This window comes from Punica granatum, chromosome 2 (assembly GCF_007655135.1).
Source record: "Punica granatum isolate Tunisia-2019 chromosome 2, ASM765513v2, whole genome shotgun sequence".
Lineage (NCBI taxonomy): Eukaryota > Viridiplantae > Streptophyta > Magnoliopsida > Myrtales > Lythraceae > Punica > Punica granatum.
In genome coordinates this window covers 4910967-5054373 of record NC_045128.1, presented here as the reverse complement: position 1 = coordinate 5054373, position 143407 = coordinate 4910967, and the positions used below count along the sequence as shown (strand labels likewise).

Below are 143407 nucleotides of genomic sequence, written 5' to 3'. Positions count from 1 at the left end.
GGAAAAGTCTATGTCTGTTACACACGAGATAACATCAAAATCATATTTTTAAGGACATTGACTTGAGAGTCAAAATCGGCCGTCTCTCAATCCAAGCACGGCAGGACCCCACGTTTGATGCAAGGCAGACAGCGATGCGGGACGTGCTTGATGGTCTAACTTGGCCGAAGCTAAAGATGCCTAAAAATGGTCACCAAAAGAACAAGTTCCACCTGAACGTTCTGCTGTGACTCGGTATTAAGATAGGAACCTATACGGGCAATTCAACAATGAGATAATGTCATACATGAAGTTTCTCTGTTCTCGATTGTTTTTCCTCCATTTAAATCATTTGAATATCTACTGGCATCGTAACCCAATTCCTCCCATGTTGTTAGAAAGCCCTTGTTCGATTTACGAGAGTTCAATCACCGGATTTGTAACCAGTCATCCCTTTTCCCTTTGGTCCTTTTATCAATTATGATACTTTATTTAGGTTTGTACAGAACGAAAAAACTCGTTAATAATAATAATAATAATAATAATAATAACTTCTATCTAATAAATTCAAGCCTACAATACAAAGAACAATTCTTCAGTGACCTCTATGGGCTTGGCTAACAACCGAATTTGATCATAACCATCAGAAGCTGGGTAATGTAATAATAAGCTGCATTAGTCAAGGTCTTTGTAATCACCTGGAAGAAAGACCAGGAGTAGCAGTACTTGGAGCATTGTTTCAAGCACTGCTTCAGCAGACCCTATCCCCCTGACACTGGGGCGCCACAGGCTGAGAAGCTGTAACATCCCAAATTTGTAATGTTCATTCACGTGCAATTTCAAATTTTTGCAATTTCACACTAAATTTATTAATTGATTTATGGTACAATTCTTAAGATAAGCTTTAATTAGCTTTCCATGTGTTGGGTTCTCCTTCATCCTTGCCTTTCCACATGTCCAACTCAATTCCATCTTGATCCATTTACTTTTTCCCACCGCATCCTTCCACCGCCATTCTTCTTCAATATAAATTGGTGCTCGTTCAATTCATGGTCACTTCATTCAAATTTCAAGTTGTAGTTGTTTGAGAGAAAATCCGAGAGAAACATGAGAGAAATTTTTAGAAAAATAGTGAACAATCGGTTTCCATAGTTTGATGTTCGGGGGACTTGTCAAGGTGAGTAATCTATTCTTAAATTAGTACTTTTATTATCATTATGTCGATATTTTTAGAACTGTATTGTCATGTCTATGTCAATGTCACAGATCGTGCATGCATTTTTATATAATCGATTATGATATTTGGAAATGAGAAGTAATGTATTGAGTTGGGTAAATGAGATTGATGGGAATTAGTGAGTCATGTGGCGTCCTGAGTCAGTCATAAGTCGAGCAGTAGGAAAGGGCTACCTGGAGCAGAGAGGCTACTAGTGTGGAGCCGTCACTGTGGTCGGAAGTTGGAAAGGGGCACAGGGACGATCTGAGTTCTAAAAGTCTCAACGATATTTTTATGATATTATCGAATCCGTGTTATGATCCGGCTAGTTTAGGTTGTGGTTACTCATTGGGCGTCAAGCTCACCTCCCAAATATATTTTCAATGTTTTTCAGGTTAAAGTGGTGGTGGATCGTAACATTTTATCGGGATTTTACTTGTCCGATCGAATTTGTAATTTTTTTTCCTTTATATGTAAGGAAAGTCACGTGTAATTATCGAATTTTATTTTAATAAAATTTTCAGATTTTACAGAAGCACTTGTAAGAATATGAAACATCAGGGTACCCAAAAAAATGAAGAGAGGGACGGCTTTAGGGTATATAAATTTGTATCTATGTCCTTTCTTGGCGTCGAAATATAATCGTAGAGAAGTGGTTTTAGAGATTATTTTTGAGCACATGTCGAAGTCTTGACTCTGGGACTAGCACTCCTTTCTTGATTACTATATTGTGATGCATTCAAGTACATGTAGAAATCTTACGGAAAAGCTTCGCATTGGAGGGAAGTAATTAAACTGTGGAAGTCGAGAACGATTTGTCTCTATTAATCAAAAGAAACTACAGAAGTCGTGTTTGAATGTATGACTAGGCTCATGAATCAACTCTATGGCTGATTCAAGGCAGATTATTTGATGCCTGACCACCTATTGCTTGACTACCTGAATGTGGCCTTTTGATAAAGCTGATGCCAAAAAGTATATCCTTAATTGGAAAATACCTTTGTCGTGATGCGATGTGCTCCCAATGGGTTCTAAACGCCTATCTCTGCGGAGGCTATATGCGCATATATCACGATATGCCAACTACTTTTCACACAATGATTTCAACGTAATATATGAAACTGTATTTACTGACGGAGCCACAAATCTTTTTTTTTTTCAGGGGGGTTATTAGGGAAGCAACCGATATTTTTTTATGCTAATTATGGAAATAACAGAGTTTCGCTGGTTTTTCCGGTGAACCTTCTGTAAGTGGCTGACAATTCCATTGAAAGGTTCCAGGCGCTTGCATGATAATATACTATAATACAACAGGGAGGGGAAAACATGCGAAGGAGCAGAATAGAACAGACAGATGTGAAGTTCCTCTCCAGCTACAACATTAATCTCATAAGAATCCTCGAAATCGAGCTTCAAAATATAGCAGTAGAGCAATACCAGCTCCGTAGGTCCTGCCGAGAATCATGATTCTCCTCTACACTCATCCTGTCAAGGAAAGCAACACAATAGAGAAGGTCACCTACGATGCAATATCTATTACCTAACGGAAAACTAAGATCTTTAAACAAAAAAAAAATTACAAAAAGAAAGACAATATCGCTGAAATCATAGGCTTACTTTTCTCAATGAAAAAGAACAGTGAGAAAGCTGTAAAAACTCATATACTCAAAATCAAACTTCACCAAGTAGAATGTAATCGCCAACCTTTTATGATCTATGCACGTCTTCTTCGATATCTCCGGCCAAACTTTCTCACAAACAAGTTGTCTCCTCCAATGTTAATGCCTTGTCCTAGAACCACACCAATGACTAGTCCACTTGCAAACCCCATCAGAATGATCTTCCAGTCAAAATTATCAAGTAAAGTATTCGAGCCTTCATGATCATCTCCAGCTGCAGGTGCTGGTGGGGCCACATTATCAGGGCCTGCGCATTTCTTTGACAAAGGCTCTCCACATAGTCCAGCATTCCCTTTGTAAGAGCTGTTGTCAAATGTATTGAATTGCTTCACACGAGGAATGGACCCTGAAAGTCGGTTGTAAGATACATCGAAGACTGTGAGGGAAGTCAGCTCCGTTAGTTGCTGGGGGATCTCTCCGCTGAAGTTGTTATGAGAAAGGTCGAGAGCTTCCAAATTGGTCAGACCATTCAGGGCAGGAGGGATGTGGCCTATGAGTAGATTGTGAGATAGATTGAGCAGATGGAGTCCCTCTAAGCTTCCGATAGATTTCGGAATCTCTCCAGTAAAGTTGTTGCTTGAAAGATCAATCACCATAAGGTACTCCAAGATCTTATCATAATTCAGCACCATGCCTTTGTTTATTATTGTCATTGAGTAGTCATAATCTTCTATAATTAAACCTTGCAACCAAGTGAGAGGAATTGTCATAGATTCCCCAAGATAGCTTAGTCCGCTAATGTTCAAAGCTCTCATTGCTTTCCAGCACTGGAAGTACTTTGAAGGCAAAAAACCTTCAAATGCGTTATGGGAAAGGTCAATAATCTGCAACATGGGGAACACAGAGTCACTCTGAGGCTCCATTATCGGCCCGTACAATCTGTTAGACCTCAAAATCAATATCCTCAGATTTGCAAGCGAGCCCATCCAAGAAGGAAAAGTATCCTCAATCATATTATTCCCGATATTGAGAAGCGCTAGCTCTCTGCAGTTTGCTAGTGACCTCGGCAGCGGACCTTCCAATTGGTTGCTACTTAAATCTATCATCCTCAAGCTACAAGTGCTACTCTGAAACTCAGGGATGCCTCCTTTGAAGTTGTTGTCGTGTAGACTTAACATGGTCAAAGTGCTGCTCAAATTGCTCAAGCATTGCGGGATCACACCACTCAAGTTGTTCTTTGCCAGATCCAGAACCCGCAGATTGCTCGTGTTGCATATCATTGACGATATTGTTCCAGAGAGTCTATTCTCGGAGAAGAAGTAGAACTGCGTGGTTGCCAGAGGAACTACTGGAAAAGGTCCCTGCAACTGGTTGGACCTGAGGTCAAGACCTAAGAGCTGCTTCCAATCCGGAAACACCGACTGTTGTGGGAACCCGGTCAGAGAGTTACCAGAAAGGTTCAAGAACATCATATATACAAAGATCGAGAACCACTTGGGTATCTGCCCAGATATGTTATTGTAGGAAAGGTCCAGGAATGTTAGATTATTTTGTCGCCGTAGAAAGTCAGGGAACTCGCTTAAGTTGCACGATGCCAAACCTAAAGACATCAACATTGGAAGACTTTCATTTGTATTGGGCTCAGGGAGCAAGGAGAACTCATTGAGTGATAGGATTAGAGATTGGAGCCTTTTAAGCCTGTAAAACATGCCAAATTGCAGGTTCCCATTCAGGTTGTTCGAGTAAAGGTCAAGGTTTGTGAGATTACTGAGATGAGAAATTGAGCTTGGGATTGGGCCATGGAATCTGTTCGAAGACAGGTCAAGATACTCAAGGTGGATGAGGCTTCCAAGTTGAGATGGAAGAAGACCTGTTAAATTGTTGGAGCTCAAATACAGATACCTCAGCTTCTGGAGGTTCATGATAGAATCCGGGATTTGGCCTATCAATTGATTGTGTTTAAGATCTAAAGTAGAGATTCGAGTGAGGTTCCCAATGGAAGATGGGATCTGGTCAGTGAATTGATTGAAGCTGAGATCCAATGCAGAGAGTTGGCTGAGGTTCCCTAAGAATGATGGGATTTGGCCAGTCAATCGGTTGTCACCCAGATCTAAATCAGAGAGTCTGGTAAGAGTCCTGAAGAAAGATGGGATTTGGCCTGTCAATTGATTTTGGTTCAAGTTTAAACGAGATAATTGAGTCAAGTTCTGGAAAGAAGATGGGACTTGGCCTGTCAACTTGTTGTCAGCTAGATCTAACTCGGAGAGTTGATGGATGTTCCCCAGGAAAGATGGGATTTGGCCTGTCAACTGGTTGACACTTAGATCTAAAGATAAGAGTCGAGTAAGGTTACCAAAGGAAGATGGGATTTCACCGGTTAGCACATTTCCAGCCAATTTCAGTACGGTGAGCCTCGAGAGATGGCCGATTTCAGGCGGTATGGAAGAGAAACTGAAGTTATTGAATGTAAGTTTAAGATTCTCCAAGTGAACAAGACGGAAAAGGCTGCTACTGGAGTTGATGGAGCCATAAAGACAGGCGTTGCTGAGGTCGAGGCCGCTCACATGGCCAGTGCGCTCGTCACACTGGACCCCGCTCCAGGAACAGCAGTTACGGCCCTCTTGACCCTCCTCTAGCTTCCACGATTCGAGCTTCCTGTAATTGCCCCGCAAGAGGATTTGGAAGTAGCAATACTCGGGGCCTTCTTTCAAGCTTCGCTTGAGATCCAGCAAAGCAGACCTCTCATCCTCGTGGCATCGTGGCGTAGCCGGAGAAGCACCAGTAGGAAGGTGAAGCAGTAGGGAAATCATATACATGAACACGATAAAGCTTTTCGCCATGAAGACGAGCTGTTTAATTTGCTTCGAAGGGAAGCAAGAGAGGTTTAAGACGAGCTGGCTTGTTAGTTGGTATGGAAATTAAGAAAGATATTTTGCAGGCGTGGAAAAGTCTCTGTCCAATTTATTCATCGAGACAAATTAAACCAAGTTCATGTTTGTAAGGACGCGACATTGACTTAGGAATCAAATCAAGTCGACCGTCTCTTGTTGCAGGTCAAGCACGGCAGGAGCTCACTGCTGATGCAAGGCAGATAGTGATGCCGGACGTGCTTGGAGTCGTCTAAACTTGATCCAAGATAAAAGATAATGACGACTGCCTAAAGATTGACCACCTAAATATGAGAGAATGGGAAACCCGGTGTTTCCTCTGTTCTAGATCGTTTAGTTTTCCTCCATTTAAATCATGGGATCCACCGGAATCGGAACTCAATTCCTCCCATGCTGTTACAAGGCCCTTATTCAATTTGACGACGTTGGGAATCGACTGAAACAGACAATGAAAATAAATCCAATTTTGCTTTTAAGATTCTCTCGATCAATGTGAGCAAGAAGGAAATATTCATGGCGATAATTTATAGCGGAAATTCTATAAATTTGTCAAAATTGGAGGCAAGTGCTCTAAGTGTCAGTTTGGCTAATTTAGTCATAAGACATCTAATCCGTTATGAGCTTATACTCCAAATCGTGACTGGGTGTTCACCCAGTGATGACGTGGATATAATAGCGTGAAATATCTTCCACGTGTCATTAAAATGTCTACGTGAAATAGATTTAAAAAAGTGGAAATTATGCGAAATTCCAATTAATTATAGTTTGTCCGAATTGTCAATGAAGTCCTATTAATTTCAGTTCGGCGAAATTAGTCCTAAAATGACTATTTTTATATATACTTTTAGTCCAAAATGTGACTAGGTGCTGACACGGATATAAGACATGAAATAAACGGAATTAGATATTATAATAGTGTTTTAAAATGAAATATTTAAAAATAAATAAATAGCTCAGAACAACAACATCAATGGCATTAGGTACACCTTCGGTGATACCATGTTGGCCCCTGTCTGAGATTTCGATTGCACCACTTGAAACCGATGTTCTTATGCGGTATGACTGTATGGTACTCTCATCGACCGAGCTTGATGTTGTAGGTGAACAAGGCCGAAGAGGCTGCTATTGAAGTCGATGGACCCACGAAGACAGGCACTGCTCAGGGCGAGAACGATCCCATGACCGCTCTGCTCATCACACTTAACCCCATCCCACATGCAGCAATTGCCACCTTCCTTAGTCTCGCTCCACGACTTGAGCATCCGATAGTCATCGGAGGAAGGGAAGCAATAAGCAGAGTCCTCCTGGAAGCTCTGCTTGAGCTCCAGCAGGGCAGAACTCTCACTTTCATGGCACAAAGAGGCATGTGCTATAGATGGAACATCAAGGGGCACAAGTACAGAAACACCATGTTCATGCGTGAATGATCCTTTCGTTGTTTCCTTTTCTAAATGGATTTTGGGTGAGAATTAAATTGAATGGGCGAGGAGTTTCTAATACCGCCAACAACCTTTCTAAACACAATAGTATCGTAATCACGTGTTATGACTCAACTAACAGGAAATTGATGAACAGCCGCGTCAAAACGAAGCTGTCCAGAAATGAAGTATCTTATACCTTTGTTGCATCTTACAGGCATCATACTGTATTTTTCGCTAGGTTTAGTTACAGTTGAGTCGGGTTGGTAAGACGGAATTTCAAATTAGACTACATCATATGGGCCTTGCGACTATCTCATTACGAAATAAGCCGAGGGCCCATTGGAATAACTAAATAAATCGATAAAATTAAAATAGGCAGTGGATAAACCAATTACTAGGTCCTAATAACATAGGCAATCCCTTTTTTATCGTGCTTACCTCGTTATAGTATTTGTATCGCTATTAATTTATCTCAGTCTTTTAACTTAAAAGCTCGCACATAATAAGATGCTGGGTGGGTTCTATTTTGCTCTGATATCATTTTATATTCACACTAACTGTATTGTTCGGTTGCTGACTGATAAAAGAATATACACACACGCGATGAAAAAGGGGGAGCACAAAAATATTGTCCGAAATCCTGATTTTCTAATCACGAGGTTCTACTCCAAGTTCAAAAGTTTAAAAATCAAAATTAAGTACGCCGAAAAAGAAGGAAAAAAAGGTTAAAATTACATTACTTCTAAGTTCTAACTTGGCCCAAATAAATCTTCTTTTGGCTTCTCAGTTCTTGCTGTTCTCAGATATGCGACCCTCTTATATATGGCTGTATGTGTGTTTACATATGTGTATGTATGTAGAATTGCAATTTCATATATATATATATATATATATATATATATATATTCATTAGGTGAACCGGTTATGAAATCAGGTATTCACATATCTAACTTGTATATACGCCTAAATCTTCACATTCTAGGCTGCCTTGTCGGCATGTTTGTCAAGGAGATGAAATAGAAAGGAACATGCAGAAAAATTGATCTAACTTTTGTTGATCACATCTAGAGATTAATCAGTCCTTAATTTGCTCTGTTATTGAAAATTGTTAGTCCCGTAGATCGCCCTCTCTGCATAGTAGACTAGGGAAGCATGAAGGGCATGGACATAACAAAGAAGAACAAATATGATCTCTCTTTTTTTTAATGGATAATAAGAATTCATTTACGAGTGAAGAACAAAGTACTCGAGGGAATCATGATAGCTAATAAAGAGGTATGAATAGTCCCACACATATGTCATAATCATGATCCATGGAAAGACAAAACGATCTGGCAAGTCATAGAATTTGGAATCGGAAAGCTCAAATTGTTTTTGATCTGTGAGCAATATGTAGGCTACTCGGCTAAGAAAAGAAGGAAAATAATCCTATGCTGGGGAAAGAAATATACGGACTGCCTAATATAGCTAATGTACAATAACTATACAATAAAATTGATTCTCTATCCCATAATAGCAAGCAATGCCTGATTCATAAAAGACCAACTGTGAACTGCATGTTCCGAATTAATCCCTCATATATGTCAATAGTTTCACAAGAGAACAACCGAGTGTGGCTGACAGTTTCATTGAAAGCTACCAAGTGCTTAAAAGACAATATACTGTGCAACAACAGGGAGAGGAAAACATGCGAAAGAGCAGAACAGACAGACAAATACAGCGAATTCCCCTTCAGCTACAATATTAGTCTCATAAGAAACATCAAAATCGAGCAAAAGAATATAGCAGTAAAGCAATACAAGTTCCAAAAAAAGAAAAGGCCCTGCCAAGATTCGAGATTCTCCTCCATATCTCATCCTTTCAAGTAGAGCAACACAATCTGTTCAAAATCGAAACTTATGATTCAATATGACAATATCTATTACATAACGGAAAACATTATTAAAACAAAGTAATATTGCTGAAGTCGTACGCTTACTTCTCTACATGATGTAGAACACCAAAAAAGCTGTCAAAACTCATACATTCGAAATCGAAACTTCACCAAGTAGAATGTAATCACCAACCTATTCTGATCTATGCATGTCTTCTTCGATATCTCCGGCCGAACTTTCTCACAAACAAGTTGTCTGCTCTAATGCTAATGCCTTGTCGTAGAACCACACCAATGACTAGTCCACTTGCAAACCCCATCAGAATGATCTTCCAGTCAAAATCATCAAATAAAGTATTCGAGCCTTCATAATCATCTCCAGCTGCAGGTGCTGGTGGAGCCACATTATCCGGGCCTGCGCATTTCTTTGACAAAGGCTCTCCACATAGTCCAGCATTCCCTTTGTAAGAGCTGTTGTCAAATGTGTTGAATTGCTTCACTCGAGGTATGGACCCTGATAGTTGGTTGTAAGATACGTTGAAAACTGCTAGGTAAGTCAGCTCCGTTAGTTTCTCGGGGATCTCTCCGCTGAGGTGGTTGCGAGAAAGGTCGAGGGCTTCCAAATTGGTCAGACCATTCAGGGCAGGAGGAATACGGCCTGCGAGTAGATTGTGAGAGAGATTCAGCAGATGGAGTCCCTCTAAGCTTCCAATAGATTTCGGAATCTCTCCGGTGAAGTTATTGCTCGAAAGATCGATCACGGTTAGGTATTCCAAGATCTTCGCATACACCATTACCGTGCCTTTATTGACTATTGTCATTGAGTAATCATAGCCACCTTTAACCGACACAAAGGAAGACATAAAGGGAGACTGAGGCACATTCCAAGAATACCCAATATAGCTCGATCCACTGGTGTTTAAAAGTCTCATTGCTTTCCAATACTGGAAGTAGTTTGATGGCAATAAACCTACAAATTTGTTGCGAGAGAGGTTCAAAATCTGCAAGTTAGGGAACTCAAAGTTGCTCTTAGGCTCCATTATCGGCCCTCGCAATCTGTTAGACTGCAAAATCAATACCTTTAGGTTTGCAAGTGAGCCCAACCAAGAAGGAAAAATGCCCTGAATCATATTATTCCCCATATTGAGAAACTCCAGCTCGGTGCAGTTTGCTAGTGACCTCGGCAGCGGACCGTCCAGTAGATTGTTGCTAAAATCTATCATCCTCAAGCTACAAGTGCCTTTATGGAACTGCGGGATTCCTCCATAGAAGTTGTTGTCGTGTAGACTTAACACTGTCAAAGTGCTGCTCAAGTTGCTCAAACATCGTGGAATCACACTGTAATTTGCATTTAAGATCATGCTGATGACGTAAAAATTCAGGGAACTCATGTAATTTGCATGAAGCCAAACCTAAAGACCGGAGCAGTGGATAACTTTCACTTGCATTGGGCTCGGGGAGCAGGGTAAAGTCGTTGAATGATAGGACTAGTGCCATGAGCCCCTGAAGCCCTGAAAACATGCCCAAGTGCAAGTCCCCACTCAGGTTGTTTCCGTAGACGTTAAGGTACCTAAGATTACTGAGATGAGAGATTGAGCTAGGGACAGGGCCATGGAATCTGTTCAGAGAAAGGTCAAGATGCTCCAGGTAGATGAGGCTCCCAAGTTGAGATGGAATAGGACCTGTCAATTGATTTTGCCCAAGACGTAAATGCGAGATTTGCGTGAGGTTCCAAACGAAAGATGGGATCTGTCCTGTGAGTTGGTTGAGGCTGAGATCCAATATAGAGAGTTGGCTGAGGTTCCCCAAGAAGGATGGGATGTGGCCAGTCAATTGATTTTGGCTCAAGTCTAAAATAGAGAGTTGAGTCAAGTTCTGAAAGGAAGATGGAATTTGGGCTGTGAACTGGTTGCCGTGCAGATATAACTCAGAGAGTTTATAGATCTTCCCTAGGAAAGATGGGATTTGGCCCGTCAACTGATTGACACTCAGATCTAAGTACGAGAGTCGAGTGAGGTTACTAAAGGAAGATGGGATCTCACCAGTGAGCACATTAGCACTCAAATCCAGCATGGTGAGCCTCCAAAGGCTGCCGATTTCAGGTGGTATGGGAGAGAAATTGAAGTTATTAAATGAAAGATCGAGATTCTCCAAGTGGACGAGACGAAACAGGCTGCTGCTGGAGTTGATGGAGCCGTAAATGCAAGCTTGGCTGAGGTCGAGGCCGATGACATGGTTAGTGCGTCCGTCACATTGGACCCCGCTCCAGGTACAGCAATTGCTGCCTTCTTGGCCCCCCTCTAACTGCCACGATTCGAGCTTCTTGTCATCACCCCATGGTTCAATATCGAATCTGCTGCAATACTCGGGGCCTTCTTTCAAGCTTTGCTTGAGTTGCATCAGAGCAGATCTCTCATCCTCGCGGCACCGGGGCACGGAGTGAGAAGCACCAGTAAGAAGATGAAACAGCAGGGGAAACAAGTATACGAACATGATGAAGAGAGATGAGCTTTCCGCCATGAAGATATGTGTGTGTTTAGTAAAGCTCGAGGCGATTCCAAGAATATATGTCAAATTCTTGACTATCAATAACCTGTTTTCCCGATTACGACTGCAACACAGATGTACCGGGTATATGTCAAACCGAAGTTTAAGACCGGCTGCTTTATATTAGTTTATAAGGAAATCAAGAAAGATTTTTGAGTTCCTTAGCCAAAAAACTGAGTGGAAAATTCTGCGTCGGTACACACCGAAACAATATAAAATTCATATTTCTAAGGACGTTGACTTAAGAGTCAAAGTCGGTCTTCTCTTATTGCAAGTCAACTTAGTCAAGCGAGGCAGGACCCCACGGTTGATGCAAGGCATTGCCAGGTGCGACCATACATCGACCCGAAAAAGAACGAGTTCCGCCAGAATACTCCGTTGTGACCTGATATGTACATAGGTGAAGAAAATAAAATATAAAATAAGGAGGAAAGAGTAGAGATATTGATCATACGTGCAAACCATGGGTGATAATAGATATCGGGACTTTGTAATATTTGATTGACCACAATTTATATTCCATTTACGATAGACGTTCCTAGGACATTCATTAACACCCTGTTTGGAATCAATTCTTGTAAGAAATTATTTTAATTCAATTGAGTTCAGTTGGTTTCGATTCAATTCGATTCGATTATAAATGAATTACGTTGTTTGCAAAATTGAGGAATTGAGATGAAATGAATTGAATTATCTTATTTGGAATGCATTTAAAATAGAGGAATTCATAAGCAAAGGTTTTTAAAATTTAAAATTAAGGTTGCTAGTTCCCAAATGAATTGTGCTGTGTTTGGTTTTATAGTTGGATTTTAAAATTAGATTTTGATTTTGAAAAGAGTGGTATAAATGGGACCCACCATTTGACTTTGTATGAATTATTTTGTTTTGTTGTGAAAAAAAAAAGTGGTATAAATGAGGCCCACTCTTTGAATTTGTATGAGTTATTTTATTTTGTTGTGGGTAGAATTAAGTTGGAATTGTGATTCTAAAATTTCATTCACAAACCATATAAGCCCTTAAATATTGGCTAAATCTTGTTGATTTTGGCCCGATTTGAATTCCAATGTAAATCTTGCATTTTTTTAAAACAAATCTTTGTGTCATTTAAGATTCCAAAACTTCTTGTTGCATATCCTTACTTGTTTTCCAATTTAATCCCGATAAGTGGAGGCCATGGGCCAAAGTCTCGGGAGTGATTATTATTGATTAAATCAGGGAATCATGTAAAGTAATAGCCTTCTTATAGTCCAAATGACCAATCAAGAATCAGGAAAATAAATCTAATTTATGACTGATCGGACCTAAATTGGAAATATCTAGAAGGGTTATTAGGCCAAAAATTCACGTAGTTTCTAAAATGTATCAGATCTATCGATTTTTTTTATTTTTTGATACATAAATTCACATTGTTTCATTTTGTAGCCATATCTACCAAAACGTTAAGTGGCCGTTGAAATTTGCCGACGTGGACACTAACGAAATCTTACAAGGCCCCGCACAATTTAAGAGATTTGTATAATGATCCCTATTTCTGTTACAATTTTCCACATTTGTCCTCTAATAGTTTAAGAGATTTTATGTTACTTTTGGTTTCAAAGTACAATTTTAAAATCAAATTTTAATTTTGAAAAAAAGTGGTATAAATGGGGTCCACCCTTTAACTTTGTATGAGTTATTTTATTTTATTGTGAAAAAAGAGTGGTATAAATAGGACCCATTTTTGACTTTGTATACATTATTTTGTTTTGTTGTTGATAGAAAAATTTTACTTTGAAATCAAACAAGCCACGCTCTATCCCATTTCTTTTACTATTTCCCATTCATTTCTATCCTCTTCTTCCTCCACCCTTCTAATGAAATGGCGGTGGCAGTCAGCCAGTGCGCGCCAATCTCCGCCACCTCGGCCACCACCAACCCCACCGCTTGTTCGCGATCTGGCCAGCCACTATCCGTCAAGTAGTTTATGAGATTCGATGAAATTCCATTTTACGTGAATCTCTCTGCAACCTCAACGACTACAATGGAATTGAGAGCATTTAAGATAATCCCTGACCGGATCCCAATTGCAAACCATACCAGTTCCCTAACAAATTGCAGTAAATTTTTCACTATCTTGTTCAATTCATCAACGTTATATTTATCGTTCAATTACCGATTACAAAGCCAGAAAATCTCCAGCCACCACAGCTGGATCTGCGGACGGTTAGGCCCCTGCAGTCGACACCACCTTCCATGAAGTTGTCTAGACGCGAAGAGTGGGCTCCTTTGACATGGATATGACTCCTCCATTGATGTATATCAGTGGCAACAGCAGGGGTTCTACGGTTCGATGATGAGGGCAACTAGGGTTTCGGAATTTTTGGAGAAGAAGATAGTCAAAGTTTGGCCGGTTCGATCAAATTTTGACCAGTTTAGGCCCATTTAGTGCGCCACGTAGGATTCCGTTAGACATTTCAGCATCATTTGTGTCTAGCAAATTTGAACGGCTATTTAACGTTTTGGTAGATGTGATAACAAAATTAAACTATATGAATTTATAGGTCAAAAAAAAAATTAATAGATTTGGAATTTTTTAGAAACCATGTGAATTTTTGAGCTAATAACCCTTTCTAGAATATTACCAATATCCTGATAATGAGATATGACATAATTTAATTTCCCAAAACCTAATGTTCCTAGTAACGAAATGTTCATCTTGCACATACAATTTTCTTATAATCTCTTCATCCGGTCAATCGAACAATGATTATGGTCCACAACTGTGAAGACGTTTTCTCTCTCCAAGAAAAGCGATTTACGTGATCAATTTTATGAAACTAAGTCTAATTTTCTAACATAAACAATTTACGTGATCAATACACATACGTGAGAAATGCGGACTTCGAATGTGATTGTAGTGGACTTGTCCCAATTGATCTACTCTGATATCATGAAGAAATTCAAAATATATAATACAAGAAGGAGAAATAGAAATATTAATATGTGGTGATCGGGAGAGCCAAAACCACATTAATGATTTATTATTTTGACTGGCTCATCGAATACATAGAATAATTAGCCTATTTATTGGCTCAGAAAGCAACCCAACTATGAAACAAATAATCTCAAAATACCAAGATAAAATACAAATCAAATATTGGAAAACCATGAGATATCAAATAACCTAATTGATTGATCCTATTTTATTTCTGAAATATTCTATTTCCTAAATAGATAAATACATAAAAGAATATCGAACACCTCATCTAACTCCAATATTGGAGAAAATCCACATTATGAGAGTTTTACCCTTTTAGCGGACTAATTCAGCTCGACTGAATTAGTCGAAACCCATTGAGTTTCATGATACTAGGATACGCACTGAAAAAACTCCAATTCTAGAGCGTTGAACAAATGATTGAGGCTGACAATGGCATGGGCTTTTCTATGATAAGTTAAATGTATCCTAAAAAGACTTCGATCATATAAAGTTATCAAAATGATACGAAAGTAGAGAAATAAGCTAAATTATGATGTGAATGCACAATATTTTAAGATTGGGTGAGACCATTTAGGAAAGAAGAATTTATATAAATATAATGTTAATACAAATTAAATCAATTTTGATGATATAGCATGATTAATAATGAGATACAATCCACTTATCGAAAAACAAAAAAAAAATCAATTATATGCCATTCCGAATAAATAATATATTATACCTAACATATATTTATATTTAAGTAAATTCAGTTATTATCTTTATTGAATAATAAGTCACAACATATCCAACAAAATTAACCTTTTAGATTAAATGATTATATATTATATATGATATGACACTTCAAAATGCCACGATTTTTTCATCAACTATATATGTACATATCTAATTTATATATACTTACATCTTCTCAATTTTCACCGCCTTGTCAGGGATATCGATGAAACGGATTGGAAAGAAACCTGCAGAAAAATTGATCTAAAGATTTACCAGTCTTTAATTTGTTTTGTTAATGAAAAAACAGAAGATGTTAGTCCCATAGTCGAAGACTCGGGAAGCGTGTGGACTTTACTAAGCAGAACGTATACGATCTATATATATGGTAAGACAAATATGGATCTGGCAAGCAAAGTGTGATTCATAAATGACCAACTGCGAAGTGCGAACTGCATGCAGTGAAATAATCTATATATAATAAATAATTGCAAAAAGAAAAGAGAGGATTAACGAGGTCGCTCTCCATTGTGTGACTTTTCATTTACTTATGGAGAGAACTTGACCAACAAGAATATGAAAAAAAAAATTCAATAATAATTGTCCAAGCTCCCATATCCTATCTTTGACTGAAAAAAGAAAAGAAAAGAAAAGGAGTCGCTTCTAAATTTTCTTACAAATCAAAATATAATAATTGCCCAAACTCTCATTTCCATCTTTGATTGAGACAAAGAAAGACAATAATAATTGTCCAAACTCCCACTTTCATCTTAGATCTGAACAAAGAAATGATCGCCTCTTAAAAGAAACAAGACTTCTCTTGCAAATCGAAATTATAGAAGATATTTTAATTTTTACAGTTTTACATCTTTTAATTAAATAATAATTCATTTGAAAAACTTATATGTTTCACGGGTCATAAATTACAAAAAAAAACATATTTCAAAAATATATATAATAATAATAATTTTTAAATGATTAATATTCTATACATAATTCATAAGTTCTTTACTAAATAACTACCATTAATTTCATGAAAAATTAAAAATGTTGTGGAATGATTCATACTTAAAAATATAAATGCAGGTTTTAAAACAAAATGCAATAATAAAAATAATAAGTGAATTGAAAAATGCATGAGATAAATTTTAGAATTATAAACTAATTAATATTTTTTAATATACTATTTTTCCATGAGTAATAATCTCACGCAACACACGGATGGGATGACTAGTTACTCAAATATGTCAACTATTTCGTGAGAAAACAACGAGATGAGTGCCCCGAAAAGCTTATAGCTTATTCGCATTGGCTCTTCTCCCCCCAAGTCGATTGACAATCTTAAGAGAAATGAATGAGGAAGTCCACTAAGCATTCAAAAGTTTTAGCTCTTTAGCTAGCTGGTTTGCTTTGCTAAATTAGTACGGCATACATAGTTCCCCTACGTAGCTTACAAGTAATTGTATTTTATATATGGAATGGAAGTGAAGTAATTAATTTCAACTTGCACCCTCCCCTTCAGCTTAATTAATTTTTCCAATTTCAATTAATTAGAACCCCTCGAAGTCTGCATTTCTGACTTTTCATCCCCTACTTTTAATGCGATTAATTGTTTCAAAATGACGTTCACCTAGAAAGCTGCCTAATGGATTATTTATTCCTACATAGTAATTAGGATGTTCCAAATTCATAAGCATGGTAAGCACCGCGGTTTATAATATAGGTATAATATGTCTCGATCAAATGTTTCAAATTTACAGGAACTAACCATTCTACCCGTGCATTGCGTGTGGAATTATTACTAGTGACATAAAATAATAGAATCTATCGCTTAATTTCTTTTTCGATATTATTAATAAACAATCTTATTTAATTGCAGTTACTCTCCAAATTCATCGTCACGGCCTCTGTTTAAACTTCTAATAATATTCGTGTTTCTCCCTTTTCTTTTTTCTTCATTTTTGGAAATTTTAGTAAACAATTACCTTTTCGAAATAATCATTTGATATTGAGGAAATAATTTAAATTGAATTTTTTTTTCCTTATAGGCCAAGCTATTTTCTGTGGCGAATAAGAAGCCGCAGAACGATGAGTTGCAGGTTTCTCAATTTGACAGATTTCGAGCGACCACTTTCAACATTAAATACTGGTTATTATTGGCTATCGTGTCTAGATAAGAAAGAGAGTGGAGGTAAAAACTAACATTTTGATATGTATATACTAATATATCATGGACTCCATGAGGTCGGTTGGCCACTAACTGAGAGTTACTCGAAAAATGATTACGTGGAAGACCCTCGCCACAGTAAAGGAATATTCTCATGTTAGGAGTCAATTTATATATTAGATATATAGATTGTTTAAATTTCACAATTATTTAAATTCTATTTAATATCAATTAAAGACCCATTAAGAGCAAGATTCATATCGGATGAAACACCTCGACAGTTTCATTCAATTCATAAACTACATGGAGTTATCTATAATATCCAATAGTAGATTTGGACTCGTAAATTATTCTATTTCTGATACACAGATTTATATATATATATATATATATATATATATATATATTTAATGAGATTTCAAAATAATGCATGATCGTTCAAATAAATAATGTATGGTTGGTGAAATGGGCAAAACATTAAGTGGAGGATTATTTTTTCAGTATTCGAAATTTATTTATTTATTTTTAAAGTTTTTCGGTAATCAAGGATTATATTTGCTTTTAAGTGTCTGTTGAATTTTAGGGCATTCTTCTTGAAAGATTAAATGGAACTTCTTTAAAATGTAGAGACGAGAAATTTGCCGTTCCAAGAAAAATGTTGATGTGGGAGGGACTAATCATATTTTTGGATGATTTCATAATTAGTTTCTGTACTTATTTTTTTTAATTCCTTGTGGGTGAAGCTACCTTCATAGGGTAAATGTTATGCCACGCAATAGTGAGAATAGGGTTTAGAAATTCGAGCAACGACATTAATCGTCCCCTCATTTTACTTATGTAGATTTTTGGATTAAGGTAATTTTTTTAATTTTAAACAGCTTGAGAAACTAATGTCTTCATATTAGAATCTAATTTGTATAAATAACATGTATTTGTGCTCTAAAATTTATAGCTGGTAGATTTTCCTAGAGCCCTCCGCTTTTATAGAAAATCTGCTCCAGCCGTTAGGGTGCCTTGACTTAACCGGAATTGGCAGCTAAGTATAATGCATCTCTCAGCCTTTTGCTTTAAGCCTGCGCATTCTATCCCATGGAGAGTCTTCGGTTGTGGCACTGCTTGAAAAGCTCCTATACTTGTAAACAAGTAACAATAATTTTATTTGAAATTATGGAAATAACCTCTGTACGGTCATTCAAAATAGCTACTCAGTCCCTAGAAAAAGCACGATGACATGTCAATAGCCATTCAATTTGAACATAACACGATATGCTTTGATAAATGAAGAAATTCTAAACAGACAGACAGTGAACCCGATGATTATATATGACCAATTTCTTTTAAGTAATGAATTAATATACAAGGTATGGAGCTCTTCCTGGTGATACAATCAAGAAGATCCATATGAAAAATGGAAAAGAAGTAAGCCGTCTTATATACAGATAATAGAAGACATTACATATAGATATCCTATAACCTTATAAGTTGAGTATAACTGCATGAATATACGATCAGTTGAATTTCTTCCTCTAACAAATGGGTGGAAATCATTTCGTCCTCTATCATCTTTCCATATCATGCATATCTTTCCATATCACGATCACCTATGAGAAAAAACATATCCGTGAATATGAAGAAAAAGGGAGAAATTCAAGTTGGAGAGATCCATGTAGGTGATATCCAAATTAAGCAGAATAGAGAGAGAATCAAGGAGAGATAGAGAGAGGCGCACCTAATTGAAAGAGAATGAGATCGAATTCGAGAGAGAATTAGGGAGAGAGAGAGAGGGAGACGTACAGGATGAGTAAACGCAGAGAGGGAGAGACGATGCCGGGGAATAAGTGGAGATCAAATTGCCTCTTTGTTTTGAGATCCCAATTTCTATTAGCTTTTAGAAATATTACAAAAATAAAAAATTTTAAGTGTTTTGTGATTTCACAACATGGACTCCATTATATATAACCGTTGCATATAAGACTTTATGTTTTACACATCCTTTTAGATTTTCTATAAAAACTCTTCCTTATTTTCATAAAAATAATTAGGGTTAATTGCACCGGTGGTCCAAAAGGTTTCATGAATGTTTCAAGTTGGTCCAAAATCTTTTGATAATTAAAAAAATGGTATAGCACAGTGGCGCACGCTCTCACCTAATAATCAAAAAGTTCAATGTTCGATATTTGGTAAAACTATACGTACACGTGCCCCTTTATTATTTATTAGGATTTTTACTTCATTATAAGGTCTATGGGTTTCCCTCGTAATCCCAAAAAAAATATAAAAAAAATAAGCTTATGATAGTTGGAATGAATAATTGCATTGGGCTGCTGCATTGAAATGTAAAGCTCTCCATGTCATAAGAAGCTTGTGTATGGATTGCTTCAATCTATCACATTCGGAAGGTCAAGAACAAGATTATAAGAGGTTACACGCGATTTTATTGTTGCGTTTGGTTTCATAGTAGGATTTTAAAATCAGATTTTGATTTTGAAAAAGAGTGGTATAAATGGGGCCCACCATTTGACTTTGTATGAGTTATGTTGTTTTGTTGTGGAAAAAAGTGGTATAAATAGGGTCCACTCTTTGACTTTGTATGAGTTATTTTATTTTGTAGTGAATAGAATTAAGTTAGAATTGCGATTCTAAAATAAAATCCACAAACCAAAAAAGGCCATGTATCTTGGGCTTCTCAAGTTATATGACGAATTATTCAGGATTGTAACACGTTTCGGCGTTTGGACTTTGTACATTCCACATATTGAAAGATATATCATGACTCCTTTTCAGCGATAACTACTTTGGAAATTGCAGTATTTTGTGAATGTTTATGTTAGATTTTGTAGGGTGTTTGAGGTCGTCATCATTTATTGTTCGTTACCTCCTTTTTAAGAATTTGAGCGGCCTTGTAATTCGACCTGTATTTTATTTAATATAATAACAGCATTTTCAGATTTATCAAAAAAGAAAACAAAATAAAAAAGGGCTGTCATTTTGTTAATCATGCATATTATCCTGAACACCAATAGAAATTGGTAATATGCGGAAGTTCCACTTTATCAAAGTTTTCAAGCTACTCAACAAATCAAAACACCCTTCACAATTATCGGGTCCCACTCCGATTACAAAAAAGTAGCCATGAGTAAGGGTTATTAGGGATAAATTTAATCCCGTGATCAGATATTAAAAAAAAAAAAAGACTTCGAACTTTTTCCATTACAACAAATCGATATAAGCCGTTTTTTGGACAACATAAGATATGATCAGAGAGTAAAGTAATAAGATTATATGTGGCCAAAAAAAAAAAAGAAAGAAAGAAGAAAGTAACAAGATTATATTAAACCGGTTGATTAAACATCACAATGAGAAATAGTCGAGTCGAATAAATGCAGCACTATCAAAGCATGCATAGATAACGAAAATACTTGGAATCGGTGAGAACCTAATTCGTTCGATCAGTTCGAGGCATATGGCCTACTGATATTATAAGCAAGTGGGGGGAGGAGTACAGAAAGCCACTTATCATCTCAATATGGTCAAAACGCAGAAGAGGAATAGGCCATTCTAATCTGGAGGAGAAAGGAGTTGAAGTGACCTCTCACTACTTAGTGTTTCCTTATTTTTATAAAGAAATTCCAGTCAACTCCCTTTCGCTATTGTCCATTCCATTGCCAGAATTTGATTCGTGACGGCACTACCAATAATACGATGCTATGTGAATTTTAGATTGGCTTTTGGCCAGGCCACTAGGCTTTCTATAAAAGATTCTTCTTTCCGCGTTATTATAAGGATGACGTTCGATTGACAAAATTACTTCACCTATAAGAAAATAGAGATTGACGCTTGATTTATGCACGCACCCTTCTTCATGTTATGGTTTCTATCTTCTTTAGGAACGAGAATCGAAAGGCAGAACTGAAGGCGCCGTTTGTAGAAAACTGGAAACCGTTTTTCTTGTTTTCCTGTTCTTCTTCCATTCGAGAATTTTGCAGGTCAATATCACCGTTAAGGCTGAAGACTTGGCTCGTGTAGTCACCGTTGCACACTTCATGCGGTCCCACAAACCGATAGGAAAATGCTTCATACTCCACAATCGTCATTACCCACGTGATTACAAGCACGATCAGAAAGCACGTTATGAAGGGAGGCATGGGATATATACCTTCTCATATCGACATTCTAACATCTCATCCACACCGAAGATGCCTCTCCCATCACCATTAAAACAAGAAGTTAACATGACAGTCCAAATGAAGGAATCATGCCATCAGCAAGCTCTGATGTCTGATCCCATTCCCATTGCCTCTCTTTCACAATGTTCACTTCACCACAAATGCATACAAACCCCAATGCATCCAATACACCAAAGCACTCACATCCAAAAAGAAATTATTATTGAAAAATGAAAAATCCCCATTACTCCCAATATGATAACATACTTTTCATCTTTTATCATACCCTACAAAACGGCCAGGGGCCAGTCCTCCATTTCATCTCAGCAGCAAATATGTCACTAAGTTCGGTGTCTGCTCTGCAGTAGTAGAGCAGGTGAAAGGAGAGTGGGCCCCACGCGCTAACCCACAGTTCCACTCACCCTCATTGACCCTCACTATCTATATATGACAGCCCAAACCAAAAACCAAAACCAATGCTGATTTAAATTATTCAGTTAACATTCAGTCCTTTCTAAGCTCTGCTTTACTTCTTTCTTGCTTCCTCACATGGCTCCTCTCTGGGTGTTCTGCATTCTTGTTTGTTGCCTCTTCATTCGACCAAGCCGCTTCGTCCTTGGCCTTGCTTCGAGCAATGTGAGCCGTCTCGATTTTGCATTGCTCGAATGTTACTTTTCTGTTTTGTTTGTTCCAGTAATTAATGTTTGATGAAGGTAAGCTTTTCTCAGGTTTATATTGTGTACATGGGGGAGAGGCAACATAGTGAAGCAGAACAGGTCCAGGACTCCCACCATAAGATGCTTGCACATGTTCTTGGAAGGTTCTTGTCTTGTTGTTCAGAACTTAATTAGTTGTCTCTCCAATTCTCTTATGTTACGACGATGACAAAGTATGAGAAAATCGCGTTTTTCTATTCTCAATTGCTTCTCATTTGTTAAGGAGTCTTTCATTGTTTTTGGACAAGTGATAGATTTGCAAATGAATTTTGTTCGTCTTCCCAACGGTTCCGCAGTCTGCAGCTGTGTGGAAATTGCTCTGTGGAAAGAATTTCTGATACTATTTTGAGCATCTTCTGATATGCTTAGTAGTTTCGATTACACAGCAAAGAGGCTGCGGAGGAAGCTATGCTGTACAGCTACAAGCACGGTTTTTCGGGGTTTTCTGCAATCCTATCTCAGTCTCAGGCTAAGTTGATTGCCGGTATTACGGTGTCGGTGGACTCTAGAACAGTATTTGATTCCCAGTGAGTATTCTTGCATATAAAAGTTTCTGAACTATTGAATGCAGATCTTCCTGGAGTTGCCCGCGTAATGCCAAACAGAATTCTCAGTCTCCAGACGACTCGAAGTTGGGATTTTCTGCACATGTATCCTCAAATGGCAGATGGAATTCTTTCTAAGGGTCGGTCTGGTGCAGGGTCGATTATCGGTGTCTTGGACACAGGTCAATATTAAAAATAAATAAATAAATAAAAACCAGCGACCCAGATGTTTGTCAATTGAGCTTGAATTTGTGCTTGATTCGTTTTCCCTCCTGCAGGAATTTGGCCAGAATCCATGAGCTTCAGAGAGGAGGGTATGGCAACGGTTCCACTTCGATGGAACGGTATATGCCAGGAAGGAGAACAGTTCAACAAAACCAACTGCAACAGGTCGAATTCCATCTTGATCTTGTAAGCCTTATAAGTAGAATAGGAAATCTGAAATATAATGATCGGCAATTTGTCCATTTGTGACTGGACGAGTTGTCGATGTTCTGCAAAGAGCGCTTGTAAAGTTTGATTCATTTAAGTTTACTTCATTTATCTTCTTATTTTTGCTTTTGTCTGCAAACAGTTTCCAGTAACCTTCACTCCTACAGTTTACCATCTGTCAAATGTTATTGCTCAAGTCAAGGAAGGCTAAATTGTATGGGAAATTGATACCGCGAATGGTGTGAAAATCATTTTGAAATTTCAATTTTCATTGATAGGCAAAGGAATAACAAAAGAGACATGCGCAGGATACTGAATGCGTTCTTCGTATTGCGAAAATACAACTGGAATTTGGATATTTATTCGATATGACATTTATAGGCCTAAACATTGTTTCGCTCATTGGATGTAGGAAGATCATCGGTGCTCGATGGTATATCAAAGGATATGAAGCCGAGTTCGGGAAGCTCAACACAAGTGAGGGAGCCGAGTTCCTTTCCCCTCGGGATGCAGTAGGGCATGGGACCCACACAGCATCAACAGCCGCTGGTGCGTTAGTTGAGAATGTGAGCTTCATGGGCCTGGCAAGAGGGCTGGCTCGAGGAGGTGCGCCATCAGCCCACATAGCTACCTACAAGATATGCTGGGCCACGGGAGGGTGCAGCTCGGCTGATCTTTTAGCGGCATTCGATGATGCAATCCATGATGGCGTAGATGTCCTATCTGCTTCCCTTGGCTCCTCACCTCCTCTTCCAAGCTATGTCGATGACACTCTAGCGATCGGGTCATTTCATGCTGTGGCTAGGGGAATCTCCGTGGTGTGCTCAGGTGGGAACTCGGGGCCTTACCCGCAGACGGTCATAAACACAGCTCCATGGCTGATTACTGTTGGAGCTAGCACAATTGATCGGGCCTTTCCAACCACCATCACGCTTGGAAACAATCGAACTCTCATGGTATGGCCTCTCTGCCTTCCATCCGGTCATGATATGCTGGATAAATTAATTCTTCTGAACCTGGGGATTGCGACTTCCAAGTTTTACGTGTTACGGTCCTGAAGACATAATTCTGTACTACTTCCGATACAGGGTCAGGCTTTGTATACGGGGAAGAACGTGGACAAGTTCTATCCAATTGTCTATGGAGAAGACATTGTAGCCGCAAACTCCGATGAAAGCAGCGCAAGGTTAACTAGATCTGAACTTTCAGATCGTTTCATAACAACTCCCAAACCCATGAATGACAATCCAATTCGATCGGCAGGAGCTGTGATTTCGGGTCTCTGAATTCGACACTAGCAAAGGGAAAAGCGGTACTGTGCTTCCAGTCAAGGTCTCAGAGATCGGCCACCATCGCTGTACAGACCGTGGAGGATGCAGAGGGAGTCGGCATGATATTCGCTAAGTTCCCGACAAAAGATGTTGATCTGTCCACGAAGATCCCCTGTATCCTGGTCGATTTTACGATCGGGACTTCTATACTCAACTACATGGAAGCAACCAAGTAAAAGTCAACAAATTGTTCATATCTACTGGAATATTTTGAAGTACCTACAAGATTTGATCTTTTAGAATTTCTATTTCTTGTATACAGAGATCCAGTAGTAAAGTTTAGCGGCTCACGAACTGTTCTCGGGCAACAGATATCCCCCGAGGTTGCAGTCTTCTCTTCCCGGGGACCGAGCTCCCTATCTCCCTCCGTGCTGAAGGTAGTACAGTGAATCTCGTTCAATTTCTTTCCTTTTCTTTGCCTTGGTTTTATTACCGAAATGCGATCGACAATGGGTGCTATGCATGGAAACAGCCTGATATTGCAGCTCCTGGGGTAAACATACTAGCTGCCTGGTCTCCTGCATCGTCCCAGTCCCAGGTAGACCCAAACACGAACTTGCCGCTGAACTTCAAGATCGAGTCGGGAACGTCCATGTCATGTCCCCATGTGTCGGGCATTGTGGCTCTCCTCAGGACAGTCCATCCAGATTGGAGCCCAGCTATGATCAGATCTGCACTCATTACAAAAGGTTTACATCAACCGATCTCATGTCACATTTTGTTTGGTTGGGTACGCGCTTCCCAGAATCAATACCATATCCACCAAACGAGCGATTCCGTGGCTTTCTTTTTCCGAAGAACTGCAGGTAAGCAAGTTTTCCTACTAACTGATAGTCTCTCAAACTCAAATTTATTATGCAGCTTCTGTAAAAGACACATCCGGCCAAAGAACAGTGGCTGAAGGCGCTCCACACAAGCCAGCCGATGCATTCGACTACGGAGGTGGCCATGTTGATCCCAACAGATCCCTAGACCCCGGGCTCGTTTTTGACACCAAAACCTCAGACTATGTATGTTTCCTCTGTTCATTGGGCTACAACGACTCTGCCATCAGCTCGATGACGGGCACCCCCACCCAATGCCACAGCCACAGCCACAGCAACTGCCTCAAGAATCTGAACCAGCCATCGATCGTGGTTCCCGACCTGAAGCAGCACGTGACCATCTCGAGAGAGGTCACAAACGTGGGCCGGACAGACTCTATCTACATTGCCAGGGTTGAGGCACCCCCGGGGACTCACGTCAAGGTGAAGCCTCCCGTTTTGGTGTTCAACTCCAACGTGAAGACACAGAAGTTCAGGGTCTCGTTTCAGTCACTTCTAAGATTCCAAGGGAGATACTCGTTTGGGACATTGGTGTGGGAGGACGGGAAGCATCGAGTTAGGATGCCACTGGCTGTGAGGAGCGTCATCGATGACTTCTATGCTCAAACCTGATTTTGAATTGCCCACAAGCCCATTACTTCCACTACAAGGAATTACCATCTTACGGCATTTTCATTCGTTCGATCGGATCACAAATATTACAGAAGACAAACCGACACAGCTGGATCTTCGGTTGATTGGCCCGAGAATTTCTCCTGGAGATTGCGATGAGTATATTGTTCACCAATAAGGTCGCTGGTTCGATTAAATGTCAATAGTTCATGGCCTGCTGGCACCAACCCAATCCATGTTCTCGTTACCATATTATTTCCAGAACTTCACATTGTTAAACCAATTGCTTTGATTAATCGTTTTACTAATATCACATTTTCCCCACAAGAGCCCTCGAATACCACTAATGTTATTCCAGACCATACCAATTCGTAATCGAAGTGAAAAGGACCCAATATGCATCAGCCGATCATCGAAAATCCAAGATATGGGAAAGAATGAAAAGAAGACATCCACACTTCTGGAAAATGTTTTCCATTTTCTTTTTCCTCTTTTCTTTTTCTTTTTTTCTGTTTGATCAGTTTTTGTGAAACAAACAATGACAGCAACTACGAAATACTACAATTTGTCGATCCCTCTCTAAGCCAAATTGATCAATCTTACAGTGATGTTTCTGTACATACCAAAAGAATCTTACATCAATGCTTCAAACTCTCGGGGCACCCAATTGCCTCTAAAAAAATGACATTTCGGGTTTCTTGGGGGGATCAAATAGACCTTCATCCTACATCAAGATGCGAACAACAGCTAGTCCAACAGCAGATATGGACACCAGGGTACCTATGCAGTATTTGATCACGTCGTACTTTGCCGCTTCCAGTTGGGCTCTCAAGGCATGAATTTCCTGAAATATGATAAAGGGATCTCAATTGTGGATTCGTAGTATCTAAGGTTATGGAAAACTCGAAAATATATACCAATTTTGTGTTTTTCTTCTCATATAAGAAGATGAAGAAGAGAATGCACATTTCAAACATCGAGAAAATGGAAAACTACGAAATTTCCTAGGTTCTCCAAACTAAACAGAGCTGAGGCTCTGAACATGCAATGATTACGCTTACCCGGTCAAGCTTGTTAGTGAGATTGGTGGTTTCAGCATTCTGGTTGGACAGTTCATCACGAATACGCCTGCAAAACGGTGAAAGAGTACACCAGAAGCAAAATGTAAGTTTCACCAGACATACGGAACTAAACCAGTAATTACCAGAAAAGGAATATTCCAGAAGTTCGGTTCTCCTTACCCTCTTTCGAGATTTAAATCCAATCGCTGGCCAGCAGTCACTTTATCGATCTCGTATCTAACACAAAAATGAATTAATTCATTATTGCAATGATTATAAGGTGTTTGTATTTCAACTCCAAAGATAGCTGCCATCAAATTTCTATTGGACCAACCTCAATTCACTACGCATTTTCTCAATGTCACCTCGAAGTTTCTCAGTCTCACGTTGCAGCAGAGAGAAGTGATGCTCCTGCAATCAATAAGTCATGAAAAGTCCCACAAAAATCAAACAACATCAGAAAGTACAGGAAATTAAATCAACTTCCACGACAAGCACGTATTAACTTGTGCAGGAAACACGATGCCACATCGTACAGAGTCCCGGTGAAATGCTAGAGCATTATCGGATACTCAAAAACTGAGAAAGCCAATTGAGACATCAGCTTCAGCCTTCATGGACATCTAAAGTATTTAACTCTGATTAATAAACCGTCTTTTTCAAGTTCAAGGGATTTATAAGACAACAATTGTCCCTTCAACATGTAAGAAGCAATGATCCCTTGAACTCGAAGTCATTTTATGATTCCACATTGCTTTTCTCAATTTCATCCGTCCTTTTGAATCTATGAGCCACATCCCCATCAGTCACTTTAACCCTCATGCAAGAACAAAGATATCAAATCACCAGCTTTCAGGTCTCTCTTCCATCCCGGATTCTCACTACTACACGTACTCCACCCTCAACCAAATTATGAAAACCTATTGGTTCCAGTGGTCTTCCCCAAATCTAAAGCTTTGAGGAATCCTTCAGCAGTTTACCCTATTAACTATATATATTACCAGTGAAAAGCCCCACATATCATCTTGAATGTCTCAATTAGGCATATATACTTTTGGTTTAAAAAATACGAATTCAACAGCCGAACTCTTTCTCGAGCTTCAAATAATTCAGCCATCCCCAGTCAAATGCATGTGTCCTTACAGACGTCACAGTTACATTGCTGTCTCAGATAAGCATAGACCCCTTCCTTTTCCAAGACAAATATCTCCAGGATCATATCTTGAGCGTTCACAATAGCACAACAATTCCATGAGCAAGTCAAGTCTATGTTCACTAAGTTCACCTCGAACAGTAACCTCAATAAATAAATGGCTCCAAAAGGAGATCTTCGGTGCACTAAACCAGATGACTTATCTAATGCTAGTCTTTCACCTTTATTCTTGTCTGACCACACTATCCCATGAATTCTTTGAATGGTTCTTACATTTATAGGGCTATTGGAACTTAAACGAATATGGAGTTTTCTGCTCTTCCCCCGCCCCAACTGAGGTCTAGAGTACGCTGAGCTATTCTTACCTATCTAATCCCCTTCCATTTTCAATTTCACTGAATCACAAGCAACCTCTTCCTCATCAAAGAACATCCACCCTCCAGGACAAACATGCAGTTCATAAAGTTAGCCCACAAGAATCTCCAATATGTGCTACATCAATGGAGTAGCAAGAAAGTGATTTTACTCTAAGAAAGTAACATTGTTGTGATGGCATTTTTCTCACTATGACTCCCACCAGACACCACAAGAAGCACATTTTTGCTTTGGAATTTGTCAAGGTCACAAAATGCAAGAATTGCAAGCTCCTCGCATGAGATAACCCTGATATACTGTCATCTGCAACTATGCTCTATAATAGCTCATTTCCCGCCTTATGCATCAATGTTGAGAATGACTCCAAAAACAACGTTTACTTAGCAGAGCAGATGAATTTGAAGACATTAGAAAGAGTTAAGTCTCCACATATGTTCAAACTACGCAAGCCTTTCCAGTTAAACATATCAAAAGCTTCAGCTCCTGCAGTCTCTCATTGAATACCCCTCATCCAACAAAATTAAAAGTGTCTGGTGTACCACACCACTAACTACAACCAATTCTTGGATATCTTGATTCCTTGGGTTATTCATGTGAAAAATATCAAAGGCCTGTACATTCGCAAGTCACTAGCCACTTGGCATTGTTTATCTCCAAAGCAGCTATCCAATTGCAAAGTAAGCATATATATTTACGGTCTACCGCAGTACCATAACACTCGGTACACATCATGTAGCAAACCCATGGGCCAAATGTATATATTTGTCAGATATAGATGGAAGTAAATGATGGCAACTGAATATACCTGAGAACTTTGTACTTCAGACTTGAATTTTGAGAGATTTGATTCTTGAATCATTTCCGTCTACAAAAGCCAAGCAAGAAACTTTCACAACGATAATTCAAGAACATCGCTTGCTTTCGTCCTATTAACATTCAGATTCAGTCCATGCTACTTAGAAATTCCCCACCTTCTGCATTTCGGCTTTCGAAACAAAAGAATGAGCCACGTTTTCCAAGCTGTCGTTCAATACTTCTGTAATCGCAGAGGTAATCGCCTCTGCCTGCTTCGACGGCACACCTTGGGCTTCTAATCTTCTCACCTGCATTAGAAGACCAATCCAACAGTAAGAGGGACCCCATCTCTACATAAAGATTGGGCGGCTCGAGTAAATGAGGAAAGCTGGAGCAGGGTTTTCGACCCAAAAACGAACTGAAACTAATTCAGCCACAGACCGACAAGACAAAGGAAACTGCTTCACATGCAAGAACAATCGATTACCAGCGCCAAGGTATCGACGAGGAACGCGCGCTTCCCATTGGACTTAACGAGCTGAGAAATCTGCCTGTAATTGAACCTACCCATCTGCGGATTCGCACCGGAGCCGGAATGAACGTTAAATGCTCGATGCTTTGTCAAGCAGAACCCGGAATTACTGAACCCCGACCGGACCACGCGCCTCAAAGCCGCCATGGGAATTCTACCAGAGGGATCAGATTTCGGCAACAGGGCAAGTAAATCAATGGTTGGACGATGGTTGGAGGGCCGTTTAGCTACAAGAACAGGTGATGAAATGCGATTGCCCTGCTCATTCTTGGCAGGAGGAGAACTGTCAAGATGGGTACGGCGGGTTAGAGGCAGAGAAGGTGGGGGATAAGGGAAGAGGATTGACGGGTGCAAGCCTGCAAGGAAGGATCGGATGTTGGTCGGAGCAGGAGGACGAAATCAATCCCGTTGTGCTCTTTCGTTGACGATCTTGAAAATGGAAAATTGGATTTTCCCGGAAAACGTTTCTACGAGGGGACGGTTCCTCTCTGGCTTGACCCCAAAGCATCGGTCTTTGGCGTCTCCGGTAGTGCGCTGACCTGGAAAATTGAATTGCAGAATTTTGCAAAATGTTTTACAAAATTATGCAATGAAAATCCATGCAGAGTTATTAAAACCGGACCGGGCTGAACCGGTCAAGATATGGGTTCATGGATTTATAGATCCAACCGGTAGTTTAATGGGTCAGACTGCATTTCTAGTTAAATAACCAATAATGCATATAAAATTACGAAAGACTATGATATATTAAATATAAATACAATAATTCAAATAATTGAAATAATAAATGAAAGAAAGTTTTTTATTGAAATTGTTTCTTCCTTTGTTATGCTTAAAGAGATAAATAATGAACAAAAGAAAATAAATGTGACTATTGCTTAAATGGCTAAGAGGTTAAGCGTGTCCCTCTTAGGGAGGTTGAGGTCCTTGATTTAAGTTTCCATGCATGCAATTTAATTTTTTTTAATAAAAGGAAACCTATAGAATCGGCCGGTTCGTATGGGTTCAGTCAAAGTCGCCTAATTTAATGAGGTCACCGGTCTAAAGGTACAACTTCGGTTTTGTCAGAGAACCAAACCGGATAGGTGCTGGTTTCCGGTCGAACCGGTCCGATCGTCCGGTCCAGTCCAGTCCGATAACAGTGAATCCATGTTCTCATGATTTTCTAAATCAAGAATTGGCATCGCTGCATAAAATTTCCTTTATCTTTTCTCAAACGATTTAATTCTTTGGATTTTCATCGGAACATTTTCTTCAATTCAAATTTTCATAAAACTTTACGAAATGAGAAAACGAAACAAGTTCCTAGGTTCGGGCATAGCCTATTTAAGAGCCCCTTGAGGAATTTCTTCGTCCCGACGGGCCAATAAGCCAGGTCTTCCCGACTTCATGATATTAGTGAATATGATGATCGATTGTTTCTTTATTTTACTCTCTATCCATTTCCATTTACTATAACAAAGAATTGAATCCAAGTGTCTCATCTTACACGAATCATCGTAAAAGTTTGCTTCGATGATCTCCCTCGAGTCAAAAGAAGATGGGCAATCTCTCATATCATGCCATTTATGTCAATCTTTTTTAGCAGCATCGACAAAGACTGGTGGAATCTAGCATTGTTTATGCACATGGTCATCTCTCAAAAACTGCGAGATTCATAATTGTGTCAACTGTCAAGTGTCACTGCATCCAACCAGTCGACCGATACTACTTCTAAATATGGTAACTACTTGTCAGGATTTTCTCCATATATAAAACTAGATTATTCAACCGTGCTTTGCTCGGGTTTTATAAAAAAAATTATTATGAAACGTTGAATATAAAAAATTATTAATAATATTGATTTATAGTTTATAGACCTGAAGACTTGGAAAGAAGAATGATGAATGGATCGAAGAAAAGGAAGGAGCAATCAGTAAAAATGGTCACGACAATTTTAATAAAGGAGAGAAAACAAAAATCGTCACGATAATTTTCTGACTTGCTGTGGCAATCTTGGCCGAGAGCAAGAGAATCTCTAGATTTGATTTCCGTTTCAGTGAGATTTTGTTCCAACTCAAAATCCATTCAAAGGATAAATATTCCAAGATGGTCTTGTAGATATCCTTAGAGATAAATATCCTAGGATATATTCTTGGAGATATTTAGAGTATATATATATGATATTAGGGATGTGGATCATATAATATATAAGTATGGGAAGAGCATAGGAAGACAATTTAACATTGGGTGAATCACATGTAATCTTCTCGAGAAGTTCTCGGTTATTTTCTTGGAGTCTCCAAGGTTTATAGAGTTAGAGAGTTGTGAGAATTGAGAGGATTGAGTGGCTCTTTTCGGTTGGGTCCTATAAGGGGGCTGGGAACGTGAGTGTGATCTCTATTATAATCTCTTATTTTCGATCTAGTGGATATTGATACTCTGTTCGTGGATGTTTCCCTCACCTTGAAGATTTTGCCACGTATATTTGGTGTTATTTATTTTTCAATTTCTCATTATTCTAATCTCATTTGGGCATCTTGTTACAACAAGTGGTATCAGAGTACAAGTTTCGAAACTGTTGAAGATGTCAGGCACAAGATTCGAGGTGAAAAAATTTGATGGGATATATGACTTCGAATTGTGTCGAATAGAGATAAAGGCTTTGCTGGTGGAGCACGACCTTCAAGCAGTACTAGAAGGAGAGAGTAAGCCGCCCGTAACCCTATCCCTAGACGAGAAGATCGTGATGGGTGTCACCAACATCGATATCAAGATAAAGGGTAGGAATCATGCCTTATTGCTACTGAGTATTATGTCGGAGACCTATGAGAGATTCGTCATTACCATGCTCTATGGAAGAATGAGTATCACCTTGGAGGACGTCAAGGCGGCGTTAAACTCGAAAGAGTTGTTGAAGAAGGTGATCGGATTCCAAGGGAGTGATGGTGAGGGACCTATCATGAAGGGCAAAATAGATTGTCGAAGGCAAAATCAAGGTAACAACAAATATGGGGGTGACCAAGCAATGCGATGGAGAAGACGATATTTTCAGAGTTGTAGCGAATTGGGGACAAAGACCCTCACTACATCGAGTCGGTTTGGTACACCGTGGGTTCTTGATCGGGGTAACTCTTGCCATATTTGTCATGATAGAGAATTGTTTACCGCTTATCGGTCAACAGAGGGTGGTAGAACTCTTATGACTGATCAGACATGTGATATTGACGAGACTGGTAGAGTTGGAATTGAGATGTGTGATGGTAGTGAGGTACCACCGTTAGATGTTAGGCATGTCCCAAGTATAAGGAGAAATTTGATCTCGTTATGGAGTCTTGATGGTCTTGATTGTAAGTATGGGATCCAGGCGAAGTCATGAAAATCTCGATAGATGCTCTCGTATTGATGATAGGGATGTTGCTGGAAGGACTATACCTCTTGCAAGATAAAACCATATCTACGTTAGCAATCGAGTGAACTCTTGAAGAAAAGTACTTGTCTCGGGCACGGAAGGGTAAACTAGTGTAAGGAGTGCACGATGGTTGGTAAGTCCTCGAAATCTCTTTGTGAAGAGATATGTCATTTTTGATGAAGCTGCAATGACCAAGTAGTGTAAGAGCACATCCCAAGTAAAGGTGGAGCCTTGTGCGAAAGCAACATCTTGGAAGAAGGTGGAGTTTGGAGACTTGAGAGCACTTGAACCTCAGTTTGTGGTGATAGAGAATGTTTCGACTAGAAGATTTGAGGGAGGCAACATTATCTATGGAAGTTCGCGAACAAGAGAAAGGCAAGGGAAGCAGTCAAAACCGCTGAAGAAAATTGGGCTTGGAGAACTAGTGGTTTTTGAGAATCCTGAAGTCGCGTCGAAGTCAACTTGTCTCGTGGTTAGTGAAAGTTCTGCAAAAATTTCGACAAAGCCCGGAACCTTCAAAAAGCTCATGGGTGGATTGGACTCAAGCGGTGCGCACAAAAATGGAGGTGGAGCCCATAGGGCTGAGTTCGTGAAGGCTGTGATGGAGCAGTCGAGTATATGAGAAGCTCGATCGTGGTTTGGCTCGATGCGAGCCAAGGTGGAGATTTGTTAGAGGTGTCTCGCATCAAGCTCGGAAGATCCGAGAGACTCGAAGACTTGAAAATGAGAATGAAGAATCAATCAAAGAAAAGGAAGGAGCAATCAGTAAAAATTGTCATGGCAATGTAACAGAATTGCCATGGTAATTTTAACAGCGGTGAGCCAAGAAAAATTGTCATAGCAATTTTGTGATTTGTTGCGACAATCTTGGCCAAGAGCAAGAGGATCTCGAGATTTGATTTTAGTGCGATATCATTGCAACTCAGAATCCATTCAAAGGAGAAATATTCCAAAGTGGGCTTGTAGATATCCTTAGAGAAAAATATTATGTGGTATATTCTTGAGAATATTTAGAGTATATATCTAATACTATGGATGTGGATTTTGTAAACTATAAATATGGGAAGAACATTGGAAGACAATCTAATATTGGGTGAATCACGGGTAATCTTCTCTAGAAGTTCTCGATTATTTTATTGGAATCTCTAGGGTATATAGAGTTACAAAGTTGCGAGAATTGAGAGAATTGAGTAGCTCTTCTCGGATTGGGTCTTGTAGGATGCTGGGAAATACGAGTGTGATCTCAGTTGTAATCTCTTGTTTTCGATCTAGTGGATACTCATACTCTGTTCGTAAATGTTTTTCTCGCCCTAAGGGTTTTATCACGTACATTTCGTGTCGTTTATTTTTCGATATCTTGATATTCTAATCTCGTTTGGGCATCTTGTTACAGCATCCCTCGTGCCCCATACTTAAGACTCCACTCGGATTGCTACACGTCCACAGCTCTGTTGCTCGCTGCGACTTCCTGCCGATACAGGGGTACGATCACGCACAGCAGCTGTGTTTCCCGACTTCTTTCGAGGAAGAAAGTCAATGCGTGGAGCGAAATGGAGCTCTTGGCCGACATCAAGGTTGTGCTCGGGAAAGAAAGGAGCGAAAAGGAATGGCTAATAAACTCTCAAACGATGCCGGTTTCATCGAGTACGGAATCACAGCTCTAGTTGGTCCGACCCAAGATGTCTCATTGAGGTTTATCCATGAACATGTCTTATAATGATGGCCACTCGCGACTGAGAATGTGACCTCATCAAGGCTTTTGTATTCGTCTAGCATGTCCATTTAAGCTTGTACTCTGTTTCTTCGCCATTTCACAGTCGTTGCACCCTCTAGTGTATACATTTTGTGATTTTCTGGATTTTAATTAGATTAGCCTAAGGTCTAAGTAATTAGCCAACATACTTTGCATCCCTCTCATCTCGGCCTACCCAATCCCGATTCCCTCGATTTTGCTAACTGGTGTTTCCTGGCCCGGCCTAAACATCAAGACGTAATTTTGAAAACACTCTAAGCTTATGGTTCTTATTACGACAATTATATAATTATATTTAATTTATATATTGCATGTTGATTTTATTAAGACGTTTATTATTAGATAAATTTATTTCTTTATAATTATTATTATCATTATTGTGATTTAAAATCTATATTGTATATTAATTTTTTAAGACATTCATCATTCTACTCCCAATTTATTAGGGTGGATACAACTTTATATATATACTAGGCCAGCTATAGAACCCGTGTGTTGCACGGATTTTATAAAAAAAAATTATTATAAAAAATTATTATGAAACGTTAGATATTATAAAATCTCGAAAATACAAAATTCCTAGCTTGAGTTAATGAAAGAAAGATTAATAATCATAGTGTCTATAAATTTTTAACATTATGTATTCACAGTTATCTTTTTTCCACTCATATCTCCTATATTAAGTTTTATAAATTTGAATAATTTTAGATAAAATGATTAATCATTTCAATAAGAGATTTATTTAATTTAACTTTTATAAGGCTAAAAATAATTATTAAAATTCACTAAGTAAAATTTAATAATTTCTAATTTCTTTAAAATTATGTATACTTATTTAATAAAACAAATTAAAATTACGTATCAAATGAAAATGAATTATTAGAATTCTTCTTTAATGTTTCTTTTGGATATATTTCCTTTAAATATAATAATTCAATTTTTATATAACATACTAATTTATTAACACATTGACTATTCTACCATATTATATAGAGACGTTCTATTCTACCCATATAAAATAGGGTTTGATACAACTTTATATATATAAAGATATATATAGATGATGTCATATTTAAAATTCATATACGATGTTCAATTAATTGTTCAATTTCAATCACATACTAAATAAACGTTAAAATTTTATAAATTGGATTACATATTAGATGGGGCTATCAATAGGCTACAATTCCAATTCTCACATCAACTATTATAATTATAATGATGATGATGATGATGATAATATATTATTATTATTATCATCATCATTATTATTATTATATGACGATTTTAATGGTGATTATCAAAAACTTTTTCCGGGTGAATTTGGGACTGAAGCCTAATTGCATTAAGTCAGCAATTATTTTATCATCCAAATATATGCGCAGCCTTTTGTCTAGCGGTATTAAATTACCAACTTATTCTTTACCTTATCAAATTTGGTTTTTGGACTCTAAATTGCAAATTGCAATTAAGTTTGCAGAGTGATATTATATCCTACTAAGGAAAAGTTATTGTACTCTTGAATTAATTTCTTCTGACGAGGTTCCTTCCTTATCCTCCTTTTACGGCTTCGTATTCTTTTTTTTCTTTTTTACCTTTTGCCCTTTCTCAGAAGGATGTCAGCTTCTGCCTCTCACTTCTTCTCAGTCCTTTTCTCCCTTTAATTTCGCAGAGAAAAGTGAGCGAGCGAGTGATGAAGAACGTCCGTTACTTCTTTTATCGCTTTGCATGATATATTGTTGATGGGAAAATTCTTAGGACCAGTCACCGGAAATTCAGCCACTGGTCCCTAGCCGTTGGATCTCACTTTAAGAAATTCAATGGCGGAGAATTGAGACCGGCTTAGCAAGTTGCCGGTCGAGCCTCTCTTTTTGTTATTTATTTTTTAGTTTTTGAAACCCACCCAGTATGAAACAATGTTGTTATTGGGCGAAACATTTTTATACTTTTTTACTAAGGATCTCGTATAATATAAATTTTTCAATATGAAATAATGTTTTTTTTTGCAATATAATGTCATACTTCTTACTTGAGATCTCGTACAAGAGAAATCTATTAGTAAGAAACAATATTTTTTTGCAAAATAATTTCATACTTCTTAGTTGGGATCTCATACAAGAGATATCATCCCATAGGAAATACTGCTCTTCTTGTGCACAACATTTTTATACATCTTACTTGAGATTTTGTACCAGAAAAATCCTTCAAAAAAAAACTTATTGTGCAAAATATTTTTGTACATCTTACTTGGGATCTCACACAATAGAAATTCCTTCTATACGAAACAATGCTCTTCCTATTCATAACATTTTTGTACTTCTTACTTAGGATCTCGTACAAGAAAAATCATTAAACACGAAACAATATTCTCCTTGTGCAAAGCATTTTTGTACTTTTTACTTTGCATCTTGTACAATAGAAATTCCTAGTATGAAACAATATCCTTCTTGTCCAAAACATTTTTGTAAGTCTTACTTTGAATCTCGTACAAGAAAAATCCTTTTGTATGAAGCATTGTTCTTATTGTGCAAAATATTTTTGTACTTCTTACTTGGAATCGTGTATAAGAGAAATCATTCAGGACGAAATAATGTTCTTCTTACAAAACATTTTTGTACGTCATACTTGAAATCTCGCACAAGAGAAATCCTCCAGTACGAATAATGTTCTTCTTGTGAAAAATAATTTTGTACTTTTTACTTGGAATCTCGTGTAACAACAATCTTTATATACGAAATAATGTCCTTCTTGTATAAAAAAAACTTTCCGTATTTCTTATTTGGAATTTTGTATAAGAAAAAATCGTTTAGTACTGAATGATATTAAAGATGTGCAAAAAGTTTTCGTATTTTAGTAAGAAGATTTCGTGCAAAAGAAGAAAACCTGCTGCACCTCCAGCAATCGGTGGAGGAAGAAAAAGCCAAAAGTGACTGAAAATACCGAGGTTGATGACTGATTAAAGAAGCTTGGGACTTCTCATCTCCTCAAAAAGAGAAACTCCCACACAAGAAGAATCACCAACCCATGTGGCATCAAATGTAGACACTGTTTATATTATATTGGTTAAAAAAAAAGAGAGATAAACTTCCCTGCGGCACATTGTTTTTAATTACAATACTATGGGTATCGATATCAATGTAGACGAACAGAAACTTCAAAAGTGACACTCTTTATTCTATTCAGTTAGTTATCTTTTAATTTATCGGTTTCTAATTGATGTAAACTTTTATACCCTTATGGATACGATTTAACCAATATATATATATATATATAAAGTTATATTCCTTGTAATAAAAAGGGTTAGAAAAGTAAAATTTTAATAATATAAGGGTAGAAAGGTCAATATATATGAAATAAATAAGATAAAAAAGTAAATGTCTATTTTTATTAAAATAGAGTTTAAAATATTAATATCTAAATAATATTTACTCTTATATTAAATTTAATTTAAAAATAATAAAATTATTAAAAAAATTTACTTGAATTAATTTATGTAAGTATCTTTTCCCTCATTTTAGAAAATTTTATTTATAAAAAATTAATATTTAATTGCTAATTTCAGTGTATAATATACTATATAAAACTTATAAATACAAACCTCAGTATACTAGTAGAATATTGCAATAGAAATCTCCTATTAGTTCTAAACATCGATTTCAGATGATTGAGTTATAAATAGAATATGGCTTGAGAACCCTCCTCAGGTTTAACCAAAATTCATATGTGACAGTTGAGGGTTCTGTTCAGAACTTCAAAATACTACTATATTTGTGATTATTGGTGTGTTCTTTCACCTTAATATTTTTGTATGCAGTATGCCTTGAAGGATTCGATTATTCTGATATTGTAATTTCGATTTCTTGAACTTTTTGTCATGTTCTCATATGATGGAATCTTTTTTATTTTTTAAAAAATCCTCAAGATTCGCCAGGAAGAAAAGTACAAAATTGTATTGATAAGCTTATTCAGCTTTAGGTGCAAGAATAAATTGTTATAGACCTTGAAAAAGACGTGGCGTGATGAATTAGAAAAGTCAAATCAATCCTTATCGCCTGAATTAATTAAATGAACAATTGTATAATATGGATCATTAATTAGATCGAAGTTTAAAGTTGGTGCAGTTGGGTCAATCAAGTCCACATGAAAATGTGTTGGAAAGAGTCAGGTGAATATCATTGTTAAGGGTCTTACATGACCCCATGTCATGTGATACGGAAATCACAGCTGTCCACTTTGCGTGGATTTCGTATTTCACTCACCAGCGAACGGATGTGATGACTCTCGTATCACATGACACAAGGTCATGTAAGAATTTTTCCGTTGCTTAATATATAAACTTCGAGGAAGGTGCTTCTTCCAATAACAATTAGTTTGATATTTCATAGCCATTACATGAAGGTTAAAAAGGTAGAAGACTAGACCTTAATGGCAGAGTTTTATGTGAGTATAGATCACAGATAGGCGTCAGTAGCTGAAGGATGGAGGAAAGAAGATAATATGGATCAGGTTAAAGTTGGTGCAGTTGGGGTCAATCTGGGAAATAGTCAGACTCAATCTAATTGTTTAATACAAAACTTTCGAGGAAGCTGCTTCCCCCAATAAACAAAAATAACTTTCATTTTCCTGTGACAATTAATTACCAGCCACTTGATATATAGAACATATTTAAATTAACGAGAAGTTAAGAGTATCTTTTTGTATGTGATTCCAGCTTTGCTCCCCCATGAGTTTTAACTCTTGATCGCAAATCGATTATGTAAGGCGATTAACATTTCCCTCTTGCGAATCCCAAGTCGACCATGTAAGGTTGATCTATTTGCTCCGTTCTGATTCTCTCGGTCTTCCCTCATCTCTCCCGAGTACAAAACACTATATTTAAAAAGGTTTTAAGTGCTAGTATATATCATGGATGGGCGCTCAGTAGCCGTAGGATGGAGGAAAGAACATAATAGGATTTATTATATCGTATAATTTAATATTGATGGATATTTTTAAATATAACTCAATGTTATTTTTTTACCTTACATATCCCAATGTTATTAATTTTATTTTATCATCTAGCATTCCTAACTATAGATGATAACATCAAACTAGCAACGATAAAATATTTTATACAGAAAAATAATATTGAATTAGAATTAAGAATTTTTTGAAATGTTAGAGTGATATTCAACGTACTATGGATCAGGTTAAAGTTGGTGCAGTTGGGGTCAATCTGGCTGGGCCCCCAGAAAATGTATTGGAAATTGTCAAACTCAATATAATTGTTTAATACAAGCCTTTCGAGGAAGCTGCTTCCCCCAGTCAACAAAAATAACTTTCGTTTTCCTGTGAAAATTAATTATTATCCACTTGATATATAGAACTTATTTAAATTAACGAAAAGTTAGGGTATCTTTTTGTATGTGATTCCAGCTCTGCTCCCCCTTGATTGTAAAACGATTATATCAGGTGTTTACATTTTGCTCTCACAAATCTCACATCGATTATGTAAGGTTAGTCTATTTGCTCTGTCCCGATCCTCTCTCTCTTCCCTTATCTCTCCCAAGTACTAAACGATATGTATAAAAGGAAAATTGTAGGATGACATCGTGCCATCATAAACATGACATCAAAAACGCTCCTCTCTTTTTTATTCCAATTCATTTTTATGAATTATTTTTTACCTCATTTACTAATTTTAATAAAAGTTTTTATTTTAAAAAAGATTTATTCACATTTGTTTATATATAATTCCTAAGCGCAAAGCGGATGATGCTTTAGTTATATACATATATATATGTATATGTAGGCACAGATATATGACATATGCTGCTTAATAATAAAAATGGTTAATTACCTAAAAAATTAAATTTTATTTAATTAATTCTAGCACGAACTTTTTTCTTGATATAAAAATATACAACTATCGATTTGATATTAATTTTAGCACGGTGTCAATTTTTTCATCAATTTTAAACGGAAATTATTGACACGTGCTACCCACACCATGTGACTCATGATGATTTATCAAGTAGGACCCATAGAACATAAAATGTGAGAACCCCATGTTGGGGATCCTCCCGATTCCAATAGGTGGGACCTCAATCTATGATTGTCGGTGATCGCCGACGAGATCCCCACCAACAAATCATCATGACTCACATGGTATCGATAGTGCATATCAACAATTTCCGTTCAAATTAACGAAAAGTTGACGTTATACTAAAATTGATATCAAATCGATAGTTCTTACATATTTTGGTTTAAGAAAAAAATTTGCGTCAAAATTGATAAAATGCGAAAAATTTATGCCATTTTAGGTAATTAGCCCTAGTAAAAATTATTATTCAAATTTACTCTAAGCGCAAGTAGATCGGACGTGTGTATACTTTATGTATAGTTCACGTGGTTATAGAGTTTGAATCCCCTCATGCACATTGCCCGTGGTGAGGCCACCATAAATGAACTTACCTAGATTTATGGGCTTGTAAAGTATTTATGGATCCAGGAATAATAAACTCTTTGTTATATATATATATATATATATATATATATATATATATATATGATTAAAAATGACTTATGATTCAGTAATTACTTATTCTTGTAGCTGTACCTTTATATGCCTTTTATCAATTAAGCCTCCGGTTTAGAAGAGTTGAATTCTCCCCTTTAGTTCTTGAGAGGTCGATTGAGCAAGGATTTGTCCTGACCATTGGGCAGTAACTATGTCGGGAGAGATCTTGTAAGGATTTCTTTTATTCTCTGCTTCTGTCTGCTGTTTGTTGTTTGTGTTGGCTTATGTTTGATGCTTATCATTATGTATGCGCCTTCGCTGTTCAAACAGAGAAAATGCAGAACGAGGAAACGATGAAGAGGCGTCGGTTGATCAATATGACGTTTTCCTGAGCTTCACAGGAGACGATACCCGGCAGGATCTCACAGATGTCCTCCATGACCATATGGTCAGAGCCGGACTCCGTGTCTTCAGAGACAGTGACGAGCTCGGATGTGGAGATAAGATCGTCAAAATTCTACCGGCCATCAAGAACTCAGACATATGTGTGCCGATTTTCTCCAAAACCTTTGCCACCAAAAAGTGGCCCCTCCGCGAGGTCCAAGAAATGGTGGAGCTGAAGAAAAAGATCATGCCGATCTTCTACCAAGTCACAGCGAACGATGTTAAGCTAGAGACGGAATTATACACGAGCCAGCTGAAGAAGCTTGAGGAGGAGTACGATGAAGTGCAAGTGAAGACGTGGGAGGGAGCCCTCAAAGCGGTTCCTGCGGTCATAGGACGAGCAGTGGGGAGTACGGGGTACGTTAAGCTCCTCCAGATTTTTATAACTCCAGTTTGTACTTTTTTAAATTAGTCTTCACTGCAAGCAAATTAAAGAGATATAGAGATAGATAGATAGATAGATAGAGAGTATAGGGATGTAGATTTAGATATATAGACTAGTAAACAATAGCCTGCACGTTGTGGTATGCTAATTGATCTCAGAGAACAATTGCCGTGAACATCTTTTTAACTCCCTATTAAATTGCAGTTAATTTGGAATCATTACCGCTGGAACTAAGAGTATGTTTAGGTACATATCCTTAGCTGGAATTAATAGGTTTTGCCTTTTTTTCATTTTTCGGTTAAAGGGGTAAGAGAAGTCCCATCGGCAAGGATCGAACTCAGGAGCCCTTTGCTCCAAATCACCGACTTAGTGCAACTGCACCAAATCCTTTTCCTCAAAGTTGTGTTTATCTTGCCCGTAGGATTTCTGGCGCACCTTTATTTTTTACATGTGGCACAGCAAGAAAATTATTTGCCAACTGCGATAGAATTTGGAAAGAGTGAAACACCCAAATGGAAAATTTTTTTGCAGTACATAACGGTCTACTTTCATTTGATGATGTACTAGAAAAATGGTAATGCTCTGCTAGTATATTATCATATAAATTGATGGAAAATAAATTATGGCAGCTACACGAAGTTTTGCAAGGCCTTCGTTGAAGAAGTTTTGGTCAACCTGAAACCGAGAAAAAGATTTGATATGGCTCCTTTGGTGGGATTCGATGGTAAATTAGAGTCTGCAATGAAATTGTTGGACATCCAATCTACTGATGATGTACGGTATCTTGGCATCCATGGAATGGGTGGCATTGGCAAGACAACTCTTGCTAAGCTTATCTTCAACAGAATCTCGGCTAGATTTGATGGTAGTGCATTCCTTGAGGACGTGCGAGAGAAGTTAGCACGTCATGGTATAGAATATTTGCAAGAAAGGCTTATAAACAGTCTTGACCCCAAGTCAGCAAGACAATTGAATTTACATGAGAAGATTAAACGGAGCTTTTGTAAAAAGAAAGTGCTTATTGTTCTTGATGATATTGATGATTGGGAACAAATCAAGGATCTTGCAGGAAATTCTTCATGGTTCGGTTCAGGAAGCAGGATCGTTGTCACGACCAGGAAGGTGGACGTGTTGAAAACTGGAGATGGAAAACTAAACAAAGAAGATGTTTCGCATTTGGAGATGGAGATACTAGATTCTAAAGATGCACTACATCTTTTTAGTAGATATGCGTTTGAGAGAGAATCTCCTCCTGCTGCTTTTAGAGAACTCTCTATAGAAGCTGTCTTCACAACTGGTGGACTTCCTCTGACTCTTACAGTAATTGGATCACTTTTTGCCACGTATAAGGATCCTGAGGTATGGAAAGACATCATAAAGAGGTCAAAAGATATGCGACTGGAAGAGGTGAAGGAAAGGCTGAGGATAAGTTATGATAAGTTAGATGATGAAGCAAAGCAGATATTCCTTGACATAGCATGTTTCTTTATTGGCACCAAGAAAACAAATCCAGTTTACATGTGGAATGCATGTGAATATTACCCACACTTGGGGCTTGCAATCTTGCGCAACATGTCCTTGATAAAGATTTTGGATGACGACCAAATATGGATGCATGATCAACTCAGGGACCTTGGAAGGGATATCGTCTGTGAGAACTTGAAAGATCCGAAAAAGCGCAGTAGAATCTGGATTCATGAGGAAGCATTGCAAGTTCTGAAGAGCAGAGAGGTAAATGACATAAAATCTTACGAGCACTGTTACTGTTCTTTTCTTTTCTTTTTTTTTTTTCCAGGTAAAATTGCTCTTTACTTTCATTTTAGGCAAACCTCTGCTGCGTAATGGGCATATCTTTACTTTTATGCAGGAAAAGGAAAGCCTTGAAGGACTGCGACTAGAGTACTACGACCCCTATGACACTATTGATTTGAGAATGGAGGAGATTGGAAGGTTAACAAAATTGAGATTTCTCTACGTGGGATGGGCAAAACTTCAACTAGACTTCAAAGATTGTGTTCCAAATTTAAGATGGCTTTCTTGGCGGCATGGTGCCAAAGCGCCATCTCCTTCAAAGATGTCCAATTTTGCGTCAACAACTTTAGTCATTCTTGACTTATCCTCAAGTTACATTAGTGAAGAGTGGGGCGGATGGACACAGTTGCAGGTGTGGTACATATATGATATATTGTGTCATGCATATGACTATTTTCTTAGTAGTATATCTTGATTTTCTCTTTCAATATTCCCTTTTATAAATATGAAATGGAAATATTTTATTCTTGTTGAGAAATTGCCTCAGAATGACTTACATGAGATGTGTACTACTTTAGTATTGGAAATACGGGCCACCTTATCGAATTTCTTTTCCAGTGAACTTGGGTCTGCGTTTTGGGCATTAAAGCACCGCTTGATCTCACCAACGGTACTTCTTTCCAAGTTAGGAAAAGAACTGAAAGGCAGGAATTGTTCTGTTTTCTCTGTTTTTCACGTCTCTAATACCATGAAAATAGAATACTGCAACTAATATTCGAAGGGATCAAACCAATAACTAATTATCATAAAATGCAGCTGGTACATATCGCAAGCTGTGCTGCTAGTTTTATATGTGTCCATTTTTCCATGGACTTTTTTTTTTTGGGCCATAAGTCTCCAAGGACTTTCATTGTTCACCAGTTCTAGTGATTATACATGTTCATTGTTTGTTTACAGAATGCAAAGAACTTGAAAGTTCTTGACCTTACGGGAGCTGACTGCTTGCAAAGGACACCTAATTTTCCTGAGGGTATGACTTTGGAGAGGTTAACTCTGAAGCGCTGCAGCAAGTTGGTTGCCATTGACAGCTCCATAAGCAATCTACATTGCCTCATGTACTTGAACCTTGAGCAATGTGATTCTCTTCAAGGATTACCCAAAGAATTCAATGACCTAGTGAACTTGACCGAGTTGGCTGTAACGAAAACACACTCCACATCTTTCAGCTTTCCATCTGTCGATAATCTACTAAAGCTCAAGTGTGTGAAATTGAATAATTTACAACTGGGGAATTTTCGTGGCTCACTGGGCGCACTAAGTTCGATGGTTGAGTTGGACCTGAATGACACAGACATTGTTCAATTGCCTGATAAGATTGGAGGACTGGTGGAGCTTGAGAAGCTGTGTTTACAAAGCTGTAAAGAGATGCTGAAAGTCCCTGAGGCACTTGGGGAATTGAAATCATTAGTTTCTTTGGATCTCTCATCTTCGGGACTGGTTGAATTGCCTTCTACCATTGGTAATCTACAAAAACTTCTGCGCTTACGGTTATCAGGTTGTGCTGGGATGAAGACACTTCCCAGTTCACTTGGGGAGTTGAAATCTCTCGTAGAGTTGGATTTGAAAGGTACGAGTATTGCTAAGCTGCCCCCATCAATTGGAGGATTAGAGAATCTGAAGCTGCTTCTTTTACACAGTTGTAAAGCAATAAAGGCACTTCCGGACTCAATCGGAAAGCTCAATTCATTGGTCAGGTTAGATTTATCGGGGACAGAAATAACGGCGTTGCCCGACTCTATCGGAGGCCTACAGATACTAGAAGAGATTTATTTAAAAGACTGCAAAAAGTTGAGAAAATTACCCGAATCTTTTGGGGCATTGAGGAAGCTCGAAAAGTTGGATGCTCAATCAGCTGATCTTTCAAATGGTCTCCCCATGAAGATTTCGGGCCTTTCCTCTTTGAGGTTCTTGGATCTTTCATGGTCCAACGTATGTGCATTGCCCTCCTCCATCAGTCAGCTTTCCCATCTCCACACCCTCAAACTAACTGGTTGTTGCAAGCTCAAAGATCTGCCCGATCTCCCGACCAGTTTGACCCAGCTAAATTTCAGATCCAACTCGCAGCATAACTGGCGTCGTCTCTCCAATCTGACTGGGTTAACAAATTTGGTTGTGCAGGGCCATCTCAACGTAGATGAGATCGGGAGCTTGTACAAGCTGGCCAAACTAGAATTACGACTTTGGACTATCACCAGCCTACCGGCTCAATTCGGAGCCTTACTTCAGCTCAAGAAACTCGTGTTGGATTGCCTAAAGCTGAAGGATGTCCCACAGTTCCCCCCTAATTTGGAGGAGATGGTTCTAGAGCGTGCTAGGAGTGATTTGGATATGCCGAATATTTCCGGCTTGAAGAATTTACACACTTTAAGAGTCTGTAAATGGTCGAATGGCAGGGCTCTTCAAAGCCTAGGAATACGGGCCAAAGATTTGCAGTCGCTAGATAATGCCCTCTTGCTGTCCATCCGCTCAAAGATCACTCTTGGGCTACATCTTCCAGAAAGTTTGAGAGATCTAACTGTAAGGGACTGTCGCGCACTTGTTCGGTTCCCTGACATCTCATGCCTGAAGAATCTACTGAGACTTCATATTTCAAATTGCCCATGCCTAACCGAGATTCCAGGCTTTGGGAAACTGAAACGCTTGAAACATCTTAGCTTCTTTTCCTGCAATGCCTTGAGAACGTTGGAGGATCCGTCGCAGCTGAAGGAGCTGGAGAGCGTCGGCTTTCCTACTAATCTAGAGATACGATGCAAACAAGCATTTATGGTGAGATTTTAAAAATAGCTCTTCTTTAGGAAAAGCATGGCCTATAGTTTTGGTAAAAATAGTCAGACATTAAAATTGATCACCGTTGCATTATCCCCCCCCGCACCCCCTCCCCCTTTACTTTGCATATGATTGCGGGACACGGAGACTAGAAGATTGAAGTTCTGCTGATTGATTCCTAGGTTCTTGCATGGTCTAGTCACATGCTCTTATTTATCACATTTATTTTCCTGATGTTCTGAATGTAATGAGGTTGTTTCTGCAGAAACTTGATCAATCTTTTGTTACGTTAAAAACCTGTTAAAATAGATCATAGCTCTCTAAACCTTTGCTGTTGTTGAATCTTCCGTAATTATAGCCCCCTAAATCTTTGGTTATCTGGATGAACAGAGCGGGCAGCGGCCGCAGACAAAGACTGAAAAAGATGTTGCTCAGACATTGGAATCTATTTTGGTCTCAGGGGATCGAAATTTTGTGGTCACCAATGGAGGAGCAAAGGTCCAGGTTTCTAATTTACTGGGAAAGAACATCGTCCTCTACATCTCTGCTCTTCAGAACCCTGCCTCGCATCCTTTGTTTCCAAAGGTTGCCAAAGCATACCATGAGATCAAGGCAAAAGATGAGGCCTTCAAAGTAATATTCATCCCTTCTGAGCACGACCAAGTTGCCTTCGAGGATTTGGGCTGGCTGGCTCTTCCTTCTGGTGACCCCAGGATCTTATCACTGCGTAAGAAACTTGAGATCCAGGATATGCCAGAGCTGGTAGCTCTAGGACCAACTGGTCAAATTATCACTGAAAAAGGCAGAAGCCTTATAGAAGCTTATGGGAGTGACGCTTATCCCTTCAAAAATGAGCATATTGAGAATATGGTAAATGGTTGGCCGGAGAAGTTGCCACATGCCCTGCATGACCATGAGCTTCGACTCACCTTCCGAGTCTCCTACATATGTGTTGGCTGTGAGCAAGTTGGATCTGTATGGTCATACTTCTGTAAGAAGTGCGATTTTGATCTGCATCCTTCTTGTGCTTTCAAAGAAGGGAAATTAGGAAACCAGCAGGAGGACTCGGAGATTAATAAAAGTCCAAGAGGCAACCCCAATTTATTCAGCAAGATCAAGTAAGTTTGGTTGTCCACGATGCTTCTTCTGTACTATCACTTTGTTAGTGTGCTCTTAACTGATTCGTGAACATCGCTCTGAGAAGTTTTGATGTGGAAGTCTGACATAAGGCTCTGCAATTAAGTTTAGAAACGTCAGTTATGATCTGATACTGCAAAGTACATGTAGCTTGCTTTTTGTTGCTTTTACAGTCCCTTGGGAGGCTGTATATTGAACCTACGTGCTTTTTATAAAGAGTTAGTGACCTCTTCCTAATACATCTTTTGGAGATACAAATTAACTCAGCTCTTCCTGTATTTTAACGTAAATGGAATCTGGTTGTGCGTGCTCCCAAAAATGCGCTCCATCCTTGGTCGACATTTGGGTAGCTGGCTGTACATTCACGGATATCACTATTCCATGTACTCAAATGTACAATAAGCATATATGAAATTCTACCGTAACCACAGCACCGCCGACTTATAGTATCACTTAATTGACATATATTGGTTGCAATTCTTTCCCCTTACAGAAGGGGTGTGAAGATTGAAGCTGGAAGCTCAAGCTCATTCATCGATCGGGCACAAGCTGATTGTCCAGAAGTTCAAGCATTTACAACCGAAAGGGTTATTACATATGGAAATGGTCCTACCGTTCGTATTAGATGTACTGTCAAGAAAAATGAAGATGGAAGCTCCAGCTCATCAGCCGGTCAATCAGATATATCAGAAATGGAATCGTGTGAGGAGGTGTGCTCAAGAAAAGTTAATTTCTGTCTTATATTTTCTATAATTTTTTTTAATGTTACTGTAGAAGCCTGACCAATAAATATATGCAGATAATCGGTGAGATGGTGAGCAATGATGAGGATGAAGAATCTGATAATGAGGAAGTGGGTGTGAAGATTGACGCTGGAACCTCAAGCTCATCAATCGATCAGGCACAAGACGATGATCTTCAAGCTCTTATGAAGGTGCGTGTAACAAAAGTGGATTTGTTGGGAACTTCTATTGTGCATTGCTCAAGGTGATGGTATCATACAATTAATCATGTCATTCGAAACCTAAATAATATTCTCCAAAACACGTGCAATATATTCCTCGAGGATAATCACTTTACTCAAAATGCACTGAGAAATTTATTTATTTATTTATTATTTTGGATAACAAGGATAATTACTGCCACTGAAAAGCACCGAGAAAGTGCAAACATATTTTACAAAGGGTTATACAACAACGTGTACAGAGACAAAAGCTAAATCAATGGGAGCCAATTGATCATTCATATCAACGAGTAAGCTTGCATCCCGCAATCCATGGCATTCAAATGAGTAGATCATAGAGGGTATTAAATTGAGTTAAGACATTCTTGAAATCCTTATTATGCGGAACGATCATGACAGTGCATGCTCGAGGAAGAGGACTCAGAGAGTAATAGGACCCAGAAGGATACGCATTCCATAGAATCAGTAAGTTCAATAATCTTTGTTGCCTCAACTCCTCTAATAGCCCTACATACTTCGCTTTTCTTGAATGATTTGCTGCCATCTAATCTTAAATATTGTTATTCCATTATCTTATATATATATATATATATATATGAACCACTGCACCTTTTTGGGACCAACCTCATTTATTTACATATAGATTAGTAATGGTAGAACAAAATATAGAACTGCTGGCATTTAGTTGGATTAATTCTGCCAGTTTGCCCTTCAGGGGCCTTTTCTAAATTCTTCTCCCTTTGCAGATTTGTGAGGAGGAAATTGTGGACGCTGCCCCTCTAATGACATCCCCTGCTACTCCATCACACTCTCTTGATTACTCCAGGACTGAGACTGACCCTGCAGCACATGCAGCTGCCACCAAGGAGACTGAGGAAGATGATGCTCAGTCCAACATGGCTGAGCCTGAGGCTGGGGACAGAATGGCCAGTAAAAGGGAAGGAAATGATTTGGTTGAGGAAGATGAAGAGGAAGAAGAAGAAGAAGCCCCATCATCTGAAGTTAGAGATGATGATGAAGGAGATGAGAAGAAAGAGGGGGAACAGATGGAAGTACACGAAGAAGAGGAAGTGAAGGATGAGGAAGAAAGAGAGAAAGGAGAAGAAGAAGAGAAAGAGGAAGAATCACCAGAGGAAGAGGACGAAGAAGCAAATGAAGGGCCTTTTCTTGATCAGCAATTGAATGATTCGCATGCTGCTGTTGCTGCCAGTTCTGAGCCTCTGGCCACTGACTATGGATCATACCCCCAGCCTGCTTCGCAAACTGTAGACGTTCTTGACCCACCTTTTAACTGCTTTGTATCTAAATAGCATGCAGCTAGTGATGCAATTGTCTCACTATTTGAGCAGGCTGGATCATCATCTTCAGCACAAGGGGTCACAGCATTCTCCCCTCCTCCCCACACAGTGAGCCCGCTGGCCCGGCTCAAGCAGCTAACTTCTCCGCTTGGGGCCAAGGAGACTTCGTTAGCACAAGAGGTCCCCACTCTGACAGCTGTTGAGGTGGGGAAGGCAAAGAGAGAGCTGCTCCAGGTTTTCCAACGGCCGTTGACTGGCCTTAGCCAGGCTGATCTGTCATTGATTGGTCAGGCTGCTGGCGTCCTGCTTCAAGTGCCTCGTCGATCTGTCCGCCTCCGAATGGGACTACAACAGTTGGAACAGACCGCTACTTTGATCTGGGAGGCTTACAAGCAGGACTCTCTTCCTCTGAGGCAGCCTACTGATCCCATACAAGAGTGGGAGGCGGCCCAGGAATTGGCCTTGGCCCAAGGGGAAAGAGTACAAGAAATCAAGTCCGGGAAAGTGGCCAAAGCTGAGGAGATCGAGGTGCTGAAGGCTAAGCTGGCCACTGCTGAAGCAGAATTCCAACGTCTCCAGGAAGAAGAGGAAGTAGCAATCACTCTGCTAGTAGGCCATCTCGACAGTCTAGAGGACAAGGCAGAAGAAGCTAAAGACTTCCGTCAGGTCCAAGCCGAGGCTAAATCCAAAGTGGCTTTACATCAGGAGGACTGGGAGGACCTGCTGGAGATGATAAAGAGCCTTTGATTGGAGGTCCATGTGTTGGCCAACAGAATAATTTTGAAGGCCTACTTTAGTTGGCGGCCAAGTAGTGGCCTGTATAGTAGCCAAAATAAAATAAAATAAAATAAAATAAATAGTGGCCCTGTCTTTTGACTGTGATTTTCTCTTATTTCCTGAGACATTGCAGTGGCCGCCTGGCCTGCTGCCCTTTCTATACTTCGCTTGGCTTGGCTTGGCCGATATCCGACCTGACTTGATGAAGCTTTAGTCCCTTCCATCTTTTTGTTGCTCCTTTTTCCTCATTTCCCACATGGTTGCATAGCATCTCTTCAAGTACTGGACATTCACGAAACATGCATGAACTCGACCCCCTCGGATCCTTTAGTGAGTAGGTCCTATTGGGTAAAGTATCGATGCAGCGGTTGACATGTTGTTTACACCCGATTTCCTCACCACATGTCAATCACAGAGTTTGGAGCTCGCTACACAGGTCCGACAATCAATTAAACATTGGACTGCGCGAAGATAGCCCATGCACGTCAAATTAAAGGAACTCAGTTAGCAAAGGCCAAGGAAAGGAGGAGAGGCCCGTGATGGAAACTTCATGTTAGCCCGACCCGAGCAATGCGGCAACATCCGACCCAGGCCAGCCGCGTGTTGGGTTGGCAGTCTTTAGGTGGAAACCACGAGGTGACCTTCATGACCAACGAAATTGCAAATTTTGGTGATTCTCAAGAAGGCAAGGGCCATGGGAAAACGGCATTGCTTTGTTTATTCTTTTATTTCTCAGTTTAAGCATAATTTAATAAGAAACAATATCCTCCTAGTCTCCTTAGCTTAGTTTTACGCGAAACCCTTCATTTCATCTATCTTTGTTTCGGTACCTTACTTTTGTCTTGCACTTTTCTTTATGCTTTTCATTCCGTCTTTCATTTCTAGCACTTACATTACGCAGTTAGAACAATAGCCATTGCTGAGCTTCTTAGTTTCTACCCACCTACCTCCTTCCAAGCTTCCGGGCAAGGATCGAGCCCCCATCGGCGGCTAGGCTTCTGGGCCTTGGCATGTGTTCCTCTAGGCTTTTTGAGTCTTGGGATCCCTACCACAAGGATCTTTCGAGGTTCGTGGTGACAGAATTATTGAGACTAGCTTTCGAGCAGTTTCAATCAGTTTGACCTTAACGATGGGCATGTGTTGGGAGAATGTAAGCAACCTTATCCTCGTGGCCGCGACATCATCTGACCATCCACAAAACCACACGCAAAAAATGCACATATAATGTGTGCTGGAGCACAATATGGTGGAGGAGGAATCGACCAAGCAACAATAGGCCGCCTTGAAGGATTTGATTGATCAACTCTCATGAATTGAGAAATACGTGGAGAACTGTTCAGAAACTGAAGTTGGCATCAGTCTCGCGATATTAGCAGATAGTATGAAGGCCTTAGGAAATAAGGTAGACGCATTATCTGTGCAAAAGGCAAATGGCACCTCATCTAGTTCTTCCGACCCGGTGCAATCAGACCGGCCTTGGCAGCCTCAAGACAGGGAGGCCATTCAGCACCTTACAGTGGCTCCTCTTCGTTTGTCTTTGCCCGGGCATCCGGCAGTGGCTAAAATTTCGACCTCTCCATTCCAGCATACTGGAATCTGGTCACCTAACCAGGAAGTGGTGTTCTCAGCACCACAAGGGACACAATATCTTGGCCCACAGTACTCGCTTGCGGCTGTTGGTTAGCCAACCGACCGTGCCCTAGTTGCAGTTTCCTATGTTACCAGCCTTGGCTGGCTATCAACCAATTCAGCAGCCCCTGTAGCAAGTTAATCAGAGGCAAGTACTAACAGGCCAGAATCCCTTATTCTTTCATCAGTTTGGACAACAGCCTTTCCAGCAGGTGCAGCCCCAGCTCCAGTAGCCATAGCAGTTCCAAAAAGCTGTGGCTTTCCAACTAGTACAGGCTGCGCCCAGGCATGTCAATGGCAACCCCAACGAGGGTAGCCAGTTGGACAGGCCAACCAGCCCGCACGCCACCCTCCATAAAACTAATAGGCCTCAGCTAACCAAAATCAGGGGCTGGCACAGCAAGTGCTGCCAGTGGTTCTCAGCAATGTGCAGGGGCAACAGGAGGTTCGGGCCTCACAGATTGATCGCAACGAGCTTCAAGACTTAATTCAAGAGATATACGGGCTGGCCATTAATCAAGTTGGAAGGCCGCTCTACCGCCTTCCCTATCCTGAATGGATAGATCATCACCATACGCTCTACCGCCTTCAAGCTAGTTTACTTTCTTTTCTAGTGACGGCCTAGTCAGTCAAAAACTGGGAAGACATGGAGGCTTCATTCCATGCACAATTCTACCGGACACAACCCGAGACTACTCTGGCTGACCTCTCCCAAAATGTCTCAGCAACTGGGGAAGAAGATGGAGACTACATGGCCAGATTCAAGCTAGCAAGACAGACATGCCGTATGATCCTAGAGGGGAAGGAGTTTGTACTATAAGGGGACAGTTCTTCTTGGCTTGCCCTAAAAGCATCGGGCTTTGGCGTGTCCGGTGGTGGGCTGACTTGAAAAACTGAATTACAGAATTGTTCTACAAAAATATGTATGAGAATCCCTTATTATTTCAAATAGAGAATCCGCCTCACTACACAGAATTTCCTCTCTTTCTTAAAAGATTTAATCATTTGAATTTTTATTTCTCATCTTATCCGCTCGTTGCATGGGCCTTTGTTTTATGTATGTGATCCGTATTCAGTGCATGAAAAGTTTGTCTACAAGAGGATAGAATATGCAGAAAAATGTGCCTCCAAAAGCAACCCTTTCATCAAGTATTATGTGTGAGATCAGCGGAAAATAATGTCTGTTTAAATATGATAGGGCTGTTGGAAGTTTGGAACCAAATATACGCAAGCTAATCTCCTATTACAGAGTCTCTTTCATCATCTTCTTTGCTCTCAATGTGTTCCAGCTGTGAGCTTCCATCCAAGCATCATCATAGCATTTAAAAATTGCAGACAATGGTCCTAGAACAGCCTTAAGCTTGATCTCCTATGTATGCAACGAAATCATCTCAACCGATCTAAAGTCTTGTGAATTTGGCACGGGATACATGGTGCAATATGAATATAAAAGAGATTTCCTTGAAAAAAAAAAAAGTCAGCTTTTAACTATCTCATCTTTGACTCAGACGGTAGTGAATTGTTCTCCTGGTGATCGTGAGAGTTGTTCCTCCCGCGAAACACCGTGACAGAAAGTAAAAAAGTGGCTACTCAGTGCTATTTATAAGATAGAGAGAATATCGAACAAACAGTAAAAGTATACCCCACTGTTCACAATAGCTGTTGTTAGTGACGCAGACATCAAAGACAGAAAAGAACGTTATAAAGAGAGGCGGAGAGGAACGGGTTTTAGAAACAGAATAGTGACTTATAGCAACTGAAACACGATTAAGGTTTGAAACAATAAATCATGATATCAAATCTGTTGATCCTCACGCTACTCCGATTACCGCAAGTCCAAGTAACACAAATCGATGCCAAAGCAGCCAATCGTGCTACATTCAGCAACTAATACAGACCTCGAAAGAGAACCTATGTGAATTAACACAGCCAAACTCAACCTTAACCATTGCTTAGTTCTTTCAATTTTTTTTTTCTCTCAGCCTCTGCTGGAATAATTCAAAAGAAAAGAGAACCAGTTAGTAAATAGCTTCGCTAAATCTTTAGAAGATCAAATAGCTTCATTAAGTAAATTAACTGGCAAGGATATTCATGGCAATTTAGAAGGAAAATAATAAATTAGAATTGGCAAGGATAGCTTCACTAAGTTTTAGTTGCAGATGGCACTGGACGCAAGATAAATTAGATTTACTCGGTTTTTGGCAGCTTGTGATCCCTTTTCTCTTAGTCAGTCATAAAGTTTCTTATTCTGTTCTTGTTGTCACTGCAGAATCAATTACATATTTTAACATCTCCCCAAAATATACTTGACGACTAAACAATAATGTACATACAGGTACAAGCAAGTTCGCTTCCGATAACAGACCTGGAAAAGGGAAAACTATCAACAAAAAACAACCTCAATTCGGCCAACAAAAATAACCTATTGGTAGTGTAATCAGATGATCAACATAAAGGTGGAGAAAGGAAGTTCTAATGCTAGTTCTGAACTGCAGGTCTCATGGAAATTATTGAAGAATCAGTATCCCCAAGCATGAGCCCTCATTGAACCCAGAAGCAAGGAGCCGCCAAGCAGCTCATCCCGAGGCTGACTCACGCTCGTAGATTGAGAAGCAGCATTATTTGATGAAAACATTACAAAGAGATTACAAACAGATATGGCCTCAATAAAGAGCCATCCGTTTAAAGAACATGAATCATAATATGGCTATTTATGGCCTCGAGTCTTGACCATACACATTGCAAATAGAGACCAAAGTCAAGATGAATCTGATTCTCTTTCTTCCAGTAGGAATCAACCGAGGGGTTGAAGGTGAATTGATTGAGCTTTCTAATGTGACAGAGACTCGAGAAAGCAGACCAAAAAAAAAAAAAAAAGAATCGCATTGTCGATAAATTTCAGAAAAATGATGCCAATTGATCTAATCCGAAGCATGACGATAACAGCTACAATGGGAAAATTCTGTCATTGAACAAATCAGATGAAATGTACTTTGATTCGATTCAGATTAACTTTTCATGAATTCAGAATCGATCTAAGCACTCAGTGTTGATGCAAGCATCATCATAAGGTACAAAATCATGTAGGATATGAAGAGTGGGTGTCACAACAATTCAATGTGCAAAGTACGTTCTATCCTACTCTACAGAAAATCTTGCTTACTGCTTCCCACTCATCCTTAATTCGCCGGTCAACATTCAGCAATCAGGTGGATCTTGTACTAAAAAAAATAATTAATTAATCGACAAACAAATGCATAATTAAGCATCGGGTGGGGTTGGGGGCACAGAAATTTAATTAAAATCTAAATATAAACCGGCCAAATCTCACTTATTTAAGATCCATCTGAAATTTAATTAATCAACAAACCAACTCAACTCTATTATTCCAACTCAACTCTATTAATCAACAAACCAGCAGCTGACAGGGCCCAAACTCAGGCCCACGCTTCTCAAACCAACAGGCCCAATAGTATCTCTCAGCATCATCCAAATTATTGCATGGCGAAAAATTCAAGCCCTAATAACTAATAAGGGCTCGATGAGGATAATTTTCCTAAGGATTGAAAATTTATAAACAACGCAGATTAGTTTAGGTAGTTTGACTTCTATTCACTTCAAATAAAATTTCGAGTTTGAATCTTGTGAATGGAGAGAATCTATAATTGAGAGAGTTTTACCATGTAATGGACCGACTTGGCTCAAACATGAATCAATCGAGATTTCATTGGACTTTCAAATATCAGATAATGAACATCGAAAAGAAATTAAAAATTACAAAAGATGAAGTGAGTTTCTACCAAGTGAAAAGAGCTTGGAGGTGAATGTGTCATAAACTTTTATTTTGGAAACTGGTTTGGGGCATTCTCCCTATCTCTTCCCCCCTAACTCGCAGATTCTTTATAGGTAAACACCTTGGACCACCTTGTTTTTTTGACATTGCCCTTTTGCCATTATTGTTAAAGCAAATATTTGGTCAATATTACTCAGTCATCTGACTGTGTAATACTCAATCAGGTTGTTTGAAAGTGAAAAAATGATCATGTGGAGCCCACAGATTCTCACTTATGAAGAATCATACATTTGTTATTATTCATTTAAAGTGAATAAATAATACTCAAATTAATATTATTTTGCCATTGTTTGGTCTAAATCTCCAGTGGCCGATCAATTTTGCTCGCATTCCTCATGTAACTATTATTGGCTGGACCCGAATGTTAATTGATACTAACAATAGTTGCCATATTCATGAGGAGATATGACCAGTGATGGGAGCCAGAAATTATGCTCAAGGGGGCAATATATGAATAACAAAAATAAAAAAAAATTGTATTAAATCACCAACTAATATTTAGGCTTAATTGCACCGGTGGTCCAAAAGGTTTCATGAATGTTTCAAGTTGGTCCAAAATATTTTTGAAGATGTCAGAGCACAGGTTTCGTAACAGTTGAAGATGTCAGGCACGAGATTTGAGGTGGAGAAATTCGATGGGACAAACGACTTCGAATTGTGTCGGATAGAGATAAAGGCTTTGCTGGTGGAGGACGACTTTCAAGGAGTACCAAAAGGCAAAAGTAAGCCGCCCGCGACCTTGTCCACGTACGAGAAGATCGTGATGATTGTCATCAACATCGATATCAAGATAAAGGACGATGATCATGCCTTATTGCTGTTGAGTATTCTGTCGAAGACCTATGAGAGATTCGTCATCACCATGCTCTATGGAAGAATAAGCATCACCTTGGATGATATCAAGGCGACGTTAAACTCGAAAGAGTTGTTGAAGAAGTTGATCGATTTTCAGGGGAGTGATGGTGAGAGACCTATCGCAAGGAGCAAAATGGACTGTCCAAGGCGAAGTCAAGGTAATGATGAATATGGGGTGACGGAGCAATGCAATGGAGAAGATGATATTCTTAGAGTTGAGGCAAATGAGGGACGAAGACCCTCATCATATCGGGTCGATCTGGTGCACTGTGGGTTCTTGATTGGGGTAACTCTTATTATTTGTCATGATAGAGAATTGTTTACCGCTTATCAGTCAATAGAAGGTGGTAGAACTCTTATGACTGGTCAGACATGTGATATTGTCGAGATTGGTAGAGTTGAAATCGAAATGTATGATGGTAGTGAGGTAACATTATTAGATGTTAGGCATGTCCCAAGTATAAGGAGAAATTTGATCTCGTTATGAAGTCTTGATGGTCTTGGTTGTAAGTACATGATCTAGGACTGAGTCATGAAAGTCTCAGTAGAGGCTCTCATATTGATGACAGGGGTGTTGTTGGAAAGATTGTATGTCTTGTAAGATAAAATTGAATCTACATCAGCAATCAAGTAGACTCCTGAAGAAAAGTACTTGTCTCGGGCACGGAAGGGTGAACCAATGCAAGGAGTGCACGATGGTTGGTAAGTCCTTGAAATCCCTTGTGAAGAGATATGTCATTCTTGATGAAGCTGCCTTGATCAAGCAGTGTAAGAGCACATCCCGAGTGAAGGTGGAGCCTTGTACAAAGGCAACATCTTAGAAGAAGATGGAGTTTGGAGACTCGAGAACACCTTAACCTCATTTTGTGATGATAGAGGATGTTCAAACTAGAAGATGTGAGGGGAGACAACATTCTCTATGGAGTATTTCACAAACAAGAGATAGGCAGGGAAAGCAATCAAAACCGCTAAAGAAAAATGGGCTTGAAAGACTAGTGGTTTTGGATAATGTTGAAGTCACGTCAAAGTCTACTTGTCTCATGGTTAGTGAAAGTTCTACAGAAATTCCGACGAAGCCCGATACCTACAAAAAGTCCATGGGTGGATTAGACTTGAGCGGGACACAAAAAAGTGGAGGTGGAGCCCGTCAAGGCTTTGATAGAGCAGTTGAGTATATGAGAACCTAGATCGTGGTTTGGCTTGACGCGAACCCAAGTGGAGATTTGTTAGAGGTGTCTTACATCAAGCTCGAAAGATATGAGAGACTTGAAGATTTGGAAATGAGAATGAATAATCATTTGAAGAAAAGGAAGGAGCAATCAATAAAAATTGCCAGGGCAATGTAACAGAATTGCCGCGGTAATTTTAACAAAGACGAGACAATAAAAATTGTCACGCAATTTTGTGATTTGCTACGGCAATCTTGGCCGAGAGCAAAGGATCTTGAGATTTGATTTTCGTTTTGGTTTTGGTGTGATATCGTCACAACTCAGAATCCATTCAAAGGAAAAATATTAAAAGGTGGTCTTGTAAATATCCCTAGAGATAAATATTCTTGGATATATTCTTGGGGATATCTAGAGTATATATATCTGATATTAGGGCTGTGGTTCGTGCAATCTATAAATATCGGGAGAGCATTGGAAGACAATTTAACGTTGGATGAATCACATGTAATCTTTTTGAGAAGTTCTCGGTTATTGTCTTGGAGTCTTTAGGATTTATAGAGTTACAGAGTTGTGAGAATTGAGAGAATTGAGTGGCTCTTTTCGGGTTAGGTCTTGTAAGGATATTGGGAAACACGAGTATGATCTCAGTTGTAATCTCCTACTTTCGATCTAGTAGATACTCATTCTCTGTTCGTGGATATCTCTCGTACCTTGAGGGTTTTATCATATATATTTGGTATCATTTATTTTTTGATTTCTTGTTATTCTAATATCGTTTGGGTATCTTGTTACAACATTCCTCGTGCCCCATACTTAAGACTCTACTCAGATACCTACACGTCCACAGCCTTGTTGCTTGCTGCGACTTCCCACCGATACAAGGGTACGATTACGCACAGCAGCTGTTTCCCGACTTCACTCCAGGATGAAGTCGATGTGTGGAGCGAAATGGAGCTCTTGGCCAACATCAAGGTTGTGCTTGGGAAAGAAAGGAGCGAAAAGGAATGGCTAGTAAACTCTCTAACGATGCCGGTTTCAGCAAGTACGGAATCACAGCTCTAGTCGGTCCGACCCAAGATCTCTCATTGAGAACATCCATGAACATGTCTTATATTGATGGCCACTCGCGACTGAGAATGTGACCTCATCAAGGCTTTTGTATTCATCTAGTATGTCCATTTAAGCTGGTATTCTGTTTCTTCGCCATTTCACAGTCGATGCACCCTCTAGTGTACACTTTTTGTGATTTTCTGATTTTAATTAGATTAGCCTAAGGTCTAAGTAATTAGCCAACATACTTTGCATCCCTCTCATCTCGGCCTACCCAATCCCGATTCCCTCGATTTTGCTCAGTGGTGTTTCCTGACCCGGCCTAAACATTAAGACGTAATTTTTAAAACACTTTAAGCATATGGTTATTATTAAGACAATTATATAATTATATTTAATTTATATATTGCATATTAATTTTATTTAAGACATTTATTATTAGATATATTTATTTCGCTATAATTATTATTATTATCATTATTATTGTTATTGTGATTTAAAATCTATATTGCATATTAATTTATTAAGACATTCATCATTTTACCCCCATTTATTAGGGTGGATACAACTTTATATATATACTAGGCCAGCTATTGAACCCGTGTATTGCACGGATTTAAAAAAATATTATTAAAATTCATTATGAAATGTTAGATATTAAGACAATTATTAATAATATTGATTTATATTATTTTATACTTTTTAAACTTTAATACGATAAATTTCATACTCACGGTTGATTATATTAATTTTAGAACTCATAAGCAAATGATTCATGTAAGATATTTTATAGAAATTATCTCAATTATCAATCTAATTTACGAGAAAATAATTATGAAATTTGAAAATACAAAATTCCTAACTTGAGTTAATGAAAGAAAGATTAATAATCATACAGTCTATAAAATTTTAATATTATATATTCAGAATTCTCTTTTTTCCACTCATATCTCATGTATTAATTTTTGTAAATTTGAATAATTTTAGATAAAATGATAAATCATTTTCATGAGAGATTTATTTAATTATCATTTTCATGAGAGATTTATTTAATTTAACTTTTATAAGGCTAAAAATAATTATTAAAATTCATTAAGTAAAATTTAATAACTCTTAATTTTTTTAATTATTTAATAAAATATTAGGATTGCGCATAAAATAATAATGAGTTATTATAATTCTTCTTTAATGTTTCTTTCATATATATTTCTATTTATTACAACAATGTAATTTTATATAACATGCTAATTTATTAATACATTGATTATTCTACCCCATTAAATAGTGATATTCTATTCTACCGAGATTAAATAGTAACAGTTATGATGATGATGATGATGATGATGATGATGATGATGAAGTTTTTAATAGTGGTTATCAAAAACTTTAAGTCTTTTTTCTAGTGGGATTAAATTACCAACTTATTCTTTACCTTACCAAATTTGGACTCTAAATTGCAAAATTGCAATTAAGTTTGCAGAGGTGATATTATATTCTACTAAGGAAATGATATTACACTCTTGAATTAATTTCTTCTCACGGGGTTCCTTCCTCAATCCTCATCCTCCTTTTACGGCTTCGTTTTTTTTTCCCCCTTCTTTTTCACCCTTTTCCCTTTTCTCAGCTTCTGCTCCTCACTTCATCTCAATCCTTTTCTCCTTTAATTTCGCAGAGATGAGTGAGTGAGTGACTCCATGATATATTGTTGATGGGAAAATTCTTAGGATCATTAACCAATGTGTTTGGTTTTAGCGTTGATTTTTTATTTTAATTGGATTATAATGATTGTGTTGTTGAACTATGAAAAAAAGTATAAAAAAGTAATGAATAGTTGAGAGAATTTAGTATTAAAAATTAAATTTAGTATAATGGAGTTGTATGTGGATTTATGTATGGGATTTACCTTTTTGACTTTGAAAAGTTGATTTTTATTATGTAGTGAGTAGAGTTAAAATCTTAAAATCCGATTGCGAAAATAAATGGAGTATCAGTCACTGGTCCCTAGGCGTTGGATCTCACTTTAAGAAATTCAATGGCTGAGAGTTGAGACCGACTTAGCAAGTTGCCGGTCTACCCTCTCGTCTTATTATTTATTTTTTATTTTTTAAAACCCACCTAATACGAAACAATGTTGTTATCATGCAAAACATTTTCGTACTTCTTACTTGGAACCTCATATAAGAGAAATACTTTAGTACGGAACATTTTTTTGTGCAAAATAATATCGTACTTCTTATTTGGGATCTTGTATAAGAGAAATCGGGATATTTACCTAAAATGGCTCATAGTTTACTCGTTTTGTCAAATCTATCATATGCTTTTTTTGGTCAAATTTATCACATGATTTACTTTTTGCATCAAATCTATCACGGCGTTATCTTTTTCATTAACATCTAAAGGCTGTGCTAACGTGGCGCCCACGTGGCAAGTGTGGCCCGCTATCGCTCCACGTGCCACGTCAGCACGGCCGTTAGATGTTAACGGAAAAGATAACGCCATGATAGATTTGATATAAAAAGTAAAGCATGGGATAGACTTGACAAAAAAAAGTATATGACAGATTTGACAAATGGTAAACCATTGACCATTTTAGGTAAAAACCCCAAGAGAAATCCATCGGTAAGAAACAATATTATTCTGCAAAATAATTTCGTACTTCTTAATTAGGATCTCGTACAAGAGATATCATCTAGTATGAAACACTGTTCTTCTTGTGCACAACATATACTTCTTACTTGAGATTTCGTACAAGAAAAATCCTTCAGTAAAAATCTTTTTGTATGAAACAATGCTCTTCTGGTGCAAAACATTTCTGCAGTTCTTACTTGGGATCTCATACAAGAGAAATCCTTCAATATAAAACGATGTTCTTCTTATACAAAACATTTTTGTGATCTCATACAAGAGAAATCCTCAGTATGCAATAATATCCTTCTGCAAAACATTTTTGTACGTCTTACCTCGAATCTCATATAAGAGAAATCCTTATACAAAACATTATTCTTATTGTGCAAAATATTTTTGTACGTCTTACTTGGGATCTCACACAATAGAATTTCTTCTATACGAAATAATATTCTTCTTGTGCAAAACATTTTTGTACTTCTTACTTGGGATCTCGTAAAACAGAAATTACTTAGTGCGAAACAATGTTCTTCTTGTACAAAACATTTTTGTACGTCTTACTTGAGATCTCGTACAATAGAAATCTTTCAATAGAAATAATATTTTTTTTGTGCAAACTATTTTTGTACGTCTTACCTGAAATCTCGTATAATAGAAATCCTTCTGTATGAAATAATATTTTTCTTATATAAAAACTTTTCCTATTTTTTATTTGGAATATCGTACAAGGAAAAGTCCCTCAGTATCGAATGATACTAAAGATGTGCTAAAAGTTTTCCTATTTTAGTAAGAAGATTTCGCTCAAAAGAAGAAAAACCTGCTGCACCTCCAGCAATCGATAGAGGAAGAAAAAGTCTGAAAATGCCGTGACTGATCCGATGCGAGAAACTCCCGCACAAGAAGAATCACCAACCCGTGTGATAATGACACGATTAAAGAAGCTTTGGACTTCTCATCCCCTCAAAAAGAGAAACCCACACTAGAAGAATCACCAAGTCATGTGATATCAAACGTAAAAACACTGTTTATATTACATAGGTTTAAAACAAAACGAAAAAAAAAGGAAGATAAACTTCCCTTTGGCACTTTTTTTTTTATTACAATACTATAGATATCGATATCAATATAGATGAACAGAAACTTCAAATGTCACTCTCTTTATTGTATTCAGTGAGTTATTTTTAATTTATCGGTTTCTAATTGATGTAAAGTTTTATATCCTTATGGCTACGATTTAACCAATCTATATATATATATATATATCCCTTGTAATAAAAAGGATTAGAAAAGTATATTTTTAATAATATAGGGATAAAAAAGTCAATATCTATGAAATAAATAGGATAAAAAGGCAAATGTCTATTTTTATTAAAATAGAGTTTAAAAGGCCAATATCTAAATGATATTCACTCTTATGCCAAATTTAATTTAAAAATAACTAAATTAGTAAAGAAACTTTACGAAAATTAATTTATATAAGTATCTTTTTCCTCATTTTAGAAAATTTTATTTATAAAAAGTTAATTTTTAATTGCTAATTTTATTGTATAATATATAAACTATCTAAAACTTATAAGTACCAAACTCAGTATATTAGTAAAATATTACAATAGATCTCCCGTTAGTTCTGAATATCGAAATTGGATAGTTGAGTTCTATACGGAATATGGCTTGAAAACCTTCTCCAGATTTAGCCAAGATCCATGTGCGATGGTAGAGGGTTCTTATCAAAACTTTAGAATGCTGCTATATTTGTGATTATTGTTTGGTGTGTTCGTTCACCTTAATATTTCCGTATGTAATACGCTTAGAAGGATCCGACAGTTTTGATCTTGTAATTTCGATTTCTTGAGTTTTTTTGTCATGTATTCATATGATATGATCTTTTTATATAGGATAATTTACTCCAAATAGCCTATGGTTTACCCATTTTGTCAAATCTATCTTATGTTTTTTTGTCAAATATATCCAATAGTTTACTTTTTGCATCATGATGTTATCTTTTATGTCAACATCTAATGGTCGTGCTGAAGTAGCGCTCACGTGGCAAGTGTGGCCCACTATCGCTCCACGTGCCACATCAGTACGATAGTCAAATGTCGACGGAAAAAATAACGCCGGAATAGATTTGATGCAAAAAGTAAATCATAGGATATATCTGATAAAAAATATATATTATAGATTTAACAAAACGAATAAATTTTTGACCATTTAAGATAAAAATTCTTTTTATATAATGAATGAATTTTCAAGATTCGTCAGGGAAAAAAAAAAAGCACCACAACTGTACCGATGAGCTTATTCAGCTTTAGGCGTGAGACGGTGAGAGTCAATTGTTATAGCCCTTGAAAAAGACCTGGCGTGATGTATTAGAAAAGTCTAATCAATCTTGGTCGCCTCCATTAATTAAATGAACAATTGTATTATAGGGATCATTTTAGACCGAAGTTTAAAGTTGGTGCAGGTGGGTCAATCTGGTCCCCATGAATATGGATTGGAAAGAGTGAAAGTGAATATCATTATTTCCGGAGAGTCTCACATGATCTCATCTCATGTAACACGAAGATCACAATTGTTTACTTTGCGTGAATCCTGCATTTCACTCATCAGAGGATGACTGTGATGATCTGGTATCATATGACACGGAGTCATGTAAGAATTTTTTCATTGCTTATTAGGTAAACTTGGAAGAAGCTGCTTCTTCCAATAAACAAGAATTACTTTCACTTCCCTAGTGAAAGCTAATTACCCCCACTTGATATATAGAACTTATATAAATTAAAGGTTCAAAGTAGTTGCGTATCTTTTTTGTATGTATTTGATTCCCGCTTTGGTCCACTTTGATCTTAACTCTTGATCGCAAATCGATTCCAATTTTGATTAATTAATCGATTTTTTATCTATACTAAAGTAATGTGTTGGAAATAGTCACCAGAAAATGTGTTGGAAATAGTCAAACTCAATATAATTGTTTAATACAGAACTTTCGAGGAAGCTGCTTCATTTCATTTTCTTACTAGAAAATTAATTATCATCCACTTGATTGCAAATCGACTAGTAAGGTGTTTACATTTCACTCTCGTGAATCCTATTAAATTTTCATTGGGCTTATACGAATTTGGGCTCATATCCACTTAAAAGTTCAAGTCTGTATAAACTCAATGAAAAGTTAATATGGTATTAGAGCGGGTTACGCTTCCGCATGCCTACGCGCGTATGTGCATGCACTCACACCACGCCAGACCCAGTATGTCCGAGTGCAGCCAAGAGTGTGCCTCGTGTTAATGTCCCCCCTCGCCCGAGCACGGAAGATAAGCCCGGCTCGAGGTCAATTGTTGAGGGCGGGTATTTAAGGGCACGTGACAACGTGTAGGCAGAAATAAACCACATATTGCACGTGAGGACGGATGTTGAGGATATTAATCCCACATAGAAAAGATGAAAATTAATATGGTATCGAAACCTAGGTTACGCGTATACATGCCTACGTGCGTGTGCGCACCCACACCACGCCAGGTCCAGTATGTCGAGTGCAGCCAAAAGTGTGTCTCGTGTTAGTCCCCCTCGCCCGAGCACGGAAGAGGAACCCGGCTCGAGATCAATTGTTCAGGGCGGATGTTTAAGGGCACGTGACAACATATAAACAAAAATAGACCACACGTTGCACGTGAGGGCGGATGTTGAGGAGTAAAATTGGATAAATTCTACATCATAAAAGAAAAAGAAAATTCACGGGTTAATATATGGTTTAGGTACTACCACTTATAAGCTTGAACTTTTAAGTTGAAAGTTGAGTTCAAGCCCGTATAAATTCAAATCAAAATTTAAGAAATCCCACGTCGAATTAAGTAAGGTTGATCTATTTGCTCTTCTCCGATCCTCTCTCTCTGTTCCCTTATCTCTCCCTTGTCCCGAGTACTAAACAATATATATAAAAGGAAAATTATCGGATGACATCATGCCATCAAAACATGATATCAAAAACGCTCCTCTCTTTTTTATTCCAATTCAATTTTATGAATTAATTTTTTACCTCATTTACTAATTTTAATAAAAGTTTTTATTTTAAAAAAAGATTTATTCACATTTGTTTATATATAATTCCTACGCGCAACGCAGAAGATGCTTTAGCTAGACATATATATGAGGGTAAATTGCATTTATGGTCTAAAAAATTTTATAAATGTTTCAATGTGGTATAAAAAAAAATTTTGTTACTTGATAGTACAAAATGTTTCGAAATTGTTTCAGTATAGTACAAACCGTCATTTCGCTATTAACGCCGTCAAGTCGTCCTTTACAAGATCTGTAAATTTTGCACCATCATATAACTTACGTAAAATATTTTGTACTATTAAATTACAACTTCAAAACATTTTACACCATCATGTGACATCCCACAAAAATTAATTTTGCACCATCAGCATCGATTTAACGGCGTCAATGGCGAGATGATGGTTTGTACTATATTGAAACAACTTTAAAATATTTTATACCATCAAGTAGCAAAAAAAATTTTTTGTACAAATATTTATAAAACTTTTTGGACCACCGACATAATTTACCCTATATATAATATATGTATGAACATATGCTGTACCATTATATGCCTCATATCAATTAAGCTTTCGGTTAAGAAGAGTTGAATTCTCCTCTTTAATTCTTGAGAAGTCGATTGAGCGAGGATATGTCCTGACCATTGGGCAGTAGCTATGTCGGGAGAGATCTCGTAAGGATTTCTTTTTTCTCTGCTTCTGTCTGCTGTTTGTTGTTTGTGTTGGCTTATGTTTGAAGCTTATCATTATATATGCGCCTTGGCTGTTCAAACAGAGAAATTGCAGAAGAAGGAGACGATGAAGAGGCGTCGGTTGATCAATATGAGGCTTTCGTGTGCTACAGAGGAGAGGATACCGGGCAGGGTCTCGCAAATGTCCTCCGTGAATTTATGGAGAGAGCCGGGATCCGCTACTTCAGAGACCGTGACGAGCTCGAATGTGGAGATAAGATCGCCAGGATTATACCGGCCATCAAGAACTCGGACATATGTGTGCCGATTTTCTCCAAAACCTTTGCCGCCAAAGCGTGGCCCCTCCGCGAGGTCGAAACAATGGTGAAGCTGAAGAAAAATATCATGCCGATCTTTTACCAAGTCACAGCAGAAGATGTTAAGCTAAAGACCGACTTATACACGAACCAGCTGAAGGGGCTTGAGAAGCAGTACGGGAAAGCGCAAGTGAAGAAGTGGGAGGCAGCCCTCAGAGCGGTTCCTACTGTCATAGGACTAGCAGTGGGGAGTACGGGGTACGTTAAGCTCCTCCAGATCAATCCGTTTGATTTTAGGGTCGACTTTTTAAATTTTAACTTTAACTCCACTCACTACACAACAAAAGTCAACAACATAATAATTATTATTTTTTTCTTTAATTTTTTTAACCATTCAATTCAATTTTTAATACTAAATTCTTTCAACTATTCATTACTTTTTCACACTTTATCTCATAATTCAACCATACAATCATTACAACTCAACTAAAATTAAAATTTAACTCTACTTAACTCTAAAATCCAGCACATATATAAGGTTGGATTGTGCTTGTTTGGACTTAAAATTTCAATATTTAATTTAAATGCTGAAATTCTAAACACTTATAAAACAAATGTTTAAATAATAATGTAAAACTTGGCTGATGAAGTCAGTAGGCAAAAATAGAAATTATTTTATAACATATTTATGTGATAGCCCAATACTTTGCTTATTTCTATTTTGACCCAATCTTTGATATTGTATAACTTTTTATGATCTTCCGAAAACAAAAAAGATTAAAACAGTCAGATCTGTTGACAAAGAAATGGAAGTAAATTATTTCAAATTATTTTTGCTTCATTTTTGGAAAAGAAACTTCCTAATTATTGAGCTAATTAGTTTTTTCGTTCTGTTAATCGTGTCATTCTTATTTTGGGTGGGGGGGGGGGGGGGGGGGGGGGGGGTTCTTTGGGTTTTTTTTTTTTGGAGGGTTCTATGTTATTGCATCAGAAGAGAACCTGAGCTTCACTGCGGGATAACAACAATTTTAGTTAAGAATTATTTGAATTAATTAGAATTATTCAACTATATGAATAAATTATTTAGATATAATATTAGTAATTAATGTTATTATTACACTTTTATCATGATTATATATTATCTTTGAGTTGTTGATATATCTTCTTGAATTGTTGACTATATTTCATAAGCCATATCTAACATATGTATGCGCCATGAAATCCTAGACTCATTGAAAAAATAATTAATTTTTAAGGAATTGCAATTAAGATATTTCACTTTATTAAACAACATCTTGAAATTGATTAACTATTTTGTATGAAGTTTTCAATAACCTTGTTACCTATGAAATATTAATGATAAACACTCTATATGTATGGATCTTATATTAACTTGAGAAGATGATTAAAGAAAATTCAATTTGAAAATAAGAAGTAAACGTCCTACATATGTTGAAAAGATATCGTGGTAAAATACTATCTATAATGATTTATAAAATTTTGAGTGTTCCACATAAAATCGAACACTAGAAAAAACCTTTACGGATACAAGAATATTGAGAAAGAAAGTAAATTAGAAAATAAAATGGGTGATTCTTTTTCTAGTACATACAACTTATAGGGACTATATTTTAGTGCTTTATCAATAGTAACCTATTAGGGCTACTTACATGAACTAAATAATATCTATCAGTACCTATCTCTTGTAACATAAAAATTATTATAAAAAGTTGGTTAGGTCAACATATTGAATCCTCAGTCTCTTGATAGTAGACATTACTTATCACTCCCCTTTGTAGAGCTTGTTGTAACTCTACTTTAGCTTCTTGCATGAACTAAATAATATCTATTAGTACCAATATCTTGTAACATAAAAATAAAAATTGTTATAAAAAATTGGTTAGGTCAAAATATTGAATCCTCACTCTCTTGGTAGTAGACATTCTTTATCACTTCCCTTTGTAGAGCTTATTATTACTCTACTTTAGCTTAAATATAAGACTAGTGCAAAACCCCGGCGCCTTGCTGCAGTTATTGAAATCGTCTAGTGAATATCCATGTTACGTTTTTTTATAAGTAATATCCATATGCGTGTTCTATAATTATAGACTATTAACATTATTGTCAAAGTCATCGCATGAAAACTTTATATTAGACATGGATCAGATGATGACGATCATTCATTTACTTTCACACAGGTGTTCTTTTTTTCTGTACAAAACCATTGCTTTTAGCTATCATAGTATATATTATTTAATAAATACTTTTCACCACCATTCATTCACCACTATTCATTCTCACTTACGCGGCCAATAGTGAGAGTTGTGTGAAACTCTCCTTTAGCTTATTAATAAAAGATATATAGAATATAGACTAGTAAATAATAGCCTGCATGTTGTGGTATCCTATTTGATCTCAGAGGACAATTGCCGTGAACATCTTTTTAACTCCCCATTAAATTGCAGTTAATTTGGAATCATTACCGCTGAAACTAAGATTATGTTTAGGCACATATCTTTAGCTGGAATTAATAGGTTTTGCCTATTTTTTCATTTTTCGGTTAAAGGGGTAAGGGAAGTCCCATCCGCAAGGACCGAACTCAGGAACCCTTTGTTCCAAATCACCGACCTAGTGCAACTGCACCAAACCCCCTTCCTCAAAGTTGTGTTTATCTTGCCCGTAGGATTTCTAGTGCGCCTTTATTTTTTACATGTGGCAAATCAAGAAATTTATTTGCCAACTGCAATAGAATTTGGAAAGAGTGAAACACCCAAATGGAAAATTGTTTTGCAGTACATAACGGTCTACTTTCGTTCGATGATGTACTAGAAAAATGGTAATGCTCTGCTAGAATATTATCATATAAATTGATGGGAAATAAATTATGGCAGCTTCACGGAGTTTTGCAAGGACTTCGTAGAGAAGGTTTTGGTCAAGCTGAAACCGAGAAAAAGATTTGATATGGCTCCTTTGGTGGGAATCGATGGTAAATTAGGGTCTGCAATGAAATTGTTGGACATCGAATCTACTGATGATGTACGGTATCTTGGCATCCATGGAATGGGTGGCATTGGCAAGACAACTCTTGCTAAGTCCATCTTCGACAGCATCTCCGATAGATTTGATGGTAGTGCCTTTCTTGAGGACGTGCGAGAGATGTTAGCACTTCATGGTATAGAATATTTGCAAGAAAGGCTTATAAACAGTCTTGACCCCAAGTCAGCAAGACGATTGGATTTACATGAGAAGATTAAAAGGAGCTTTCGCAAAAGGAAAGTGCTTATTTTTCTTGATGATGTTGATGATTGGGAACAAATCAAGAAACTTGCAGGAAATTCCACATGGTTCGGTCCAGGAAGCAGGATCATTGTCACAACCAGGAAGGTGGACGAGTTGAAAACTGGAGATGGGAAACTAAACAAAGACGATGTTTCGCGTTTGGAGATGGAGATACTAGAGTCTAAAGATGCACTACATCTTTTCAGTAGATATGCGTTTGAGAAAGAATCTCCTCCTCCTGCTTTTAAAGAACTCTCTATAGAAGCTGTCTCCACAACTGGTGGACTTCCTCTGGCTATTACAGTAATTGGATCACTTTTTGCCACGTACAAGGATCCTGAGGTATGGAAAGAAATCATAAAGAGGTCAAAAGATATACCTCTGGAAGAGGTGAAGAAAAGGCTGAGGATAAGTTATGATAAGTTAGACACAGAAGCAAAAGAAATATTCCTTGACATAGCATGTTTCTTTATTGGCACCAAGAGAACAAATCCAGTTTACATGTGGGATGCATCTAAATATTACCCACTGTTCAGGCTTGAAATCTTGTGTTCCATGTCCTTGATAAAGATTCTGGATGACGACCAAATATGGATGCATGATCAACTCAGGGACCTTGGAAGGGATATCGTCCGTGAGAACTTGAACGATCCGAACAAGCATAAGAGAATCTGGATTCATGAGGAAGCATTGCAAGTTCTGAAGAGCAGAGGGGTAAATGACATAAAATCTTACGAGCACCGTTATTGTTCTTTACTTCAATTTTTCTTTTTTTTTTCAGGTAAAATCGCTCTTTACTTTCATTTTAGGCAAACACCTCTGCTGCGTAACGGGCATATCTTTACTTTTATGCAGGAGAAGGAAAGCCCTGAAGGACTGCGACTGGAGTCCTACGACCCCTATGACCCCATTGATTTGAGAATGGAGGGGATTGGAAGGTTAACAAAATTGAGATTTCTCGATGTGGGATGGGCAAAACTTCCACGACACTTCCAAGATTGTGTTCCAAATTTAAGATGGCTTTCTTGGCGGCAGCCATCTCCTTCGGAGATGTCCAATTTTGCTTCAACAACTTTAGTCATTCTTGACTTATCCTCGAGTTACATTAGTGAAGAGTGGGGCGGATGGACACAGTTGCAGGTGTGGTACATATATGATATATTGTGTCATGCATATGACTATTTTCTTAGTAGTATATCTTGATTTTCTCTTGATGTTTATGATATTCGATATTCCCTTTTATAAATAGGAAATGGAAATATTTTATTCTTGTTGAGAAATTACCTCAGAATGACTTACATTAGATGTGTACTCCTTTAGTATTGGAAATACGGGCCACCTTATCGAATTTCTTTTCCAGTGAACTTGGGTCTGCATTTTGGGCGCTAAAGCACCGCTTGATCTCACCAACTGTACTTCTTTCCAAGTTAGAATTACCTTATTTTTTTAAAGTTTCCTTAAGGAAAAGAATTGAAAGGCAGGAATTGTTCTGTTTTCTCTGTTTTTCACATATCTCTAATAACATGAAAATAGAATACTGCAACTAGTATTCAAAGGGATCAAACCAATAACTAATTATCATAAAATGTAGCCGGTACATATTGCAAGCCGTGATACTAGTTATATATGTGTCCATTTTTTCATGGACTTTTTTTTTTTTGGCCATAAGTCTCCAAGGACTTTTATTTTTCACCAGTTCTAGTGATTATACATGTTCATTGTTCATTTACAGAATGCAAAGAACTTGAAAGTTCTTGACCTTACGGGAGCTGACTGCTTGCAAAGGACACCTAATTTCCCTGAGGGTATGACTTTGGAGAGGTTAACTCTTAAGCGCTGCAGAAATTTGGTTGCCATTGACAGCTCCATAGGCAATCTAAATTGCCTCAGGTACTTGAACCTTGAACAATGTGATTCTCTTTGTGGATTACCCGAAGAATTAAATGGCCTAGTGAAATTGACCGAGCTGACTGTAACGAAAAAGCACTTCATGTCTTTCAACTTTCCATCCGTCGATAATCTACTAGAGCTCAAGTGCGTGAAATTGAATAATTTACAACTGGGGAATTTTCCTGACTCACTGGGCGCACTAAGCTCAATGGTTGAGTTGGACCTGACTGACACAGACATTGTTCAATTGCCTGATGAGATTGGAGGACTGGTGGAGCTTGAGAAGCTGTGTTTACGAAGCTGTAAAAAGATGCAGAAAGTCCCTGAGGCACTTGGGGAATTGAAATCATTAGTTTCTTTGGATCTCTCGTCTTCGGGACTGGTTGAATTGCCTTCTACCATTGGTAATCTACAAAAAATTCTGTGCATACGGTTATCAGGTTGTGAAGAGATGAGGACACTTCCCAGTTCACTTGGGGAGTTGAAATCTCTCGTAGAGTTGGATTTGAAAGGTACGAGTATTGCTGAGCTGCCCCAATCAATTGGAGGATTAGAGAATCTGAAGCTGCTTCTTTTACACAGTTGTAAAGCAATAAAGGAACTTCCGGAAACAGTTGGAAAGCTAAAGTCATTGGTCAGGTTAGATTTATCGGGGACAGCAATAACGGCGTTGCCTGACTCTATCGAAGGCCTACAGATACTAGAAGAGATTTATTTAAAAGACTGCAAAAAGTTGAGAAAATTACCCGAATCTTTTGGGGCATTGAGGAAGCTCGAAAAGTTGGATGCTCAATCAGCTGATCTTTCAGATGGTCTCCCCATGAAGATTTCGGGCCTTTCCTCTTTGAGGTTCTTGAATCTTTCAGGGTCCAAAGTACGTGAATTGCCCTCCTCCATCAGTCAGCTTTCCCATCTCCAAACCCTCAAACTACATTGTTGTCGCAAGCTCAAATATCAGCCCGATCTCCCGACCAGTTTGACCCAGCTAATTGCCAGATCCAACTCACAGCATAACTGCCCTCGCCTCTCCTATCTGACAGGGTTAACAAATTTGGGAGTGCAGGGCCATCTCAACATAGATGCAATCGGGAGCTTATCCAAGCTGGCCAAACTAGAATTACGACTTAGGACTATCACCAGCCTACCTGCTGAATTCGGAACCTTACTTCGGCTCAAGAGACTCATGTTAGATTGCCCAAACATGGAGGATGTCCCAAAGTTGCCCCCTAATTTGGAGGAGATGGTTCTAGAGCGTGCTAGGAGTGATTTAGATATGCCGAATCTTTCCAGCTTGAAGAATTTACACACTTTAAGAGTCTGTAAATGGTCGAATTTCAGGGCTCTTCAAAGCCACAGAATAAGGGTCAAAGAGTTGCGGTCGCTAGACAACGCTCTCTTGCTGCCCATCCGCTCAAAGATCACAATTGGACTACATCTTCCAGAAAGTTTGAGAAATCTAACTGTAAGGAACTGTCGGGCACTTTTTCGGCTCCCTGACATCTCATGCCTGAAGAATCTACTGAGACTTGATATTTCAAAGTGTCCATGCCTAACCGAGATTCCAGGCTTTGGGAAATTGAAACGCCTGAAATGTCTTGATATCTTTCTCTGCGATTCCTTGAGAACGTTGGAGGATCCGTCGCAGCTGAAAGAGCTGGAGAACATCAACTATCCTATTAATCTAGAGCAGCGATGCAAACAAGCATTTGAGGTGAGATTTCAAAAAAAGCTCTTCTTTAGGAAAAGCATGGTCTATAGTTTTGGTATAAATAGTCGGACATTAAAATTGATCCTCGTTGCATTATTTTTTCCCCCCTTTTACTTTGCCTGTGATTGCGGGACACGGAGACTAGAAGATTGAAGTTCTGCTGATTGATTCCTAGGTTCTTGCATGGTTTAGTCATATGCTCTTATCTATTACATTTATTTTCCTGATGTTCTGAATGTAATGAGGCTGTTTCCGCAGAAACTTGATTAATCTTTTGTTACGTTAAAAACCTGTCAAAATAGATCATAGCTCTCTAAACGTTTGTTGTTGTTGAATCTTCCATAATTATACCCCCCTAAACCTTTGGTTATCTGGATGAACAGAGTCGGTCGCAGCTGCAGACAGAGACTGCAAAAGATGTTGCTCAGACATTGGAATCTATTCTGGTCTCAGGGGATGGAAATTTTGTGGTCACCAATGGAGGAGAAAATGTCCAGGTTCCTCATTTACTGGGCAAGAACATCCTCCTCTACATCTCTGCTCTTCAGAACCCTGCTTCGCATCCTTTGTTTCCAAAGGTTGCCAAAGCATACCACGAGATCAAGGCAAGAGATGAGGCCTTCGAAGTAATATTCATCCCTTCCGAGCACGACCGAGTTGCCTTCAAGGATTTGGAGGTGCCGTGGCTGGCTCTTCCTTCTGGTGACCCCAGGATCTTATCATTGCATAGGAAACTTGAGATCCAGGATATGCCAGAGCTGGTAGCTCTAGGGCCAACTGGTGAAATTATCACCAAAAAAGGCAGAAGCCTTATAGAAACTTATGGGAGCGACGCTTATCCCTTCACAAATGAGCATATTGAGGATATGGTGAATGGTTGGCCAGAGAAGTTGCCACACGCCCTGTGTGGCCATGAGCTTCAACTCACCTACCGAGTCTCCTACAGATGTGATGGCTGTGAGCAAATTGGATCTGTATGGTCATACTTCTGTAAGAAGTGCAATTTTGATCTGCATCCTTCTTGTGCTTTCAAAGAAGGGAAATTAGGAAACCAGCAAGAGGACTCGGAGAATAATAAAAGTCCAAGGGGCAACCACAATTTATTCAGCGAGATCAAGTAAGTTTGGTTGTCCACGATGCTTCTTCTGTACTATCACTTGTTAGTGTGCTCTTAACTGATTCGTGAACATCGCTCTAAGAAGTTTTGATGTGGAACTCTGACATCAGGCTCTCCTATTAAGTTTAGAAACGTCAGTCATGATCTGATACTGCAAAGTACATGTAGCTTTCTTTTTGTGACCTCTTCCGAATGCATCTTTGGGAGATACAAATTAATTCAGCTCTTCCTGTATTTTATCGTAAATGGAATCTGATTGTGCGTGCTCCCAAAAATGCGCTCCATCCTTAGTTGACATTTCAGTGGCTGGCTGTACATACTCGGATATCACTATTCCATGTACTCAAATGTACAATAGCATATATGAAATTCTAAGGTAACCACAGCGCCGCCGACTTATAGTATCACTTAATTGACATATATTGGTTGAAATTCTTTCCCCATACAGAAGGGGTGTGAAGATTGAAGCTGGAAGCTCAAGCTCATCAATCGATCGGGCACAAGCTGATTATCCAGAAGTTCAAGCATTTACGACGGAAAGGGTTATTACATCTAATAGAAATGGTCCTCCCCTTCATATTAGATGCACTGTCAAGAAGAATGAAGATGGAAGCACCAGCTCATCAGCCGATCAATCAGATACATCAGGAATTGAATCGTGTGAGGAGGTGAGCTAAACAAAAGTTAATTTGCCGTCTTATATTTTCTATATATTTTTTTAATTTGCTAGCGTTTAGTTGATTAATTTTGCCAGTTCGCCCTTCAGGGGCCTTTTTCTAAATTCTTCTCCCTTTGCAGATTTGTGAGGAAACTGTGGACGCTGTCCCTCTAACGACATCCCCTGCTACTCCATCACACTCTCATGGATACTGCAGGACTGAAACTGACCCTGCAGCACATGCGGCTGCCACCAAGGAGACTGAGGAAGATGATGCTCAGCCCAACATGGTTGAGCCTGAGGCTGGGGACAGAATGGCCAGTAAAAGGGAAAGAAATGATTTGGTTGAAGAAGAAGGAGATGATGATGAAGGAGATGAGGGGAAGGAAGAAGGGGAATGGATGGAAGTACACGAAGAAGAAGAAGAGAAGGATGAGGAAGAAAGAAAGGAGAAGAAGAAGAAGAAGAAGAGAAAGAGGAAGAAGGATGAGGAAGAAAGAGAGAAAGGAGAAGAAGAAGAAGAAGAGAAAGAGGAAGAACCAGAGGAAGAGAACGAAGAAGCAAATGAAAGGACTTTTCTTGATCTGCAAGTGAATGATTCGCATGCTGCTGTTGCTGCCAGTTCTGAGCCTGTGGCCACTGACTATGGATCAAACCCCCAGCCTGCTTCTCAAACTGTAAACGTTCTTGACCCACATTGTAACTGCTTTGTATCTAAATAGCATGCAGCTAGTGATGTAATTGTCTCACTATTTGAGCAGGCTGGATCATCATCATCTTCACCACAAGAGGTCACAGCATTCTCCCCTCCTCCCCACACAGCGAGCCTGCTGGCCCAGCTCAAGCAGCTAACTTCTCCGTTTGGGGCCAAGGAGACTTCATTAGCACAAGAGGTCCCCACTGTGACCGCTGTTGAGAAGGCAAAGAGAGAGCCGCTCCAGGTTTTCCAACGGCCGTTGACTGGCCTTAGCCAGGCTGGTCTGTCATTGATTGGTCAGGCTGCTGACGTCCTGCTAAAAGTGACTGGTCGATCTGTCCACCTCCGAGTCGAACTACAACAGTTGCAACAGACTGCTACTTCGATCTGGGAGGCTTACAAGCAGGACTCTCTTCCTCTGAGGCAGCCTACTCATTTCATACAAGAGCCGGAGGCGGCCCAGAAATTGGCCTTGGCCAGAAGGGACAAATTGCAAGAAACTGAGTCCAAGAAAGCGGCCAAAGCTGAGGAGATCGAGGTGCTGAAGGCTAAACTAGCCACTGCTGAAGCAGAGTTCCAACGTCTCCAAAAAGAAGAGGAAGCAGCAATCCATTTTGCTGGGAGTCCACGTCGCCGGTCTGGAGGCCCACCTCAAAGTGGCTTCTCATCAGAAGGACTGGAAGGACCTGCTGGAGATGATAAAGAGCCTTTGATTGGAGGTCCATGTGTTGGCCAGCAGAACAATTTTGAAGGCCTACTTTTAGTTGGCAGCCAAGTAGGGGCCTGTATAGTAGCCCAAAAAAAAAAAAAAGAAATAAATAGTGGCCCTGTCTTTTGAATGTGATTTTCTCTTATTTCCTGAGACATTGCAGTGGCCACCTGGCCTGCTACCCTTTCTATACTTGGCTTGGCTTGGCTTGGCTTGGCTTGGCCTGGCCGTTATCCGACCTGACTTGATGAAGCTTTTGTCCCTTCCATCTTTCTGTAGCTCCTTTTTCCTCATTTCCCACTTGGTTGCATAGTATCTCTTCAAGTACTGGCCATTCACGTAACGTGCATGAACTCGGCCCCGTCGGATCCTTTAGCAAGTAGGTCCTATTAGGTAAAGTATTGTTGCAGGGGTTGACACGTTTTTTTACACCCGATTTCGGCACCACGCATCAATCACGGAGTTTGGAGCTTACTACGCAGGTCCGACAATCAATTAAACATTGGATTGCGTGAAGACAGCCCATGCACGTCGAATTAAGGGATCTGAGTTAGCCAAGGCCAAGGAAAGGAGAGGCCCGTGATGGAAACTTCATGTTAGCCGACCTGAGCAATGCGGCAACATCCGACCCAGGCCAGCCGCGTGTAGGGTTCGCAGTCTTTAGATGGAAACCACGAGGTGATCTTCATGACCAAGGAAATTGCAAACTTTGGTGATTCTCAAGAAGGCAAGGGGCTATGGGAAAAGGGCATTGCTTTGTTTATTCTTTTATTTCTTAGTTTAAGCCTTAATTAATAAGAAACAATATCCTCTCAGTCTCCTTAGCTTAGTTTTACGCGAAACCCTTCATTTTATCTATCTTTCTTTCGCTACTTTTAACTTTTCCTTGCATTTTTCTTTATGCTTTTCATTCTGCCTTTCATTTCTAGCACTTACATTACGCACTGAGGACAATAGCCATTGCCGAGCTTCTTGGTATCTACCCATCTACCTCCTTCCAAGCTTCCGAGGTTCGTGGTGGCCCCATTATTGAGACTAGCTTTCGGGCCGTTTCAATCAATTTGACCTTAACGATGTGCACATGTTGGGAGAATCTAACAGCCTGTTTGGATTCTCAAACACCAAATTTTAACTTTAACTTTAACTTTAACTCAACACACTACACAACAAAAACACATATTTTCCAAGTCAAAAATTTTAACTTTAACTTTAACTCAACACACTACACAACAAAAATACACGTTTCCCAAATCAAATTTATAATCACATCTCATTTGTCCTTTTTCACGATCAAAATCAAAATCAAAATTAAAGCAACATTACCCTCACGGCCACAATGTCGTCTAACCATCCACAAACCTCACGCGCTCTATCGGCACAATTATCAAGGAAATCCAGTTGCTTGCTAGTCCTTTAGGCCCCCGGGACCGGCGCTATGCACTAGTCCGGTGAGGACGGCTGGTGATTACACCATCTCTTCACCTTGGGCTACGACCTAGCACACCTAGCAATCTTCTACCTATCACGCATAAGACGGAGAGAGGTTGCGACCATTTAGGCGGAGCAACTTTCTGGCACCGCTCGGTGGGTCCCATTGTGTAGTCAGTTTATGCCCATTAAAACTCGTGCGGCAAGAAAGTGTGAAGAAATTGCTCTTCAGACCCACACAACAAAGAGCATAGCAATCACAGCAGCGAAGACTCGGCGTATGGTAACACACTGGAGAGCGATACGGTGGAGGAGGAATCGGCCGCCTTGAAGGATTTGATTGATCGACTCTGACAAAGTGAGAAATATGAGGAGAAAGTTCAGAAATTGAAGTTGGCATCACTCTCGCGATGTTAGCAGATAGTACGAAGGCCTTAGGAAATAAGGTAGACGCGTCATCTGTGCAAAAGGTGAATGGCACCTCATCTAGTTCTCCCGACCTGATGCAGTCAGACCGGCCTTGGAAGCCTCAAGATAGGGAGGCCATTCAGCATCTTACAGTGGTTCCTCTTCAATTGTCTTTGCCCGTGCATCCGACGGTGGCTCTCCATTCCAGCATACTGGAATCTGGTAACCTAACCAGGAGGTGGTGCTCTTGGTACCACAAGGGACACAATATCTCGGCCCACAGTACCACACAATGTCCGGTAGAATTGTGTGTGGACTTGGGCACTTATGTCTTCCTAATTTCTGAATGACTAGGTCATCGCTAGAAAAAAAAAAAGTAAACTCCAGGAGCTTGAAGGTGGTAGAGCGAATGGTCATGATCTATCCATTCAGGATAGAGAAGGCGGTAGAGGGGCCTTTCCACTTGATTAATGGTCGGCCCATACATCTCTTGAATTAAGTCTTGAAGCTCGTTGCGGTCAATCTGCGAGGCCCGAGCCTCCTGTTGCCCCTGCACGTTGTTGAGAACCACTGGCGGCACTTGTTGTGCCAACCCCTGATGCTGGGTAGTTGAGGCCTATTGGTTTTACGGTGGGTGGCGTGCAAGGCTGGTAACATAGGAAACTGCGGCTAGGACGCGATTGGTTGGCTAACCAGGGGCTGCCCGAGACTACTCTGGCTGACCTCTCCCAAATGTCTCAGCAACTCGGGAAGAAGATGGAGACTACGTGGCCAGATTCAAGCTGGCAAGACAAACATGCCGGATGATCCTAGAGGGGAAGGAGTTCGTACTATAAGGGGACCTGTGGCTTGCCCTAAAAGCATTGGGCTTTGGCGTGTCCGGTGGTGGGCTTACCTGAAAAATTGAATTACAGAATTTTCAAAAATGTTCTATAAAAATATGTAATGAGAATCCCTCATTATTTTAAATAGAGAGAATCTGCCTCACTGCACAGAATTTTCTTTCTCTTTCTTAAACGATTTAATCATTTGAATTTTTACTTGTTATCTTATCCTCGTGTTGCGCGGGTCTTTGTTTTATGTATATGCTCTGTATTCAATACATGAAAAGTTTGTCTACAAGAGGGTAAAATATGAAGAAAAATGTGCCTCCAAAAGCAACCCTTTCATCAAATATTATGTGTGAGATCAGCGGAAAATAATGTCTGTTTAAATATGAGTAGACTACTACTATCGCTCTCTACTTATTTATTTGCAACCGTTTTTGCCCCTGACAGTAGTAGTCTACTCTTTAAATATGATAGGACTGTTGGAAGTTTGGAACCAAGTATAGGCGAGCTAATCTCCCATTTCAGAGTCTCTTTCAGCATCTTCTCTACTTTCAGTGTGTTCCAGCTCTGAGCTTCCATGCAAGCATCATCACAGCATTTAAAAATTGCAGACAGTGGTCCTAGAAGAGCCTTAAGCTTGATCTCCTATGTATGCAACGAAATCATCTCAACCGATCTAAAGTCTAGCGAATTTGGCACGGGATACATGGTGCAATATGAATATAGAAGAGATTTCCATAAGAAAAAAACGTCAGGTTTCTGTCTCATCTTGACTCAGACAGTAGTGAATTGTTCTCCTGGTGATTGTGAGAGTTGTTCCTCTGGCGAAACCCCATAACGGAAAGTATGAAAGTGGCTACTCGGTGCTATATATAAAATAGAGAGAATATTGAACAAACTGTAAAAGTATACCCCTACTGTTCACAATAGCTGTTGTTAGTCACGCAGACATCAAAGACAGAAAACAACGATAGTGACTTATAGCAACTGAAGCACGATTAAGGTTTGAAACAATAAATCATGATATCAAATCTGTTGATCCTCACACTACTCCGATTACTGCAAGTCCAAGTGACACAAATCGATGCCAAAGCAGCCAATCGTGCTACATTCAGCAACTAATACAGACCTCGAAAGAGAACCTATGTGAATTAACACAGCCAAACTCAACCTTAACCATTGCTTCATTCTTTCATTTTTTTTTTCTCTCAGCCTCTGCCGGAATAATTCAAAAGAAAAGAAAACCAGTTAGTAAATGGCTTCGCTAAATCTTTAGAAGATCAAATAGCTTCATTAAGTAAATTAACTGGCAAGGATATTCATGGCAATATAGAAGGAAAATAATAAATTAGAACTGGCAAGGATAGCTTCACTAAGTTTTAGTTGCAGATGGCACTGGACGCAAGATAAATTAGATTTACCCGGTTTTTGGCAGCTTGTGATCCCTTTTCTCTTAGTCAGTCATAAAGTTTCTTATTCTGTTCTTGTTGTCACTGCAGAATCAATTACATACTTTAACATCTCCCCAAAATATATTTGACGACTAAACAACAATGTATATACAGGTACAAGCAAGTTCGCTTCCGATAACAGACCTGGAAAAGGGAAAACTATCAACAAAAAACAACCTCAATTTGGCCAACAAAAATAACCTATTGGTAGTGTAATCAGATGATCAACATAAAGGGGGAGAAAGGAAGTTCTAATGCTAGTTCTGAACTGCAGGTCTCACGGAAATTATTGAAGAATCAGTATCCCCAAGCATGAGCCCTCATCGAACCCAGAAGCAAGGAGCCCGCCAAGCAGCTCATCCCGAGGCTGCCTCACGCTCGTAGATTGAGAAGCAGCATTATTTGATGAAAACATTACAAAGAGATTACAAACAAATATGGCCTCAGTAAGAAGCCGTCCGTTTAAAGAACATGAATCATAATGTGGCTAGTTATGGCCTCGAGTCTTGACCATACACATTGCAAATAGAGACCAAAGTCAGGATGAATCTGATTCTCTTTCTTCCAGTAGGAATCAACCAGGGGGTTGAAAGTGGATTGATTGAGCTTTCTAATGTGACAGAGACTCGAGAAAGCAGACCAAAACAAAAATAGAAGAAGAAGAAGAAGAGCCGCATTGCCGATAAATGTCAGAAAAATGATGCCAATTGCCAACTGATCTAATCTGAAGCATGACGATAACAGCTACAGCGGGAGAATTTAACTGTCGATCGAACAAATCAGATGAAATGTACCTTGATTCGATTAAGATGAACTTTTCATGAATTCAGAATCGATCTAAGCACTCAATGTTGATGCAAGCATCATCATAAGGTACAAAAATCATGTAGGATATGAAGAGTGGGTGTCACAACAATTCAATGTGCAAAGTACGTTCTATCCTACTCTACAGAAAATCTTGCTTACTGCTTCCCATTCATCCTTAATTCGCTGGTCAACATTCAGCAATCAGGTCGACCTTGCACTAAAAAAAAATCAATTAATCAACAAATAAATGCATAATTAAGCATTGGGTGGGGGTGGGTAGCACTGAAATTTAATTGATATCTAAATCTAAACCGGCCAAATCTCACTTATTTAAGATCCATCTGAAATTTAATTAATCAACAAACCAACTCAACTCTATTATTCCAACTCAACTCCATTAATCAACAAACCAGCAGCTGATTGGGCCCCAACTCAGGCCCACCCTTCTCAAACCAACAGGCCCAATAGTATCTCTCGGCATCATCCAAATTATTGCATGGCGAAAAATTCAAGCCCTAATAAAGGTCTCGATGAAGATAATTTTCCGAAGGATTAAAAATTTATAACCAACGCAGATTAGTGTAGGTGGTTCGACTTCTATTCGGTTCAAATAAGATTTTGAATTTGAATCTTGTGAATGGAGAAAATCTACAATTGGGAGAGTTTTATCCTGTAATGGACCGACTTTGCTTAAACATGAATCAATCGAGGTTCATTGGACTTTCGAATATCAGATAATGAACATTGAAAAGAAATGATAAATTACAAAAGATGAATTAAGTTTCTACCAAGTGAAAAAAGCTTGGAGGTGAATGTGTCATAAACTTTTATTTTAGAAACTGGTTTGGGGCATTCTTCCTACCTCTTCCACCCTAACTCGCAGATTCTCTATAGGTAACACTTTCAACCGCCTTTTTTTTTACATTGTCCTTTTACCATCATCATTATTGAAGCAAATATTAGGTGAGTATTACTTCATCATTTGGCTGTGTAATACTCAATTAGATTGTTTGAAAGTGAAAAATTGATCCTGCAACGCTCACAGATTCTCACTTATAAAGATTCATACATTTATTATTACGCATTTAAAATGAATAAATAATACTCAACTAATTTTATTTTTTGCCATTGTTTGGTCTAAATCTCAAGTGGCCGATCAATTTTGCTCGCATCCTCATGTAACTATTATTGGCTGGATCCGAATGTTAATTGATATTAACAATAGTTGCCATATTCATGAGGAGATATGCCCAGTGACCGGAGCCAGAAATTATACTCAAGGGGGCAATATATGAATAACAAAAATAAAAATATCGTATTAAATTACCAACTTATATTTTTTTGGGTGAAATAGAGGTTGGGGTAAAACTAATTAAACAATGCAAAGTTGAGGAGTAAAAACTACCAAAATATCTCTTAACGAACTATGACTAAACCCATTAGGAGATTATCAAGAACATGAAAGCTTAGTGGAGAATGAGTAGACTACCGAGCAAGCATGTTGTTCACATAGGAATTACCTTCCCGATAAGTACTGTTTATACTCATTTTCTACATATCGCGGTAAATGGGCTTAAGCGTGTAAGGCTCACGGGACCGGCCCAACTAGGAGCGGCCCATGATCAAAGACTCGAGATCCCGACTTGAGGATCCGCAACACTACCCCTATTTGGACAGCTACTAGTGGGAAGATAAATCGAGAAAGAAGTCGTGAAATGCTCTAGCTAGACTAATCAGATCAGTTAGCTGAGAGCTAGCTATTAGCTCCTACTAAAAGAGGAGTTCTGATTCTTTCCTAAACGGCATTATCCCACGAATCTGAATATACATGAGGACAAGTATGTGATTATACATGATAGCGGGAGTTATTTCCTTGGCTTGCACACCAGACATGGAGAATTAGCGAGACACACAAGGTTACTAGCTCGATTAAGGAATTTGTTCGATATTCTTCCTTTTTTGGGTTGGTGCGTGCGAATCAAGGCAGAGGCATGGTCGGTGCCCTCAATCTGACATCCAAGGAGTCTTTCCTAGGAAGAAGATTGCGTTTATGGAGATTGCTTGGAGGTTTAGCAGGTAAATTACTTTAGCTAGGCAATTTCCTTATCTTTAGCTAGGTGATATATTTTGTTTCCTAGTTTAGCCAGCTGCGTGGGTGGCACAAATTTTATTACTTTATGTTGCTTACTTCCTTAGAATAAGGCCGAGATCTGCTCTTTAGTGTTTCCTAGGTCCACCCTATAAGAGTAGACAATGTCATTCGATGTAACCCCTTTGGCACATCAATTAAACACACTTCTCTTTTCTATCATTACTTTTATCGCACTGCACCTTTAGTATTTATTTTTCCGCATATTTACATCCCATGCACTAAACCGTTTTCCGGAGCAACCCTATCGATCTTCCGAGGTCACCCTACCGTCAATCTGTGGCTATCACAACTAGTCTTGGCTTCAGGGTCAAGGTATTCACTGAGCTAAGGTTTTGGCTTTTAGTTCAATTCTCATGGCTATCCGTAGACGACACTTGCTAGCTCACGGGACTTCCTGGACCGTGAACAACTAGCCTCGAGGCCGGCTTCCGAGCCGTCTCTTACTACGAGTTGGGCTACAACAATCACGAGCATGTTTGGAGAACAAAGCAGCCTTTCGCTCGTGGCCGCGACATCGTCTGCAATTCGTCCAACCGTTAAGTGCCCCAACCTACTTATCTCCAAGGAAACCCAACCGCCAGCTAGTCCTTCGAATCTCAGGGAACAAGACGCTACGCACTAAACCGGTGAGGACGACTGGTGGTTCCACCACCTTACTATCTTGGAATTGTGTCCTAGCACGCCTGATATCCTAACAACCACGCACGTGTTTCGAAGAGTTCCCGCGGAACATTTCGGGCGGAACAAGCACGTCACACTTTCACCTTCCATTCCCGATGAAAATAACCCCGAGCTTGCAACAACAAAACACGCAAAATTGGAATTTACACGGTAGCAACTTATTATTTGCCTTACTAAATTTAGGTTCTAAATTGCAATTAAGTTTTCGAAGGTGATGTTATTTTATTTATCTTAGGAAATTAGAGGTTCCTTCCTTCCTGCTCCTTTTATGGCTTCATTCTTTTCCCTTTTCCCCCCCTTAATTTCTCAGAGGTATGTCAGCTTTTGTCTCTCACTTCTGGTTCTCTATACTTTTCTCCTTTAATTTCGCAGAGAAGAGTGAGTGAGGGAGTCAGTGAGAACGTCTGTCCCTTTTTTCTTTTGTAATTGCTTTCCATGATATTGTTGATGACACGATTAAAGAAGCTTCGGACTCCTGACACCCACAAAAAGAGAAACTCCCACGCAAGAAGAGTCACCACCCAATGTGATCAAATGTAGAAACACTGCATATATAGGTTGAAATAAAAAATATATATATGTAAAACAAGGGCAATACTCGTACCATGCTATGCGCAGCATTGTGTGCTCGTACTACTTATTCTAATATGTTATCATTCTGTTCATAGCTCGCTTGATATATGTCATGAGACAACATTATCATTGAAGCAGATCTTCCCTATTATGGGTACGAACCAAATTGTTTTTGCTTTATTATTAATTTAAGAAAAGAAAAATAAGAAGTTGCAAGCTATTATGGTAGAGAGAGCAGAGAAGGGAAAAGAGTGAGCGAATAGTATCGAGGTCGATATAGATGAACAAGATATAATTTCTTTAATCGAAAAAACTCTCAACTTTTGTTTGAGATGCGAGTTTTGAGGGCTATAATACAGTGGAGAGGTGGATTATGAAAAGTTGTCACACAAATTTGTATTATAACCCTCGCAATCCAAACAAAAAGTAAATGTGATACTCTTATACCTTCGTACATATATATTCAGATAAAATAATGAAAAGTTATATTCGTATTCGGTTGGTTATTCTCTAATTTATCGCTTTCTAATTAATGTGAACTTTAATATCTTCATGGCTTCAATATAACCAATTCTAATGTAAAAAGCGAACCTTAACAAGTCCTCAAAGGCTAGGCTGATTATCCAGTCCCCCAAATAATGAAAGATGTTTAGCCAAAAAAATCGCATGGGACAAGAAAAATAATGCTCATTGCAAATTTTTTCTTTTCCTCTAGTTTGAGAAGTACAAATAAATTACTCTATGAAATGGTGGAAAAATTTGAGGAAGGAATCTTAATGTAAGATTTTTTTGGTCTTTTTTGAGGAAGGAACCTATAAATCATGGATTCATACCTCACCAATAAGATTTTTTTGGTCTTTTTTTTTTTAAAGAGTCCTTAATTATGAATATTAGGAAAATAATATTTGGTGCGTTTAGTTTCAGAGTTAAATTAACTTTGATTTTGATTGTGGAAAAGGATAAATGATTGTGTAGTGTGTTGAGTTAAAATTAAAGTTAAAATTTTTGACTTGAAAAATGTATATTTTTGTTGTGTAGTATATTGAGTTAAAGTTAAAGTTAAAATTTTTGTGATTGTAAATGTGAAATCAAACGGAGCATAATGACACGTGCCACCTAAAGTCATCACATGTTCCAGTGGTGACTTTGGCAATATGGGATAATATATATATTCTGGGAAGAGTAATTGCGTACATATATATTAAATTATAAAAGAAAGCGATCTGCCGAAAACAAAATAATAATAATAATAATAATAAAAGGGATGCATACACTAAAAATGCTTGTACGGTACATAAATGTATTTACTTGAAAAACTTCAAGTAATTTGCTTATAATTTAAGTAAATGATATAAAAAGTACACCTCGATGTACTGGACTTTGATTTTTAATGAAACTTCATCGTGTTATTAAAAAAATGATAAATAAAGTAAGTAAATTATTCAAGGTCAAGCAATTTACTCGGCAGAATACAAGTTATTTACTTACATATATCATACATATATCTTCAACCCTATTTATTGTAGACCAATTCATATTTTTTGGGTGTACCCATATTTTACATAAAATTAAGAGATGCTACATTTTATAGAATAATATCAACAAGATACATGTGTCTTGGCACGGTGGGCGAGCTAATCCATTAATCAAAGGCAACCAATTGCAAGGAGAAGCTGATGGAATTAATATATAGGATGAAAAGACAAAAGGAAATTCGCTCAAGTTGTATCAGATATTATCAAAGAATCGTTAAGTTCTTATCAAATTTCACTGACATTTATTTTCCGTGATGAAATATTATTTTGTCCATAATGATATCTTTTTTATGTACGAAAGGAGAGATAACAATTATTTTTGAGAATACGGAGTGTGATGAACTAAGTCAATATCAATTTCAGTCGTCTCAGCATAGAGAATTCTTCCCGTTCCATTCATCGCATGACTCCATTAGGATTAGCTTATAGGACGCGGATTAGGTCCATTTTCTGGTTTAGTGGATCAACTTATAGCCACCAAGAAAAACTAACCTTTGTTTAATTGCGGCACTCATGATGGCACGGTGACCGAACAAGAACCAAGGAAAACATAATGATTAAAATTGACAACGATTTTACGCCACAAAGTTTGACCATTTTTCTATTTTGCCCCTTGAAATTTTTCATTGTTGCTTTGCGCATCCTCTGATTCGAAATTTCTGCGCTGTCGGTATCAGCGAGTTGGTAGAGAAAGTTTGGGTGCCTTGTTCGACTTTATCTATTCATAAGGGGAAAATGATATTTGGAATCTAGTGTTGGATTACCTACTGTTTGAGATCAAAGAGGATATAGCGCAGTGGAGTACACCTTCGACTAATAATCTAACTTTTTCAAATTTGATACTCAATGAGGCTATTTATGTCCCGTTAGAAGATATAATTATTTCTATTTCATTATATTAGGTTCATGAGTTTTTCATGTAAAGGAAAAAATGTCCTTCTAAATCCTTTGAAAAGTTGGAAAAAAAATTCTAAAAGTCTATGATATATAAATATTTTGAAAAAGATCAAGACAAAAAAACTAAGCATGTGTCTGTTTTAACTTATTTTTAACTGTTTAAAAGACAAGTATTTAGTAAAATAAGTAGATTTTGTTTGGTTAGATAAAAGTTGAAAATTTTATATCATTTGAGATCCTAATTTCATAATGCCCATAATACTTTCCTTCTTTCAACTTTTGCCCCAATATTTTTCATTATTTTTCGAATTTTTTTTAAAAAAAGGTGGCAAATCAGATATGCCCAATGAAGGAGACAATGGTGGCCCTGACTTAACCACCACCATCTCAGGCAAGGTCGCCGACGATCTTTCAACAATGGTGGCCTAGATCGTAAAGAGAGACAAGGATATTTCAAAGGTAGTGGTCCCAATCCCGGCCGCTACAGCCCAAGGTGAGGTCGCAAGCGAGCATAGATGTCTCTAGTGAATTCACCTTGGGCATTGGTGGACAGGATCGGAGCCCCACCACCCCTAACTATTCAATTGCACTCCCTTCTACCCTCTCTCTACCCTTCTTTGCTCCAAAATGTTGAGTGGACTGAATTGAAAAAAATATAAAACTTTAGGGGTGTCGGTTCAATAATTATAAAAGGCACCTCTGCTGAGCGAGTCAGTTAAAAAAATAGGTCCCCGCTTACTTAATCAAAGCACTTTTTAATCGAATTACTAAGTTAAGTTGGTTTTTACTTTACTTTATAAAACAAGTTTATTTCATTAGATGTTAAATGATTAAGTGCATCAACTTATTTTGTGCCGTTAAATGATTACTGACCTTCTGAGCTAACTTTCAATTGAAAAAGGTACATAAAATTGGGAGTTAATATCCAAAATGGACCTCCTTCTGAAACTATTTACCAATCTAGACTCTTGCCCAAACTATTTACCATTTTGAACCTTTCTGCCTTTTCTTATTATTTTTATGAATCCTATTGAAAAAACATTGAAAAAGAAAAAATAAAAAGAAAAATAAAAGACAAAATATTGAAAATAAATATTTATAACACAAGCCCCCTCCTCCCTCTTGGCCGCTTTCAAGCTCCAACGACGGACTTTGTGATGATTGACGAGCCTCCAGCCTAGCCGCGTTATCTGCATATGTATCCATCTCATCTTCTTTTTTCTAGTCACCATCTCATCTTTTTCATAATCTTGTTAAAATTTTTTTCCATCACTTTCTTTGTCAATATTTATGCATTGCTTTCTTCCCTCTCTCTCTGAAACAAAATCCCATCATCAAAATCTGTAACTAGCTCTAGAAAATGAAGTTTTCATAACTTTTCTCATGATTATTTGTATTTCATGAAAGATATTGAGGCCGTTCATTTCTTAAAAACAAGAATATATATATATATATATATATATATATATATATATATAAATGTAATCATCTGAACGGAGAAAGACAATATAGTTGTAAGCATCAAAATAGAGTGAAACTGTTGTTATTGTTGTTGTTTTTTTTTTTACTTCCTCTTTTGGTAGAGAAAAAATTGGTGGCAAAATTCCTTAAATCCTCTATTTTCTCTATTTTTATGGAGTAATCATCATCAGTTTCCATTTCCTTTTTTTTCTAAGGAGCAGCTAAGAGAGTGAGGGAGGAAGAAGACAGAGAGAGGAGGATGAGAAAGAGAAAGAAAGGGGAGGGAAGGAGAACCACGAAGAAATCTCTGGATATTTTTAGCAAAAATCATTCACATTTTCTCTTAGATGGGTTGTCATTCGAGCTCAACTACCCATTAAAGAAAGATTAGCGAGTGTTGGGATATTGTTTGCTTGGACTTATAGTATTGCTTTGCCCGCAGAAAAGAACTCTAATTGTACTAGCGCTTTAACCGCGAAGTGCACGGTACATACTTCAAAAATTTACTTTTGAGTAATCTTTACGATTTTATCTTATTTTATTTTTAGAGTTAATTGCGAAACAGAAAGAGATGATTAATAGAGATGATTAACGAGGTTGGTCAAAGTGGAGAGAGTGAATTAACAAAATCTTTCCAAGTGTCAAACCTTCAACTCACAATTGTGTTACTTTTCATTTGCTTATCGAGATAACTTGACCAACAAGGAAATAAAAATAAATAAATAAATTCAATAATAATTGTCTAAACTCCCATGTTCTATCTTTGACTAAAAAAAAAAAGAGTCGCCTCTAAATTATCGTAAAAATCTAAACTAAAAAAACAAATTCAATAATAATTGCTCAAATTCTCATTTCCATCTTTGACCGAGACAAAGATGAAAGAGCCGCCTCTTAAAAGAAATAAGGCTTCTTTTACAAATCGAAATTACAAAAATAACAATAAAAATTGTCTAAACTCCCATTTTAAACTCTGACCTAGACAAAGAAAATAGAACGCATCTGAAAAGAAACAAGGCTTTTCTTGCAAATAGAAAGTGCAGAAAATATTTCAATTTTTAAAAATTTAGATCTTTTACTTAATAATAAATATTTTGAAGAATTTATATATTTCACTGTTCATAAATTACATGTAAATCATATTTGAAAAAAAATATAATAATAAGTTTTTTAAATGATTAATATTCTATACATAATTCGTAATTTCTTTACTAAATGCCTATTATGAATTTGATGACAAAACAAAAACGTTGTGGAAGAATTTACAAATGAAAAATATAAATGCGGGTTTCAAAAAAATGCACTAATAAAAATATTAAGTGAATCATATAATGCATTGGAAAAAATTATATTGTAATTTTAACTAATTAACTTAATTTATATTAAAATAACTTTAATAATTTCATCTAATCGTCAACTTACAAATTATCGAAAATTGAATTCTACAATCATACGATAATTAATATTTTTAGAAATACTATTTTTCATGAGTAATAATCTCGCGCAATGCGTGGGATGGATGGCTAGTGAACTAGAAAATGCATATAAATTAAGAGTTTATAAATGAAATGCTAAATAAATTTAATGTATATGCATAAATATATTGGCACGTGAATTTTTTTGTAATATATCCTCAAAATTACGATGATTACAAAATTATTCTCAAAACTTATAGCACATTAATTTTTGACCGAATTGGAGAAATAATAATTTTGAAAGAATTACATCACTACTCCTTCACCAATATAATAATAATATATGAACTTATCATAATTTTATAAGATACTTGGATATAATTATTAGATATTATATGGTATAGAAAAGGAAATAATTATGTATGAAGTTTTTGAAATGTAAGTAAAAACAATTAAAATTTGAATTAGATAAATATAATTATATCTGTAGTAAAAGCTCCGTGCAACGCATGGGTCAAAAAACCTAGTAATAAGAAAACCGATACTTTATTTGCTACTTAGATCGAAATCTGTACTACACACATAATTATAAGGGTAAATTGCACTGGTGGTCCAAAAATTTTTACAAATATTTCAATATGGTACAAAAAATTTTTTTTGTTACTTGATGGTACAAAATGTTTGAAAATTGTTTCATATAATACAAACCGTCATCTTGCCATTAATGCCATCAAGCCGTCATTTACAAGACTGTAAATTTTGCACTATCATGTAACTTACGTAAAATATTTTGTACTATTAAGTTACAACTTCAAAACATGTTGCACCATCATGTAACGTCCCACAAAAATCGATTTTACACAATCAGTGTTGAATTGATGACATCAATGGCGAGATGACGGTTTGTACTATACTGAAATAATTTTGAAACATTTTGTACCATCATGTAGTAAAAAAACTTCTTGTACCATATTGAAATATTTGTAAAAAATTTTGGACCACCAATGCAATTTACTCTAATTATAAATTATAACTTTCGATTATAATATGGATGTAAATCAATAAATTGTAAATGTAAACCTCAATTCATCCCAATGTAAATATTGTAATTTTATTAAAATTAACTAATTAATCAATTTTTGAGGGAAAAATAGAGCGAGGTGTGTGTAACGACCAACAAATTAGAGAGGAAGAAGGAGAAGGGCAGAGAGAGTGAAAGAGAGGAGAAAAATAGGCTCCGTAGAGCGCTAATAATTATTTATTATATTTCTATTTATAATTTTTTTTCGTATGTACTCTAATATTCGGAAGCTCATCGTATCTGACTAATTATGTTCGAGTCAGGTCGGCCTACTATAGAATAAAACTCTCACAGCATATATTTTTTTCATTCACAAAACTCAAATCCGAAATATTGCTTAATAGAAATAAGTATTGAACCCCTTGAATCAACTTATATTGATTTTATATTTATAATTTTAAGCTTTAGAGCGCTTTATGTTAGTTTACTTCCCCGGTTATACAGAAAAATATGGAAAAAAAAATGTAAGAAAGCCCAAATAATTTACTTCAACCCCACCTTTAATTTCTTTACAAGGTTCTATGTCTTGCTTAGTTGTAAATTGGACAGGAAAGAAGAGACTAACCCATAATGCAAAAGTTACATGTGCTCGTATGGATGTGCGTCGATAGAAGGACGTGGGATAGCTCATTTTTCGAGAAATGGATGTGAATTTCTACTATCACTCTTAAGGATCCGTTCGGTCTCTTTCATAATTTTGAATCCACTTATAATGATGTGAATCCCATCGTGAAAAGTTGATTAAATTGCCGCAAAGAGTCCACTATCGGTCCCTAACTCCGAAACTAAATCTAGAATGCCTTGGCTATCCATACCATGGTAAAATGCCACTGCAATAAAACCAAAAATTTCCTCTAAATAAGGCATGATTTTTTTTCCTCTTTTTTTTTTTTTCTTTGGATGGAGAAATAAGGCATGATTGAAACAATGCAAACAATGCAAGAAACCTCACTGACCTATTCAAGTAAGAGATTGTCAATGCAAACGATGTAGCAATGCCACCACCCAATGGTTTGACTACGTAGCCAAGAATTGCACTTATTCGATTGAACAAATATTTATATATAGTCGGTAAGTAAAATAAGTGTGCATCGTTGGAGAAGTCACGAACACTCGAGGAAAATAAGGACCACACGAACAAGAAAATAGCCCGTGACACTGGGCCATGCAAAGGAGATCATTGTAAATATGGTGAATGACATTAATGTGATTGATGATGACCTGTATATAAATAGGCAAAATCTCAAATGCCTTCACTTTTCCAATATCGTGCTCATATTTGGAAGAGTGAATTTATATTACGAGTCTTTTTTGCACGTTGCAAACCTAAATGCCGAGAACACATTAAAGTTTACATATATTAATGTGAAAAGAACTTCGTCTTAGTGAGAAATATATAAAACAGTCGATCAGGTCCATAACAGCTGCAAGATTGCGAATATTGGCAAAATTAATTGTTAAGAAAGCATCACGACTTAATTAATGAAAAATTTCATTTTTATTATCATTATCATTGTTGTTGTTTTCATTACCTATCATCATATATTAATTTTTTGAATATTCGTCACAAATGCTATCGTTTTCAAAGTTTAATGCTTAACAAGCATGCTGTTGGCGGTGACTGTCTCACCTCACCTCACCTCACCTTCGGCTCTTTTATGAAACGTGCCGTCCGTATTGATGCACGAAAAATAGGACCAAATTATATAATTACAATTAATAAAAAAAAGCCAGATTATATAATTATATTAGAACATTCTTTTTTTTCTTTCATAATAACAGACACCGATGATCAAAGAGAGTATAGTGCAGAAACACATGCTCTTACTTTATAACCAAGAGGTTTAATATTCGATATTTAACAGGATTACTCATACCCATTTATTAGCTTTTAAGAGTTTTATTTAACCGTATTGGACCTATGGGCCACCCCTATGAGCGGAAAAGGAAAAAAAAAAAACAGACAATGACGAGTCTGATATGATAAGGGAAAGTTCCGACGATAATCAAATCAACCACTAACTCTTGATTATAGGAGGATAGCAAGTGTTACGTCCTAGGCAACTGTCCCAAGCCTTACCACCAAACTGTTGGGCCTCGGTAGTGTATGAGCAATAGATAATTGATGTCATGTTGTACATGTATTACCGACGTGAATTCGTATACGATGAATGCAATTAATCTCCTGCATCTGATCTTAGAACTCTAGCGGCACACGCATAATATTCTCCGAGTCCCTCCGCGCAGGGCCTCCCTAGTATGCTAGAGCCGTTATTGCCTAATCAAGTCAACCGAACACGGTCCATATCCATCACGCGTTCTTCATATGTCATACGCAACATAGATTATGCAAAGTTGAAAACCAATTTTCTATGCACACATACTGCCTATAATGGTCCACCAAATCAAGGATTAGCACATGTCAACTCTCCACCAGTTAGCAAGTCATATTAATCAATTTGCATTTTTTAAAAACCAATCAAAGTACCAAATCGAAATTTATATTTTTTTTAAAAAAGGAATTATAAATCTTGATTTTCATCGGGAACAAGGATATTTATTTAATTTCTTAGATTTTCTAATTGTATGCTTAGTAAGAAGGAATAGTCCCCAACGGGCGAAAAGCTCTGACACCGACGACGAATTTACCCCCGTCCATCTCTGCAGTGGGGCCACCATCCCACGTGGCCCGAATCAAGCTCATCAGGACTCACTCCATCATTCATAAGCCCGGTGCATGTGGGCCCAGCAACATCCTCGCCGAGATCCCATGGCTCTCTCACCAGGTGCATGTATACCCGGGTGCGTGTAGTTTCACCCCTAACCCCGTCGCCTCCGACTTTTTCTCAGGCAGTTTCCTTCCTTCGTCGTCAAGCGCCGGGTAAGTACTTGTTCTGTAGACTGGGTGCATGCGCCTTCCGTCAAACAATAGACGTGGCTCCCACGCCGCGCGGGGAGAAGGGTGCATGCACCCGGATGATCCCGTTGGTCCCGATGGCAAGGGCAGATCGGTCATTTCGACTTCCCCATCCGTACGAACGGACCGCGGGGGCGAAAGAAACTTCAACGACACTGACCCCCCATCGGAAATTTTCAGCTCCACACTCCGCTCTCCATAGGCAGAGAGAGAGAGAGAGAGAGAGAGATTCCCTTCCGCTTAGTCTTCTTCATCCTCCGCCATTGAAGGTCTTCGGAGTTCGGAGCTCTGCGTCTCTCTCTGGTTCTCTCATGGCAGGGAGCTGAGCGGTGAGCAGGAAGGAAGTTGAAGCTATACCATTTCCTCACTCACTGTTGCATCGAGACATGCGCTCCCCCATGCTCTGCGCCTGGTTCGTTGTCTTCTGAAACCGCTCTCCAACTGTTTAGATTCGGAGATTGGATTCACTCCATACTTCGCCCTCCGTAGCTGCATTACTGCTCAGTCGGTCTTTGACTCTTTATTCGTCGCGTAAAGCCCCGTCGTCGCATCCCATTGCGGCTTCGAGGCCTTTGAAGTCACGCTTAAGTTTCGTTTGCATCTCTATCGTCTCTCGCTTTTCCTTCCCTGTCAGGTTTGGTACTAAACTACAAACTTTCCTTTTCCAAAAAGCGACAGATATCAGATGTGAGTTCTCCCTCGCACTTGTAATAATTCCTCTACTTCGCTTCCGTCGGTGGGAGCCTTCCGCGAGGATCGCATCGTTCTTGTGCTGCTGCTTTTTAACGTTGTGAATGGTCGATTTGGTTTTTAATAGCAACGGATAGTTGCATGATACTCGGGGTTCTGTCATTGCTGTGCGGCATTTATTCTCTTTTCCGTTTTATCTCCTTAATTGTTTCTAATTTTGGGGGATCTAGAGGTGGTGATTTAAAGGCGACCGGAGCTAGATGAGAAGGGATCCCGGAAGCAGCTCACTGCGACTCTGCGAGCTCTGCTGGGTTGCTGAGGCCTGACAAAGACGGAGACTTTCGAGGTAAAACAGGCTCTGGTCAATCTGCTTTCCTCGTGTTTCATTTTCTGCTGAGGAGTTGGGATTTCTGGTCCTGGGAGTAGTAACCAATGATTCTTTTGAGCTGGTAAAATTGGTGCGAGGACAGAGAAAGAAAGGGGGACAGGGTTGGAGGTGAGATGGGGACCTTGCTTGAGCAGATTTTCCTCGGTTGGAACTGAAAACTTATGTGCATTTCTATTGCTTTGGTTTCAAGCATGATAGGTAGCCACTAATGAAAGTTATCCATTCTGTCATTGATTGTGATCATGGTTGAAAAAGGGTGGCAATGAAAGGGAAGCATGCGGTTAGTACTTTTTCATGACCAGTGAGAAAGAGAGAGAAAGAGAGAGAGAGAGACAAGAGAGTGAGAGAAAGAGAGAGGGAACAACAGGGTCAAATGTTAAGCAACGGGGCCTAATCTTAACTAATCCATGATTAGTTTCTTCTTCTTTTATTTATTTATTTTTTTGTGGGTCGTTGGATGGGATCCATAATTAACTTATGGTTTGCTGATAAAATTATATTGCCCTTTTTCTGTTGGTGATTATCCCTTTCTAGTTTGATTTGATAATTACTCATAATTAGCTTCTCCCGGGAGATAATGGGGCTAATGACCATTGGCAAGTACAACTACTTTGCTGTTAACATCTAAACCATCTTGCACTCTAGAAAGCAATGGTGTCTAAGAATGCTTGGTGTGCTTTGAGTTTGTTTTTCTTTGTTAAGCTTTCAATTTATGGCTCAGTTTCATCTCCATTGCTGGTAGGATCAATAATCCCGGGAGTGTGTGAGAAATGGGTGAAATCAGTGGAGAGGAGCTAACAAAGTTAGAGAAGATGCAAGTGATGGGTGCTCGCGAGGAGAAGATTCTTGTTTTGGTGAGGTTGAGGCCATTGAGTGAGAAGGAGGTTGTGGCTAATGAAGTAGCAGATTGGGAATGCATCAACGACACCACAATCCTGTACCGGAACAGCCTCAGGGAAGGGTCTTTGTTTCCATCTGCCTATACTTTTGGTAAGATATTGCCTGCCCATCTTAGGTTTTCATGTTTGTATCTTTTTTATTTTTTTTTTCCCGGTGGATAACATATTTTTTCGGTGGATATGTTTTTTGTTCTTTTAACTTCTGATATTTTGCCTGTCAGATTGGCAAAAAATAGTAGCTTTCTAAATGTTTCCGTACTAATTCTCGAAATTTTCTTCTTGGGGAAAACCTTACTTATTGCAATTCTTTTGGATAGACAGAGTATTCCGTGGTGACTGCTCTACAAGGCAAGTGCATGAGGAAGGCACCAAGCAAATTGCTCTGTCAGTTGTTAGTGGCATTAACTGTAAGTATAGCATAGTCCCTGGTTACCGCTTTCCATGCCCCAGTTATCATGTACAGATTATAGATCTTACTCTCTCTCTTCCAGCTAGTATTTTTGCATATGGGCAAACGAGCAGTGGAAAGACGTACACCATGAACGGAATCACTGAGCAGACTGTAGCTGATATATTTGATTACATAAATAAGGTATGATAATTTGCTTTATATTGCTTAATGCAGATTTTGTTGTAATCACATTATTTTTGTTGCAATGAATACCTGAATGTTTTATGGCACTTGGCAGCATGAAGAAAGAGCTTTTGTGTTGAAATTCTCTGCTATTGAAATCTACAATGAAGCTATTAGAGACCTCCTCAGCTCTGACAATACTCCACTTAGGCTGCGTGATGATCCTGAGGTATATACATGCTCTGTTTCTCATTTTCACCCTCTGTTGTGCGGATAAGGTTAATCTGATCATTGATTTCATCAGAGAGGTACTATTGTGGAGAAAGTGATGGAGGAGACTCTGAGGGATTGGAACCATTTTAATGATCTTGTATCTATCTGTGAAGGTAACCGGAAAAAGTAACAGATTGAATTTAATTTTTACATTTGGAAAGTTGTGTTTGAAGCACATAACTGTCTCCTTGCAGCTCAGAGACAAATTGGAGAGACATCCCTTAATGAGAGAAGCTCTAGATCCCATCAAATTCTCAGATTGGTAAATTGTTTTTCCCTCGCTTTGGTAATAAATTTCATTGACTATAGGATACATGCTTTTTCTTTTTTCCATTAACTCCATTAAGATGAGTCTCCATGTTGATTACTGCAGACAGTTGAAAGTTCTGCTCGGGAATTTTTAGGCAAGGATAACTCAACCACTCTTGCTGCCAGTGTGGTATTGGTTCATCAATCTTAACTTCTTTTAATAATTATCTACAAATTTCTACTGGTAGATCTTTTGAGTGAGTTGTCTTAATCATGTTTTGCATGAATTCTAGAATTTTGTAGATTTGGCGGGTAGTGAACGTGCATCTCAGTCATTATCTGCTGGGACAAGGTTGAAAGAAGGTTGCCACATTAATCGCAGTTTACTCACTCTTGGAACAGTTATCCGTAAACTAAGGTAAGATTTTGGACTACTAACGAAAGACACATAGATGCTGCATTTTCTCATCTTTACCGATAAGTACTGCTCCCATCTTGTTTTAAATTGGTTGAATTATAATTATACTTACTATTATAGTAGGTTATAATTTCTTGTCTCCAGTATATTTCCCCAGATATCTTTTATTGATGATCAATTAGTACAAATATAGTTGAATCCACCAAAGGACCTCTGAAGTATTGAAAGTTTTACTACAGCTAATAAGTTTCTTACTGCTTTTTAATAAAGTCCTCTTGTTATTTTAGTCATCATATTTCTTGGTAGCTTTCTGTTTAATACCTGAATGAAGTCTCTAGTGATCTTACGTGACTGCTTTCGTTGACACACCATCTTTATATTGTAACTTAATTCGAGCTGGCCATTCTCTTTGGAGATTATTGACAGTCAATTTGTAAATGGACTTGGAACAAAAGAAGTAAATCAAAACAGCAACAATTTCTGCTAACCTTGCTCTTTGGAGCTCATAAAGGGTCGATTCATTGATTTATGTAGAAATAAAAGAAGATATTCAAAGATAGCAACCAAAAGTGGGGTGACAATGGACAAAACAACATCTGCATAGTAGTTGGCACTTCGTCTTGATGTCAATTTAGGGTTTCCATCTGTCAACTCTATGCATCTTGATCAAGTTAGTACTTGGTCAATGCTGTCTTAGCATATGTCCTGGAATAGTGTACATCAACATTAATTTATGGTCGATAACAATTCAATTTCATCCTTATGCTGTGTTCTCAACAATTAAGACCGATGAAGGTATATGTTGCTCTTTTGTTGTTTTCATGTGCTATCATATTGTAATATTTCTAATGTTTATTTTGCACCTTGGTTTCTTTCAATAAAACCTTGTAAAGAAAAAAAAAAAGGTTATTTGGATCCGGACCATGAGATCTGCGTCTTTCCTGTGGTATTATCCTCTACTTTTGTTATAAATCTTTCACTATCTCCTTTAATGACACAAGTATGAGAAGCTACTTATGTGAAGTTCAAGATTACAATCAAGATCATAAATCTTATGCAGCAAGGGGAGAAATGGACATATAAACTACAGAGATTCTAAGCTGACAAGAATACTGCAGCCTGCCCTGGGTGGGAATGCTAGAACAGCAATAATCTGCACTTTGAGCCCTGCAAGAAGCCACGTGGAGCAGACGAGGAACACACTGTTGTTCGCTTGTTGTGCGAAAGAAGTTACTACCAAAGCACAAGTCAATGTGGTCATGTCTGACAAGGCTCTGGTCAAGCATCTGCAGAAAGAACTGGCGAGGTTGGAAAATGAATTGAGGTGTCCAGCCACTGCATCATCCAACTGTGACTATGCAGCGTTACTTAGAAAGAAAGATCTTCAGATTGAAAAGGTTATTTACTGCCTCACATGATTATGTGATATTTCCTATTCACCTAAATGTGAAATTAAATTTTGTAATTTTATTATGTTATGGTCATGATAAAGCTCGATCGCTAAAAGTTGATTGAACCATTTTCACTAATATCTTCATTACGTGTCAGAAGTGGTGTTTAAACCTGTCATGAAGGCAAGTTATGCATGTGTTGACGCAGAACTTGATGGCATTATTTATTTCAGATGGGGAAGGAGATTAGAGAGTTGACGAAGCAGAGGGATCTAGCTCAATCTCGTGTCGAAGATTTGCTACGTTTAGTTGGAGATGACAGAGATACTAGAAAACCAGTACGTACTTCTCACTGTGCCAAGTAAAATTTGGTGAGATGTAGCTTTTTGATTATTAACTCCTGCTTTTGCTTTCCTCCTCTACAGGTGGTAAATGGTAATCATCCTAACTGGCAAGCTGAAGAAACATGGGATGATGATTGTTCCGAGTTAGAGTCTTCACTCGTGGTGGATTCTTATGGGCAAAATATACGAATGAAAAGGTTGAATGGAACTTATAGCAATGGCGTCACAGAAGAAAATTTCCTGTCTGATGACTCTCGTTCACTACCGGAAGGCACCAGAGCAACAAATGGAGAAGAAGATCCTGATGAATACTGCAAGGATGTGCGATGCATTGAAATGGAAGAATTAATAGAGGACAATACTATGGAGTCAGGAGTAAATGGAGGGGTAGCTTCTCAGAATACATCAGCAGAATCAAATGAAAATGGAGACACTACTCATACTCGAAATCTTTCTAATTACGGAGCTCTGGAGCAGAGACTGAACGATGTGCAGAGGACCATTGATTCTTTGGTCGATCATCCCGATGGACCATCTTCCGAAATCTCTGTAGCAGAAGATGTATCGAGTTCTACGAATTTCAAATTAAGCAGGAGCAGGAGCTGTAGGGATAATGCCTTGAACAGATCTTCTCTGGGATTTGAGGAGGGGGGTAATAGTGAAGCAACCCCTCTTAATGAGTTCCAGAAGGATTTTCCTGGGAGACCAGAAGGAGTTAGAAGATTTCTTCCCTTGAATTACAGTGAAGGAGTTCCCAGGTTGTCGAGAAACGATTCTCAATCGTCTGTAGGAACTGCTTCCATTGCTCCAAGCATTGGCCCGAATGGTGATGAAGATATTACTAGCGTCCAGACCTTCGTTGCTGGAATGAAGGAAATGGCAAATGACTATGAAAAGCAACTTGCGGAGAAGGTGAGAATTACTTTTGATCAGTAAAGGAGACTTTCTATTACCTGTTTCTCTAGACCTCACTAGAGTATCTCATGGCCCATGTTTGCATCCATGCCAATATACTTACAAGCATTGATCAAATCAATCTCTTACTTAACATTAAAAAATTTGTTATCAACAATAATACCTATTAGAATATGTCAAATGATGGATGCTACTCTAATTTCTAGATGGAACATCCGAAATCCGTAGATGTTCTGCTTCTCAAGGGTTGATTTGAATACTGCTATTTGTTTATTCAGGATTCAGCGGGAAGGAATGTGAAAGATGTCGCATTGGATCCGATGCAGGAATCTGTGGGGGATTCCACCGATTGGCCCGTGGAATTTGCGAGGCTGCAAAAAAGGATTATTGAACTATGGCAAGCTTGTAATGTGCCACTCATCCATAGAACCTATTTCTTCCTGCTCTTCAGAGGCGATCCTACTGATTCCATTTACATGGAGGTTGAGCTTCGGAGGCTTACTTTTATGAAGGAAATGTTTGCGGACGGAGGTCAAGCCGTGGCAAATGGTCGGACTATCACACTTGCTTCAAGGTTCTTCCTCATCCTCTCTCCATTATGCGGTTGTTTACTGAAGTAGGATTTTAAGAGAACGTAATTTTGCTTGCTTGATTAGAATTAAGGTTATACCTTGCTTGTTTTCTTCCTAATAAAGCATTTCTCAATAGCAATATACCGCGCAACTGAATGATATTTTCTCTTATAAACAGCTTGAAGGCTCTCCAACGGGAGAGAGAGAAACTCAGCAGGCTGATGAGGAGAAGATTCTCAGAAGAAGCAAGAGAGAGGCTCTTCGAGAAATGGGGCATTGGGTTGGGAACAAAGCGGAGGAGGCTTCAGCTAGCAAACCGCCTGTGGAGCGAAATAGAGGACATGGACCACGTAATGGAGAGCGCCTCGATCATTGCAAAGCTGGTGAGGTTCACTGAGCAAGGGCATGCTCTGAAGGGAATGCTAGGGCTCAGTTTCAGCACTCCTCCCAGTAGGAGGAGATCGTTTGGGTGGAAGAACAGCATGGCTTCGCTTTTGTGAGATTCTCTCTTATTTAGGCAGATTATTACCCAGTAAAGAAGCAGAGGCTTAGGCGGATTGTTGAATCACTTGAGTTGCTTTGCATTCTTTTTTTGTTTCCCCGGTTGGTTGAAACGGATCGATTGTTTGCGTTGTCGGCGGGATTATGTAAATCCAGTCAGACTTCTCTTTAACAAGTGCCTTTTTTGTTGGTTCTTCCTTTCTTTTCGGTTTCTGCATCTGTAATCCAGCCCTATTATAGTCATCAGTCTCATGCCGCAGGATCACAGCATCACTGCAGTTTATGTTTGTAAAACGTATTGTGTTGTATTGATGGGTGAAGTCCTCTTAGAAGGGCGGAGACACCCAAAAGAAAATGTCATGAGAACAGAATGTTATCTCATCAACTGCATCCGAAGTTCGACTTCCACCGATTATGAGGTCTTCCCCTGTATGGGAGAAGACAAACTTTTCCCTTATAAAGAAAATTTTACGAGTTCTTCAGTCCAATTAACATACGAACAAATGCGGATGGTAATAGTGGACACATCCATTTCCAAGAGCAGCACCTGATATATACGATAAACCATTTCTATTTGTTGCAGAAGACCAACTCGGCTAAGTTCATAGAAGACGCTATGACATTATCCGTTAAGAGTGTACTCCAACAGTAACCACGAGATGTCAGGAGTTATGGGAAGGTGATCCAATTCTCTAATGGACTTCGACTGTTCATGTTAAGCTTGGACCAGGCAAGTTCTTAGGGGAAAGAGAGTATCCCTTGGGACCAGAATAGGAAGATCCCGTGATAAACACATGAGAGGACGGCGATAGAACGCGTAGTTTTCGGGGGGATTTTGTAATCAGGTGGACTTTAAACTTCGTTCATTTATGGTACGTTCAGTAGTGCAATGCAGTTGATAGAATATAAATCGATAAGAAATGTTATTGGTAGAAATGATGAAATACGTACGTATATATATCATTTTTGTACGTTTGGTCGCATCAGCGTGAACATCATTGGGCCAATCATGGCCTCGACTTGGCCTTCCTGAGGCCGTGGTTGGCTCACCAGTGTTCGCATGTCAACCTGTTACGGCTATATTCGTGGAGTCCATGCTTCTGTAAATTGAAAGGCTAGACTTGATAATGTAGCAGTCAACAATGACCAGTAATTTCTATCGGGCAGGACTACGTTGGGGGAACTTTTACAAAAGTAAAACACGTATAGGCAATTGCATCTTGGTCGTCTTAGACCCCGTTGCTTTTGGACCCCTATGGGATGGAAATTGAAATTTCTAATTGAATGTCATTTGGTGGCAAGGAACAAGGGAATCGAGTCTGGAACCAGTACTCTGATTGAGGCCACTAAACACACCATTAAAGCTCATAGCTAATATCACGCTATCGAGGACCAAAACCGACAATATCTTTTAGCTGTTGGGTCACACTCAAAACCCCAGTGCCATTTTGAACATTACATACACATGACTTGAATTTGATGGTTCGAATTCAAAACACATGCTCATGTCAATGCAGAAACCATGAATAGATGTGCAAGGTACACCGGCTAACTCCCCTTGAAGCTACATTAAGAGCAGAAGTGCACGGTTCTTGTAATGCCCTCGGTAGGTATTTTATCTCTTATCAATTGCTTGCTGTTTGCTTCTCATCTTCATTGCGGTATTCACAATCCACGTTCGACCCAATATTAACTCTCTCATGGACATCTGAGAAAAGACTACCATGGAGGATGAAGCAGAGAAGGAGAGATTACAGAGAAGCATCATCAAGAATGACACAGCGACATATGCTACAATATTTAAGACTGCAGTGGCCCTCATTATGATTGTAATGCTCTTGTGGACGACATACATTGGATTCCTATTCGCAACAATACCCGGAAGAAACCCAGCATACAACTCTTGGTTACTCTTCATTGGTGTGGTGACTATGCTCTTTGGTAGCCTACTATTGATCCTCGGGCTTCCTATCCTTGCCGACCTATTGTTGAGTTTATCGTCTCAATTTCAAGTACAAGAACTATGTGATTGCAATGGTGACATAGTAGATCTTGAGAGTCCTGTCAAGTCCTCATAATCATCTAGTACCAAATTGCGAGCTCATTAGATTAGGTGACATGACAAGTTATTCCTATACTCTTGTGAAGCCTTTTGATGATATGGTACAAATTCCATAATGCTCTAAGACTTACCAAATCTCAATAATAAATGGGGATCTACGTTATGCAGCTTATTTCCTCCATTGCCAACATAGATAAACATATATATATATATATATATATATATATATATATAGGAAAGACTACCATGACACCATGTAGTCGTGACATGGTTGGTACTCCCTTTAGAAGGTGTAACACTCCCTTTGAAAAGTGTAGTACTTCCTTTAAAATAGTCCAGTACTATGCAAATACCACACTTTTCTAATGGAGCACTACACCTTTCAAATGGAATACCAACCATGACATTATGTTTGGAGCACCAACCATGTCACATGACATAATGTCATGATATCATTTCCCATACACACACACACACACACAAGAAGATAGCATTCAACCGCAAGACTAGTAGTTCCACAATGGAAACACTTAATATGCTGCATATGAGCCCCATTGCAAATGCGATATCTACCTCGTCAATGACAGACTAGCATTCAAAGTAACCATCTTCCCACTTCATTACTGGGGTATTGACTATGCTCATTGGTACCCAACTGCTTCCTATCCTTGCCTATCTATTGTATAGTTTATCATCTCAATTTCAAGTACAAGCAACACCATGTGATCCCATAGTAACATAGATCTTCAGAATCCTGTCAAGTCCTCATAATTATCTAGTACTGAATTGCAAACTCATTAGGTGACATAACAAGTTTTCCCTATCCTCTTCGAGATGATATAGTACAAATTTCATTATGCTCTAAGACTTGCCAAATCTCTACTATAAATGAGGATCTATGTTTTGCAAGTTACTTCTTCCATGTCCAATATATATTACCTTATATATATCTAGATGGTACGGCAAGATAGCATTCAACCGCAAGAGTAGTAGTTCCACAACAAAAACACTTATTATGTCACATACCGGGCCTCGCAAATGCAATATCTAAATCATCAATGAAAGACGCACATCCAAAGTAACTGTCTCTTATCCCTACTTCATGTATTGCCACAAATCATCTCCAACTAAACAACATTGTAGCATCTAGCCAGGAATGCATTACCTAAGAAACCAAGATGGTCCTTTCTTGTAACAAAGATGACCACACTGATCAATTTGATAACATATACTGTGAACACACATGGTTAGGCAATTCTTGGAAGCATATAGCAAGCTTTACTTTGGCTTTTTCAAGAGAGAACACTTCATTTCGATTGATTCATGCCGATTTGTTCTTTTTAGCAATCAATTTGAAGGTGCAGTTTAGTGCTCAGCTGAATCAAAACAGCTAACATCAGCCAAACCAGACATATTGCACAAACAGGAAACACATTCTGCACTGTGTCATTCAATAATCCACAATAGATTCTACAAATTGCTATTTGCTTCTCCTCTTCATTGCTAATCCATAGTTCCAACTACCATATTCACAATCTACATTCGGCCCAATATTACCTTTCTCATGCACATCCATGATGGATGAAGCAGAGAAGGCGAGATTAAAGAGAAGCATCAACAAGAATGACACAGCTACATGCTACAATGTTTAAGAATGCAATTTCCCTCATTATGATTGTAATTCTCTTATGGACAATGTACATTGGATTCTTATCCACAACAATACCCGGAAGAAAGCTGGAAGAAACCTTGGATATTCTTTATTGGGGTGGTGACTATGCTCTTTGGTAGCCTACTGTTGATCTTCGGGCTTCCTATCTTTGCTGACCTATCGTTGAGTTCATCGTCTCAATTTCAAGTACAAGCAGCACCATGTGATCGTGATAGTCACATAGATTTTGAGAGTCCAGTCAAGTCCTCATAATTATCTAGTACCAGCTGATTAAGTGACATGACAAGTTATTTCTATCCTCTTGTGAAACTTACCATAAATAGGATCTACGTTTTGCAAGTTACTTCTTCCATTGCCAATGTAGATAACCTTATATATATCTAGATGGTAGAACAGGATCAAATTCAATCACAAGAGCAGTAGTTCCACAAAGGAAAAACTTAACATGCCGCGTACCGGGCCTATTGCAAATGCACTATCTATCTAACTCGTCAATGAAAGACACACATTCAAAGTAACCTGTCACTTATTCCTACTTCATCTATTTCCACAAATCATCTTCAACTAAATAACATTGTAGCGTCTAAATAGGAATGCATCACTTAAGAAATGAAGATGGTCGTTTCTCGCTCGTAAGAAAGATGACTACACGCTGATAGGCAATTTTTGGGAGCATATAGCAGGGTTCACTCTGGCTTATTCAAAAGAAAACACTTCATTTCGATTAGATTCATGCCGACTAGTTCTTTTTAGTAATCGATTTGAGGGTGCAATTTAGTGCCCAGGTGATACAAAAGATGAACCACTGAACATCAGCCAAACCAGACATATTGCACAAACAGGAAGCACATCTTGCACTGTGAACTCTGCAAAACCCTAACTTACTTCTGCAATGCTACTAGCAGCTAGGAAGAAGCTTCGAGGCTTAAATTTTGAGATTCATATGAGCTTGAAAGGGAGGGGCCAAGGGGTGGACCTGGGGACCTCAACCCTGTCCTTGATGCGCTCTATCTTCTTCTCCTTCTTCGGCCTCGCGTTCCCGTACGACCCTTTGAACCTCTTCCCCTTCTTCGTCCTCTTGTCCCCCCGCCCACACAGCACTGGCGCTCCCGCCGATCCCGCCGCTGCCACCACCGATGACACCGGCGGCAGGATTACGGCCGGCCGTTGCGCCGCCATGGCACGTCTCGCCACCGCGCCGCACCACTGCATCATCGCCATTGTTGCGGGCTTCCTCTTCCCCTTCCCAAGAGGAAAGAAAAGACATGCATTCGGAGAAGATGAAGTACTTGGGGATGGGCCTAAAGCCCATGGGCTTCTCTAGCGTAAAAACCAGGCCCAGTGAGGCCCATCTCAATTCTCAAGATGCATGCGTTCAAGCAAAATTCGACCATATACGCGCGCGCGCACATATATATATATATATATATTAGCCAACTGTCACTGAAGGGTTGCTCAAACGATTTGCCCCATGTTTCCGTTAAATAATGTCTCATGTTTGAGTTTTATAAATGAAGAAATCCTTAGTTGGGAGATCCTTTTGGGCCCGAATATCAAGATGCAAACCGGAAAAATAGACCCGACATAAGTAATCAAAGTGAGAGAAATGTATGGAGCTCCTGGATAAGGTTAGGATAACTCCAGTTGAAAATAAGGTAGGTTCTGGATAGTAATTTGAGGAATCGATGAAAATATGTTTCGATTTCGATTTCAACATACAAGATACCCACATAATTAGTATCTGAGACCTATATATTTTTAATATATATATATATATATAATCATTTATGTGCAATGTCAGTAGTTACGAAATCTCAAGGAGAGTTTATTTGCTTTGTCTACTAAGGAGGGCTACATCATTTTTTTTTGCTAAATAGTTGCAATTATGTTTAGTAATAAAGTTTGATTCTGTTTTAACTTAAATTTATTTTTTCCTTAATTTAACAACACAATCATTACTTTTTTATCATTTTCTTTAAATTCTCTCTTATACTTTTTTCTTATATATTATTTAAACTATAATTTAATATTAAATGACATCAACTATTCAACATTTTTTTCTCAATTTAACAATACAATCATTATTTTTTATCTTCTTTTTCAGATTCTCTTATATATAATTCACAACTACTTTCGTATTCATCTCCTCAAATCAAATTAAATCAAACTTAACTTAATTACCAAATGCTATGTATATAATCTTTTGGTTGCTTATTTGCTTTATCTACTATATAATTTTAAGGAGAGCTACATAATCCTTTAGTTCACTAAATGGATGAATGAATGAGATTTGATTAATCTATGTTGATATTTATCTGTTTTACGTAATTGTGAATGAGATCTTTTTGATTTTATTTATTTCATTTATTGTGCTTGAGTACAAAAAATAAAAGAAAATGTTATAGGTTCCAATAGGGTAAAGTTTCGGGTAGGTTCCGGTTTTAGATCCCAAGCATGATAGGATCCAGTTCCAAAATTTTAGAATATATTCCTTATAGGATAAGGTTCGGATATCATTAAAAAGAGAGAGAGAGAGAAAGATACTCGAAGCTGCACATCCCTAGTGGCACACACATCATAATACGATTCACTGACCTGTATGTCGTATTAGCCCGACCTGCAACTTCATTTCATGACAAATTGTGCATTTCTTTATGACCTGACTAGATCTCCATCAATAGCTGGACCACTTTTCTAGCACTGATAACGGGCGAACTGACATGAGCTGATGTGAATTGATATAGGTGCACAAATATCTGTGTATGTGTTATCTTTGTATTTAAAAGTTAATGTTGCGTTTGGTTTCATAGTAGGATTTTAAAATCAGATTTTGATTTTGAAAAAGATGTTATAAATGGGGCTCACCCTTTGACTTTGTATGAGTTATGTTGTTTTGTTGTGGAAAAAAGTGGTATAAATGAGACCCATTCTTTGACTTTATATGAGTTATTTTGTTTTGTAGTGGGTAGAGTTAAGTTAGAATTATGATTTTAAAATAACACTCACAAACTAAAAAAGGCCTAAGACTCTTTTACTAATAATAATGTTATGGCTGCAGCTTGGTACGTTGAAATGGAATGAAAAGTGATGTAGAGGTAAACTTCAATTCATAAAGCATTCGGCCCATAATTTTATAGAAATCTCGATTGGACAATAAAGGCCCGAGAAGGCTTGTAAACACATTATCAAGGCCTCTTCCATCCCATTCATTTTAATTTTATTCCTTTATATAAAGAAAGCCTAAAAGGTCTCTGCCAAATGCTTTTCGAAAATACTTTCTAACTTGCCCCGAGGGCTCTTCTTGCAAATGAAGGGGCGGTTGGACTTGGAGGAACATTCGAGGATTCTTCGTGAGTGGGAGTGGATTTTGATTAGGAAATTTTCCCCGCATCACTGGTCTGATTTGGAGGAACACCCAAGGATCCTTCGTGATGGGGAGTGGATTCTGACCCGGATATTTTTCCATATCAGAAAAGATTTTTGTATAGTGAATGTAATTATATTGAGAGAAAAATAATTAATATGAAGTATTAAATTTAATTAGATTAACTTATTTTTCATGATATCATTCTACATATCATAAGTTTAGAAATATAAAACTAAAAGATAATATATAATATGTGCAAAACTTAGTACAAATGATGAAATGAACATTTCTTAAGTTTTTTGAAGGAATGATTATTTCATCATGTTGTAAAGATATTTCTCTTTGAATGGAATGCTCTTTCTAACTCATACAAGTGTTTTCATACAAGGAAATGGAGTAGAATGATGAATTTCAAATCCATTCCTTTCAATTACATTCCAGAGTACCTAACGGGACATATAATTGATGACTCACATTGAACTATTTATCCCAAAAAAAAAAAATCACATTGCGCAGGCGTTTATATTCTCTAAGTTTAATGGTGATCCTTATCGGAAACTGCTACAGATGTTATTGATATCAATATATTGCAGTCTGTGAACAGTATAGATTAGTTATGTGGTTTTTTTCCCTATATAATAGGTTGACAACATAAATTATGTCACGTCTAACAAATGTAAATAAATAAATAAATAAATATACACTGAAAAAAAATCAAGGATAAAATGTTTAGGAAGTTCTAAAACTCCGGGCCTTCCCTCGTGAATAACTCTATGCTCTATTTGTATATCATGTTTCTTTTTCAACATATATCTTAATATTTGAAAACCCAGCAAATCTTAATTAATTCAGTTTGAATTGGATCAATCTATTAAGAAATAAATCTCTCTCAAATATTCTCAATCCACGATACTTATATCCGAAAACTTATTTAAATGAAATAAATATCGGACAGCTTGAACCGACCCATCTTGATTGCTCCATCTGTATATCCAGCATCATAATTCATTAATAAATCGAACCGATTAGAGAGAGTGTTTGGTATCGAGGCATATTAACTGTGGATATACCATAAAGTAACAGTCTCTTCCATGTGGTGATATTCTCCACATGCAAAATTTTCCCTATACAAAGGTGCCAACCCAACCTCTCCATCTCCCTCGGTACATTGACAATCTCTTAGCACCATAAGAGTGTCCCTTCATTAGCTTTGCTCTCCTATTCGTATTCCCTTGGAGCATCTTGTTTTTCTATAAGCTCGCTGTGATAAACGTATTAAAGTTGACGAGATAATATCCTTTTCTTGTCAAATTTTCCGTATATACACATCTATTGTTTCGATTCGTTGGAAGATGCATTGACTGTATCGTCTGCTGTACGTGTGAGAAAGGAGAGAAATGTCGGGCCTCGAACAGTGCATTGATGATGCCACTTCGGCCAAGTTGGCCCCTTCCCTGTTCCCTCCCCGTGCCCCGTTCTACTTTGCCGTGAAGGCGAAGGTTTTCCCAGACACTGCCGTCGGTAACGTTGAGATGACTGATTGGTCGACATCCATGTCCTCCTCCTCGAACAAGGTCGAGAGGTGGGCCCTCTCTACTTCACCGTCAACCCCTCCGGCTACATCTCGGTGCGTCCCCATGGCATGGAGACACTGCCCTCCCAGGAGATTGACCTCTTGGAGTTCGTGAAGAAGGTCTCACAGCCCGTGTCCTCGGCGGCCTAGGCTTATGCCCTCCCTTCATCGCGTGGTTCCCTGAGATGCTCGAGCACCGGCTCGAGTCCCTGCAGTCGGCTTTTGACTCAGCTGTGGCATCTCAAAGCTACGGTGCACACTACCAGGGTGTATACCCGGTGAAATGCAACCAAGACAGGTTCATTGTGGAGGACATTGTGAAGTTTGGGTTGGCTTTCAGGTTCGGGCTCAAGGCCGGTTCAAAAGCGGAGTTACTCCTTGCGATGATCCCCCTAGGCATTGCTGGTGTGCAATGGGTTCAAAGATGCGGAATACATTTCCCTTGCACTCATTGCGATGAAGCTTGCTTTCAAGGTCCACGATGCAGATATGCGTCTTGAAAAAGCTTGAACAAGCAGGGATGTTAGACTGCCTCCAGCTGCTGCATTTCCACATTGGCTCGCATATCCCAACAACTAAGTTGGTCGCCGATGGGGTCTTCGAGGCTGCTCAAATTTATTGCGAACTCGTCAGGCTTGGAGCAAACATGCAAGAAATCGACTTCGGTGGAAGACTTGGCATTGACTATGATGGAACCAAAGCCTCTGACTCTGATGTTTCAGTCAGCTACACCCTGGAAGAATATGCCGTAACCGTTATCGAGACCCTCCGCTCAATCTGTGACCAAAGATCAGTTAAGCACCCGGTTACTTGCAGCGAGAATGCCGAGCGACCATGTCTCACCACTCAATTCTGATCTTCGAGGTGTTCTCTTCAAGTTCACACGATTCAAATGCTGCTGAGTCGACTCTTCTTGAGCTGCAGCATTTCCTAGATGGCCTTCAAGATGATGCACGCGCCGAGTACACGAACCTGCTCTCCGCAGCCATGAGAGGTGAAAAAAACACGTGCATGCTCCATGCCAACCAGCTGAAGCAGCATTGCATCCGTCAGTTCAAGCAGGGGGGCTTGACTATCAAGCAGCTGGCAGCAGTCGATGGGTTGCACCAGTTGGTCTCTGAGCTCGTTACTGAACCATCGAGCCTTCCTGTGCATACATACCATCGAGCCATCCTTACTGAACTATCGAGCCTTCCTGTGCATATTCACCTCGATTCCCAACTACTGGGGTACAGGGCACCTCTTCCCAATAATTCAAATTCACTACCTTGACCAGAGGCCCACTGTGAGAGGAACCATTTCAGATTTAACCTGCGACGGCGATGGCAAGGTTGCCGCCTAAATTGGAGGAGAATTTAGCTTGTCTTTGCATGAATTGGACGGGAACAAAAATGGGCGTTACTACTTGGGTAGGCGGGGCCTATGAGCAGGCCCAGGGAGGGCTCCACAACTTGCTCGGTGGACCCAACGTGGTCTGGGTGGACTCCCAACCTGGCACTCCCTGCAGGTTCACAATGACCCGTGCCAGACCTGGCCCGACCTGTGGGGATCTCCTCCAAACCATGCCTCACGAGCCCAGGTACATGGTGGAAGCATTCAGGCGTTGTGCAGAAGAGCTCGGTGTGGACAGAGACGACCAAGATGGATTGGTAACCGAGGCCTTGGCCGGCAGGCTTGCACGCTTTTTCTACATCTGGCCTTATCTCGTGGCAACTTTGTCCTGGGGCATGCGTGCTGTTAGCGGGAACAGTTTTTATCGATAACATGAGATTTGTAATAGCATTTCTACATCTCCTATGTAACCTTTTACATTTCATCTCCTTTATGGCCTCCTATGTTTCTTTCATTGCCATTTACATCACCGTCATCTTTATTCTATCTCCTCCCCCAAAGCCATCACCATCCCTGTGTTGCTATTGGTGCTCAGGCCCCTTCCCTACTTGCTGCTGCTGCTGCTGCTGGGGGTGGTCTAGGCCTCTCTTCTTGCTGCTAAGCTATCATGCTGCTGTTGTCCAGTCCCTTTTAGGCCTCCCTGAGCTACTGTAATTTCTACTTGTGGGGATGACAAAGAACGGGAGAGGGGAGGGGAAGAGGAAGAACATGGGATGAGGAAGAAGAGGGGAAGAGTTGAAGGGAAAAAGAAAATGGGCTCCCAATGGAATGATTATACATAGCAATTAACGGTTAATTAGTCAAATTTAACGGCTATGTAAGTAATTCACGACGAATAATAGACGTAATGTGACGACGTGCTAGACTTGAGAAAGATTTGAAATGATGTACATTTTTAGAAAAAATTTTAAAAGTGCGTGTTAAATTAGGGAATTTATGTATATTACGTGAAAGATAACGGCTAGCTATAGCAAATGTAACGGCCATGTGCATTTGATGGGAGAGTTTAGATGGAAGAAGAGGCATGCTAAGTAAGAGAAGATTTTGAAATTTTGTATTTTAAATTTTAAAAATTTGTATTAGATTAGAAAATTTTTAAATAGTACATAAAAATATGTTAAAAAATATATATATATATTTCCATCATTGAATTTCTTTTTCCCTTTTTTGGCCCGTAAAGGATAAGAAGCTTAGAAGCTGCCACCTGTCAATTCGACAGCGCGAGTAAGACTGAGGAAAAGGAAAAGCACAAACATCAGCTGGCAAAAAGCCGAGACAGTATCAGCCAAACGGGCCCTCATCGAATCCACTGCTCAGGGTCAGCTCTCTTCTTCCCGGCCTGTCTACTGAAGCTCCCTCTCTCTCTCTCTCTCTCTCTCTCTCTCTCGCGTCCTCGGGAGGATCGGCAATGGCAGCAATCACACTGAACAGCGGCTTCAAGATGCCCGTACTGGGGCTAGGCGTGTGGCGGATGGAGGGCAAGGAGATCCGGGACCTCATCATTAGCTCCATCAAGATCGGCTACCGTCACTTCGATTGCGCCGGTAAATCCAAAACCCCGTCGCTTCCACGTTCAAATTGCTCGCTGGGTTTTCTCTGTTCTTGCGCTCTGTCCTTGAAAAAGCTCAACTTGCTCAGTTACCGAAGTGGAAATTTCTGCACTTGCTAACTAGTCGTGCTTCGTTGCTGTAGCTTCCTAATCTGAGTGGCGAGTAATGTTCTTGTGATGTTTGCTTTACTTGGGATAGATTCAGAGTAGTGGTGATTGTCGACGATATGCTTTAATGTTCTCTGACATGTACATAGATGTCTATGAATGGATAGGCTAAAAGGAAAATCCTGTTCCCAATGTTACAGTGGTTATCGGTGCGGAATGAGTTTCATTTTCTTGCAGTAGGGAAAGAATAGAAAGAAACCGAAGGGCTTTCGGTGGTGCCATGTTCCAAGTAGGCCGTGTTGTGATTGATTGAGATTGTAAGTTTTTGGTGATAGTCGCGCGGTCGTTGAAGCGGAATGTGCATTTTTCTTTTAAGACGCAGCAGACTGCTGCCGTGTTCATGATGTATTCTTTTCTTTCGTTTTACTTGGGTATGTTTATTGGGGCTGATCTCCCATTTGTTTATTCGATAATATTTCCTCTTTGCCATTGCTGGAAAGGGAAAAGAAATGACTAGTTGGTGTTGGCTGCAGCTGATTATAAGAATGAAGCAGAAGTCGGGGAAGCACTCGCAGAAGCATTTAGAACTGGGCTTGTCAAGAGGGATGATCTCTTCATCACCACCAAGGCGAGTTTTTACTAACACATTCTGGAACTTATTTTCCCTCTCTCTCTCCCTCTAAAAGAGCCTTCTTATTATTGGAGTAATAACATATGTGTTCCTCGATTTTAAATTACGAATGCAGTTGTGGAATTCTGATCACGGCCATGTAATAGAGGCTTGTAAGGACAGTCTGAAGAAACTACAGCTTGATTATCTGGACCTCTATCTTGTTCACTTTCCTATTGCAACTAGACATACTGGTAATTATCTGACGGCCACCCACAATCACGGACTTTCTGGCAATTAATGGCGTTCTGAAAATTGTACTCTTTAGAGCCCGAATATTTCTCCCGTAGACTTGATCTGTACTTTAATGTTGATGCAATTGCATTAGATAAATATTTGAAGCTTCACAAATACAAACTTTAGAATGTGTTGCATCGTAGTTCATGAGTAAGGCGAATTGTGTGAACAAGAAACAGGCAAAAGTTGTCATTGACTTTGAGAAGTATCAGCTGTCGCTCCTTTTTACTAGAGCACTGATTAGCCTACATTTCCTACAGTACGTATCATAATGCAGAATTTCCATTTTAATGTAATTGCACCTTGAAGATAATTGTGTTCTTGATTAAACATTATTTGTATGGATCCAATAACTTTTAAGTTGATATTTTGTGTTGCTTGTGAAATAAAAGTCGAGTATGAGAATCAACTCTTCTACTCTTCATATAACACAATGTTGCCTCCTTAGAAGGAATCTTGAATAGGCTTAGATTTTCCAGGATCTATGCTTGTGGGCTTGTCATGGGTTTGAGGTCAGTGTTGTAAGTAGTTCGTTATAGTAATTAATTACTCATATACATGAATACGTAAGCAAAGATATAACCCAGCCATAAGCTGTTTATATTGCCAGACGATTTTGAGGTTGCCATATTTATTGTTTTTAAATATTTTTATGTCCATTCAGGAGTTGGTGCAACTGCTAGTGCTTTGGATGCTGATGGAGTGCTGGACATAGACACAACAGTTTCGTTGGAAACTACCTGGCATTCAATGGAAGAACTTGTTTCAATGGGTTTGGTCCGCAGCATTGGCATCAGGTTAGATGCCTTCTGAAACAATTTGGATACTATTCAGCAAGTTGCTGTCTTTTCGTTTTCTTCTTGAATGCTACAAAAGATAAAGTGATAAGTATTGATTACACCTCGGAAGATATGTTTTGGGTTAGAGCGTGCAAAAATTGTTGTCATCCCAAAGATAATTGATTTAGATGCATCATATATGAAAAGAAAGGAGAAAATTTCCAAATGTAGAAACACATGATGGACCGGATGATTCCCCGTGTTATGTTAGTTAGAGAGTTTTAAGTACGAAAATCAGCAATAATCAATAAAAAAAATTCTTATTGAGACCATATCTTGTCAAGTGAATCCTTCATATTTTCGGCTTTGCTCTTGGAAACATATATCTGGAATGCAATTGATGGACAAAATAAGAGTTTAAAAAGACCTAATGAGAGGTTGTTGCAAGCTCATTCGTGGATGGGGACCACCCTAGTGTTGAATTTAAGTTTCATTTCTTTCCTGCTCTGGCCCATCTTTCGTGCTTCTTCGAGGAAATTTCTTATATCAATCTCAAATTACAGTGGTTGCTTTACATAATTCTACCTATATTGCCATCGACTTTCTTCGGCTTTCCCGCACACTGAAGCGCATATCTTTACAACCATTGACTCTGATAAATTATGAATCATGTGCAGCAACTATGACATTTTCCTCACAAGAGATTGCCTTGCCTACTCCAAAGTGAAGCCTGCAGTCAATCAGATTGAAACCCATCCCTACTTTCAGCGTGATTCCCTTGTCAAATTCTGTCAGAAGCATGGAATTTGTGTGACAGCCCACACTCCCCTGGGAGGTGCTGTAGCCAATGCGGAGTTGTTCGGCACAGTGTCATCCCTGGACGATCCCATCCTCAAGGCAAGTATTATTCTCCTGTGTTTTGTTGATTCAAAACGTTATTCCTACTGCTTATTAAACACATTGATGTAGTCCTTTTATTGTAAAGATACATCGTATTACCTTTCACCTTTCTCTGCCCCTACTTCAGGGTCTTGCTGAGAAGTACAAGAAGACAGTTGCACAGGTTGTACTTCGGTGGGCCATCCAACGGAACACAGTCGTTATCCCAAAAACATCGAAACTCGAGAGACTTAAAGAGAACTTTGAGGTCTTCGACTTTGAGCTCACTGAGGAAGACATGGCCTTGATTAAGTCCATGGACCGACAGTACCGCACTAATAACCCCGAGAAGTTCTGGGGAATTAACCTCTATGCTTGAGTTATGCATTCTTAAGTTGCTTGTATCCAGCTAGTAACTTATGTGAGGTTGGGGGAGCTGAATTGCATTCATCCACAACTTAAAATGGTTGCAACAAAGTATCTCGTATTATTACTTCGAGTATGCTTGAATTGGAATACCCGGAAAATAAGATTTGATGACACTGACATATCGATTCCTTGTTTGGTTTATCTAAAGGTCAAAAACTGGTATCAGATGGAGCCCCGACTATTTTGAACCTGTCTGGACAACTAAAAGTTGACCATGACTAATTTTTGCTTGAGCGACTGTTTCGCCGTGGCCACGAGATGGCGGAGATTCACAGCCTACTGGCTATGAATAATCTCCCCTTAAGCAGCAGTTCGGTTGTGGTCATGAGGCGTCCAAGATTAAGCAATTGTTTACTAGCCTTAGAGCCCGTAGGCTGAACAGGATTTCCCATTGATTTTCCCATTGATTTTTCCATTGTTTTCCCATTGTTTTTTTTTATATGGAATTTCTCGATTCAAACTCGTTTGGATCTGGTATCATTAAATATGTTGTTTTTATTTTGATTTGATTAAGATTTGACGTTTTATATAAAAAATTATGAGAGTTATAAAGTTATAATTAGATTAAGAAATGCATATCTATCTTTTCAATGAAAAAAGACTATAAATATAAAGTTATAAATATAAAAATAAGCTGCCCCATATTTATACAGAGCTAAGGATTGACAAAAACCACGTATGTTAATATAAATAAATCATAAGAGTATGTAGCGTAGCGTAAGCTGATTGGTTGGCGAATTATGTGATAGAGCTATCTAATGTATTCACAGGCTGAATCTTTGCTCATCCGGGCTCGATTTGCTTTTGTTCAAAGATATTATAGGGCCATCATATCTCATCTTTGTATTTTTTAATTTATTTTAATTATTATTTTTGGACTTCAACCCTTTAGCTCACAAAAAAAAGAAAGATTATGGGAAATTTTTTTTTAAGAAAATATAAGCATATCAAGATATCAATTAACAAATAGTTCGTTACTTGTTCATTTTAAGTAAAGTTTTGAATTCGAGTCTTATAAATATAAATTCACGCTAAAAGAGCTTTACTTTTTAATTGGTCGACCTTGCTAGAACTGAATTATTTTGAGTCCAGTAAACTTTCGGATATCAGAGTACACACTGAAAAAAAATGATATATACCGTTTTTAAAACAATTTTTTTGTTCATAAAAGCGGGACGTTAAAATTACACATCTCAATCTTCAATATAACTAAACTCTGGTTTACGGATCCATCAGGGCATGTGTCCCTTTTCTCTCCTTTTCTTTCTTTTTTTTTTTTCAATTCCACCCAGTCTTTCCTCGGTTTTAATATTTTACTAAAAGTTATATTTTTTCCGTCTTTTATCGCTTTTTTTTTATTTCTTTTCACATCAAATTTTAAAATTAACAAATAGCTATATATATAATTAAATAAAACATATCACACTCTTTAAAAGTGAGCTGGGTATTATTTTGATACTCACGTGCATATTTACTTTTCGTAAAATTATACCACACAACTTTTTTTGTATATAAAATCATTGGAGAATAAAATGAAGAAGTGGATGTTATTGGTGCATTAGAATATTTTTCTTTGGGATGTCTCGAGTTTTAACTAAATTTATTAATTCTTTCTTCTATATTTCCTTTTATTTTATAGCAAAAAATAATATAACAATGAGTTAATTTCATTAAATTCAATTTATACTAATAGTACCAAACCAAAATTTGGTTTTTGGAGTTAATTCGGTACTTTATATAATAATATAGGTGCTTAATAAAAACATTATAATATAGTATTGTAATTCGAAAAGTAATGATATAAGCATGTAAATAGTATACTTACTACAATCATATATTTGCGACTAGAATAATGATTATAAGATTGTAATGGCATTAACATAATCAATCCGAGTTGGTTCAAGTGATTTGAAACTTGTTCTAATTTATTCCATGAATAAGTGCTTAAAATAACAATTCATATATTATTATATTTTCATCAAATACTCAAGAAGTTAAAATTTTTTTATTTTATATTATTCTCATTATGCATATAAGGAATGAGCTAGACACGATTGAGTAACCGTTGGACTCGCAACAACGTCCGGGTGTTAAACCTAAATCTGAGTTAAAGATCCTTGAATGACTATCCATATTAAGAAGGAATGTCCAGTGATCAGTACCAAATCATCCAATATTCTTGATCATTGATCGGAAAAACTGAAGTAAATATGTGAATCATGTGATATTTCAACTAATATAGAAATAAATTGAACAATATTTATTTGCAACCTCGGAGTTCAACTGCACGAAGTCTCCATATAATTTATCAATGTTTGTCCTCAGCCATGAACACTTTTTGAAGGGAAGCTACTGTGTTGAGTTCAACATGCATATATTTTTCCTTTTCCCTTTGATTTTTTTTTTTGGGGAGCATTTCTTCTACATGAAACAATCCTTTCAAGGTCAGGCATGTCTTTCAATGATAAGTAGATGATTTGGCATTTCCTCATTCACGTTGATTCCCAGTGTTTTGCCAGTATATATTATGATTAAAGAATTAACAATTCACTAGATTTTTTCTCTTATCATAAACACATTTGAGAAGAAAATAAATATTTAATTTTCAGTTGAATGTGCCTTTATTTTATTATTTTTTCTCTACTAAACTCTTTTTTGTAGTATTTTTCTCTGTATTAAAGAAAAGCCACTCAGTAATGAGTTAAGGGTTTACCGATTTTTCATTTTTAGCAAAGCAACATTTATTCACACACTATGTTTTGTCACTATATATTATTCCAACACTAATAACTTAATACATTTTTTCCTCTTATCATTAACACTTTTTAACAGAAAACTTGCGTTACGACGCATAAATCTTACTGTTTCTTTTTCTCAGTTGAACTCTTTCTTTTTTCCGAGCATTCTTATGATACAATCCCTTCCGAAAGGAAAGTCGCTCAATGGTTATCCAAGGATTCCGACTCTTTATTATTAGCAAAGCCACATTTATTCTCATATTATATTTTCCATTATATATTATTCAAACATTAATAATTTATTAAATGTTTTCCTCATACTGTGTAAAACTTTTCGGATGAAAAACTTATTTAATTCGACATACATATTTTCTTCTTTTTTTTTTCTCTCTTAAAATTGTCTTTTCAACATTTCCTTTATATAATACAAACCTCTTTATAATAAGGGAAGTCGCTCAATGATAAGTTGAAGGTTTACCGATACCTCAGTATCGAAGTCGCGTTCATTCTCTTGCTATATGTTTTGTCATTTTATATTATATATCCAATAATTTATTGATTTTTTCCCCTTACCATAGAACACTTTTCGGAAGAAACACTACAAGAGTAGTGTCTTATAGAGAAGGATTTTTGAGACGGAATGGATTTATCTCTATTTTGAGACCGAAATTTTGAAAATTGATTTGCAAAATTTCGTCCATCACCCAATAAATACAAAAAGAAAAAAAGATGAAAATCTTCTTCTCATTATTCGAGATGGATTAGGAGACAAAAAAAAGTATTATTTCTTTAATATGAAGACAATACTTTCCGTCTCAGAATCTATCTCTTCTATAGAGATTGAATTTTGAGATGAAATGAGTTGTCACAATTTTGAGATGGAAAATTTTAAATTGAGATGAAAAATTCCGTTTATCATCAAAGACACGGAAGATAAGACGTAGAACTTTGTCTCTTTCTTTGAGACCAATAAGGAGAATGAAAACTTCGTCTCTTAATTATGAGACAAAAATATATGTCTCAAATTCCCGTCTTTGTCCACATACGACGAAAGTTTTTGTTTCAAATTTTCATATCTATGGATCCATAGACTACTTATATTCAATTTTTTTCTCTTTTTTTTCTTTCAAAAAGAGCTAAATATACAAATATAAATTATAAGAAAAGTCTATATAGAAGTTTCAAAAATTATTAAAATAAAACTGATGAATATTGATTGCACATCAAAAGTTTTGTAGATATAATAATAAATAAATTATAGACAAAAGATACACAGTATTAGAAAAAAAAGGTGCAAATTACAATAAGAGTGAAAGTGTAAAATCAACCGAAGGGATTTAACATATAAGCAATAAAAAAATAAATATTAGCTTTAAAATGAAAATTTCTAGATGTATAACAAATATAATGAAATGTTAAAAGCTAATAATAAATGGGAGAAGTTTAGTTGTTAATAAGCATGTGCCAGAGTGAAGACCTTAGTTCGAATATCCGAGAATGCAAAGTTCACATAATTAGAGACACATGGTGTATTGCACCCTCTAGGCGGTGGAAGCATAGACTGTGCTCCCTCTAGGCTTTGCCGATCGAATATATTTTTTTCTTTTTACATTTTTTGGCAGAATTCAATCTCGAGGATTGAGACGGAGAGAAAGATTGAGAGTGTGTTTGGATTGAGAGTTGAGTTGAGTTGAGTTTTGGTTTTAATTGGTTTGTAATGATTGTATTGTTGAATTATGAGAAAAAGTGTGAAAAAGAAATAAATAATTGAGAAAAAATAATGATTAAGTAATGATTGTATTGTTGAATTATGAAAAAGTAATGAATAGTTGAGAGAATTTAATATTAAAAATTGAATTGAATTGTTAAAAATATTTAAAAAATAAAAAAAGTAATGATTGTGATGTTGAATTGAAGATAAGTGGAGTTGAGTTAAATTTTGTTGCGAAAACAAACACACCCTGAATTTTTCCTCTCCAATGAAGAGATGGTGCTCCTATCTCTTTTTTTCTCAATCGAGAGACAAAAATTGAGATAGTTTATTCAGTCTATCAGGTTGAAATGAAAAATTTCGTCTCAAATTTCCGTCTCAGTGGAGAATGAGATGAAATTTTTTGTCTAATTATTTTGAAACGAGACTTGTTCAGACGAACCTTCTAAGATAGAAAATTCTGTCTCTATATCATGTAGAGACGGAGTTTTTCATCTTAATTGTTGTATTGTATCTATATGAGTGAATTTCTGTAGTAAAAATTTATGTCTAGGTCAAAGAACACTATATTATGTATTTTTCTCTGTTGAACTCCTTTTTTTTTTTAACGCATTTTCTCCATATGATAACATCCCTTTTAACAACAAAAGTCGCTCAATAATAAGTTGAGAATTTACTGATTCTTTATTATTAGTGAAATCACATTCGTTTTTCAGAAATAAATATATTTGTTTCGGAAGAAAACAAATATATTAGTTCGACGTGCACTTTTTCCCCTCCTTTTTATTATAAACTCTTAATTACGAGCTGATAGTTACCAATGAAACCGCGTTCATCTTCAGACCACGGCTCATCATTATATGGTTTGTCCAGATTCAGCAGCAATAAAGGCAAATATTATATCCTAGAAATTATAAAAAGGATAAGCACAAATTCAAAAAGGGAGAAAACTGTCCAAAAACGACATCGTTGTCCGGGTCCGCCAGCGCCAACCTGCCTGCCTTCTTCGGCCCCCGTCTCTCTCTCTCTCTCTCTCTCTCTCCTCTCTCCCTCTCACAGAGGTTTCAGACCCCGCCGGAATTTCAGCTCACTGAGTAGCAATCCGACTGCCCCGCCTCCCGGCCGCCGGCCTTCACTCCTTACGCATCCGCCGTAAGTCTCAATTTCTCCATTGATCCCCAATCTTTAAGAAGTTTCGACCTCCGCACCACCCCGCCTCGACACGAAACCCCAATTCACCCTCTGTGTTGATTGCTGAAGATCTAATCTCGTTCTGTTCCATACCCGTTAGTTGTTTCTGTTGTCTTGCTCTGTTTTGATGCTGATTGCAATGGCCTGTCGATTAGGAGGTCCAACTCGCAGTGAGGGTTTTGCTTGATGTTTCACTCTGTATGTTTCGCATGAGAAACGAATGAATCGATCAGCTACTCAGATTATTTTAGGCGTTCGTGCTCTGTTTTTATTCCCTGCTCTTGAATTTTGTATGCTTTGCTCGGAATCCATGTTGTTTTGCTACTGCTCGGTTTGCGAGATTTTCGAATATTATTGCTTTCTGTGGTTCTGTCTGCATAGATCTTAATGGTTATTGAAATGGAAGTATGGGCAGAAACTCATTGTGAAACCGTAGCTCGAAAATGGAAAAAGAAAATGTACTTTATTGAAGTCAGGATTGATTGTGTTCAAGGCGCTGATTGTCGGAGCCGAAATTGCATGGCCCGGGCTCTTGCAAAGGATGTCCGGTGAAGCTAAACTAAAATTAGTTAGGTGATTCTTGAGAAACTTCTTAGTTAAAGTTTGTGATATTAAAAGGGGTGGTTGTTCATTGATGCCTTACATGTCATTTGAGATTTAATGCTAGCCGAATTAAGCTCCGATGCCGACATGGCCAGAAACCAACAAATACAATCTCTGGATTAGGCTTCTTATTTATTAATGAGTATCTCAATGCATGGGTACATAGACTACATTTCAGCCTCTAATTTTTTGTCAGAACTTCCCAGCGCTTCATTGAGGGAGTGAAATTGGTTCTTCATTCTCAAATGCAATATCTTGAAGAAAAATAATCCATTCTGCTTCATTTTTGACGTAATCTTACGGTTTTGGAAGTTATGAGTGTAGAAACTTGGAAGTAGGGGAAATATATATATATATATATATATATAATTATTTTTTCCCCTTATTTCATGTTGGTTTTTCAAGCAACGGCTAGGTTTTCTAGAACTTACGGGATAGGGGAATACCTATATCTAGTTCCTTTTTCCATTCAGTGTGCTACTGGTCCTGCGCACATGTTTTAGTGCCTCATGTTGTATACCTTGGACTAGTAAGTCAAAAACTACAATTTCCCTGCTGCATGTAAAACCCAAGAAGCCTTTCCACTCTTCATGTCTTCCAATTGTCTTCAGCTCCTTAGCAGCTAACTCTGCGATTGTGTTGCATCATCTGTGCCATGGAACTGTGGTATTTTTTCCTTCCCTTTTTGTTTGTATCATATGATTTCCTCTCCAGATTGATATTAGACCGTTCAGCTTTGTGATTTGTCCTTGAATTTGCTTAGCTAATTAGTGATGTAATGTAAGAAAGGATAATCTTCATTTTACATTAAAAAAAAAAGTGAAGAAGGAGGAGAACCCCCCCTCTTTTTTCTTTTTTTTTCCGGGTAACCTGCGGCTGAGCCAGTCTCTGTCTTTTACTCTTTTCCAGACAGATCTACGTGGAAGTTGTGATGAATTGAACCTGAGGGCTTCTGCTTAGATCTCTTTGAAGCAGTTGATGCCTTCAGTTTCCATATTGCAGAGCTGAGATGGATGATGCGAAGGGGAGACAGAAGATGGATTACTACAAAGGAATGCCCCCTTCGGTAAGAGAATCCCGCTATCCTACTATTTAGCCTGTTTAAAGTTTCCCACATTTTGTACTTACAATTTTCCCCTGCTTTCTGCAGTGGAATATACCATCCCAGCAGCAGGCGAAAGCATTTAATGCCCTAGACATGAACCGGAAGATCATGGCCATTTTAGCGGACAAGGACAATGCTATCAGAGAGAGGAATGTCGCTATCAATGAGACTAAGGAAGCCCTGCGAGCTCGTGACGAGGCCATCAAACAGACTAATCAGGCATATGTGGAGCGTGACAAGGCCCTCATGGAGAGGGACAGTGCAAAGGCCGCTCTCCAGTACTTTGTGAATGACATTAGCAACTACTCCACAGCTGGTGGAAATCAGCAAAGGGGCATGAAGCGGGCACACCCATCAGTATCACCATCCTACTCTCACTCGCATCCTTCACAGGTAGATCTACCTGAAGCTTTTGCAGACATGGACGAAGCTCACCAGCAAGTGACGGATGGTTCATCAGGTAAGCCAGGCCGCACAAAGCGCGCGAAACAGAGCAAAGGCAATTCTGCAAGAGGGTCAAAGGGCAAGAAAGTGGGGGAGGATCTGAACATGTGGGCCCCACCACTGGAGAAGAGGGTCCGGTCCAAGTGGGACAGTCGAGAAGAAGGGTTGAACCTGGTGAACTACAATGGGTCTATAATGCCTGTTCCTGTTTGTTCTTGCACTGGAGTGCCTCGGCACTGCTATAAATGGGGAAATGGTGGGTGGCAGTCTTCCTGTTGCACTACGACTATCTCGATGTACCCTCTGCCCCAGATCCCGAACAAACGTCATGCTCGGGTAGGGGGTCGGAAAATGAGTGGCAGTGTGTTCTCAAAGTTGCTCAGTCGACTGGCCGAAGAGGGACATGATCTGTCAGTGCCGCTGGATCTGAAGGATTACTGGGCCAAGCACGGGACCAATCGATACATCACCATTAAGTAATTCGCACCCGGTTATCCACAACAACATGTTATCATAAACTCAGGCCTCTTCTCGGTGCCTGAATTCAGCTCAGCTCAATCTTACTGTGTTTTGGATTCGACCTGAGATTAATTACATTTTTCTGGAGGGATCGGTTTTAGCAGTAACATTGGAGCTTGGACAATTTTTTGCAGTCTCTGGTGGGGTGGGGGAAGACTAACAAGCAAATAGGTGCTCGTCCGATGGGGTTACACAACTGTTAGCCCGGTACATTGCGTCCAATTCTCGATAATTGGATGTCTCATGGGGTCCGACTCTGCTCTGCAGTTCTTGTTCTGTATGTAATGTTGATGGTCTGAGAGGCAGATGGTTCATTTGTGTAGGTGACTGGAACAAAGATGCGGTCATTGTTGGTGTAGGATTTCAATTAAATGTACTTAGGGATTTTTATATTTAATTTCAATACTAAATTGCATTTCGGATTCATAATTTCCATGAATTTTCTCTTTTGGATTTTCAACCAGTAATAATTGGTGTTTTAGTAAAATCACGTTAAATTTGTTAGGAAATTAACAATTTTGCTAATTCACTAGCTTTCTTTGTCCTATGCCTTGCACGGTTCATATTCATATATCTATATCATTTTTATTGTAATTATTTACTTTTTTAAACATGAAATTTATTGTACAAAATTATAATAATTTTCAACTTTTAATTCAAATATTCAAGTAATAATCATAAATTTTTTAATAAAACTTATTATAATGATAATTTCTATTTCATTAATGTGCATCACATTTTAAAATTAATTGTTAATATAAATTTATCACATGTATCAAGTTTTGTAAATATAATATAATTTTATTATTTAAAATTTTTTATAACGTCCATATTTATTTATTTTTTCAGTTAATAATGTTTTGTTATAAAATCTTTTTTTATAGGATCGTGATATTTTTAGAAATTCTATACATCATCATTTTTTTTGTGGTATTTATATCAATTGGTGTTATATACATATTCATTTTTAACACACAAACATACATATATATACATATATATATATATATATATCGTTTCTTATAATAACTATTTTGATTTTTGTAACATATTTGCTATTTAACGTACAATAAAATATGCTCAAAATTAATAAAATTAAATTAATTTTGAATGGTTCGATATGCATATTTTAATTAATGATCTCAATGCATTATATATTTATCTAATCGATCAATGTACTGTATGCATATTTTTATAGATATTCAAACGAAATCGGTTACTTATTTTTTAAATACAAAATCTAATGACATTCTTATTTCAAATATTTATTTTTTATTTTTTATATTATCATAAATTCATATATTACAATAATTTTACCATTATAATTATAGAATTTATGTTAAAATATATTTGCATTCTAACACAATAAAATATGCTCGAACTTAATTTGAAGTTTTATGAGATAATCATTTAATAAAATTAGGCTAGTTTTTAATGGTTCGACAAATATTTTCCAACTAATGGCCTCAATGAATAATATACTTATATGATAATTGTATAATATACATATTTTGATAGATATTTACAAAAAACTGATTCCGTATTTTAATTACGAAATTTGATGATGACAATATTAAATTTTTTATATTACCATAATTTCATATACAACAATAATTTTACCCTTATACTAATAAAAATTAGATTAATATCTAATTGAATAATTAATTGTGAGTACTTATTTGTCACATATTTTTAAAATTGCGTCTTCTCTAAGAAGTCTAGAAGATATTGGATTTATATTATTGGGCTTGACCTGATTAAATCGATTCTCAATTTTTTTGCATATTATTTTAATAATTTTGCCTTTTAATGATAGAGCATTTATTATAATAGGATACCATTTTACTTACATGTATGGATAGATATGGAAGATATCTTAGATTACTAGTTCTGCACTTTGCATTCAGTCCTTTAATGGTCAACTGGATCAAGGAGGGCCGAATGAGCAGATCCGGAGTTCTAACCGGTTCAAGCCGAGCCAAGTTGAATATTGAAAAGCTCAAGCTTGGCTCGCCCAAAAAACCAAAAAAAAAAAAAAAAAACAAAAAACAAAAAAATCAAGCTTTTGCTATACAGCTAACACCGTCAAGTACTAGTCTCTTTCTTGAAACTCATTTCAAGATCTTACCTATAAAAAGTTTGCTGTTTCTTGTAAGCTCGTTTAGCCCCGCGAGCCTATTGAGCCAGCTATTGCCCAGCTCATCTCGAGTATTCATCAAGACCGATCCTGAATGCGAGTCGCGGCAGCATTTTGCTACGGTAACTCTTGGCCGGGCGCAACGGAGTCAGACACCGTTAAGTAACGGAAGGTCCACGGACGCCCCCATAGACTAGAGCGCACGCAATCATAGCCTCGCCGTACGAGCTCTCGCCCAAAAGCCCAAACTTTAGGGCTGAGTCGCCAACAGAACCTCTCCCTTACTCTTCTCTTCTTCCTCCCGAGTTCCATCTGAAGTTTCCGGTACGGTCAACGATTGCTGATGGCGCCGCCGCCGGGACCTTACTCCGGGACCAGCACCCTCGCTCTGGTAAATCTCCTCATCTCCTCTCTGCGTCTGTCCGTCTGTGTTTGGTTTCTCGCTGAGAAATGGAGAATAGCGAATCTGCTAGATCTGAAATCAATGTGATTGGTTATTTGTCGTTGATGATCGATTGTCTTGGAATTTGATTGAATTCTGTCGGATTTGGGGGTGGATAGGTGGCTCGTGTTTCGGCGTTCTCTTTCGGGCTCGTTTATGGGAACATGAAGCTCAAGTATCTCAAGGTACTCTTGTCTTGTCAGATCATTGCTCACATTCTTCTCTTTGCGCTTATCCCGGGTTTCCCTTGACAACGATTTATTATTATGCTTATACCCTTATCTATAGAGTATGCATTGGGATGATATTGCTTGATATTGACTGAACTGCCTCTTGCTTCGAAAAATGTATTGATCGAAGTATTTACTTGACTGGGGTTTTGGCAAATACTAGGGCTTGTTAGTGGGGGTTTATGGCTTTAGGAAGCTTACTTACATTTTCCGGTGATGGCCTTCGGGTCTATAGGAGCATAACCTTTCTCATGTGGCATTTGTTAAGCTACAATGACTACATTCTGGTCGATAGCATGATGAAGTGTGCCCTCAATATGTTTGTAATTGGTTGGTTGAAGGAGCTTAGTGCAGGTCTTTAATAGCCTATGAGGAACTTTGAAGTACTTGCAAGCAACTACCCACGAGTGGTAGAATCCAGAATCCTACAATGATCAAGTTTCGAGCTGACCTTGTTACTTATTAACCATAGAATTACCTCTGAAGAGGTCAACGCTTAAATGTTTTTCTCGGTTGTGAGGAGTCTCTGGGTTCATTTGTGCTTCTGAAGCATATTGCGGGGGCTGTGACATTTTTCATTCTTCGGCACTGATTACTTGGGCTATGGATCTTGCATGACTTTACACTTCGCATTGGGAAGCAGCTTTTTTCCATTATGCTAAGCAGACATTAGAACATAGAGAGATGCATTGCTTTCTGAAAATGCCCTTTGGTAAAAAAGAATTTAGAGACAAAAATTCATAAATCTACGTCATGATCAGAGGCGATGCAACAAAAGAATTGCCTTGTCAGATTCAAGCATGTATGACTGTGACCAAGTAAATGCATATGCATAACTTACTAGGATTGCGTGTAGTGCTTTGACTACTGAAAACATTGTTAATAACGTTATTAGGTGCCCTGTGTGTCTTGTACCTCTAAAGTACTACTTCATCATAAGTCTTGTCCACCAGTAAGGGTAAATTTGTATTATAATTTTCTATTACCCTTTATATGTGTTTTTCCTTTTATTTACTATGGATGAAAGGTAGCTTCTGGCACATGCTATAACAAATGAGATTGTTCTGTGATAGGTTGAGTTTCTTTAACAGACACAATAGGTGAATCTCATTGGATAATATCAATATGCATATGCATATAGTGGATTGCATACATCTGCTTCCCTAGTTGTGAACTGAGAGCGTATTGCATATATTTTTTGTAATAAGGAGGTGTTTCTTGCAGATGTGGTGTGCGATCAAAGTTTATCATTTATTATACCCAGGTGTATGACTTTTGGTATTGGTTATTCAATGATACATCTTTTGTTATTTCACGGCTGTCTGATCTGAGGATTTTGCCTTCTTTTGGAAATGTACTCACATTAGCTTATGATGCTCAATATGAAAACTGCCTGTGACGAGCACCTATTGACTGTCTCATCAGACCATTTGACTCTAACGCAGAAGTGATTTCTGTCCTAATAGACTTCAAATTTCTCACTTGTTATTTCTGATTTTGCTAGGCAAAGGCGAAGTCCCAAAGAAAAGCTGAAGCGAAGGCTCACCACTAGAGTTTTTCATTTCTTTTACAGTGTGGTTCCGAGGGATGATGTCTCTTCAGAGAGAAAACAAAGAATGTGGATTGAGTTATGACGTTCGAGTTAGCGATCCAATAATGGAGTTAGTAGGATTTTACCGGATTGCCTTACCATAAGAATCAGGAGGCCATTGCAAACTCTGCAGAATTACAAATTTCTCAAGATTTTTGTGCATCTATTCTTGGGTAATGGCATTTTTCCTTGACCAAACGATGCTTGAGTTCTCATTTCCATTGTGGACATTTTTCTCTAAGACAAAAGGATAAACAAAGGCGGTGTGCACCAGCTGCAATAACTTGACATTTCAATCCGATTCCGTTTTCTTTTCATTCTCCTGCATGGAATGTGCAACATGAAGATCCTTGACGAATTAAGAAATTGATATGGCAGGTCCGGCTTCGTTACACTGAAAATTTAACCTATGGTTAGATCCTTCTATAATTGTTATTTCTGAGTGTTGGCTCTTTCCTTAGCGAGGGCAATCAGATTCGGCTGTAGTCCGTGCTGGAAAACTCAAACAATGTGCAGCGGCTGCACATTGAAAATTACATGGAAGTTCATGAGTTTGTATTTGGCACCGAGAGGTCTCGACGGTGATTATCATAGCACTTATAACTGTATGATCCGTCAAGTGCGCAATATGGGCATCGTACAAAATGTCATTTATATGTGGATCAAACTTAATTTATTAGGTTTGACCCGGTTTATCCTCCTGGACCACGATCTCATCAATAACCCACAAGTGCAAGCTGGAGGCAACTCGACTCGAATTCAGATCATCTGGTCTTGTCAATGTATCACGACTAATCCGGTTTCGTTTCTTCCCGGAATGGGTCGAGTATTAATTGCAGAGCCTCCCTATTTGAGTCCAACATTGAAGAAGTACTTCGACCCTGTCTAATCAATTATAAGCCAATAATTAATTTCTCAATGATTGAAACAGACTATTATTTTTAATTTGACATTTATATTCTAGGCGCTTTTCTTTATTATGTAGATTAAACTAGTCTAATTCTTGTTTTTTTCTTAATCTACCAATCACAGCTCTGGAAATTATTAAAAAATTTAAAACTTTTTTTTTAATCTACAATTTGTTAATAATTCGAAACTCTGTATTCATTTGGATGACAAATTCATGGCCACCAGAATTCTGTTGCAGCATGCAAAGACATATCAGATATATGGCTCTATCAACATACGTGCAATGAGAAGACACTGCCAGCTTTCGAACTGCTCCGACGTAATATCTCTCTTAACAAGTTGATGATTAAATCGATCTTCTGTGGAAGAAAACAACCGAACCAAATCTGATTTCTGATCTCGACGTTTCCCAAATTTCTTCATATAATTAATGAATGCAGTTCTAAGCCAAATCCATTTCCCTGCGATCTACACGCTCACGTGCAGATCAAAAGAACACTTCAAACACTTTTTCCGTTTCTTTTCAACTATATACAGATGAAGTCGATTATTATTGTACCACATACTCATGCCATCAATCGAGAAATCGAATTATATCCATTCAAAGGAAATGCAGGCTGCTGCATGAAGTTGTTATAATTAGGACTTCCGTCTCTTAGAGTCCAAATCATGCAGCTCAGCAAGGTTGAAGACAAACATGAACTTATGCAACATCAAATGATCTTTTACTTGTGACAGATATTGGTCTCGGTTATCCGAATGCACTTGCTATCAAAGTTTTCCATCACGCTAATTTCGTGGTAATGCAGGTGGCACCTAGCCTCTGCTTTGCGTTTCACCGGTCAGTGCTGATGCTGAATTTGATTTGCGTCTCGTCAACAGGACGGTGTCGTTGTCCAGGCCATTGTAATTTAGTATCGGACGCTTTTCAGTAATGTGATGGTGATTCTATGATCTAGGTAAAAGATCGATTTGAACGGTTGATTCTCAATGCGTTCATATGCAATTCCTTCATTTGCAATCCACTCTCGATGTTTACGCAGAAGCGATTACCCTATTCGCGAAAGAATATTTCACGAGACGATACGAGTAGTCCATTGATAAAACCATGACTTCGTGCTGAGAGTGGCTTGAAATCTACAGACAGACCCGGTATTATTATTATATTATTATTATTATTATTATTTTATAGAAGAAATGAAAGCTGGCCGTCCGTAGGAATGAGGGGGAGAGTGGGTGGTTTTTCCCACCTGCACCCCACCTTTTTTCTATTTAAATTTTAGTAGTTTGAATTTTTATTAAATTTAATTATACAAGTCTTTTTTTTTCATACGGTGTATACTGGGTTATATTCCGAACTTTACTAGATTCAATTAATCTAGATTCGAGTGAGATCGACTTACTAAAAGATAAAACTCTTTTACTCGTGAAAGCAGGTTCGTAGGAATGAGGGAGAGAGTGTAGTGGGTTTTTTCCACCCGCACCCCCCCTTTTTTTAATTTTAGTATTTTATAATTTTATTAAATTTAATTATACAGGTCTCTTTTTTTATACGGCGTGTATCACTTACTATTCTGAACTTTACTAGATTCGATTAATTTAGATTTGAACGAGATCGATTCACTAAACTATTCTGCTCGTGAATTTTCTCCAATTACAAAACTTGCACATGATGCTTTACCTGAGGATAATAAGTGCTGACTCACCTAAAACCAACGTGACTACTCTACGCCGTATTTTTTGGTTCAACAATTAGTCACCAATTTAAATAGTCACTTTTTATTTGTCATTTTTGATGTGCTCCACTTAATATTCCAAAGTTCATTATGCCTGACTAATCTAGGTTCGAATAAGGATGATCACACTTAGGAATAATCTCTCACAATCGTGAATATTCCCCAATCACAAGACTCATACCTGAGGTTGTACGTACCATGCGTGATACTAATAATAATATTTTTTTAAAAAAATAATAACGATTAATTTAACGACGTAGATAAAATTGTAACGATATATTATAATAAGTAAAAATTAAGTTATACATTTATAGAAAGAAAAGTGGCTTAATATGGGGTTTACTTCAAATATTTTTTCTCTTTTCTTACCGAAACATGTGTTCTACGCTAATGTAGGTATTAAGAGATGAGGACTTTTTTTTTTGAAAATTAATTAATTAAATTGATTATATAGGTAGTTTCTTGAGAGTTAATAAGGTTTTTTAATATAATGAAGTTTTTTAATTCATTTAATATTTTTATAATAATAACATATGTTCGAAAATAATTTAGAGTATCATATATTTTTCAATGTATACCCTAGTTATATAATAAATCCTGAAATATCATAATGATTTTCTTATTAAAAATATCAGATAAATTCTTTTAATATATTTCAATATTCTAACAACTATGGATTGAGAAAATAGCCTAATGAAATAAAACATAGCTCTATAGCTATTATTTGATACAACTTTTGTACCTGCAGCGAAGCGCGACACATTTCCTAGTATGATTGAAAAGACATTAGTAAATTCTATAAAACGATACTCGATCCGAAAATAGAAATATATGGTAGAATCGGACTTCTTCGCCCACGGACACACGAATTGTGTACTCTGTCATCACGAAGCATACCATGCACGTGACACACGTACTGTGGACTTCTTCGCCCGTGAAATTCTTCTTGGGTTGGATCGGCCCCAACGATTTGCGAATTTACGGCACACATCCAATCGCAAACTTTCTCCCCGTGATTATAGGAACTCGATCAGGCCATATCTGCAATCATCATTTTGATTAACGGAGAATATAAGTGTAACCACGTCGGTACTTGCAATTTCTTGAATTAATTAATTGAGCCAACCACCAGAAATTTTACTAATTACCAAAACAAATTTATTTAATTATTTATAATAAGTCACTATCAATCGATCTAATTTAGGATCTCATTGGACAGAATAATTGGGACAGGGCCCCAGCATATATTCCTGTAAATCTTGCATTATCTCCTAATTAAAATTTAATTTTAATTTAGAGGAAAGGGGCTTCCTATGTTAATATTAAAGCTTAGGGGGGACAAGGGATCGTGGGATTAGAAAGTACTTTGTCCAAGGAGAGAATTAATTAATTTACCCGAAACAAATCTTGCGCATATATATTAATTGCTTGTCCCTCTCATGTTTACTTCTTTTGGTTCAGTTGAGTTAAAAGAGGACAAAAATTAATAATTTTACTGGTCATCATGAGCAAAAAGACTAATCTAACGTGTATATTAAGCACTTATATATATATATATATCCCAGGCTTCGGCCTCCCAATTACCGAATATATATATATATATATATATGCAACAAATATGTTTTACAATTGTATATAGTATGCCCTTGATTGACTTGTATAAATATAAATATATATATTGTTGATAAATTATCTTTTTGCTTAATAGAAAGCTTTTCTCTTTTTATTGAATACTAATGATATGATGACGGGCGATTCCAACGAGTGTCTTTTCCATTAATAAGAAGGTCGGGTTATTTCCACAACTAATCCGACTATATATTTCCACAACCATTAATAGTTACTTGACTAGAATGACTTCATTCTTTATGTAGTCTCCTAATTTCATAATTCTCTCTTCCAACAATCTTATATCCTATTTTACTTCACCAATTTATATTTTCCTTTTACAATGTAATTAATTACTTCGCATGTAATGTGATCTAACATATATGGGTGATTCTTCGAAATTAAATCTTGAGATAGACAATAAGATGATGTTAATTGCTATATAAACATCTATCTATGATATAATCTCTCAAGAATTACTTAGAATTACCTAGTTCTAATAACTTGAAGAGATTGTTACAACCAAGATGGGTAGAGCTAAAATCCTGCTTTCAAATGCAGATTCAACCTTGAGAAGGCTTTGATTAGTATATTAGTTAAGCTTGAACCTTAATGTGTTACATATTTGTGTGTGTGTGTGTTTTTTTTAAAGACACTTAGAGGAAGTGAATCAAAGCACTATGCTTTTCTTCGTATATTATGAATTTGAAATTTGTGAACTCTAAATTCTAAAGAGGACATGATTATTGATGAGTTTGGCAGATTATGTTTCAAGCAGTTGCTCTGAAATGTCATATAACCCAGCAGGGATCTTTTTTGTTGAAGCTAACCTGAATACGTCACATAAACTTGTTATTTCGTAAATATTCAAAAGTGAATCGTACTAATATTTCTATTAATCAAAATCTTAGAAAAATAAAAAGATCAAATGATGAGAAAAGGAAAACAATAGATAAAACTAATTTATTTTTGAATTGCAATATATTTTATATCAAATAGTATATATATATATATATATACATATACACGAACCTCTCTAAGGCTCACCACAAACGGCTCCCTCTCAAATATAAACTCAAAGAAGCAGTCGATCGGCTCTTAATGCAAAGTCGTCCTTCGGCCACGATAATCTGTGCGCAAGCACATGCAGACGCAAGAACAAACCCAGCAATTGATAAAAGAACCACGACGTTACGCTACACGAAATAATGCTCATGATGAGGGCCTTGGCCGTCTCTGAAAATTAACTAAGAAAATGCAGAAATCGTCATGGGGAATCACAATCTTTGGGGTTTGGAAGTGGAAACAATATTTGGGATTGTAATCAAACTTGTCGTGTGTGTTGCTAACAAATCAAAGACTATATTTTGTTTTAACTTTGACTGGCAAGAACATGAAGTAAACCCTTTATTAAAGTGCTAGGGTTTTGTGTCGGCTCAACCGATGATAAAAAATTAAGAATAATAAACTAACTAATGGTGCTTTATTTAATTTGGAATGTTAGTTTAGATCATGTGGGTGAAAGATTAGATGCCTCAAACCAGAAGCATAACAGAAGGGAATCTCTATCGAATCGTATCCCTTATTACCAGGTTTAGGTTGTTGATTTTGTCTGCCTTAATTTTCTCAAAATTTCAACCATTTGAGTTCTATATTATAATGTGTTCTCAACTATCTTCGAGTTTCACTACATGATCCAGTGTCATGCCAGCCAGATCTTTCCCGAATACGTGGTCGTATTACTTCTGAGTAGGCATACCACAGCTAGTAGCTTCGCGATATGTTTGGGTAGAGGGATTTGGAGGAAAATATTGAATAAGAGAAGATTTGGAAGGGCTCCATCCAATATATTTTGCAGAGTCAAAGATGAAAATGAAAATCCTTCTGATGTGGAGCAAAACATATAACTGTTGGAACGGAAGAAGTTCGAGAAAATTATGTAAGACGCTTCTTTTTTGTATCCTATGTCCGATCAATGCATAACTATCACACCAAACGTACAAGTGCTCGTTATACAATGCAGAGTGGGAGAGTTCATTAAGTAATCTACTTGAAAATATTATACATCTTCATTTTTCAACCCATTGTATCATACTCCGGATTGAGTCATATTTTATTGGTAAAAGTGGGAACGAACCTCAAAACGCCATTTTTTAATTAAAATCAAAAAGAGGAAAAAAAAAAAAAAGAAAAAGGAAAAAGAGAACCTTTGCTACTGCTTAGTCAACGGTCAAACACAACTGAACTTCCATGGCATTGTCGTAAATATCCCCAACTCCACGGGCTATTCCATCGGCGGCGGTCTTATAATACCGAAACGGCGAGATTCTCCCACCAAAGCTCAGTTCCACTCCGCCCTTTTCCGCTTTTCCACTCTCTCTCTTCTCTCTCTCTTCCGTTCCCGAAAGGGCAAAGTAGAGAGGGAAAGAGGCAATGCCGCTAGCCAAGTGCAGCAACAAGATCCGCCGCATCGTCCGGATCCGCCAGATGCTCCGGCGGTGGCGTCTCAGGGCGGCCTCCCGCGGCCACTCCCAGCCTCCAGCGGACGTTCCGTCAGGCCACGTCGCCGTCGTCGTCGGCACCGCCCGCAGGAGGTACGTCGTCCGGGCGTCCCACCTAAACCACCCCGTCTTCACCGGCCTCCTCGTCCGGGCCGAGGAGGAGTACGGCTTCGCCAACCCCGGCCCCCTCACCATCCCCTGCGACGAGTCCCTCTTCGAGGAGGCGCTTGGCCTCGCCGCCCGATCCGACCCGGCCAGGTCCGGCCGACGCCCTCTCTCAGACGAGCTCCGGCGGTGCTGCCACTTCGGCTCCTCGAGGTACCCGGAGTTCCTGGCCGAGTCGAGGCCGCTGCTGAACGGGATCTGAAGGAGGTTCGAGCCGGCCGGTCGAGCTGATTTTTAGTTCTTTTTTCCATTATTTTTTTTCCCGGTTTGGAGAAATTTATTAGGGAAGTTTGTCGGAGGATGGCGTGTAGAGGTAAGGTTTTTCTCTAGCCGAGTCATCCCGAGTTGACCGGACCGGACCGGACCGGAGTGGGGAGCGGTCCCAGGGGTGATTAGGGTTTATAATCTCTCCTGTAAATTTTTTCAAGGGGACTGCTTGGCTCAACTAATCTGTAGGGATTAATTATTATTAATATTCCTGCTAATCAGATATACTGAAAATGTGTTTGAGACTCCACTATGTATTTGTTTCATCTTTTCCCGCTTCGGGGGATCAAGTGTTCAAATGGTAACCCCCGAATATTCGAATCTCAGATCGGTTCATTAAGTCCGTCCCCCTACCGTACTTTTATAGTTTTGTTCAATTCATAGTTCCCTCTCATGGCTTGGGAAGCATCGATGAATAAGCATAGCACGCTCAGTTTTTGAGACTGCCCGTGGTCTAATGAATTCGACGCAGCTAATGTTCGTTATTCCGAGGTTTTATCGTACCGGAGCTGTGCTGGAAGTGTTCATGGTTTATACATTGTAAGTTAGTTGTCAGAAAATATTTTGAATGGCTATAGAAAATAGAATCTTCAGGTTGAAATATTATAACAGGTTTTTCTTTTATTTTTCTGATCAATTTACCCATAATAGTAATTTTTTTTTTAAAGTATATTATGATATTCGAAAACCAAATCAACCCCAATCACGGATTGGATCACTGTAGATTAGAACTTTTCTAATTATAATTTTTTTTATTCATAAGTCTTAAATTCATTTGAAATCCTATCTAATGAATATAATATCAGAAAAATAAATATTGAGTTGTTTGAATTAGTCTATGCAGATTAAAAAATTATTTTATCTCTGCCTCGCTCCATTTTTAAAATGCCATCCACGTCAGATTAGGAAAAACAAATTTCTCTAGAATGAGGGAGGTGTCAGACTAAGACGTGTAAATTACGTGCAATTCCAGTTATTGTATTCTTTTTAATTGCAATTTGCCAAATTATTTACGATGTTTACAGCACAGAACTAATATATGTCTCGTGGAAAAAATATTTTTATAAATGTTATCAGTGAGTAAACCATACATAATTTCAGAGCCATAAATTTATGAACGTTAAAATTTGAAAAAAAGGGAAAAAGATTTTAAAAAACAAATAATAGCAATTTTGAATGGATTTCACTCTTATGTCAACCTAGCTTTTACATGAAAACTTATTGAAAAAGGACGAGTCAAATGCTGTCGGGTTTTGATTCGTCCTCAGACGAAATATTCTACGAGCAAGTCGTTTCATTGAAGAAAATCCGTAGTAAGCTCAATCTACAATATTTTTGTTCCTTGGAATCATTCATAAAACTATGATAGTAGTCGAGTCAACGTGATTGTAACGTACGTATGAAAATATTAGAAAAATCAACAATACTGAAAGGACAGAATATGAATGGTGCGTTTGGTTTCAAAATTAAAGTAATATTAATTTTGATTGTGAAAAATGACAAATGATTGTGTAGTGTGTTGAGTTAAAATTTAAGTTAAAATTGGAAAATGTGTATTTTTATTGTATAGTGTGTTGAGTTAGAGTTAAAGTTAAAATTTTTGTGATTTTAACTGCGAAATCAAACGGAACAGTATGGTTTCCAATAGGATACCTAAGGGGGGCCAGGTACGAAACTTTGATATAGGAAGGAACCGAAAATAACGTAGATTGATTTGAAGTCTAGCGTTTGAGATTGGGGTGGATATCTTTGTCAATAGGAGAAAGGCAAAAGCTAGTATAGATAAGGATTAGGTTTGAATTTTTTTCACCCCATCTTTGGCTTTTGTTTGTTGGTTATCTTTCGTATAAGTGACCATCGATCATAAGGAGAGATGATGCCGGAGACAACCCTATTCCTCCTAATGATTGATGAGGTCTATGCAGCTCAAGTCACCATTGACCACCTTAGATTCCATTGACAACCTGAATTTTTCCATATCCTAACTATAAAACCTAAGAGGGTTTGTCCACGAGTTCTGAAAATAATACCCTGGATAGTTTGAAGTTCGTATTACCTGGTAAAACTATTTGAGTCACTTTCACAGATTTATCAAGTAATTCGTAGGTTTGACATGAGGCAATAAAAAAAAAAAAGATACAAAGATCTCACCAACCAAGACAAAACTTGGGCTATTTTAACCTTTTTGTCAACTTCTAAAAGGACCCGATATAATAATTAAAGGGTACGTAATAAAAATGCGAAGATAATTAACAAATAACAATAATAATTTTACTACGAGTCGGCTCTTATAATAATGCAATGCCATCTACCAACACTAGATTGTATCGTGAATGAGTTTGTCCCACACGAGATGGGGAAGGAGTTTTTGATGATTGTAGGCTTTTTAGGTTTAAGGAAGCTCAATATATAGTCATTTGAATAATTTGATTTAGGATTTTTAGAAATATGAGAAAAAGAAAAGAGAGACCAAAAAAAAAAAAGGGCTAAATTGGGCTGGTAAGTCCAAACGGATGACCGATGGGCCAAATTGAGCACAAAGAGCTTTCCAATTGGAGTCGACTTTATATTTGTGCTCTTTTCATATAGGAATCTTCAAATTAAGTTATACGATAGATAATAGTTGCGTAAATTGGCTCACAGATGAAGCCCCGAGTATCGCCCTTGGGAGTTTAATAAGGACTTAATGTTCTCGTTCAAGCCGAGTCTCCATTTTTTCTTCCTCAGAGATGTCGCAGGGGTTACTTATGCACATCCCAATTTATTTATGAATGTCTCGAACGGTTTCAGTCCTGTATTTCAATTACAGAAAGGGAAAATTTTTCAAACTAACTTTCAATCATGCTAACGTTGTGAATCATGCAAGGAAGGAATTAATAACTCATCCCCAAAACAATTAGATGAAATGAAGAAGAGAAGAATTTGCCATTTCGAAACTAAATTGTTCAGAAAAAATTCATAATTATAAAATAGAATTCGCTTATTTAAGAGATGGTTGGGGGAGCGTCCACTCATTTTAAAAGTCTCGCCCTCTGGCCATGGACACTAAGGTCCTCGGGATTGCCATTAGCTTACAAAGTCCATAAATTCGACCAATAAAAGTATTGATTAAGTGATTAGTAATTCACCCCCGTGAAAAAGAGAATGCAAGTTCGAACTTTCAGAAACGCACTTGTTGGGAAGAAAAATAGCATTTAATGCTTGATTTCCCGACTGAATTAGTCAGATCTCAATAGGTTTTGGATATTAGGGTACACACCTAAAAAAAAAAATCATATATCCGTACGATTACTCTTTGCACGGTCAAGTGGTACCCGAGCATGCGAAACGGGACGCACAGTCAGGTGGGCAGCACGTGGAGCGGGTCAGGCTAACCCACTCAGGGCCTGGCACGTGGGACCCCTGACAGCACATAAATAATAAATAAAAAATAGCAATTTGAGTAATAAAAATAAATTTAATTATTTTATGGATTATAAATAAAATCTATGAATACAATATAATGAAATATAAATGATTCCCTCTAATTATTAATAAAGGGATATGAGTAATCTCATCACTAGTATTGAGCATAACATCTATTGATTATCATATAATAGCATATGTCATTGCATTACTACATCTTTGATAATAAATTTAATTATTTGTATGACACGTCGTTGGAGATATCGAACCGTCTTGGCTAAACTATCTTTCGTCCCTTCAATAATAATTTTATTTCCTTTTATGGATCTTCCATTTATATATTCATAAAATATATATATGAAAAAAAAATGTTAATGTACATATATGTACGTGAGTCTGCCTTTGCCATATGGGTTTCTAGCAGAAGGCAGATGACATAATTGTTGGCTGACAACTATCTAAATGAAGCATAGGGCAGAGTACAGTTTCGTACGAACCTTCCCACATAGTTATATACGTATTCTATATTCAATCAATTCGAACGCATCATATAAAATGTTTGTTCCCCACTTGTAGCTTTAGAAGGAGAAGATATGCCTTTCATGTCTTTCAATCCACAGAAAATGTTCTGTTTGGAAGAGAACGCTTTGAAAATGATACATCCCGAAGGGACCCGCTCAATATACATCGAAACAAAAAATCGAAATGCCCCCGATTGCTGAGAATCTCATGTTGGTCTATCCGATATTCCACTGGTAAATTGGTTCAATGCTACATGTTATAGCTAGTTTTATGTTTATATCAAACGTAAGGTTGTGTTAATGAGATATGTTCTCAGTTGCCTTTTATAGTATATTAGAATGGTTCGGAACACTCATCCATCTATACATAATATAAACTTGACTACATCGTAATAAATATGGGTATAATAGTAATCCATCTATCTATATATAATATAAACTTAACTACATCGTAATAAATAAGGGTAGAATAATAATCTATCCATATCTATATTTATAAAGTTATATCCCAACAATAAATCGAGGTAGAAAAGTAACTTTTTAAATAGTAGACGGATATAAATGTAAATGTCTAAATAAGATTAAAGATTAAAAAAAAATACTTTTTTGGTAAATTATAGGATACTATTTTAAAGAAAATGTATAAGTATTATCTTAATGATATATGTGCATGAATTAAATGCAAATAAATAGCGACACAATTATAAATATATATAAAGCTAACTCACTTTAATTAATAAATTATCGTCTATACATCTATATATTTACAAATAACATATATATATATATACACACTTCAATATCTCTATTAAATTAGATTAAAATGATAAATTTATATTAATTAAGAGTTTATTACTCAAAATGTTTAATAATTTTAATCAATATGCATATATAATATATAATATTAAAGAAAATAATATTTAATAAAGTATAATTATTATTATTGTGATTAATAATACTATATAATATATAAAAAAATAAAGAACTATCGAAAAAGAATTTCTATTTCATTAGTAGATAAATATTCATAAACTTTTAGATGTATTGTATAACTAACTTTATTAAAACTTAATTTAATATTTCTTTCATTTACCAAAAAAAAGTATTTCTTTTATTGAAGTGAATGGCCCTTTTATCTAAAATTATTCAAATTCTTAAAACTCATATATGTAACATGAAAAGAATAAAGTATATGGAAATGCTAAAATTATAAAATTTTAGAGATTCTATAATTATCTTTTTCATTAAATAAAACTAAAGATTTTCATTTTTTTTGGATTTTTTAAAATTATTTCTATATAAATTATACTAATAATAGAAATGATATATATGAATTTATTACATAAATTCTTCGCTTATGAGTTGAATATATTCAACATAATAAGTCTGAAAGTTACCATAACTTTTTACATATCAATATAAACTCTAAATTCATATAAATTATTATTTCCATATTTAACTTCTTATTTCAAAAAATTTGTGTAATGCAAATGATCAATAACCTACATGATGAATATATATTCAAATTGTTTATGTTAAAAGTAAAAGTTATCAAAAAAATTTAATTTAAATTGTTTAACGGTAGTCTACATGATGATGCATGTGTGTCTTGCGTTACAAACTTTCCACGCATCCGGTTTATAGTCGGATTAACTTGTATAATATATAAACTTGACTCTAACCTAATAAATAGGACAAAATGATAAATGCCTCACTAATTCATACGTTAATATATTATAATGACATTAAATGATTATAACTTATTATTATGAGTGACAATAATATTAGAAAAAAGATAAATTAAAGGTTCATTGGATAAATTATTTAAATCAATTAATTTTATTCAAGTTAGTGGACACTTAATATATAAGAAAAATGCATAAGATAATATAGAAATTTCAAAAGTTTAATGTCTTTATAATTTCAACTCTTTTGTAAAAAGTTGAGGATTTTGACTTAACATAATTTTTTTAAATTATTTATTAGAAATTTCATTGATAATTGAAACAATAAATATGTACCCAAATTTTTACTTATAATTCTCGATTAAATATAAAATTTACCATATTCACATTGGTAGGATAAGAAAAAAAGAAGAACTGTCATGTAATACAAACTTTCTCATCTATATCAATTATTATTTTCATGCTCAGTTTCTTATTATGAAATTTTTTGAACAAAATCCGTGCACCGTACATGGTTCAACAACCTATTTATATTCTATATATGTAACTACTTCTCTACATACTTGGAGAGGGGGCATGCTACGTACATAGATACTGCCATCGACATGCATGGTTGAGAAGACCATGGCATATATACGCGAATTGGCTCGGATTGGTGATTTTAGAAATCACAATGAGAGGAGTACTTAGCTAAACTAATAAATGTGGCATTGAAGAAGAAGAAAGCCCTAAGAATATCTGATGCAACGGATTGGTAGAAGACGGAGCCAATTAATTGGGCGTAGGAGTTTATAGTGAGTAAAGGTCAAATGGCGAATATACTTTTTTTTTAAGTTAAAAAAATTAGTATAAAATAAAAAATTTTATATCGAAAGAGGATG

The 143407-nt window shown here is 37.8% G+C and overlaps 11 protein-coding genes, 1 long non-coding RNA gene and 2 pseudogenes across 17 annotated transcripts; 10 read left to right on the top strand and 4 right to left on the bottom strand.

The window, feature by feature from the left end:
- Positions 1-1030: 1030 nt before the first annotated feature.
- On the top strand, positions 1031-1863 carry LOC116194333. Its single transcript, XR_004154403.1, has 2 exons — positions 1031-1156; positions 1590-1863. It is a non-coding gene; the product is annotated as an uncharacterized LOC116194333 (long non-coding RNA).
- Positions 1864-2443: 580 nt separating this feature from the next.
- On the bottom strand, positions 2444-5737 carry LOC116194331 (receptor-like protein 47). Its single transcript, XM_031523121.1, has 2 exons — positions 2900-5737; positions 2444-2680 (listed from the first exon to the last, which is right to left on the bottom strand). Exon 1 carries the CDS (start codon positions 5652-5654, stop codon positions 2910-2912), a length of 2745 nt encoding a protein of 914 aa, XP_031378981.1. The 5' UTR covers positions 5655-5737; the 3' UTR covers positions 2444-2680; positions 2900-2909.
- Positions 5738-8905: 3168 nt separating this feature from the next.
- Positions 8906-11611, bottom strand: LOC116195216 (annotated as a pseudogene).
- A 10161-nt stretch (positions 11612-21772) lies between these two features.
- LOC116196161 (subtilisin-like protease SBT3.9) lies at positions 21773-26338 on the top strand. 2 transcript variants are annotated; one of them, XM_031525746.1, is made up of 11 exons: positions 21773-22206; positions 22299-22390; positions 22673-22770; positions 22858-23013; positions 23110-23221; positions 23676-24219; positions 24352-24449; positions 24527-24766; positions 24857-24971; positions 25067-25283; positions 25456-26338. In XM_031525746.1, exons 1-11 carry the CDS (start codon positions 22120-22122, stop codon positions 26028-26030), a joined length of 2334 nt encoding a protein of 777 aa, XP_031381606.1. In that variant the 5' UTR covers positions 21773-22119; the 3' UTR covers positions 26031-26338. The 2 variants fall into 2 exon arrangements, with proteins under 2 accessions (XP_031381606.1, XP_031381608.1); XM_031525748.1 differs by lacking the exon at positions 22673-22770 and having other exon boundaries at positions 21777-22206.
- A 150-nt stretch (positions 26339-26488) lies between these two features.
- LOC116196162 (protein FMP32, mitochondrial-like) lies at positions 26489-30473 on the bottom strand. Its single transcript, XM_031525749.1, has 7 exons — positions 29902-30473; positions 29591-29722; positions 29425-29484; positions 27426-27502; positions 27272-27328; positions 27092-27158; positions 26489-26874 (listed from the first exon to the last, which is right to left on the bottom strand). The coding sequence occupies exons 1-7, from the start codon at positions 30091-30093 to the stop codon at positions 26755-26757; spliced, it is 705 nt and encodes a 234-aa protein (XP_031381609.1). The 5' UTR covers positions 30094-30473; the 3' UTR covers positions 26489-26754.
- An 11184-nt stretch (positions 30474-41657) lies between these two features.
- LOC116197974 (protein SUPPRESSOR OF npr1-1, CONSTITUTIVE 1-like) lies at positions 41658-51395 on the top strand. The gene is made up of 11 exons (XM_031528262.1): positions 41658-41817; positions 41920-42390; positions 43048-44149; positions 44286-44582; positions 45128-46996; positions 47387-48114; positions 48627-48843; positions 48933-49067; positions 49497-49562; positions 49844-50362; positions 50447-51395. The coding sequence occupies exons 1-11, from the start codon at positions 41801-41803 to the stop codon at positions 51140-51142; spliced, it is 6117 nt and encodes a 2038-aa protein (XP_031384122.1). The 5' UTR covers positions 41658-41800; the 3' UTR covers positions 51143-51395.
- A 15594-nt stretch (positions 51396-66989) lies between these two features.
- On the top strand, positions 66990-77749 carry LOC116194492 (disease resistance protein RPP5-like). Its single transcript, XM_031523300.1, has 8 exons — positions 66990-67082; positions 67184-67654; positions 70288-71815; positions 72408-74276; positions 74657-75390; positions 75839-76058; positions 76189-76725; positions 76810-77749. Exons 1-8 carry the CDS (start codon positions 67066-67068, stop codon positions 77581-77583), a joined length of 6150 nt encoding a protein of 2049 aa, XP_031379160.1. The 5' UTR covers positions 66990-67065; the 3' UTR covers positions 77584-77749.
- Positions 77750-95262: 17513 nt separating this feature from the next.
- On the top strand, positions 95263-102686 carry LOC116195691 (kinesin-like protein KIN-7E). Of its 5 annotated transcripts, none has more exons than XM_031524996.1 (15): positions 95263-95499; positions 96008-96123; positions 96908-97155; positions 97382-97471; positions 97556-97656; positions 97754-97867; positions 97943-98024; positions 98106-98173; positions 98285-98350; positions 98454-98578; positions 99639-99975; positions 100203-100307; positions 100395-101225; positions 101507-101802; positions 101979-102682. In XM_031524996.1, exons 3-15 carry the CDS (start codon positions 96936-96938, stop codon positions 102298-102300), a joined length of 2757 nt encoding a protein of 918 aa, XP_031380856.1. In that variant the 5' UTR covers positions 95263-95499; positions 96008-96123; positions 96908-96935; the 3' UTR covers positions 102301-102682. The 5 variants fall into 5 exon arrangements, with proteins under 5 accessions (XP_031380856.1, XP_031380857.1, XP_031380858.1 ...); XM_031524997.1 differs by lacking the exon at positions 95263-95499 and adding an exon at positions 95756-95774; XM_031524998.1 differs by lacking the exons at positions 95263-95499; positions 96008-96123 and adding an exon at positions 96153-96273 and having other exon boundaries at positions 101979-102686.
- Positions 102687-106731: 4045 nt separating this feature from the next.
- LOC116193491 (30S ribosomal protein S31, mitochondrial) lies at positions 106732-107304 on the bottom strand. The gene has a single exon (XM_031522210.1). It carries the CDS (start codon positions 107254-107256, stop codon positions 106975-106977), a length of 282 nt encoding a protein of 93 aa, XP_031378070.1. The 5' UTR covers positions 107257-107304; the 3' UTR covers positions 106732-106974.
- Positions 107305-110799: 3495 nt separating this feature from the next.
- LOC116197423 lies at positions 110800-112738 on the top strand (annotated as a pseudogene).
- An 899-nt stretch (positions 112739-113637) lies between these two features.
- On the top strand, positions 113638-117139 carry LOC116197972 (NADP-dependent D-sorbitol-6-phosphate dehydrogenase). The gene is made up of 6 exons (XM_031528261.1): positions 113638-113911; positions 114558-114652; positions 114771-114888; positions 115596-115728; positions 116388-116607; positions 116738-117139. The coding sequence occupies exons 1-6, from the start codon at positions 113776-113778 to the stop codon at positions 116966-116968; spliced, it is 933 nt and encodes a 310-aa protein (XP_031384121.1). The 5' UTR covers positions 113638-113775; the 3' UTR covers positions 116969-117139.
- A 5287-nt stretch (positions 117140-122426) lies between these two features.
- Positions 122427-125764, top strand: LOC116197082 (protein BASIC PENTACYSTEINE4-like). Its single transcript, XM_031527103.1, has 3 exons — positions 122427-122619; positions 124171-124327; positions 124412-125764. Exons 2-3 carry the CDS (start codon positions 124271-124273, stop codon positions 125288-125290), a joined length of 936 nt encoding a protein of 311 aa, XP_031382963.1. The 5' UTR covers positions 122427-122619; positions 124171-124270; the 3' UTR covers positions 125291-125764.
- Positions 125765-127484: 1720 nt separating this feature from the next.
- LOC116197938 lies at positions 127485-130025 on the top strand. The gene is made up of 3 exons (XM_031528219.1): positions 127485-127857; positions 128028-128093; positions 129643-130025. The coding sequence occupies exons 1-3, from the start codon at positions 127810-127812 to the stop codon at positions 129688-129690; spliced, it is 162 nt and encodes a 53-aa protein (XP_031384079.1). The 5' UTR covers positions 127485-127809; the 3' UTR covers positions 129691-130025.
- A 6284-nt stretch (positions 130026-136309) lies between these two features.
- On the top strand, positions 136310-137165 carry LOC116194564 (auxin-responsive protein SAUR50-like). The gene has a single exon (XM_031523414.1). The coding sequence runs from the start codon at positions 136416-136418 to the stop codon at positions 136848-136850; it is 435 nt and encodes a 144-aa protein (XP_031379274.1). The 5' UTR covers positions 136310-136415; the 3' UTR covers positions 136851-137165.
- The last annotated feature ends 6242 nt before the right edge of the window (positions 137166-143407 follow it).

Excerpts from the sequence above, each read along its gene's own strand:
- LOC116194331 (XM_031523121.1), bottom strand. The coding sequence starts at position 5,654 with ATGGCGAAAAGCTTTATCGTGTTCATGTATATGATTTCCCTACTGCTT.
- LOC116196161 (XM_031525746.1), top strand. The coding sequence starts at position 22,120 with ATGGCTCCTCTCTGGGTGTTCTGCATTCTTGTTTGTTGCCTCTTCATT. Across the intron at positions 24,220-24,351 it reads GAAACAATCGAACTCTCATG|GGTCAGGCTTTGTATACGGG; the intron begins GTATGGCCTCTC and ends CTTCCGATACAG. Across the intron at positions 24,972-25,066 it reads TATCTCCCTCCGTGCTGAAG|CCTGATATTGCAGCTCCTGG; the intron begins GTAGTACAGTGA and ends GCATGGAAACAG.
- LOC116196162 (XM_031525749.1), bottom strand. The coding sequence starts at position 30,093 with ATGGCGGCTTTGAGGCGCGTGGTCCGGTCGGGGTTCAGTAATTCCGGG. Across the intron at positions 27,503-29,424 it reads CTGAAGTACAAAGTTCTCAG|GAGCATCACTTCTCTCTGCT; the intron begins GTATATTCAGTT and ends TATTGATTGCAG. Across the intron at positions 27,159-27,271 it reads GATTTAAATCTCGAAAGAGG|GCGTATTCGTGATGAACTGT; the intron begins GTAAGGAGAACC and ends ACCGTTTTGCAG.
- LOC116197974 (XM_031528262.1), top strand. Across the intron at positions 48,844-48,932 it reads AAATGGAATCGTGTGAGGAG|ATAATCGGTGAGATGGTGAG; the intron begins GTGTGCTCAAGA and ends AAATATATGCAG. Across the intron at positions 49,563-49,843 it reads ATACGCATTCCATAGAATCA|ATTTGTGAGGAGGAAATTGT; the intron begins GTAAGTTCAATA and ends CTCCCTTTGCAG.
- LOC116194492 (XM_031523300.1), top strand. Across the intron at positions 75,391-75,838 it reads AATTTATTCAGCGAGATCAA|AAGGGGTGTGAAGATTGAAG; the intron begins GTAAGTTTGGTT and ends TTCCCCATACAG. Across the intron at positions 76,726-76,809 it reads CCCAGCCTGCTTCTCAAACT|GCTGGATCATCATCATCTTC; the intron begins GTAAACGTTCTT and ends CTATTTGAGCAG.
- LOC116195691 (XM_031524998.1), top strand. The coding sequence starts at position 96,936 with ATGGGTGAAATCAGTGGAGAGGAGCTAACAAAGTTAGAGAAGATGCAA. Across the intron at positions 98,579-99,638 it reads ACAGTTATCCGTAAACTAAG|CAAGGGGAGAAATGGACATA; the intron begins GTAAGATTTTGG and ends AATCTTATGCAG. Across the intron at positions 101,226-101,506 it reads AAAAGCAACTTGCGGAGAAG|GATTCAGCGGGAAGGAATGT; the intron begins GTGAGAATTACT and ends TTGTTTATTCAG.
- LOC116193491 (XM_031522210.1), bottom strand. The coding sequence starts at position 107,256 with ATGGCGATGATGCAGTGGTGCGGCGCGGTGGCGAGACGTGCCATGGCG.
- LOC116197972 (XM_031528261.1), top strand. The coding sequence starts at position 113,776 with ATGGCAGCAATCACACTGAACAGCGGCTTCAAGATGCCCGTACTGGGG. Across the intron at positions 113,912-114,557 it reads CCGTCACTTCGATTGCGCCG|CTGATTATAAGAATGAAGCA; the intron begins GTAAATCCAAAA and ends TGTTGGCTGCAG. Across the intron at positions 115,729-116,387 it reads GTCCGCAGCATTGGCATCAG|CAACTATGACATTTTCCTCA; the intron begins GTTAGATGCCTT and ends AATCATGTGCAG.
- LOC116197082 (XM_031527103.1), top strand. The coding sequence starts at position 124,271 with ATGGATGATGCGAAGGGGAGACAGAAGATGGATTACTACAAAGGAATG. Across the intron at positions 124,328-124,411 it reads ACAAAGGAATGCCCCCTTCG|TGGAATATACCATCCCAGCA; the intron begins GTAAGAGAATCC and ends TGCTTTCTGCAG.
- LOC116197938 (XM_031528219.1), top strand. The coding sequence starts at position 127,810 with ATGGCGCCGCCGCCGGGACCTTACTCCGGGACCAGCACCCTCGCTCTG. Across the intron at positions 127,858-128,027 it reads GGACCAGCACCCTCGCTCTG|GTGGCTCGTGTTTCGGCGTT; the intron begins GTAAATCTCCTC and ends GGGGGTGGATAG. Across the intron at positions 128,094-129,642 it reads TGAAGCTCAAGTATCTCAAG|GCAAAGGCGAAGTCCCAAAG; the intron begins GTACTCTTGTCT and ends TGATTTTGCTAG.
- LOC116194564 (XM_031523414.1), top strand. The coding sequence starts at position 136,416 with ATGCCGCTAGCCAAGTGCAGCAACAAGATCCGCCGCATCGTCCGGATC.